Raw genomic sequence first — 132,788 nt, 5'->3', positions numbered from 1 at the left:
AGAATCCTACAGTGTCTTCCTGTTTCATTGCATGCAGAAACTAGAGTCCTTATAGTGACCTCAAAGCCTATGTAATCTATGTCTCTTAACACCACCATTACAGCCCTTCCAATAACCTTTATGCAGGGAGTCTCAGTAAACCAAGAGGGTCTACGCCTGGGCTTTGCCCCTCTTTTGGATATTAGAATTCCAGCCCTCTAGAGAACTGTGCCATCAGCTCATAAGCTTACCAGTCTGGTTTTAAGTTTCCTCTTTATTGTTGACTCCTGGAAACTTCTTTTTCCCTCTTGCTTAACTCTATCATTTTTGTTGTTGCTCTGTTTTATCCAACATTACTAAAAATTTTATTTATATGGGATCCAAATCAGTTTAGTATACCATGTCTCTAGAACTGGAAGAACATTCAAGTCTTCAGTCTCAAATATCTGTCTTGTGTTTCTTTAATATATATTTTAGTGTATTTCACTGATGAAAATATCTTCTCATTTGTTTTGTCTGTCATTTCTTCTGTGTTCTTGAACCTATTAAAATAATTATTTTATAGTATTTAAAAAGATTGTTTTATCTTTAATAACTAGGTCATCAGTGGGTTTTGCATCTATTGTTTGGTATTTCTTATTCATATCAATCTTGACATTGTAATTCTACACATTTTCTATTATTTAGCAGACATAGTATATGTAAAATCTATATGATGTTATCTTCCATGAGAGAAGTTTCCCCATATCCCTGTAGGAAAATAGGGTGGGAAGTTCACCATTTCACTCCAGTTGGGCCTCAAGGTGGACCAGGTCTAAATTCCATTTTTTTTTTAAACAACTTCAAAATATACTTGACAAAATAGTTTTTACATATTTAAAGTGCACAATTTAATACATTTTCTTTCTTCTGTGCTATGTTCACACTTCACAATATTCTTATTGCATCTATTCATTTTTGGCTATAGGTCTGATCTTCCCTAATGTACAGTAAATTTCTTGAGATCAGAATCTTGGCATGTTCCCTATGCCTGCTGAAACAAACAGCTAATTTTTTTCTTTGCTGCAGTAAGTCTTGTATTAAGAGACATGTGGAAGACAACTAGCTCATTTCCTACATATTGTCAAGGAATCTAACAGATTTAGAATTGTTTATTCTGTTGTTTGATATCTCCAAGGTCTTTCAGCCTTTATGATTTCTATTGCACTACTGCACGTTTAAAGAATAATGGGATACTTGTTTTCCAAATATTCAAACATACTCTAATTGATTCATAATGGTGATTATATGCAGCTGTGTTTTAACGATTTCTTGTTAACATCTTCTCTCATCCTTGTACTATTGGGGGAATATCATAGCCTTAAAGATATCAATGATATCTGGCTGCCAGGGAAGCAGTATGTCTACCCAGACTAACTACATTTTCCTGGGTCTTCCAGCCCTATTCTAGCCTTCCTTTTCAGGAAAATGCTGTTGTGCCTTCAACCTCTGAAAGTTTGTTTTTCTCAGGAAGAGTTTTTGTCTGGAGTATAATCATATCCTTCTTAGGGGAGAAAATTCAGCCTAGTGAGATCTGGCAGCATGGGAATGTGTTTAGCCTGTTTTTTGTAGAGCCGTAACTGTTCCATATTTATTAGGAACAATTAAAACAAGGAAAATGTTTTAGTGCCTAACAAATTAGCAGCATAACTATGTTAACCATGAGTAAGAAAATCAACTTCCCATCACCCTTAGGCATTATGCCAATGTGACACTCACCTGACTAGTGAAGGTTTCTTCTATAAGCAATTTAAAGCTAAGGACACTTATGAATTTTTAAAAATTTTCTTCCTTAGTCTTTCCACATTCATGACATCTGATGAGACCACGTGAATCCTATTTATTTATAGCTGGCACTAATCTTCAGTAAAGCATCATGTTTGTTTAAAGGTTAGTAAACAATTTATGAGAAGTGCTCCCAGGTTTTTGTACTAAAGTAGAACCTTGGTTAATGATTAAAGAAAATTTACATTAAAATATTAAACACAGAGATGTAAAATTCAGAAGTAATTCTTTGTTGATTTTACTAAGCACAGTAGCAGTCAATGCCTGTGAGTCCATTTCTATGGTAGCTCTGTAGTGGTTCCCTCTTTCTCAGTAATGAAAGGACTGTGTTGTCACCTTTGCCATCCTGGAACTGATTCCTATGAAAGATCCTAGGGAAATAAAAGAGATGGTCACTGAAGGGATGTGTGATTGTAAACGTTGTGAACAAAAAGACATTGGGTGCCGAATACCTATCTCATTAAGAGAAGGACGTGATCATGAAAACTGGGGTGGCGAGGTAAGAGGGAGATGGTTTCTTGGAAAGGGGAGGACGAAAGCAAAGTTGGAAGTACATGGTTAGATTAATAGATGGCCTGAAGGAAGGGGCATGTAGTAGGTAGAACAATTCCTCTCCCCAAGATTTTCACCTACGAAGATGTTATTGTGCACAGCAAAAGGGTCTTAGCAAACATGATAAAATTAAAATCCTTGGGATATGGGTATAGGTCAGAGATCCTGCATCATCCACATGGGCCCATCACACAGCAGGGTCGTAAAATCAGAGAATCTTTCCCAGCTGAGTTTAGAGTCAGAGGGCAACATGGCTGCAGAAGGAACTCAGAGAGAGATGGGATGAAGATGGAGGAAGGGAGGCACAAGCCAAGGAGTGTAGTGGCCTCTGGAAACAGGGCAAGGCAAGTAGTCAGAGCTTGTCCTGAGCTCCAGAAAAGAACACAGGTCTGCAGAGACTATGATTTTAGTACAAGGAGAACAGCCCTAAACCTCTGACCAACAGAAATGTAAGATGATAAATTTATTTCTTTTTAAACATTAAATTTTATGAGGACAGTGGAATTGGATATAGGAGCTGGCATGCAGGAGAGAGGAAGGGTAGAGAAGTAAATCCAATGTTATCCTGCTGGAGAGTTAGTTGTTCCTGAGAGCAGGTTTGGTCTCTGGGGACTGGAAGGAGGGAGAGTTGTGTTCTTAGGAAGTCAAGGAACAAAGGCATGTGGTTAATTTCCTGTCCCCTACTATCTGTGAGAGGATGGGTTGTGTGAAGATTTGGATCCCAAAGGAGGGGAGTGAGCACCTGTCCTTTTTCCTTAGGGCTCCTTTCACCCATAATGATGTTGTTCTCATGGACAGCCCCAAGATGATGGGATCATTCCACCAGTTATTTTTCCCAATAAGGAAGTTCAAATTTTCCCTTTTAGAAATAACTCAAAATTCTTTTCTCCTTGACTTCACTTTTGTTTACCTCACAAGAAGAAGTTACAAAAAGCATGTGAAGTTGCATTTCTATTATCTGTCCTCTGTAGCTGCATAAGTTTTCTCATTGTGATGAGAGTACCACAGGATGGGATCGTTGGTGGAGTAACCAGGAGGAGTTCAAGTGCAGGGCAGCCTTTACCAAGATGAATTGATTTGGCCAGACTGCCACTGTAGTCTTGATTTTTCACTTTTGGGCTTCAAGCAGGTCCATGATACACAATCACCCTGTTATTTTTGTTTGCTTCTCTATGAAATACTCCATTTCTTTTTTTCCCTAAACTTACTAAGGACTCAATGTATTCTGATAAACCTGATGCTCCTTCTCCTCCTCCTACATAGTAGATTTTCCATCTGATTCATACTTTTCCTCAATAGACTTAATTCTTAGAACAATCTTTAGGTGTTTAAGTGGGAAAGAGAAATGTTTCCTCCTATTTGTACTATTTAGGTGGTTGTGGTTGAAACTTTCAGCAAACCTAGAGAAAGAAAAATGGACCTACTATGGTTTAGACTAGGAGAGGGGAAAATGGGTTAATTAAGGCTAGAACCTAATCTCTGATCAGTCTGGATGGATTCTAAGAAATTCATGTAGTTTTTTCCCCCCCCCTAGTACTGGTGATTGAACCCAGAGTGGATTTCAACACTGAACTCCACCCTGGCCCTTTTTCTTTTTATAGTAAATTATAATAAATTTCCACTTGCAGTAATAAAAACTTTCCTTTTATTTAATTTTAGATATACATGACAGTAGAGTGTATTATGACATATTACACTTGCATGGTGTATAACTTCCCCTTCTTGTGGTTGTACATGATGGTGAGTTAAACTAGTCATGTATTCATATATGAACATAGGAAAGTTCTGTCCAGTCCATTTTACTGTCTTTCCTATTCTCATCACCCTCCCTTCCCTTCATTCCCCTTTGTCTAACCTAGTGAACTTCTATTCTTCCCTCCCCCATCTTGTTGTTTTCACTTAGCATGACAGTCTCCAGTTCCATCCATTTACTGGCAAATGCCATAATTTCATTCTTTATGACTAACATTCCATTGTGTATATATATACACATTCATCTGTTGAAGGGCATCTAGGTTGGTTCCATAGTTTAGCTATTGTGAATTGAGCTGCTATAAACATTGATGTGGGTGCATTACTGTATTATGCTGATTTTAAGTCCTTTGGGTATACACTGAGGAGTGGGATAAGTGGGTCAAATTTTGGTTCCATTCCAAGTTTTCTGAGGAATCTCCATACTGCTTTCGATAGTGGTTGTACCAATTTGCAGTCCCACCAGCAATGTATGAATGAATCTCTTTCACTAAATCCTTGCCAACATCTATTGTTACTTGTATTCTTGTATTCTTGTCAAATGCTTTTTCTACATCCATTGAGATAATCATGTGATTCTTGTCTTTAAGTCTATTGATGTTCTTAATTATGTTTATTGATTTCTGTATGTTGAGCCATCCCTGGGATGAACCCTACTTGATCGTGGTTGTTTTAGTCAGCTTTTTTGCAGCTGTGACTCAAGAACTTGATGAAAAGTACTGTAAAGAAGGAAAGACTTGTTTAGGGACTCATGGTTTCAGAAGTCTCAATCCATAGACAGCAGGCTCCATTCCTCAGGGTTCGAGGTGAGGCTAAACATCATGATGGAAGAGTGTGGCGGAGGGAAACAACTCACATGGTGATGAGGAAACAGAGAGAGAGACCTCGCTCACCAGATACAAAATATATACCCCAAAGTCATACCCCCAATTCCCACCTCCTCTAGCTACATCCTACCAGCCTTCAGTTACCACTCAGTTAATCCCTATCAGGAGATTAATTCACTGATTGGGTTAAGATTTTCAAAACCCAGTCATTTCTTCTCTGAACCTTCTTGCATCATCTCACACATGAGCTTTTGGGGGATGCTGCACATCCAAACCATAACAATGGTGCACTATTTTTTACATGTAATTTGCCAGTATTAAGGATTTTTTTGCGTCTGTGTTCTTGAGGGATATTGGTGAAGTTTTCTTTCCTTCATGTGTCTTTGTCTAGTTTGGGCATCGGGTGATACTTGCTTCATAGAATGAGTTTGGAAGAGTTCCCTCCTTTTCTATTTCGTGGAATAATCTGAAGAGATTGATGCTAGTTATTCTTTGAAGGTTTTGTAGAATTTGGCTAAGAATCCATCTGGTCCTGGGTTTTTCTTTGTTGATAGGCTTTTGATGGCATCTTCAATTTCATTGCTTGAAATTGATATGTTTAAATTTTCTATGTTCTCCTGAATCAATTTAGGTAGATTTTATGTTTCTAGAAATTTGTTTTCAAGGCTTTCTGTTTTATTGAAGTATGGATTTTCAAAATAGTTTCTGATTATCATCTGTATTTCAATAGTGGCCATGGTGATATTTCCTTTTTCTTTGAAAACATTAGTAATTTGAGTTTTTTTCATTTCATCAATTTTTTTTTTTTTTTACTTTTCAAAGAACCAACATTTTGTTTCATTGACTTTTTTTGAAATGTTTTTTATGTTTCAATTTAATTGATTTCTGCTCTGATTTTAATTATTTTCTGGCTTGTGCTTTTGGTGTTGATTTTTTCTTTTTCTAGGGCTTTGAGATGTAATATTAGGTTATTTATTTGGTGACCATATATTCTTTCAATGAATGAACTCAATACAATGAACCTTCCTCTTAGAACTGCCTTCATGATGTCCCAGAGATTTTGATATGTTGTGTTGCTATTCTCATTTACCTCTAAGTATTTTTTTAATTTCATCCCTCATTTCTTCTGCTATCCATTGGTCATTTGATAGTGTATTATTTAGTCCCTGGGTATTAGAGTAGCTTTTATTTTTTATTTTATTGTTGATTTCTCATTTAATTCCTTTATGATCTGATAGAATTCAAGGTATCATCTCTATTTTTTTTTTTTATTTGCTAAGAATTGCTTTGTAGTCTACAACATGGTCTAGTTTAGAAAAGGATCCATGTGCTGCTGAGAAGAAAGTGCATTTAGTCATAGATGGATGAAGTACTCTATATATGTCTGATAAGTCTAAATTATCAATCATATTTTTTAGTTCTATTGCTTCTTTAGTTTTTGTTTGGAATATCTATTCAGTGATAAGAGAGGCATGTTAAAGTCACCCAGTATTATTGGGTTGTGGTCTATTTGATTCTTGAAATTGAAAAGGATTTGTTTGATGTATGTAGATGCTCCATTGTTTGGGGCATAAATACTTACAATTATTATATCTTGTTGATGTATAATTCCATTAAGAAGTATGGAATTACTTTCTTTGTCCCTTCTGATTAACTTTGGCTTGAAATCCACTTTATCTGATATGAGGAACTCCTGCTTTTTTATGAGATAGATCCATTTGAATGATATGCTTTTTCCTATCCTTTACCTACAATCTGTGAATGTCTTTGCTTATGAGGTGAGTCTCTTGGAGGCAGCATATTGTTGTGTCTTGTTTTTTAATCCAATCTGCCAGCCCATGTCTTTTGGTTGATGAGTGTAGGCCATTTACATTCAATATTGTTATTGAGAAATTATTTTTATTCCTTGTCATTTTTATTTATTTCTGATTTTTAACTTGATTTAGGTTCTCCTTTGATTAACTATTCTTCTAATGTAGTACCTCCCTTTTCTAGTTTTCATTTTTAGTTTTTATTTCTTCTTCATGAAATATTTTATTGAGTATGTTTTGTAGTTCAGTCTTTCTAGTTGTGAATTCTTTTAATTCTTTTAACTTTTATTATGGAAAGTTTATATTTCATCATCAAATCTGAAGCTTAGGTTTGCTGGGTAAATTATTCTTGATTGACATCCATTTTTTTTTTCAGAGTTTGGTATATATTATTTCAAGACCTCCTAGCTTTGAGTGTCTAGGTTCAGAAATCAGCTGAGATCTGGATTGATTTCCCTCTAAATATTTTTTCTCTGGCAGCCTTTAATATTTTATCCTTATTCTGTATGTTTGGCATTTTCATAATAATGTGACTGTGTAGGTCTGTTGTCATTTTCTGTATTTGTTTTGCTTCCTGTGTTTGATTATCCATTTTATTCTTAAGGTTTGGGAAATTTTCAGATATTATTTCATTGAAAAGGTTGTACATTCCTTTGGTTTGTATCTCTAAGCCTCCATCTAACCCAATAAATCTTAAATTTGGTCTTTTCAGGTTATCCCACAATTTGTGCAAATTCTATTCATGGTCTCTTAACATCTTTTCTCCATGGTCAACTGCATTTTCAAGATTATATATTTTGTCATCATTGCCTGAAATTGTCTTCCTAGTGATCTAGTCTGCTGGTGAGGCTTTCCAATGAATTTTTAATTTGGTTTATTGATTCTTCATTTCAAGGATTTCTGCTTGATTTTTTTTTTCTTACTCTCTTTATTGAAGTGATCTTTCACTTTCTGTATTTTCTCTCTGGTATCACTCCTTACATCATCCTTTATCTCAAAGATCAGTTTACCTATGAACATTCTAAACTCCTTCTCTGATATTCCTTCCATTGTGGTGTGGGTGGATTCTGTTATTGGAGTATCTTGGTTTGTTTGGGGTGGTTAGTTACCTTGCTTTTTCATCTTGTTTGTGTGTCTATCTAAAGTATGGATTTGAGGAAGTAGAGTTTCTACCCTGTGGACTTACAGTGTTCCTGAAGGTTTCTAGTACCTCACATTTTAGGGGAGACTGATAATAACAACAACCAATGCAAACCATTTACAGCATTACACCAAATAATTATACTGCTATGACATCTACAATGTTGTCACAATAAATAGAAATGATATGATCAGTTACTTCCCATGATAAAAATAAATTATAAACATAGTGTTTATAATTATAAACATAGTGTTTATAATTTCAAGTGGTGAACAGAGATAGAACAGAAGTGATGTAGGATGTGATGATTATGAGGGAAGAGGAGAGAAATTAGAAGTAAAATTTAAAGAGTGAAAGAGAGATCAATAGAGATTCATTTTTAGAAGAGGAAAAGAAGGAAAATCAAGAGAAATAGCTATGTAAAAGAAAAAAATATATAAAATAAAAATCTAAAGACAAAAGAATACAAGAACAAAACAGAAATATACTAATCAAATATCATGGTCCTTAAAATACTGATCCTTGAAAATAACTACCTTTAAAAAATTTTAGAAATGAGAAAAAAGAAATCAATATGAATATGTATAAGTATCCATTCAGGTCACAATTGAACAGAGAAAAGAAAAAAAGATATGAAAAAAAGATCTCAATGAAAAGTTGAAGAATTGTTTCTGTTGGAGTTCAAAAGATTCTCTGCTTCCCTTTTCAGCTGTTAGGTGGGATCTCTGGAGTGTGAGAGGAAATCCCAAAGGCCGAGCTCCTGGAGGCAGGGTTTAGGTTTAGGTAGGCTCCACATTCTTCATTGAATGGCACTTGGTCTGAAGATTTTAAATCACTGCCCCTACCCAGCCCAGCAGTTGTCAGTACACTCTGGGAGACTGCTCCCCAGGAGCTCCCTTGGGTGCCGCTTCTGTGGTGGAAGAGCCAATTCTTATTTCCCACAGTCGCTTGTGGACCCTGTGTTTTCTGGTCTCTCGGGTTTAGTCTCTAAACTCAAACAATCTCACCCCTGCCCTTCCAAATTCCTAGCTGGGCGCATCTCTCACAGCTGGTCTGTTAGGCAGCCAATCTGGAGGGGGATGGGGTATTTCCCATGTATTCCCCCATGTAAACCCCTCTCTGCCTTTTCTTTTCTCCTGGTCACTTATGTACACTCTGTTTTGCAGAGTGGGTTTGCCAGGCCTGTATTTCCAGCCAAGCTCAGTTGTCAGGAAAACTTCCCCACCTACTGGCTCTTGTACTACAGCTGCAAAATTGTTCCTTCCTCTGTTATTCCAGAGAGAATGGGCTGCTTTCCTGCACAAGGATCTTCTGCAGCATACCTTTCAGGTTAGTTAGGCATTGTCTTTCATCTCTGATCTCTCTGTATCCAGACATGCCTCATGCGTCCTAAAAATGCTGATTCCTTTAATTGACTTATTACTCCACTTTTTTGTGTGTGGGGGATTGTTCTGCCAGATGGATTTTCTTTGAATGTCCAGAATTAATTCCCAGTGTCCCCTGCCTTTTTCACCCACCTTGCTGAGAAGCTGATGTCTGTTTTCTTGGTTTCTCATCACAGAGCAACCAGGAAAGTGACCTTCTCTATTCCATCATTTTGATACCCATCCCCAGTCCTTTTTAAACTTTTTTTTTTTTTTTTTTTTTAATTTTAAGGCAGGGTCTCACTAAATTGAGAGGCAGGACTTGAATTTGTGATCCTCTTGCCTCAGCCTCCCAAGTAGCTAGGATTACAGCTGCACTGCCAGGCCTGGCTGAAATACATGTGTTTTTGATTAAAGATGTTTCTATGAAAACTGAAAGAAAAGGATATTAGTGGCTTTGATATGCTGTTTAACGGTGACGAGTTCTGCTCCTTCTAATGTTGAAGATTGAACACTAGAGAAGCACGCCAAGGCAAGCAGATTAAGCAGGTTTTATTTAAAGGTAATAATACAAACTTCTTCTGGCAGGGAGAAGGGGGCCATGGCTGATGTTCTAAAGTCCCAAGAAGTGAGCACACCCTACATCTTTTATAGGTCAAAGTCTCTTTTGTTCTCCAGTTCTCTCCCCCTTATCTCTCCTTCCGGCCTAGGTGACTAGGCCTGGTTTTGCATAAAGTGAAAAGCCATGGGCAGGGGGAGGGCCAAGGTGATTCAGGCAGGCAAGGGCCCAGGGGTCATTAATTAGCAGCTCCTTGCTTGCAGTCCTAGATAAAGGCAGGTAAATTTGGTAATCAATGGGCTCTGGAGATCTTTGACATTCCATTCTTCCAGGGGCAGTTTCCAACTTCCAGAGGCAGATGGCTTAATGGCTTCATTTCCTGGATTTGACCCAATCCCCTATTTCTACACTAACTGCCTCTCCCCAATTCTAGCTTCAGCTTCAGATACTAAAATAGAATTAACAGTAAGTTTCAACTATCACTTTTTCCATCATTCATTGCTAAGAACTTTTTAAAACAAGATGTCTACCAATTAACCAAATAACTACACAATGTTTATCTTTTTCTGAGTAAGAATATTTCTGTTGAACAGTGTGCCTGAAGATCTTAGACCTAATTGGAATCCTTAGTAGGTATGGTGGGAATGAGTAACCTCTATTTGGTATTTAAAAATATTTAGTACTTAAAAGCAAATTTAGTATTTCTATAATGTGGAATAAGGCTCCACAATTAGAGCCTACATTTCTCAGGGTTTATCAGTAGATGCTAATTGAAGAATGCTGTGTGCTCACAAGTAGATTTAATTAGAAGTGTCTCTGCACAAAAGCAGCAAGTTATTTAACTTGATAAGTTTCCTGAAGGGTAAGAACTGTGGATGCAAGTGCTTTGTAGCTTGGTGTGGAAGATGAAGTTGGTGGTGTCTTAGAGCTCTCTAGAGAGGTAGAACCCAGTAGGATATATACAGGAGGTGTTTATTGTAGGAATTGGCTCACATGATTATGAAGACTAAGAAGGTGCATGATGTGCTGGCTGCAAGATGGAAAACCAGTTAGGCCAATGGCAGAACTCAGTTCAAGTCCAAAGGCCTGAAAGCCAGGGGAGCCTGTGGTGAAACTCTCAGTCCAAGACCAAAAGTGTAAGGCAGCTTGGGACTCGTGGTGATTCTAGCCGCCGCTGAGCACTCCCGCCAAACTGCTGCCTGCTCGCTCATCTCAGTTGCCGTTCGCCAATAGCTCCCAGAAAAATGCACCGCAGACAGGAGGTCTCACGCAAGAAACTTTATTATGTGGACGACTAACACGTCCGCTTCAGGGTGAAAAGAAAGGAAAAAAGAGAAGATGGCGTGTGCGCTTCTCCCAGATATTGGAATCTCCCGGACTGGAAGGAACCAGTAGTGGAGGAGAATACTTGCAAGCCCACTGATGAACCAATAGCTATCTAGCATGTTAGGACGTAATGTGGGAAGCAGGAAAATGGCGGCAGCGTAAGCCGGAAATTCCTCTAACGCAAGAGGCGGGCAGAGAGCAGATTGACAGGTGGTCGGGAGGCGGGGTATCGGCTTTATATTACAAAAGGCCTGAAAAATTAGGGGTTTTTTGGTGCCATCCTTGAGTCTGGAGGCCCAAGTGCCTAGGTTTCTGATGTCCAAGAGCAGAAAAACATGGCTGCTCCAGCGTCAGAAGAAGGTGAACTCGCCTTTCCTCTTTCTTTTTTGCTGTTTCCAGGCTCTCCTGAGTCAGTTGGATGGTGTCCTCTCACACTAGATGAGGGTAGATCTACCTTTGTATACTGATTGCATTACCAGATTCTTGTGGAAACAACCTCACACACATACCCAGAAATAATGCTTCTCTAGGTTTCTGTGTATTGCTTAACCCAGAAAGGGTGGTACCCAGAATTAACCGTCATGAGTCTACCTCTTTTCACCTTGGCATCCCCATACATCTCCTTGGAACCCTCAAATAAAAACAAGGTCATAGATATATTAAACACAAAAAATTATTCTGTGTACAACCAAAAATGCACAAATCCACTCCCCAAGTGGACATAAAGTCCTCTTCTCCCAATATATTAGAATTTAAACACTAAGATGTAAAGTTAACAATACTTAAATACTGACATGTAGTCAAGACATCTTAATTTATATGATAAGAAATAAGGAAACAGATGTCTGTTTAATGTATATATCTATACACACAAATATATTTGTGACAAAATAATGAAATACTCATGCAATTATAGTTCTTGTTTCTGTAATTGATCACGAGGTCACAGACGGCATTTATAACTACTTTATTCTACTGCCCCGTTTGTATTTACTTTGCCTTGAGCAAGCACCTTTGGGGGTTGTGGTTCTTTACCTGTCATGGTAACCCAAAATTTCATTCCTGAAGGGTTTGGGCCATGTATACCTCTTCCTGAATTGGATTGGAGTTTTCAGTTGACTTTAACCACAGGGCATGGTCAGACTAAAAGAGCCCCAGATGTAGTCGTCATCACCTCCTTTGTGAAGACGTAGGTCAATGTCCTCTTGGTAGTCAGGATCAATCACCCAGTCAACACCATAACTCTTGTCTTGGCCGATTGACTCAGAGGTATGAATAAACCAGTGTCTGAGTGAACTTTTAACTTCTAGTTTAATGGAATATTTGTTGTTTCCTGGTGGAGGTATTCCTCCCTCTGGGACTAAGAAAGACCTCTAGATGTGAGAGTAGTAAGTTGTAGCAACAAGAAGCAAAAAAAATTGACTAGTGATCCCAAAGGTAGCAGGGATTGGTGCTACTTCCAGTTGTACCCCTTACTTTCTAGTCCCATGAATCCTACCACTGGGAGAGGTAGTACCACATATTGGAAGCTGATTCATTGAACATACTCAAACTCAAGAAAACCTTATCCTCGCCTTGCAAGGTATTATCATCTAGCCAACACTATAGTTACATATTCTATGAGACCAACTGCTTCCCGAAGTTAGGGAACATGGTAGGCCAGTGAATTTCATGAGCGTCTGCCACATACTTTTGCTGTAAAGTGATCTCATTGGTCAGAAGTGTGGAATACCATGATGATGGATGAGTCATTCCGTAAGTTCATGAATGGCAGTTGTGCAGAAGCATCACACACAGGGATGTCAACTCTATATCCAGAGTAATTATCTGTTCTACTAAGAACAAAATACTGCTGCTCCACAATGGAAGTGGTCCAGTGTGATCAACCTGCCATCAGGAAGCTGACTGATCACCCTGAGGAATGGTGCTGCGTTGGGGGCTCAGTGCCAATCTTGGCTACTGGCATATTGGGAACTCAGCAGTGGTCATAGCTAGGTAGACCTTAGTAAGTGGGAGTCCATGTTGCTGACCCAATGTGTAACCTTGCCACCATGATCACTTTGTCCATGAGGCCATTAAGTGATAGGTGTATGTGGGGAAAGAGGCAAACCGGTCTAGATTATTAAACTTCTCCTCTTCTGAGTTCACGCTGTGAGTATTCACATGAGACACAAATGCCTTCATGTACTTTGTGTGTTTAGAGACGTCTATATACATAACTCCTTTCTGTATTTCTGTCACCAACTTTCTAGACCTGTTTCTACTAATTCCCTGACCATCTAGCAACCATTGGTTACAGCCTGTCGAGTGCAGTGATGGAGGATGGGAGAGCAGTTACTGAGATCTGGGATTTCTGATGCCCTCATGACTGTGGCATGCCTGGTTCCTGGATGCTTAGCTACTGTAGCAATGCCCTGCATAAGGAGGCTCTGTGCAAGAGCCCTATCACTTCTAACCTTGATCTCTGGCACACAGCTCCCAGGAAGAAAGGAATTCTTATGGTAGATAACCATAATGTTTCACAAGCTCTGCTACTCCAGTTCCTGCCTGCCTTACAGTAACTTTAAACAATGGACTTTTTAAAAAATTGTAAACAAATGGGGTACAACTTGTTTCTCTGGTTGTACATGAAGTAGAGGCATACCATTTGTATAATCATGCATTTACATAGGGTAATGGTGTTTGATTCATTCTTTTAATTTTCCCTTCCCCCCACCCCTCTCACCCCTCCCACCCCTCTTTTCCCTCTATACAGTCCCTCCTTCCTCCATTCTTGGCTCCCTCCCACCCCCCACTATGTGTCATCATCCGCTTATCAGCGAGATCATTTGTCCTTTGGTTTTTTGAGATTGGCTTATCTCACTTAGCATGATATTCTCTAATTTCATCCATTTGCCTGCAAATGCCATAATTTTATCATTCTTTATGGCTGAGTAATATTCCATTGTGTATATATATATATGTATATATATACCACAGTTTCTTTATCCACTCATCAATTGAAGGGCATCTAGGTTGGTTCCACAATTTGGCTATGGTGAATTGAGCAGCTATGAAATTGATGTGGCTGTATCTCTGTAGTATGCTGATTTTAAGTCCTTTGGGTATAGGCCAAGAAGTGGGATAGCTGATAGACTCTGGGTCATATGGTGGTTCCATTCCAAGTTTTCTAAGGAATCTCCACACCACTTTCCAGAGTGGCTGCACTAATTTGCATCCCCACCAGCAATGTATGAGTGTACCTTTCCCCCCACATCCTCGCCAACACCTGTTGTTGCCTATGTTCTTGATAATCGCATTCTAAAATTGGGGTGCGGTGGAATCTTAGGGTAGTTTTGATTTGCATTTCTCTTATTACTAGAGATGACGAACACATTTTCATATATATGTTGATTGCTTGTATATCTTCTTCTGTGAAGTATCTGTTCATTTCCTTAGCCCATTTGTTGATTGGGTTATCTGTATTCTTGGTATAGAGTTTTTGAGTTCTTTATATATTCTGGAAATTAGTGCTATACCTGAAGTATGAGTGGCAAAGATTTTCTCCCACTCTGTAGGCTCTCTCTTCACATTGCTGATAGTTTCCTTTGCTGAGAGAAAACTTTTTAGTTTGAATCTATCCCAGTTAACAATGGACTTTTTTGAGAGCTACATAAAGCTCCTAACATTGCACTTTGCAACTGTGGATTGGTACTGTGGAAAGCTACATAGATGTCCTAGTTTTTGTAACATTCCTGAATACAAAGAATAATGGTTGCATAGTCTTTAACCTGATAATGAGACATATATGAATAAAGATTGCTGGTGTAATTCTTTAGATCTGCATCTCCGTAAGAGGGCAGGCTCCACCCGATCCCAGTTTAATCTTCAAGATCTGTGTCTGTGAATCTTTATTTTCCAATCCCCCTTTACCACTCTCCAGACCCAAGAGTTTGGTCACGCTGGTCATGACAACAGCCCATGAGCCAGTATATAATCATCTGGTTCTTTCTTCTTCGAAGTATACAACCAGTTGAACTCCTTTGCCAATGTCCTTTAAGTGTGTCCCAGAGAGGGGCTGGAATGCTGTAGCAAATAACTTTTGGGTGGTGCCTACATATTGTAGAACCATCTGTGAACCAAGCCCAAATCTCTCTTCCTCTGTTAACTGATCACAGGGTACCTCCTTGAGGACACATGTGCAGGCTGGGAGAGAGAAGAAATGAAGCAAAAGTAGACTATAGGCATTTGGTCCACTGCTTCACATAACTTACTTGTGCCTTCAGGACTTGCTTGGGTCTGACCACACATGTATTACCACTTCATTTAATAATGGAGTGCTGCTGTGCATACCACTTATTTATTATGTGCACTGTATTTATTAGGACTGGGAAGATTAGATAGCAAGCAGTTCATTATGGGCGCTCAGGTTGCATGATAACTTGTTAGCTCATGCTCAAATGTTTGGCTTCTGCTAAGGTTTAGTAGCAGGTCAAGAGTTATCTTTCAAAAGGATAGGAGTTATCTGTGAATGATAGTGGGACCTTTCTCTAAAATCCTAAAGGATTAAATTATGATTCACCTATTATTTTAATCATAAAATAATGAGTTATAATAATATTAGTTACTGTTACCAAAATATCCTACAAGAACAACTTAGAGGAGGAAAAGTTTATTTTGCAATCACAGATTCAGAGGTCTCAGTCTCAGTGCACAGATGGCTGCCTCTATTGCTCTGGGCCCCAGGTGAGACAGCACATCATGGGGGAAGGACCCAGCAGAGGAAAGATACTCAGCTCAGGGAAGAGGAGGGAGAGAGAGGAGGGAAGATATACCCTTCCAGGACACATCCCCAGTGATCTATCTCCTCCAGGCAAGCCCCAACTGCTTATAGTTACCACCCAGCCAACCCATTCAGACTAGGATATATTTATTAGGTCATAACTGTCAAAATCTAATCATTTTACCTCTGAATGTTCCCTTATTAACAGGAGATTTAGGGGGATATATTGGAGAAGATATATTGGAGATCTATCGAATATATTGGAGAAGAGAAAAGCTCCAAGATCCATGAGAACTAACTTGTGACAAGTGGTTGAAGTGTTGATAACCCTAAGGTAGGATAGTGGAAGTATATCACTGTTATTTTCCAGTTGAAAGCTTCTTCTTGTAGGTCCATTTTATAGACAGTTATAGAGAAAAAGGCATTTTTTAGATTAACAGCTTCATACCAAGTGCCAGAAGATGTGTTAATTTGCTTAAGTAATAAAATCACATCTGGTATAGCAGCTGTAGTTGAATTACCGCTTGGTGAAGCTTGTGATGATCCACTGTCATTCTCCAAGGTCCATCTGTCTTCGGCACAGGCCAATTAGAATTGAATGGGAATCAGTGGGGATCACCACTCCAGTGTATTTGATGGTGGCACTGATCTCTGAAATCCCTCCAGGTACGCAGCATTTCTTTTTGCTTATTATTTTCCTGAAAGAGGAATCTCTAATAGCTTCCTTGTGATCTTTCCTACCACAGTAGCCCCTATTCCTCTGGTTGGGAAACCAATGTGTGAATTCTGACAGCTACTAAGTATGTGCAGTTACGCATTTTGGATCTAAGGGAATGCCCACAGGATGGGTTCATGGACCCACTGGACCTATTGTGAGTTGGCCCCAAACTAAAACTCCACTGATCATCTGACCTGCATAACTCCATAAACTCCTACTCTGATTGATATTTTGAGTTTCTTATAATCAGTGTCAGTTAAGAGCCCATGTCCTATAGTCCCAGAAATGTTTGATTTTTTCCTTTTACCCCACTACAGTTGCTGTTAAAAGGTCATACCTTTGGGGGAAGGATGAAAGAAAGATTAACAATAGGTATTTTCAGGAGTGTATAGGGGTCTTTCTTCAGGTAACCTGTTCCCCTTAATTCAAGGGTTTCTGGGTTTGTGAATTGGCATCAAATCTAGAAATTGACTGAGAGGCCATACTTCTAATTCCATAATTCCAGTTATAGTTTTTATTCACTGGGCCTGGCAGTTTTCTGCTTATACAGATCGAGTAAGAATATGGTAGGTTTCTTATCTATTTCACTTCTGGGAAGACCATGATTAGCTCCATAGGTCTTCATGAATCAGGATATTCTGATTGCTGCTTGGACTCTACTGTTCACTATGGTAATTATGCCCCACCTGCCTTTGGTGGCTGAGTCCTGCCACTTGGTCCTTGTAACCCTGGGATTCATTACATTGTTTTCTACTTGAGTGGCTATGGTTCCCACTTACAAGGTCTGACCTAAAGATCTCTTCCAGAATGGTGGTGCTCCTCTCAGAAATTTGTTTCTCAAAGTATTAGTTAAAGGTACATCTCCTAGACCTTCCCAGTGTGATGAGTTTTAAAGTGACAAATACATTAATACATCAATCTCCCTAAGATTTTGAGTCCCTTCCTGTAGGTAAACTGAGAGAGATTGATCATCTACAATTTGCTCGCAATGGGCCATCTTTTGATTCATGTTTAACTGGCCACACAGGAGTCCTGTATTAACTCCTTAAGAGCTACACGACATGTACGATCTCTACTTAGTGCATATTAAATGTGGCCTGATTCAACGTCTTATGTCATCCCATTTCTTTAGTATCCGTCTTCACACCAGTTCCTTGAATTTCTACTTGCATGAACTTGAAGATTCAAGTAGTTCTTTTGGAGTGCACCACACCTCTTTTTGGGTCACACTTTGTAGCTTACCTTTAGAGGCTTGATGGAATATAAGTCTAGTTATTGGTGGAAGTTGTGTGCTCTGAGGAGAATCATCATAGTAAAGGCCTCAGGAGAGATCATTTGTTCTGGTTTAGAAATAAGTGCCCCCAAAAGCTCATGTACTAAAAATATGATATAAAATGATTAGATTATGAGAGTTGTAACCTACTCAGTGGATTAATTCATTTGATGGGTTAATAATTTGAAATGATTACTCTATGGGTGGTAACTGTAGGTAGGTGGGATTGCTGGCAGAAGTATGTCACGGGGTGAAGGCCCTTGGGGATTATCTCATGTCACCTGGCCCTTCACTTAGTGTTCTGCCTCCCAGCTTCCCTGAGTTTCCTCCGCATGCCCTTTTACCATGATGTTCTACCTCATCAGTAATGGAACCTGCTGAGTATGAACCTCTGAAACTGTGAGGCCCCCCAAAAATTTTCCTCCACTAAATATGCTTTCTAACATACCATTACTGTTTCTTCAGGTACTGGTGGAATAACCCCCTGAGGTGTGAAAAAGTTGCCACCTCTGGGGTTGGGGAGGCCACTTCTGCTGGCAAAAACAAACAAAAGAACTCATCAGAATTTAGGAGCTCAACATTTCCTGCTTCATCAGGTCTTATTTACACTGCCCCATCACAAATTACAGATTTCCGTGGTTTCTCAATCAACACTCTCATTTGTCTATGTATTTTTAATAACAATAACAACAATAGTATATATTTATGGAGTATGTGATGTGATGTTTATACACATACAATGAAATTACTAAGGCTAATTAAAATCACCTCATTTTTTTTGTGGTGAGATATTTGAAATTTATTCTTAGAAATTTTGAAACATACATTATTTGTGATGGTTAATCTGAATTGTCACTTTGATTGGCTTAAGAGATGCCAAAGAAGTAAAGGATGGTATAAAAAATGAAATCAGAGAAAATAAAGGAAATGAATGATCACTTCAATAAAGAGGCAGTGATTCCAAAAAAAAAAACAAACAAACAAACAAACAAAAAAACAAGCAAACAAGCAGAAATCCTTGAAATGAAGGAAACAAAAGTAAAACTTCAATAGAAAGTGTCATCAATAGACTAGACCACTTGGAAGACAGAACCTCAGGCAATATAGGCAAAATGTATAATCTAGAAAATAGAGTTGACCACAGAGAAAAGATGTTAAACCATGAACAGAACTTCCAAGAACTATGGGATAACATGAAAAGACCAAATTTAATATTTATTGGGATTGATGAAGGCTTGGAGATACAAACCAAAGGAATGTATAATCTTTTCAATGAAATAATATTGAAAATTTCTAAAACCTAAAAAATGAAATGGAAAATTAATACAACAGACTTTCAGGATCCCAAATGTACAAAATTACAACAGACCCACACCAAGGCACACTATAATGAAAATGCCTAACATACAGAATAAGAATAAAAATTTAAAGACTGTGAGAGAAAAATACATATAGGGGGAAACCAGTCTGGATCTCAGCTGATTTCTCAACCCAGACTCTCAATACTAGGAGGTCCTGGAATGACATATACCAAGCTCTGAAAGAAAATGGATCCCATGCAAGAATCCTATATCCAGTAAAATTAAGCTTCAGATTTGAAGATGAAATAAAAACCTTCCATGATGAACAAAAATTAAAAGAATTTGCAACTAGAAAGCCTGCACTATAGAACATTCTCAACAGAATATTCCATGAAGATGAAATTTAAAAAAAAGTGAAAACCAGCAAAGGGAGGAACTAATTCAAGTTAAAAACTAGAAATAAACCCAAATGCCTAGGAATACAAATCATATCTCAATAATAACCTTGAACATTAATGGCCTAAATTCATCAGTCAAAAGACACAGACTAGTAGATTGGATTAAAAAACAAGAAGAAACAATATGCTGTCTCCAAGAGATTCACCTCATAGGCAAAGACATCTACAGTCTGAAAATAGTCAAGGGTTTTCAGTCAAGGGTTTTTCCCAGGGATGGGAAAAAACATATCACTCACATGGATCACATAAACAAGCAGGGGTTTTATCCTCTTATCAGATAAAGTGGACTTTGAACCAAAGTTAATCAGAAGGAACAAAGAAGCCATTTCATACTGCTTAAGGGAATTATGAATCAACAAGACCTAACAATTGTAAATATTTGTACCCCGAACAATGGAGCATCTATGTACATCAAACAAACCACTCTGAATTTCAAGAATAAAATATACCACAACACAATAATACTGGGTAACTTTAACATGCCTCTGTTACCACTAGATAGATCCTCCAAACAAAAACTAAATGAAGAAGCTATAGAAGTAAAAAAAATACAATTGGTAATTTAGACTTAATAGACATAGAGAATATTTAATCCATCAATGACTGAGTACACTTTCTTCTCAGCAATGCATGGATCCTTCTCTAATGTAGACCATGCTATATAAGCTATCACATATGTTGGCATACAATTGTAATATTACCGTAAAGTAGCATCTGTAGGGTTATTTAGATATCTCCCTTTCCATTGATATTAATTTTTGTGTTCTTACTTTTTTCTTGATTATAGACTTGTTTATTTTTTATCAAATTTTAGCTGTATTATTTCTTCTGTTATTTCATATATTTTGGCTTTTACTCTTATTTTTTCCTTCCTACTACACAATTTAAAAATAATATGGTTGTTTCTGATATAAGTACTTTTAGTTATAAATGTTCATCTCAGTACTATTTCATCCCAGGGATCCTGATATTTTAAACTTTTATTATTACTTAGTTCAAAGCACTTTTTATTTACTTTTCATGTGCTTTCTTCCTTGACCTCTGAGATATTTATAAGTGTGCCAATTAATTTTGAAATAGTTGACATGAGGGGTTGGGGTTCTATATATCTTAAGGCGATTGATTTCTAATGTAATAAATCATGCAGGAAACATAGTCTGCAAGATTTCGAACTAAAAAAGTAATATAAATGCTTTTTATATTGATTGTATTGGTTACATACATGTCAAAACTGATCAAATTGCATACTTCAAATACGTGCAATAAAACTATGGAAAAAAATAAAAGAGAGATGCCAAAGATTTTAAGAGGCTTCTGGGTGTGTGAGGGTATTTCTAGAAATGATTGACACATGGGACAGCAAACTGAGGAGACCTGCTGTAAATGTGGGTAGCACAGTCCAATGGGGTGGAAGTCTGGATGGAAAAAAAACTATAGAAAAACAAGGAAGCAGAAGCAGATGCAAGCTTGATTCTTCTTGAGTCGATGTTATGATTGGTGCTGTGATTGCCTGAGGACATCATATTCCAGCTCCTTCACTCTTCCAAAGCAGACTCTGACCAGAAACTCTCCAGAGAATTTCCAGGCCTTTGGTTGGTCTCAACTGGGGTTGTATCATTTGGTCTTTCTTGTTCTGAGACTCCAGCTTCTTGAATTGAGCAGCAACTGGTTCTCCTAGCTCTCTGGCCTATAAACAGCCATCATGGGACCGTCCAGTTCCCAGTTATGTAAGCCAATTTGATTAATCCCCATTTTATAATTTGTATCTTTCTCCCCTCTGTTGGTTTTGTTTCTATAGAGAACCCTAATACATTATTAACTGTGAGTCACCATACTCTGCAATAGCATAATGTTCTCCAGGATCATCCTTGTTACAAATGACAGAGTATCCCCAAGGCTCATTAGTACCATTGTATATACCACATTCTCTTTATTCATTTATTTGTTGATGGATACTTAGGTGGATTCTATATCTTGGTTACTGTGACTAATGCTGGAATGAACATAGGAGTGCAAATGTCTCTTCAACACATGATTTTATTTCCTTTGGATATACCTCGTAGTGAGATTGCTGGATCAAATGGTAGTTCTATTTTTGTTTTTTCGAGGAATCATAATAATGTTTTCTATAGTAGTTGCACTAATTTACATTTCCCAAGAGCAAGTGTGGTGAGTGTTCCCTTTTCTCCATAGCCTCCCCAACACTTTCACCTTTTTGATAACAGCCATTCTAAGAAGTGTGTTTTAATTTGCATTTCCTTAGTGATTAGTGATTCTTAGCATTTTCTTATGAACCTTGTGTTAGTTTTTCATTGCAGACAAAATATCTGACAAAAGCAGCTTAAAGGGAAGAAAGATTTATTTTGGCTCAGTGTTTCAGAGGATTCATTCCATGGTCTGCTTGCTGCATTGCTTTGGGCCTGAGGTGAGGCAAAACATCATGAGAGAAGAGCATAATGGAGGAAAGCTGCTCCTGTGGCAGCTGGGAAGCAGAGAGAAAGGAAGGGGTTGGGGATAAGATATTGCTCAAGTCTTCCCACTCCTTTCAAAAAGGTCCCATCTCCAAGAGTTTCCATCACCTCCCAGTTGTGCATCAATCTGAATCCATCAACAGAAAAATCTACAGGGTGGGTCAAAGGGGCATGCTGTTTCCTAGCTCTTATGATCTAATCACTTCTGGAAAGTCATACCGCTGAACATTTGTGCTTTGGAGACCAAGTCTTCAACACATGAGCCTCTGGGGGACATTCCAAATCCAAATCATAACAATCTGTTGATCATTTCTTTCTTGAAAAAAATCTTTATTCATTTACTTTGTTCAGTAAATTGGGTTGTTTCTTTGCTATTGAGTTCCTCATATATTGTGGATTGTCCCTTCCTTCTGTAGTTTCCACTGCTGTGCAGCTTTTTAGTTTGATGCAATCCCATTTATTGATTGATTGATTGATTGATTGATTGCTTCTGTAGCTCATGCTTTTGGTGTCATATCCAAAATGTCATTGCCTTGATCAGTGTTATGGAGTTTTCAGTTTTCTTGATGGTTTTAGTTTCAGTCCTTACATTTACTTTTAATGAGCTGATTTCTGCATATGGTATGTGATAAGGTTTCAATTTCATATTTCTGCATGTGGGTATCTAGTTTTCCAAATACCATTTACTGAAGAGACTGTCATATCTCCTTTGTTCTTGGCAACTTTATTGAAAATCATGTTTGTGAAAGCTAGGTTTACTTCTGAACATTATCCTGTTTCATTGGTCAATGTGCTTGCTTTTATGCCAGTACTATTGTTTTGATTACTATACCTTTTAGTATATTTTCATATCAAGTAGTGTGATTCCTTCAACTTTGCTTTTTTAGCTCAAGAGTCCTTTGGCTACTTGGGGTCTTTTCTTGTTCCATTTGAATTTTAGAATTATTTTTTCCATTTCAGTGAATCTGCTTTGGGTAGTATGTTATTATAACACTATTCTTTCAACTCTTGAACAAAGGATATCATTCTATTGTGTTTTCCTCAATTTCTTTCACCAGTGTTTCACAGTTTTTAGTATATAGACTGTTTACTTCCTTGGTTAGATGTATGCACATCTTATTTAAGTTCCTTTGTGTTATGGTTTGGATAAGAGGTCCCCCCAAAGTTCTTGTGTTAATGGAGGAACATATGGAGGTGAAATGATTGGATTGTGAGAGCTGTAGCTTAATCAGTTCATCCTAGTTTGAATGGGCTAGGTGGTTAACTGTAGGCAGGTGGGTGTGGCTGGAGGAGGTGGGTCATGGGGGTGTGCCCTAAAAGGGCTCATCTTCCCTGTGACCCCTCTTTCTCTCTGCTTCCTAGCCACCATGAAGTGAGTAACATTCCTCCACTGTGCCCTTCCACCATGATGTTCTGTCTCACCTTGGGCCCAGAGAATACAGTCAGTCTACCATGGATGAAACCTTTGAAACATGAGTCAAAATAAACTTTCCCTCCTTGAAGTTGTTCTTGTGAGGTATTTCATCACAGTGACAAAAAGTGACTAACATGCTTGATTAAATTTATGTCTTATGCTATTTTCAATGCTCTCACCCTAACAATAAACACACTTTGAGGCTGAGAATTCTGATTGTTATTGCAATTCAGCCAATTCCATGATGAGGGCTTATGCTTAGTTTTTAATCATAACTTATGGGAATTAAGATTGTCCCTTTGGACATAGATGCTCTTAGCTTATTTATGCAGTGTCTGAGTTTCTATATGAATTCGAATTTCCTGAGTGCATCCTTTTCTTTAATCATTTTGGCAGGAACAATTGTCATTGTATTTCTCATATACTGAGACACTATGTCACTTGCCTCTTTTACATGCACGAATCAGAGAAACCAGAACCAATAAGAAATCAAATAAATTAGATGTAGATGAGCAAATATCAGAATTTATTATAGCAATTGGCTTATAGCTATCATAGAGAACAAGCTCTATGATATGCCATCTGCCAACTAGAAAAGGCCAGTGACAGTTTTGTCTAACTTTAAAGACCTGAGACCCAAGAGGCTGCTGGTGTCAGTCCTGGAATCTGAAGGTCAAAGAAGGATTTCTGATATCCAAGAGCAGGAAAATATGGGTGCCGCAGCTCTCAAGAAATTGAATTTGCCTTTCCTCCGCCTTCTGTTCTATTTGGGCCCTCCTCAACTGTGTGGATGGTGCCTTTCCACACTGGGTGAGGGTGAATCTTCCTCATTCTGTCCACTGATTCAAATACTAACCTTTTCTGGAAATAACCTCACATTCAAGTCTAAAAATAACTTGATTATGGTTTAACCCAATTCAGTCAACACCTAAAATTAACCATCACAGTGGGAGAGGATCAACCATCTCTGGAGCTTTAATCTTCATGAAAGCATTCCGTTTGAAATAGCCTAAATGTGTCCATCTTCTGTGCTGTTATTCATGCACCCTGAGTACAATGACTAAGACATGGGCTAAGGTTCCTGATGTTTTTAGTTGTAATAAATACCTCTGATGATACTTCTGGATCTTTAATCTGTAAATAGATCTGTCTGTGCAAAGCTTATTCCAAAATAGAATGTAGAATCCCCAATAAAATAGAATATACTTTTTTGTAAGAAAATATTTTATTTTCTACACTTCCTTGTGTTTCAGAACCAGCTGTTTGTGCCTAGAATAAATGACCCATGACAGGGTCAGTCATGCCGATAAAAGATACACAAAAGCACACACAAGTAATAATCAAAATAAATTATTTATAACTTAAGATTCTTTCATATAAAAAATAACAAACTATAATGCTTTTACTACCCTCTTAGGAAAGACACATTAAAAATGTTGAAAATCAAGACAATAATTACATCCTTTATATTTAACAACTTTCGTACCTCACATTGGTTGCCCACAATTTCACCAAGATCTAGTTTACCTGTCCTTCATTAAGCATTTTACTTTGTGATTATTACTCGATAATTGCACTTATGACATGTGATCACTGAATACTTGGGATGTGGCCTGTCCAAATTGAAATGTGCTATAAATATATATTTTGAAGACTTACTATGAAAAAAATGCCAAAATTCAATTTTTATTTATCTTTTACTTTTTTTAAATGTTGTGGCTACAAAATTAAAAATTACATGTGTAGTTCACATATTTCTATTAGTGCTGGCCTAGTACATTTTAAAACAAACTGGCTAAAGCTTTGACTTATCACTATCTTTTATATTTCCTATCTGCTTTTAAAATGGGAATTGTAAAATAAAATAACAATCTAGCTACTTTTATGTATATTTGTATTTTCTTCTAATGGACATATATTAATTTTTCAACAGAAAAGGTATAAATTATAGTGTTCATAATTTCAGAATTACACAAATTAGGACTGGCATTTACAAGACACACACTAAAGGAATAAAACAATGGATAAATCCAACTCCCCTACCAGTGAAATGTATTTTCCATCTTATATCAGGTTTAAAAAAAAGCCACCTAGAGGAAGGAGCAGGAAACTGGGAGGACATAAGACATCACCATCTACCTGCAGAGAAGTTAAAGTTCTCATCTCAATTACTAGGGAAACTCTAACTCAACTATGATTGATGAGATTGTCCAAATCACTGAGCTTACAAGTTTTTACCCATTTCCATGGGAAAGAGGAGCTGTTTTCCTGTCACAAAGAAAATTAAGAATACATATTTGGTCAGTAATAATGTGGAAGAGTATGTACAATTTTTTTCTTTCCATTTCTAGAATGTAAGACCTTTTATAATAAATCTTACTAGTTATAATCATCTGACATTAAGGAAACTGTCCATAAATCATTTAAAATGTGATTAATGATTTTTGGTAAAACATACCATGATGCTTTTATTTATTTTTCCCCCTGTTGGTTAAGGGCAGATTATTTTGAAATGTAGCTTTGGTATTGCTTGCTTCTGGCAACAGACTGGTACACTTAATTTTCAAAAGCTGTCCTTCTGACAATGGTACATTTTCATCCATCTTTAGGCCTTTCAATGAGGTCATATAAAATATGAGTTTCTAGAAAAACTCTGGTGCATGTACTTGATCTGCAAAAGAAACTGGCACAACTACCCCCTGCCGATGTAGCTCCCGAAGAACATCCAGTATTGAGTCTAATTCTGTGCGGAATTTGTCCAGTTCATGATTCTTCAACTGTGCAAGTCTTTTCCATTTCTCAATTTCTTTGTTTTGCTCAGTTTCTACAACTTGGTGTGTTTGCTGTATTATCTGCAAATACAAAAATCTCATATTATTGTTGGAGTTTACAGTGGAAGTGAAGAACATTTCGGTCTCAAAGAGCTAAAACTGGACAACGCTGGGGTTTCTCTGGGATACTCAAGCCAACCATAAAATTCTGCTGTACAGTGTTTTCTGTCTCTCAAGGGGTATATAAATTTTCATTGTTTGTTATAGACTGAATGTCTGTGTTCTCTTAAAATTCTTATGTTTTAAAGTCCTAACTCTTGGTGTGGCTATATTTGGAGCAAAGAAAGATTAATGAGGTGAAAAGGATGGGGCCCTGATCTGATAGGATTGGTATCCTCCCAAGAAGAGGCAACAGAGAGCTCTCGCTCACCCATTCTCCCTTTCCTCAGTGTGTACACACCAAGGAAAAAGCAAAAAACATGAGAACACAAAGAAGACTGTGTTCTGCAAGCTGGGAACAAAGAAAGCCCTTACTAGAAACCAAACTGACCAGTATCTTAATTGTGGACTTCTGGCCTCCAGAACTAAGAGAAAATAAGTTTTGGTTGTTTGGACCACCTAGTACATACTATTTTGTTATGGCAGCCTAAACAGATTAACATACTGTTCAAGCAAAGCTAAAATACCAGCACCAAGGCAAGTACCTAAAAATATATCATGTCCTTATATCTGCTATTTTAAATTTCCATCAATTTATCTGTTTGTAATTATATGTAATAAATATATTACTAGTACTAAGTATATTTTAATGATCATAGTTTAATGAAAATTTGTTACACATATTTGTTAAAATCACTTGAATATGGAATAGTTTCCAAAGCCCTGTTCCCAGGGTAAGATGTAAAACTTTTTAGACACTAATCAATAATTACACCAAGTTCTTTCTCCAAATAAAACAAATCAATCTTCAAAGAGATTTAAAGGCTTATTTTCTCTTAAAGAGCTATAATTTACTTTTTAACAAGATCAAAATACAATAGAACACTTTAAGAAGTAACTTTTGGTAAAGGTATCTTAAAACTACAGAAATCAAGACACTTAAAAGAACTATAAAAATATGTAAATGTAATCTACTACTTTACCTGTTGAAGTTCTTGTTCTCTTTGCTTATGTCTCATTTCCATCTGCTTAATTTTCTTTTCCAAACTCATGAAATGTTTCATTTCTGGTGTATGGTTTTCTTTGGCTTCTCTCAATTCTTCTAAGAGTTTTGTAATCTAAAATTAAAGTAGGAAGTAATTGAAAAACTATGATCACAAGAAAATAATTCCTTTTTAATACATAGTCTTGAATATCAAGGACCTTTGTTTAAAATTTATCCAGGTAAGGGGCATCTTGGATTCTTTGAGTAATTAATAACTTCCATTCTTTACGTTCAGGAAGTAAGAGGGTTTGTCCTGTTCTTGATCTCACATTTCTAGATGATTGGAGCACCTTCTCCTTCCCACATACTAATCTGGTTTAGGAGCTCAAAATGAAGGTGGGCATTTTCTTTGGTGCATTCATCTTGGAATAAAGAATTAACAAGGTGATTACTTTTAGGATAAAAGGAAAAATAAAACACATAAAGCACCCAACCCAGTAGTGTCCAGTGCACAGAATTCAACTCCTATAATTTTACTTGTTAATTTTCCTATTGCCTTTTAAAAATTATTTTTTGTGTATTCCACAAGGAAAGATATGTATATAAAGGAAAGATAATGAAAATCTAAGTTGAGCTCTTTCTGTGTTGGTTGTGGTCTTAGAATCTGGGAATGCAGAGATTGATGAAAGGCACAGTCCCTGACCTCCTGGAGTTAAGGTCTAGTGTGGAATCTTGTGTTTTTACACTATAGCCCACAGAGAAAATGGTGATGTTTTATACCACCTAGGAGTAAAATGAAGGTGGGACTTAAGGGGTTTTATAATAGGCTTATATTAAACAATTAACTGCATTTTCTTTATGCTATATAATCATGAAAAGAAATTCCATCAGGAATCAAATTTAGCTAATTGTGAAAAGGCAGTAATAAAAAAATGAAAATGGGTAAAATTAACAAATTCAGTCATGTTATATGGAAACACTATTATCTTATTACAATGATAATCATACTAAAAAATCACAAACCTTACCTGAATTAGTTGAGGGAAGAAAGTGAAAGTAAAAGCAAATTAAGTCAGAGGCAAAATAAATATTTTAAATGTCATCCCTGATGATATCATTAATTACTGAAGAAACATGAAGACTTTGAGATTTATAAAACGTGCTATAGTGATGGGTTCTGGACATAAAATTCTTATGTGTTAGAGTACTACAAATTATTTTGAAAAAAATCATGATTATTAAACTAAGAAAGTTGATGTAGGCATAGTCATACACAGAATGGTCAAATATTATTTTAATGTCTATAAACTTTTTTTTTTTTTTTTGGGTGGGGCTGCTAAGGATTGAATCCAGGGCCTAGGCAAGTGCTCCGTCACTGAACTGTATTTCTAGTATTTCTAGTTCTCTCTAAACATTTTAGTGGCTGGAAAAAGACTTTGAGTTTTTTTGTCATATAACGTTCCCATATATATATATATATATATATCAGTATATATATTTTAACAGCTGTAACCCATTTCTGGCCTTAGCAGTCAAGTGAATGAGAATTCTAATATAATGTGTGTGATGGAGAGATGGCCAAGTGAGATGGCCAGTGAGATGGTGGAGGAGGAATGCTTAAGTCAAAGAAGAAGTGGGCTGGGAGATTCCTAAGGTAGTTGTAACTGGATTGAGTGAATCGGTGCTAGTCACTATGTTAACTTTACAGATGTCTCATTTAATTTTATTTGTTGCCTGATTCCCCAAATAAAATGTAAGGTCCTAAAGAATAGGAATTTTTGTCTACTTTGTTCTCCTCAGCATTTGTAGCACCTCCTCAGCTAACGCTGACAGATTCGAATGCTAATGCTTCCTTCTACATGTTGGTTAGTAACCGTGGGGAAGTTATTTCATTTTCTTAGCACCAATTTCTCTACCTATAAAATGAGAATAATAGTACCTAGCCTTTTGGGTTGTGGTGTGAATCAAAGTAGTGGATATAAAGTATTTAGCACACACTAAGCACTCAATATTTATTACTATTATTATAACTCCTCTATTGTAAACATGTTAAGTGCTAAAGATATATACTGATTGCCATGAAAAGATATTTGGATGTACTATTAGGTTAAAAAAAAAAAAGGCTTTACAGCCTCAGCAATGGTGAGGCACTAAGCAACTCAGTGAGACCCTGTCTCTAGATAAAATAAAAAATAGGGCTGGGGATGTGGCTCAGTGATTGAGTGCTCTTGAGTTTAACCTCAGGTACCACCTCCCGGGGAAAAAAAGGCTTTAAAAATCATATACATCGAGCTGGGAAGATAGCTCAGTCGGTAGAGTGCTTGCCTTGCAAGCACAAGGCCCTGGGTTCGATCCCCAGCACCGCAACAAAAAAAAAAAAAAAAAAAAAAAAAAATCATATACATCCACACATACACAAACGATCATATTTGTAATTACATGTGTGCACATATAAGCATATAACCTTTACACTATTCATACCTCACTGTATGTATGAATAGAAGTGATTTAAAAGTATATAGCTACATATATCTCTGGGTGGTGGGATTATGTGTAACTTAAATCTAATTTATAATACTAATATCTGTCAATATTAGTATAGGAAAGTATACTGAATAATGAATATTCAATAGGAATAGAACATAAGTATGAAAACATGTGTTCCTTTGTTCCTTAATGAACAAGTCTCAGTTACTTTCTTAATAATTTATTATTTTATTAAGGTGAAACAGTGTCAACTAAATGATGTCACTAAAAGTGGGTGAAACAAATGTCACTGACTACTTACAGAAGCTGGCTCAGGTGGGGGAGTTAAATGATCTGAGTGCAGCCCAAAGATGACTCCCACAGAATCCTTTTACTCAATTGTGAGTAAATAATCTTACAAACCATATAACTCAAATTGCATCACAAAATTCTTGCTATTTTTACTACTTTAAAGAAATTGGTTTCCTTATTTCTATATACTTTTCAATCATCATTCAAAAATTTATGGCTTTGCAATCACTGGCATGATGAATTTTCCTGGTTATTTTGCAGGAGTTGCTAGCTACTGTAAGCAATTAGCCCACATGGTCTAGATTCTAATCTCATAGGCAATGAAGGAGATACTAGGCACTGTCTCTTAAACTGCCATTCCCTTTCCTTCCTTTGGTGGCAAGTCCCTGATATTGTTTAGGTGTTCATATGACTCTAGGGTAAATTCTGTTTAATTTAAGCCCATTAAAACTGTCTAGTTTCCCTGGGAAATGATGGGTTTAGAAGTTAGCATGTGACCCAGTTCTAACTCAGAGGAAGTTAGCTGGGAAAACAATGTACTGGATTATTTTTCTGTCTCACTGGCCAGAATGCAAGCTCCTTGAGGAGCATACTGTTTCCTGGACTTTATCCAGTGTACCAGGTGTGTCTACAATTGTGACTAAATATTTATGTGAATGTGCTAGTGCTACAGTCTGGATCTTCAGTGTCCCCCAAAGGCCCACATATATGTTAAAGGCTTGGTACAGAGTTTGTGGTTCTATTGGGAGATGGCAGAAACTTAAAAAAAGTTTAATAATATTTGCACATCTTTATGGGTTACACTATGATAATCTGATAAAGGTACAATGTGTGATAAACAGGTAGTAAGTACTTGTATCTCTTTAAACATGTCTTGGAAATTTTGTACTCTTGCAGTCATTGTGAAATATATTATTTTAGCTAAAAGTTACCTTATTCTTCTATAGAAATCCAGAACACACTTCTCTGTTTTGGTGCCCATTACTGAACTTCATTTTGTCCTCCTTCCCCTTTGCCTGTCCCAGTTTCTACTGACCACTATTCTATTCTGTTCTTCTGTAAGAATGACATTTTAGTTTCCACAAATGAGAACATGAGGTATTAGTTTTCCTTTGTCTGTCTTATTTCACATAAAGTAATGATTCCAGTTCCATCTGTATTCCTGCAAATGACAGGATTTCATTCTTTTTTATGGCTGAGAAACATTCCATTATGTACACATTTTTATCCATTTCATCCACTGATGGACATCTAGGTTATTCATAACTTGAATGGTATGGCAATGAACAGGGGGTACAATTATCTTTTTGGAATAACGATTTCATGTAATTTTGATGATAGTCATTCTAACTGGGGTGAAGTGGTATCTCAGTGGTTTTGGTTTGCATTTCCCAGATGATTAATGAGACTAAACACTTTTTTTTTTTCATACTGTTGGCCATTTGTATGTTTTCTTTTATTGAGGAGTGTCAGATATTTTTATGTATTTATTTATTTAGTAGTACTGGGGATTAAACCAAGACCTTATGTATACTAGGCAAGTGCTCTACCACTGGCTCTATCTCCAGCCCCTGCCCATTTTTAAATTAGATTATTTTTGGTGTTCAGTTTTTTTGAGTTCCTTATATATTCTGGATTTTAATCCTCCTTAAATGAATAATTTTCAAATACTTTTTCCCATTCACAGGTTGTCTTTTAACTCTGTTGATTATTTCCTTTGCAAAAGCTTTCCTGTGTAGAAGCTGCTTAGTTTGATATAATTCCATTTGTATATTTTTACTTTTGGTGCCTGTGCTTTTGGGGTCTTACCGAAAAACTCACTGCCTACACCACCACCTTGAAGTTTCCCCCATGTTTTTTTGTAATAATTTAATAGTTTCATGTTTTACCATTTAGGTTTTTGATCCCACTTAAAGTTGATTTTTGTGTACAATGAGAGGAAGGATCTACTTTCATTCCTTTGCATATAAATATGCAATTTTGCTAACTGAAGACACTGTCCTTTCTCCACTGTATGTTCTTGGTAGCTTTGCCAAATATCAGTTTGTTGTATGAATGTGGTTTATTTCTGAGTTCTCTGTACCTTTCCATTGGTCAATGTATATTTTTATAGCTTTGTAGAACGTTTTGAAGTCAGGTATTATGATACCTCCAGATTCTTCTTTTTTCTTAAGCTCAGGATGACTTTGGTTATTTTGGGTCTTTGGTGATTTCACAAGTTTTAGAATTTTTTTTTTTTTTTTTTTTTGGTTTGTTTGTTTCTGTAAAGAAAATCATTGGTGCTTTGGTAATTGCATTGAATCTATAGACCACTATGAACATTTTAACAATATTAATTCTTCTGATCCAAGAATACAAGATACTTTCCAATTTTTTGTGTTCTCTATAATTTGTTCCATCAGTGTTTTATAATTTTGATTACAGAGATCTTTCACTTCCTTGGTTAAATTTATTCCTAAATTGTCGCTGGCTCTTTGCGGTACCAAATCCGTGGATATTTGTCACCGCCTGCAGCAACAATTTGCACGGGTCTTATGGGTGGTGGACTGGAAACTGAGCTACTTCTATCTTTCTCTTTAGTGCGCTGCTTTCTTACTTGTTTGTTTATAGAGGACAGAGGAAATGAGGCTTAATTGCTTTGAGAGAAGAGAGAGAGAAAGAGACAGAGAGAGAGAGAGACTTTGCTTTCAGAGATATCTATGTCTTCTTAGTTTTCTGCTGCTTCTTACTGGTGCGTCCTGCATCCTGTGAACTAAGGGTGTGTCCACCTAAGGTGCTTTAATGATGCGTCTCAGTTCTCTGCTCTGCGATCTGCCTTCCGCCGCTTTCTACTAGCTGCTGCTTCTGCTGCCTTTTCTTTCTGCTTGCCGCATCTTCCTGCTAGCTGCTGTGTTTTTCCCTCTAGCTGCTGCGCTGCTAGCTGCTGTGCTGCTTCTTTCTACTAGCTGCTGTGTCTCCTGCTAGCTGCTGCTGTGTGTCTCGCTCCGCCTACGCTTATATCACCTCCAGGAGGCAGAGAGTAGGGCCACGCCTTTTATGTAAAGATTAGGCCAGATGCTAGAAGTCCGAGCAGGCACAATTAGGAGTGCTCGAGAACACATGCGCATACATTGTGTGCGTGGACGATAAATCACCTGAGTGTGCTTATGTCAATTAACCTCCTCAGGCGCCGTTCTGGCGGGGTCAACATGGCACAGCCCCTAACACTAAATATTTTTGTATTTATTGTACATGGGACTGTTTTTAAAAATTTTTCAGTAAGTTCACTATTGGTACATAAAATGCTATGTTTTTATATATTGATTTTGTATCCTGCAACTTTACTGAATTTATCAGTTATAAGTTATTTTGATAGTGTTTAGGTTTTTCTACATATAAAATCATGTCATCTAGGAATATGGATAATTTAACCTCTTCCTTCCCAAATTGGATGCCCTTAGTTTTTGTGTTTTCCCTCTTGCCTAATTGCTCTTGCTGTCTTCCAGTACTAACTTAAATAAGAGTGCTGAAAGTAGAGATCCTTTTTCTAGATCTTAGAGGAAAAACTTTTGAGATTTTTTTCCATTCAGGATAATATTGGCTATGGATTTTTCACACACAGACTTTGGTATTTTGAAGTATCTCCCTTCTATACTAAATATGTTGAGTTTTTAATCAAGAATGGATTGTTGGATCTTACTAAATGCCTTTTCTGCCTTTATCAAGATGACTGTTTTTTTCCCTTCAAGCCTGCTCAAGTGTCATGTTGTGTATACTTATCTGCACAAGCTGAACCATTCCATCCCTTGGATGAACCCCCCTTGTTCATGATGTATGATCTTTTTGATTCAACAGCACTTCAGAATTCAGTGTCCTAGCACTTTGTTAAGAACTTTTGCACCTATGTTCATCAGGGATATGTTAGTCTATAGCTTATTTTTTATTGTATTTGTGTCTCGTTTTGGTGTCAGACTGATGCTGGCTCTACTTTCCATTTCTTCTTGATTCAATTTTGGTAGGTTGTATTTGTTCAGCAATTTATCCATGTCTTCTGCATTTTCCAGTTTTTTGGCATATTATTTTCTCATACTGGTTTCTTATTTCTGTGGTATTGGTTATAATATTTACTTTTTCATCTCTGGTTTTATTAATTTGGGTCTTTTTTCCTTGGTGAGTCTAGTTAAAGTCTTCAGTTTTATGTTTTCAAAAAATCAATTGTTACATCAAACTTTGTATTTTTTGTTTTAATATTATTTCTGCTCTGCTCTTTAGTATTTATTTCCTCTTTATGAATGTTGGGGTTGGTTTGTTCTATTTTTTTCTAAGTCCCTGATGTGCAGAGATTTTTTTGATGCATGCATTTGTTGCTATAAACTTCCCTCTTAATATTTCTTTTCTATATTCCACTAACTTTGATATCTATTTGCTATCTAATTATTGTGCTATAATTTTTGTTCAAGAAACTTGGATATTCTTTTTAATTTCTTCAATTACAGATTGGTCATTTAGAAGCATGTTTTTCAATTCCAAATATATAAATATATATATATATAAATATATATATATATATATTTATTTATTTTCCAGTGCTAGGGATCAAATCAGGGCCTTGTGCTTACAAGGCAAGCACTCTACCGACTGAGCTATCTCCCCAGCCCTATATTTTTTTTATTATTCTTGTTTTGTAGTTCTATTTTATTGTGGTCTAAGATTTTTATAAACAATTATTGAAACTTTACTTGCAGCTTAACAAGTGAGCTATCCTGAAGAAAATTCTGTGTACTGATGAGAAAAAATGTATATTCTGCTGTTGCATTAAATATTCTAAACATGTCTGTTGGGTCTATTTGCTCTATAGTATGGTTCAACTCAAGATGTTTCTTTGTTGATTTTTTTTTTGTTTGGATGATCTGCCCATTAAAGAAAGTAGGTTGTTAAAGTCCTACTTGTATTGTATTGACTCTTATTTCTCCCTTTTAGATCTAATAACACTTGCTTTACATACTTGGGTGTCTTAGTATTGGATGTATATCTACCTACAACTGTTAGATTTGCTTGCTGAATCAATACTTTTATCAATATGTAATGGCCTTCTTAATCTCTTAAGAGTCTGATATAAAGTCTGCTTTGTGTGACATAAAAATAATGCTATTCATAATTGCTTTTGGTTTTTATTGTGTGTGGGGAGTGGTATCTTCTTCCAGTCCTTCACTTTCAGTCATTATGTATCTTTACCAGTGAAGCAAGTTTTTTTCTATAGGCAGCATATGGTTGGATCTTGTTTTTATCTATTCAGCATGTCTGATTGGTGAATTTAATCCATTTACACTCAAGATTATTACTAATCGATATGAACTTACTCCTGTCCTTTTGTTAACTGTTTTTGCTTGTTTTGTGTATTCCATATTACTTTTATTCTTTTATTATTTATCTTTGTGATTTGGTAGTTTTCTGTCATAATTTTTGATTCTCTTTCATATATTTGTTTTTCTAGTGAATTTATACATTCACGTGTTTTCATGATAATTGTTATCATCCTTTTGTTTCTAAGGTAGCACTGTTAAACATTTCTTATAGGGTTGAGCTGATGATGAATTCCCTCAGTTTCTGCTTATCTGGGAAAGGCTGTATTTTGATTTCATTCTGAAGGACAGTATTGCTGACAGTTTTTTCCTTTCGGAACTTTCAACAAATCATGCTAGTTTCTTCTGGTCTGTATTTCTGCCAACCGATCTGTTTAATTTATGACTTGATATGTCTGCTTTTAAAATTCTCTGTTTTGTACATGTGACACTTTAAATATAAGGTGCTTTGGTGAAGGACTTTTTCAATTGAATCTGGTTGGGTTACTCTGAGCTTCTTATGATGGGATTTTCATACCTCTTTGAAGATTTGGGAGGCTTTCAGATATTTTGTGAAATAGAATTTTAATGCCTTCCCCCTTGTTATCACATTCTGGAATTCCCAAGTGTGGGTAGTTTCTTGTTTAATGGTGTCCCATATGTTTCACAGACCTTCTTCATTCTCTTTTTATTTATTTATTTGGGGGTAGGTCTGGCTGAGTTAATTCAAAAGATCTGTCCTTAAGTTTAGAAATTCTTTTCTTATTCTAATCTGTCATGGAAGATCTCAGCTATATTTATTTCACTGACAGACATTTTTAGCTCCAAGTTTTTTTTTTTTTTTTTTTTTTAATAATTTTTATCTCTGGTGAATTTTACTCACACCCTGAACTGTTTTTCTCATTTCTTTGTACTATCTATCTGTATTCTCTTGCATCTTACTTGAGTTTCCTTAGGAGCATTATTTTGAATTCTTTTTCAGACCCTTCATAGAGTTCCTTAAAATTGAATTATCTCTGGAAAATTATGACTTTCTTTGGAGTTGACATATTCCCTTTCATGTATTGTATGTGCTTCCTTTGACATCTGAGCATCTGGCATAAGAATTACCTCTCCTAATTTTATGGAACAGTTTTTGTAGGAAGATTTTTTTCCCATATAGATGAGATATAGTGTCAGCTGAGTAGGTGCTTTGCCTTTGATTATAGGTAAGTTCAAAACTGTAGCCTCTGTGATTTATTCACCTGTAATTTATGTCAGCAGTATCTATGTGTGCCTTAATAATCTAGACTCAATAACCATGAAGGCAGTTGTACAACTCTGCAGTGGACTCAGGTTTCCAAAGGTGTGTTCCACAGAGTTGAGGCACTGATGGTACTGGGGACTGTGATGGCAGTTGCCATGGTCTTGGTAATGTGGAGCAGACTGTCCTCAGGTCCCACAAGACAAGCATGGGTGACAAGGGTTGTACCATCAGCAGTCATGATTCTAGAGCCCTACAGAATGTGAAGAAGACCTTCCCCAGGTCCTTCAGGATGAATGGGGGCGATCCCTATGGCCACAGTTTTGGAGTTGCAGGATGTTATGGGACCTGAGAAAGGTCCCCCAGGATGAGCATGGTCTGTGGTCTTTGTAACTGCAGATCTAAGGTTTTAGGACACAAATGCGATCTTCCCTAGGTCTTGTGGAGGTGGTTATGAGTAATTCTGGGACTGGTAACACTAGTAATCATTTTCCTAAAGCTGAAGGACCTGGTTGAGAGCTTCTCCAGAATGCAAGGGGCAAGTGCAGATGATGCATGAACAAAAACCTTTAAAAATGTGAGCCAAAGTAAACCTTTCTATAAATTGATTATCTTAGATAATCATTTAACTAAACCCAGATCTTATAAGCCCCACAATCATTCTACTATTTGTTATTAAAATAACAGCAGCTGACTACAGAATATCTGAGGTAAGTTACAATAAGAATTTTGATGAATGGACCATAATAATCCCTCCCTCAGAACTCATATTAGAGGTCAGTCTTACATGGTTTCTAAAGCTTTTATAAGGTATTTATATAGATTAAAAATAAAATAAAAATCCCACTAATGACAAAGATATATAAAGTAACTGAGAATATGAATATAAGCAATAACAACATCAATCTCCTCAATTGTCTCTAGGGAGTGAAGAGAGACCCAAATCGTATCAACTGAAGATTTTTCCAGTCAACTAGGAGTGGGAAAATAAGATTAGGAATCTTTGATAAATGGTAAAATATGAAGATTAACTCTTTCATTACAACATTAAAAATACCCCCAAAGAACTTGAGGAATCCATGCCTAAGTTTCGTCAATTGATTGAAGATGCTAAAGCCTTACTAAGGTTTTCACCCCACTACAGCAGGTATGATTTTAGAGAGATGTGGTCTGAAAGCATTTTAGTTAATGAAGGTATGGAACAAAACACAGAATATACAAGAACCTTCCAGGTTTTTACAATTAACATGCTAAGCAAACATCACTTCCCAATGATGTTGAGGGATTACTTTAACTATGTTGAAAACTTCTGTGTCACTGCTCAGTTTTTCTGATGGCTCTATAAAATATTTTTAAAAATACAGTAAATTATAAAATGTAACAACTCATCACTGTTTTAAAATTTATAATGTGCTTTTTCACTTGTGGCCATGTGGAATAAAAGGGACAGGGATTTAACCCCCTTTTCTTAAACAGCTAGCAGACAATACAAAATACATAAAACACTTGTTTTCAGACACTAGATAACATGTAGGACTGTGATTCGTGTGAGAAGGGAAAGAAACAGGGTGAGCTCTCCAACTGCTCAGTTTGTTGCTTGGTGGCAGTTCTGAAGCCAATGGAAGTAGCCTGAAAAATTCCTGGAGCTCATACAGGGGAACATTTCATTATTTCTATCAGCCTAAGACAGAATGCCTCATAATACACAGAATATCAGGGAGAGTTCACAGAAGGTTACCAGTAGTAGGAATAAATTATTCTTGTTAGAATAGCTACTATAAATTAACCATATTAAAAGGTAGGAATTTGAATTCAAGAGCATTATTACCTTTGTTCAAGAGACTCAGCACTTTAGTTTTACAGTAACAAGGTTTAAAACCATGCATCATATCCTCTATGATTTGGATGTATTCCCCACAATTCATGAGTTGAAAAGTTAATCCCCAATGCAATAGTACTGAGAAATAGGGCTTAATAAGGGCTCTGTTTTCATGATTGGATTAATGCTGTTATTGCAAAACTGGGATAGTTATCTTGAGAGTGGATTGTTATAAAGGGAAGTTTGGCCCTCTCTTTCGCTGTCTTGCCCTTCCACCTTCTGCCACAGGCTGATGCAGATGAAGGCCCTCCCCAGATACTGGCACCATGCACTTGGACTTCCCAGCCTCCAGAACTGTGAGTCAAATACATTTATTTTCTTTACAAATTATGCAGTTTCAGGTATTCTGTTATAGTAGTAGAAAATGAACTCAAACATCAGCTTTTCTATTTTCAAATATCTTGAACTGTCTTCACTATCACTATATTGATAAATTAACACTAACTTGACTAAAATTAACCTTTTATTTTTTGGTGGTGCTGGGGATTGAACCCAGGGCTTTGTGCATGTGAAGCAAGCACTCTATCGATTGAGCTATATCCCCAGCCCTTAAAATTAACCTTTTAACCTCATAAATATGAACACATAACTCCTTTTATTGCTTGTTCTAAAAATTTCAGGTCTATGAGCTTCTGTAAACTTAATGCTTATGCTAACAAGGTTTTATGTACATCTTAAACACTGAACAAAAAAAGTACAAGGTTGAACTACATAGCCTTTCAACTACTGGAACAAGATTTAAACAATTGATTAGCTGCATAATTAGAGTGTTTTATACTTATCTCACCATAATACAATTAACTGTTTTGATTATGTGGCTTAACAAATCCTTGAATAATAAAAAATGGTACATATGCTTCAATGAATAGGATGCACAGATTTACTAACTTTTCATACTTTCTAGAATAAAAAGGGTCACAGAGTAATAAAATGGTGAGTTTTCCAGAGAGAGTTTTCTTATAATAATATTGTTAGTGGTGATCTGACAAGGTTGCTTTATTTCTAATTAAGCAGTATCAGTACTAAAGGCAACTGGAATATGTAATCTAAAATACATTTAACTGACATAAAATTTTTTGGTTGAAGGCAAGTAAGAGACAGCAAATAGAGGAAAAGCTTTCTTCATCTTTCATCTTTTCCTGCCTGAAGGCAGGGCATGAATTTTTATTGGAGTCTAGAAAAACTCTAGACTAATCAATGCAGAGAAGGCACCAGAGGAATCCTCAGACAAAGCTAATCTTGTTAGTTTTCTCCCATATATTCACCCTCCCACAGTTTATTGCCTTTGGAAACCAGAACTGATTTCCTTTGTCCTATCATTTCTCTACAAGTTTACTGCTCCTTATTGGAGATGCTATGTAAGCTATAGTTTTAAACCACTGCTTTGAGTTACTCTTGATTGAGGTTTCTCTTGTTTGATGTGTATTTCATGTGTTAATCAATTTCTTTGGTAAGTCTGTCATTTGTTGCAAGAGTTTATCTCAATTAGGAACTCATGAGAATTGAGGGAAAAAAGCCTTTTTATTCCCTGACAGTTTGTGGAGACCAGATAAGGTCTTTCTGGAATACCCCACTTGCTCTGGAGCCTATAGATGGGATCATAGGAAAACCAGCAGAAGCTAATAAAAGGTAAGAATTCTCACCAGTTACTTCTCCCAGATCTCTGTCTGTAGTATCTTGTTGAGAGGGAAGTGAACATTTCCCCTTGTCCCTTCCTTTCTAAATTCAGATTGGTAGTGAAAAAAACCAGTTCAATGATGAGCCTTTGCACTGCTTGTCATAAGGAGGAAAATCTTAGGGTAGAACGTAGACATAGATCTTGTAAGTCTGTTGTGCTAGACAGGCTCAGACTAGTGAGTTTGGATAAATAACATTGAAGTTATTCTTAGAGACTCCCTTAGTAAGATTAAAAAATAAAAACAAAAATAAAATGCAAGTCAGACTTGATAAAATTAAAATCTATACCTGCCTTAAATTCTTTATCCACCAATAATTCTCTTTACTCCCCAATTCCTTGACTTTGACCTTCCAAAAGATTTTGGATCTATGGTCCTTCTTCCTCAAATTCTGGTCTCATCCCCTCAACAAACTCTTAACTCCTAAAACTCCAACTTCTAATGCTCCAGAAAATCCTCTAAATGCTCAGCTGTCCATTTTGACTTTCCTTTTTCAGAAAGATTTACAAAAAGCCCTCCAGTCTGATCCTCAGGACCAGGATATACAGACACTTATGTAAATAAATGTGATAAAGGCTCAGGAACTTCCACCCAAATCTATAGGTATTGCAGGCAAATTTGATGATAAACTTTGGCTTGTCCTTCCTAGCCTGGTGAGTTTTTTGAAAGTCCAATCTGAGATTCCTTAGTAAATATTCTAGAAAGCAGAATTAAAAAAGAGCCTGTTCTTGCTGCATTTACATGGATAATCAAGCTAATGAGACGACTTATTTTTGAAAACAAATTGGTCTTACTGTGATTATCTTTGTCAGAAACAGATGTGATGTAGAGTGGATAAAGCTGTGTCTCAGTAGCAAATTATAATGTACTCTATGGTTATCAGATTCATGTCCTCCTCATTTTCTTTGCGATTTTGTTATTTAACTGCCTAGATTTGGCAGTTAGATTCTGCCTAGATTCTAGTTAGATTTGGCCTAGATTCTGAATTCTAGTTTACCCTAATATCAGGCTATATATAATTCACCAAAAAATATTTCATATGCTTGAAATCACTAAAAGTTAAAACTGCCCTTTTTCTGAAGTCTTAACACTCTGAGGCTGAATGACTTCATATAAACTGCAGAGAATCAATACAACTATTATCTGGACAATCTTCATGCCTGTTGCTTCATGGGGCATTCAAATCACTGGAGACATTCAAACTGCCCAAATCTAGAAATCTTGACTGGCTTTCCCTCCTAGACTTAGAAACAGGTTTAAAGATCATTCTAACTGTAATCTTTGTTTTTCTTCTAAATGTTATTTTACAGAGTCCAAACTTTGATGGGAGCACCTCATGGGACAATGTACTTAAAATTTGTTCTTTTTGCTTGTCTTAATTCATGTTTTTCTTTCCCTCTGCTAATCTTTTACTCTGCAATCTCCAACCCAAATCTCTCCAAAGCTACCAATTTGCAGAGTTCTAAGGCACTGCTTTGAGTTACCTGCAATGGGGTTTCTCCTATGTCATGTGTGCACAGATTAATAAACACGTTTTTCCTTTTGTTTATCTCTTGTTATTGGGGGGTGGGGTCCAAACTAAGGACTCATGAGGACTGAAGAACTTTTTTTCCCTGATAGTACTTAAAGCAGAAATGGATGTCCCATTTTACCTCCTAAAAAGTCCCCAAAGAACCAAACATCTCCCATCCCACTGCCCATAAAACTTCAACAACAAATACAAACACATAATTACCATTAATTATTTGAGGTTCAGCTGGGGAAAGTAGACTTTATATAGCAAGTTACTAATATTTTTGGGAGCTGTGATAGATAGTTTCAAGTTATGTCTCTGTGTAAAGTAAGAAAAAAAAAAAAAAAAAAAACGGAAAGGAATGATTGAAATACCTAACGAAAATTTACTTTAGCATACTATTTTGGTTATTTCTTACCTCTTTCTGTAGGATTTCTTCTCGAACTTGAGAAACTGTAAGAGATTCTTGTTTACCCTGAAGCTCATTAATCTGACTTTGGAAATGTTTTATAAGTACCTAGGAAATTGTTAAGAGAACTGAGTTAATGAAGCTCTCCCTTGAGCTTTATTTGAAAAATATAAGAAACCAACTCATGACTGAAAATCTTTAAAAATAAACCTCTATAAAGTCTAAGCTTTTGGAAAGGAGTGGATGTTATTTTGTATTTTGTAATTAAGCTGAATGCTAGATTTTTATTAATTAAAAATAACACATCTTATAGTATTTGTGAAATACATGTTAGTCTCATACCTGAAAAAAAGAAATGGAAATATATGAACAGATATTTCCATCAAGAAACTGAAAACATGAAAAATTCATGACTAATGATATACTTTTACTATTTTAAGGATCAGATTAAACTAACTTCCACTTAACTCATAATTTTACAATACTGCATTTATAACTCTGGGAAAAGACCATATTTATGGCACCATGGTATCATCACACCATATTCTGGCTTATCCCAGAATGCTCCTTACTAAAGAATCACTTGATATAATGCTTACAACTGCTCTCTGACACCTGCTCTTTTGGGGGAAGAAAGCTAGAGAGATTATCTAAGAGTTTGTATGCTTTTGAAAAGCACTTTAAATACTTCTGGAACAGTACTATTTATAAGTCATTTGAAATTAGGTTGCAGATTTCATTATACTTCATCCCCTAAATATTTCAACAATGTCCCTTATGCTAGGGGCATGGTCTCAAGAATCGAAATAACATTTTTATACTTAAGAAAATTCATTTTCTTAATATTTAATAGTCAGTCCATAAACTTCCCTAACTGAAGAATCTGTTTCTTCCTTGAACTTGTTTTCTTTAAATTATAAACAAAGGATGAAGAACAAAATGAACATTCACATATTCTTCACCACTGATTTTCAAACTAACATTTTGCTTTTTTTTCTTTCACTTCTTGAGCACACTATTTATTAGTTGCAGATGAAAGTTCTATTCAATGCTGTTTTTCAACCTAACATCACAGAAGATGGGCCACATGGTAAATATTTTTTAGATATTCTAAGCAGATATACCTATTATCCAAGAAGAAAGTCATTTGTTCAAGAAATTGCTGATGAGTTGTCAGTGTTTCTTATCAGAGTTATTAGAAGACTGTACTCCATAAGGGCCAGAGCTTTATCTGTTCATTATTTTATTTCTAGTACCAGATTGTCTACAGACTTGAATTATTTGCTTAATGAATGAAAGGTAATAGGAAGAATACCTGAACATAATTATTTGTCAGTTGGGACTTAGGAGGAAGGTGGTTCAACTCCAAGCTCAATTACTAAGGTCCCAATCATGTTAGACTCAACCACTTGTTACAACTCTTTTGGAGGAAGAGTTAAGAAATGTAGAGTTTAATTTTTTTTAAAGAGTATATTTTTAAAGGAGAAAAATTAAATATATGGTAATGGCATCCTTCTTTTAAAAAAAAAAATCAAGCCAATACTAATTTCCCATTCCTATTATCAACCTAAAAAAAGTGAAACTATTTACAAATTAAATAATGTTTGCTAACAGTTGTAAAAACATCATATTAAAGTCAAAGACCAACCAAGACAGGTTTGTCATGTACCTCTTGAGTTGCTATTTTACGATTCAGTTCAGCTACTTTGGAAGAAGAATTTTCTACTGCATTTTGACAAAGGAGTTTCTCTACTTCCCTCTGATGAGATGCTTTGAGGGATGCAATATGTGCTGCAGTATCTTCCTTGACCCTATAGCGCAAATGAAAATCACATTTAAAAGTAGCTCCTCAACCTCTAATTCAGAGTTAGCACAAAAAAATAGCATAAGTCTAGAAATTAAAGAAGCAAAGGGGGAGAAGGGATTAATATTATGCACCATGCTACATGCCTACATGCTTTACACATTATCACCTATAAGTTATAATCACTCCATGAACAAACTATTACTTACTGTATTTTATAAGGGCAAACTTGAGTTTAGGAAAAGTGATATATCTAGGACTCTAGATCAATGAACTGTAGAACCAGGGTTCAAGTCCAGCAGAGTTGGACTTCAAAGTCTGGGTCTTCCACTCTATCTCCAACCTGAAGATACATTCTTTGAGGGAATCTAAGGTTCCAAAATATCTTCTTGAATTTAAAGCAAAGTGTTTGGCATTTTATCTTTTAAGGTAAATAGATTTCTTCCTTTTCTTATATGGATAATCACAGCTGCTCCCTTTAGAGTTTTCACTGCTTTGTGTCCTGGTAGCATTGACCAATTTTCGGTCCATGTATATGACTCCTAGGGTTAGTTGTATGTTGTGAGAATAAAATGAACTTTATGATAATTCACAGGACACAAGGCAAAATCTGAACTTAATTTTGACTGCAAATGTGAGACTATTCACTGTCTCTGACAAAATTGATGCATTTAAAGGCAGTTTAAATGGTAAAGTAGGAATCACTGTTGATATATATGGCAATTCAAAAACTACAGAAAAATTTATTGGTTGCTTATTTCACTATATGACTATTTCTCCATGGAAACAGTATGGTTAGGTTCTAGCAAAAGCATAAAACACTAAAACACTCATGGTATAACCAAATTATGGTAAAAAAATCATCCTATGTACTAGGAAAGATTATTTCTTAGGCTCTAAGCTATCTGAGAAACAGACTAACAATACTAGGAAATTTTAAATTATGTACAGAAAAATTTATAAGAAAAACATGAATTTTAAATTATTTCTAGGAAAGAATGTGATTCTTTCCATACAGCTTCATACCACTATCATATTCAGGACTGAAGAAACAAGGTTTCAATTTGGAGCAATAAGGTTGTCATAATGACTCAATCACTCACATGGCTGACAATCAGTTAATAAGTACTCGTTAGGTGCTTCCCATGCTCATTCTGCACCTATACCAGGTTGCTGAGGGGATGCAAAAAAAGCATTTCTTACATCTGTTCTCACAGAGCTACAAGGTGGTGTATGATTAATGCTTCCCTGGTACATATTATAAGTTGTGTAGGAGTTACGGTGGGAGCTGGCAATTTTCAGGAAAGCTCCAAGAAATGTTTGGTAGAAGAATAGGATTTCAAACACAAATGAGCAAAGGCATGAAGAAATGTGGCAGGAAAGGAATATAGAGTAGTATCAGAATGGTGATGGGGCTTGAGATGCAAGGCAGTGATATTTAAGAAAGTGTGGAGTCATTGGAGGGCACAGTGAGTTGGAGTACATATATTAATTTTTTTAAGCAAGATGATTGACTATGGGAGGCAGAAACAAAGAGTGATCAGAATGGGAAGACTATAGTCAGTCATGTAGGCTGCTCTGGTTTACTATAGTAAAGAAGCCAGAATGATAAGTATTTATAGGAAGCATGCTACAGACCATGAACCCAAGGAAAACAGGAGGTGAAAATGGGCCTGAAATTAGAATTAATATGGCTACTAGACAGGGAACTTGTGGGGGGGGACTAGTTTAAGGGTAAAAAAGGGAAAGCTTGAGGTATTGCTGATTCTAAGAGAAGCAATCCAATAAATAGTTCTAAGGCTTAACATCTGAGAACAAGTCTTGAAAAGTAAACCAGGAAGCTGTAAGAATAGGTAAGTTTACCAATGGAGAAAAAAATTAACAGAAGGCCAAGAATTGAACTTTTGGGGAGAAAGCTGGATTTAGGGAGAACAAAAGAAAGTGGAATCTGAAGTCAGAAAAACAAAGTTTTAGTCAGAAAAGTCAAGTCATGAAGGTTAATGTGGGAAACCATTTCAGTAAAGGCTGTGTAGTCAACAGTGTTGATGAAAATGAAGATGGAGAAAAAGACACTGGACTGGGAAAGGTCATACTGGAAACAGGTTGAAAGGAGTGAAGGTGATGAGTCACATTTCAGAGGTGAGGTGAAAATAAAAGTGGCTACTTTTGGAAAACTGGCACTGACAGACAGACAGAGGATCAGAACGTGGTTTGACTAGGGGAAAGTAACATCTGAGGAGGTTGGAATGCTCAGAGGAATGAGACCCTGGATAGTGGCTGGGGATTCTGAAGAGGAAAGGGGTGAATATAAAAGTTCCCCAAAGTATGCATAGATCACAATGACAGTTATTTTTGAAAACAGGACCTTTTCCTTTTAAGACTGTCAATCTGTTGTAATAAGAGCTGTTTTCTGCCAGCAACCTGACTACAGCAATCAAAAAGGATAATAATTCCTTTGTGAGAAGGGCCCAATGGGTCAGCTTATTAAAATCATTTGGGTATATGGAGAAAGACAAGACTGGTCAGACCAAAGAGATAGTTCGGGTGGACATGGAGGTTTTGGTTTGTCAGAATCTGGGCCAGCATCAGGTAGAAGACCCTACCTTGAAAGAAACCTTATCACAATTTCTTAGAATCCAGTTATGAATTCATTTTGGATCCAGAGAAAAATATGTCTTCACCATTTTTAAATTTTTTTTATGTTCCCATATGTTATGGTTTGGATGTGACCATATTTGGGTCCCCCAAAAGCTCACACGTGAGACAATGCAGGAAGGTTCAGAGGAGAAATGATTGGGTTGGAAAAGTCCTAACTCAATCAGTGAATTAATCCCTTATGGGATTAACTGAAGTGGTAGGGTGTGACTGGAGGAGACTGGAATTGGGGCATGGCTATGGCGTATATATTTTGTATCTGGAGAGTGGAGACTCTCTTCCCTTTCTGAAGATGTGAGCTGCCTCCCTCTTCCATATTCTTCCACCATGCTGTTCTGCCTCACCTTGAGTCCCTAGGAATGGAGCCAGCCTTCTATGGACTAAAGACCTCTGAAACTGTGATCCCTCAAATAAACCTTTCCTCCTCTATAATTGTGCTGGTCAGATCATTTAGTCACAGCAGCAAAATAGCTGACTAAAACACCATATATGTATAAACAATTTAACGTTTTACCTCTTCATGGAGTTTTCAAATTGGTTCACTGCGGTTTCAGATTCCATCTTCAGCTTATTTCTCTCCAAAATTAATCCCTCTAGCTCATTTTTCAATCTGTAATTTTCTTGCAAAACCTCTGAAATATGGGAATCAGTGAAAGTTTGTGGCTGGTACAACTTCTTATCCATAGTTCCAGAGGAGTGTGCATTTCGTTTATTTGGATGTAAAATATCTTTCTTCGGCCTTTTGACATTCATTTCTTCCCTGCCCTTTGAGTTCTGATTAGACAGCATCATTCTTCTTTCCTTCTGAAGCCTCTCCACAGTTTTTGAAAGGTCTTGTATTTCCCTTCCTTTTGCAGCCAGTTCTTCATTGAGTCTCACCAGTTTAGCTTTAGCATGAGCCTGTTCCACCTGGAATTCTATAGACTGTAAATCTTTATCATCTTTGCTGTTTTTCTTGAGCTCTAATTCAGCATTCTGGTGTTTGAGAACATTTATTTCTGCTTCAAGGTTCCTCACAGTGACTTGATGGGCTTCCTTCATGTCCTCAAGTTCCGTCTCTAGTGCTTTAAGCCTTGAGGAATTGTCACGATGGTTCTGGGGTGCTTCCTTCAATTTGTAAGCAAGTAACTGTTCCTGCTCCTCTAGTCTTTGTTCATATTGAATCTGAGGAAAAGAATCTGTGTAAAATCAAGCCCTTGCTAAACACTGTAGCTCTGTATTTACCAGGTCCTACCCAGTCCCTAAGACACTCAAACATTCTGATGAATGAGTCTGATGTCTCCAACTCTAAGTCAAATGTATTGAAGTCCTACTCTCCGAAGGATATAACCGTATGTATTCTTATTATATATTCTTGATATATCTTATATAATTTCATAATTGAGAATTTGCTTCATAAATATTAAATCATACACGTAATTTGTATACCCCCAAATTTATCTTAAATCTTAAAAAAATTTAGTTTATTAAAGCAGTGATATTATTAATACTAATTCATAATTAATAAATTATCACCATTACTAATTTGTTATGTTAATATTAACCTATTTGCATCCTTCTTCATGCCAACTGTCAAATACACTCTTTGAAGACAACTGGAGATACTGAAGTCTTAGAATAACAGCACGTTTTTACTGGTCTAACATCAATTTATGAATCTCATAATGAGTATGACAGATTGGAATTTGCATACCAACGTTTTAGTATACAAAATAAATAAAAAAATTCAACAGTTTACTCTATGGAGGGAGAAACCAACAGTGTTTGTTCATTCATTCAATATTTATTGAGCTAACTTCCGTGCCAGGCATTGTGCTAGGTTCTAGAGATAAAAAGAAACTCAGTTCTAGCTTTCAAGTACTCCAAAGCCTACTGAGTAGAGCAACACAGCTACAATGTACTATGTTAACTGCAATAATGGGCCTATGAACATGAAGCAGAGTGGGAGAGGCATCCCAGTTTCTGGAAGTCTGAGGAAGTGGGAAAGAATGCAAAGACAGCATAATTTAAGTTTGACCTTGAAGGATGAGTATAAATTTGGGGATGAGTGGAAGGGATATTTTGGAAGTAGGAAGAAGATATGTGAAAGTGACAGAAAGCTTGGTGTATACTGAGAATCAGAAAGGAAAGGAGGAAGTGAAAGGTAGGGACTGGAGGCAGGAGTGAAATGGTGGGGACTGTAAAAAGGGAAAAGTTGTTGATCGATTCAGACACATAAAAATGAGGGGGTTGGAGTTCATACTTGAAAGCCTCTAGGTGGTTGATAGAATATCAATAATTATAATCATTTGCTAAACTCCAGGCATGGCACTAGGGTGTTATATGATACTTGATCCTCCCAATAGCCATGATTTAGGAACTAATTAAAATATTTATTAGTATCTACTCTGTGCCGAGCACCTTACCAAATAATGGAATACAACAATAAGAGCAGAATGGTCCCAGCCACCATGGAGTTCAGGAACTAGAAGGGGAGAGAAACTGCTACCAGTTTAATCCAAACAGCTACAATTGTGGTAAATGCCATCAGTGCACGGGACTATGAATGCCTACAGTGGTAATTCGTCTACCAGGGAGTCCAGGGAAAGTTTTGCTGGGATTGAAGGACACGAATTCCCTCAATGTGGGAAAGGGAAGGGCAGAGCATACTGGTCATAGGCAACAAGTACACAAGTTTCTGTGGCTGTAGGAAAAGAAGAGAAGCAGGATGGTGTGAATGAATAGAAACATAGTATTAAAACGAAAACAAACCAAAACACTGGAAACCAAGGAAAGGTCTGGTCTTTTGTGGGTAAATGCCATTTATTTATCCTAAGAGTAATAGGAAGTTGTTGAAGGGATATCAAAAAAGGTGTGTGTGTGTGTGTGTGTGTGTGTGTGTGTGTATAGAAGAAAGACACAAAAATATAATTTTAATATTAGTGTCAAGAGTTAGAAGATGGGACAAAGTGACTGAGAGTTACTACAGTAATCCAGGCCACTTTTTACAAAAATTAATGATTGCATAGTGGCATGTTAATAAAGATAAACTGCAGAACTGAAAGACAATTTGGAGTAAAAGTGGATAATCAGCAGTAAGTTTTTCATTTCTTTTCCATATGAGGAAACAGGCTCAGACAGGTTAAGTAACTAGCACAGTGTCATGTTGGAACTGGGCTTCAATTGAAGGCCAGTCTGATACTAACACTTATTTTTTCCTTTGTGTTATACTCTCTCAACACATACAGGACATGGTCTGCAAAAAGTAGGACAGGGGTAGAGATGGGGGCAATAGGAACTTGACAAAAACTTGGAGCAAAGGCTTAAGAACATGGAAGAAGGATGGATCAGCTACATGTAATAGGCTTGTCAAGGAGCACTGCAAGACATCACGAGGCTGGACACCTACATACCTATGGCAGCCCCTCTCTCTCAACTCTGCAGTCTTCAGACACAAAGCAGCATGACTGACTGAAGGAGATGGAATAAATTGGGGCACAAGGTGAGGATGTTAAGGTGGGTGAAATGGGTGATAAAAGGGTATGTATTAGGATGTAAAACAGTGAGAGAACAAAGTGAACCAGGCAGGGGCTGAGAGATTTAAGAGGGTGGAATAGAGGAAACACAACCTGCTTGATATGACCTTAATTTTCAGGTCTTTGTATTTGCAGGCTGTTAACCTTTTATTGTCCCTGGAATCTAATATTCTTTGTTACTTCTCTCAGGATAGAAATCTGTGAGGAACAGGACTGGTTTCCTAAAAGTAGTGTGGCATAAGGGTTGGAGGCCTTGGATGTGAGCCCTTGCTTTGCACCCTCCAGCAGTGGAACTTGGACAAGATGGTGAAATTGTGAACATTTCAATTACCTCATCTGTAAACCAGGGTAATAACTCTGGAAGAATTGTGCAAGATGAATTGGCACATTCTTGAAGCATCTAGCATAAACTCTTGACAAGAACATGTCCTCAACAAATATTTAAAAGTGAATGAAATACCTCATCCTTGGTCTGTTCAGGCACTTATATTTCGATTCATTCCTATTTCACAAAGGAGTGGAAAACTCAGTAAGAAATTTCTGGGAGATACTCCTCTGCATCCCTGGCCTAACCTACATACAAAATGTATACTTTTGTCTCTTTCCCTTAAATTTCAGTGAAAATACTTTTAACTATGGTAATTTCCTTTTTCATTTTATACTGAATATGTATAAGGGGTATTTTTGCTCTGTTTCATCCTTGACTTAATCTCCACTAATCTGAATATTAAGAGCGGCAATGTATCCTGTGCTTATTTTATGTGTGAAACAAAACTGCGTTGCTCAAAGAGAACAAGGTAGGATGGATTTGGGTTTCTTTTGCACCAAGTACCATTTGTGGTAAAGGTTTTTGTGGGTAATGATGCTTAGAGCTACTTGTTAAAAAGCGAATAAGGATGGCTCTATCCCCAAGCTCCCATCTCTGAGCTCCAGCTATGCTGCACTTACCTTCATTTTCTGAAACTGTTGTTCCATGGTACGCAGGCTTTTCTTTGCTTCTTCATCTTTGCCCTCCAGATCAGCTTCTAGTTTTTTTATCCTTTTTTCCATAAATTCCACTGTGTTTCTATCTACTGTATCACCAGCTGCTGATGCAGCCAATATTAAAGCAGGTAAAGAATTGGGATATCTTCTCTTCAGAATTCCTTCCATTTCCTTAACCTATTAAAATATTTTTGAACATATGTGAGGTCACAATTATGTATAAAAATGAAGCAGTTTAATTTATAAACTTAGATTATTCTCTATCAGTCATTTTTAAATCTCAGTGTTTATAGCATGCCCATAGACTGAATCAAAGGCACAGAAGTACAATTAATTTCAAATTTTATATTCCTAGATTATCTGATTAAAAAATACCCCATAATAGTGTCTAACTACTGGTTAATTTACAGAAATCCTCTTACAGTCACTTGAAAATACACCTTCAGCTTTTGTTAGTAAAATTCAGCCTCTGAGCACAAATCTATTGTTCCCCCACCTCTTTCTTCCATAGACCCCCTTATGTGATAGTGTTTCTACTAGTCATTGACTGAAATATTATTTATGTGCACTTGCAAACTTTTTGCAATAAACACAGAGCTTCCTAAGCACTTGCCCCTTTTCAGCAACAATCCTGCCTCTACCCCAACATCCCCACAAAAGTCACCTCCAAAAGAAGTTGAATCTAATTTAAAGTAACTTCTTTTAATTGAGAATCAAGGAGGTTTAGATGATATTTAATGAAGTCTTCCTAAAAGACTAAATACTTTTCATTTCACTGATATATGGTCTTTCTGTAAGATAGAATTATCAGAATCCACAAAAATTACAGCTTGGTATTATATATGACTATGTGTGTGTATACCTGGCATTTTAAAAGGTATTATAGTTAAGATATCCTTAAAAAACATACATTAAAACACTAAATTCTTTGTTAATAGTTTTCTAGCCTATAAGCATGCAACAGAATACACCTGAGAGGCAGTCTAGAGTCAACTCCTCAAACTAAATCTCTTGTTTATGGGTAAAATGAGTATGCTAACAGTACCAAGTCATTAGGTGACAGAATTAAGTAAGGATAGGCTGATTTTTATCTTGGGAACTTGGGAGAGTGCCCAGCATATACCAGGGACTTGATAAATGTTGGCTTTTATTATGAATTTGTCTAAAAACCTATCATAGGCAAGATGAGTTGCTAGTGCTCAAAATCCTGCTTATAGACTAAACATTCTTATTAGCCATTTAAGGGTCACAGCATTTGCAAAGTTAACAGAAAATATTTCCATTCCTGAAAAATGCTTGCACATTCACTGATGCACTATAAACTGGGATATATTCAGGTACAAATATTAGAAACTTATTTCATCTATAAAAATTTAAAAATTTTGTTTCCTCTAGTATTAAAAATCGTTATTTGAGTTGTAGGCATATACAAGTATATGTATAGAATACATACCACAATATTAAAAAGTGAACAACTAGAATTTTAAAAAGAATTTATGTTAAAATATTTATAATTAATGTAGTCATTTAAAATTTTAAAAGAGATAGGGGAGCTGGGAGCTGGTGGTGCACGCCTGTAATCCCAGTGCTGAGACAGGAGGATTTCGAGTTCAATGCTAGCCTCAGCAGGTAAGTGAGATCCTGTCAAAAAAGAAAAAAACTTGGGGATGTGGCTCAGTGGCTAAGCATCCCTGGGTTCAATCCCCGGTTTAATAAAAAAAAAAAGAGGTGGTATGCCTCTACTTCATGTACAAACAGAGAAACAAGATGCATCCCATTTGATTACAATAAAAATGAATTAAAAAAAAAAAAAAAAACCCACAACCCTGTGGTCAGGGCTGTTCTCCCAATAGCCATTTTTTGGGGCATTGTGTGAGACAGTCAGCCAGACGGCTTAATAGACTCAAATTTGGACTTCTCAAAAAAAATGGGGAAGTAGCTCAGTGATAGAGTGCTTGCCTAGCATTAACGAAGCTCTGGAAATGATCACAAAAAAAAAAAAAAAAAAAAAATCAATTTGATTTTGATATCTTAAACTATATTATGTTTTAAGGGAAAATTTAAATTTTATTTGTATCTTTAATTTTGCCTTAAAATATTCTTTGGTCAAGGAGACCAATATGACTGATGTACACAGTACATTTTTTAAAAACTCTTACTGAAAACTAAACTATGAAATATTCCATTAAATAAAAGTGTGAATAAATACACATAATTTGAAATTACAAAATGCATCTAATTAGCCCTGTTTTTACTTATACTCTACTTAGAAAAATAAATATTTGTTTATAATCACTCTATTTCAGAATATGGCTCCAAAATAATTTTGAATGTACTGTGGTGTACCTTAATTATAAAATACATATTCAGGTCTACACTTATTAAAATGCTAAGGAAACAGAATACATATGCAGTATATGCAGTATTCCAGCTACACAAAATACTATTAAATGATGAATATTTTATGTAGATAGAATTTAAGATGATAAATCAATGAATGTTTTATGAAAGTGTTAATAAAAGGTTACTTTTATAAAATAATGTATTTCTGATCAATCTAGATTACTGTTTGAATTCTTAATTTTGATCTTAAGCATTTTTCCATTCTTTACTGACACACATTCAGTTCTACAAGATTTCTCTTTAAAAAGTCATCGAATGGAGGTGATTTCTTTGGTCTTTCTTTTCTCATAATTCTTGATTTTTTCTACATTGGCTAATTTAAATTTTAAGCAATGAAGGAAAATCTTGGACTACACTCACTTTAGAATATTTCTAGCTCTTCAAACCACCTTTGTCCTATTCCTTTCTTGTCCCCTGAATCAAACTACTGTCATACCTTTCAACATAAGCAAGTATCCTGTAAAAGTAACAAAGTTAAGTTTTTGCTTGATTTTCCTCCTGCTCACAAAACTAGGATCATTTTCAGCCCACTGATGACCTCACAGTTTTGGATTTGTGATGGAATAATAGCCATATGTTAATTCTTGACTACAGAATCATGAACCTTCATGAACAAGGCTGAAAATTCTTATTTTAATATTTAGTTATGAATATAAATGCTACGTTAATACATGATTTTAAAATAGATGAAAAAATTAATTATAATTCTGCCTCCACCCAAAATTATATTAACTCCAGGGCTCAAGTGATCCTCTTGCCTAAGCTTTTCCCAAGTAGCTGGGACTATGGGTGTGTACCACCATGCCTGGTGACATACCTAATTAGATTCACTGTATGAGTTTAACAAAGGTCTCCTAGCCACACTAACCATGAAACGAATATTTCTAAATCTAAACAGCAAGAGCTCAAGACGATGGCCAAATCTTTGAGAGGTTGAATGTTCAGCTCACAGAGGGTTTTGTAACATTTCCCAAGCATTATCAACATGTTTCCAACTCAAGGACCTTTCTTCCTGTGCTCCTCTCTCACCTATCTTTCTTTGGTCAGAAGAAGGGCTAATTGTTTTGTTTTTTAAAGTGATGAGGTCTGGCTATGTTGCCCAGGCTGTCCTGAACTCCTGGGCTCAAGCCACCTCCTGTCCCAGTCTCCTGAGTAGCTAGAACTATAGGTGTGCCTGGCTTAGGAGAAGGAATGCCTAACTCTATATCCAGAACTTTAAAATTCTGCTCCTTTCTTCCTAGATCTGGGACCAAAATGAACATTCATCAAAAGGTCTACTGTCTTATAACTGATGTACATTAGTCTAAAAATTCTTTATAAAGCTATAGATTATATAAAGTGATGTTTAAAAATTAATGTTACTTTAAAACAAGATTCTCCAGGTTAACTACATCTAATGCAGACTCCTCAAACAAAAATTCTCTATATACAAAAATGCCTTCATAAAAATTTACCCTTAAAACATACTTGTCGCTCCAGATCCTGAATTTTTTTGGCATCAACTGCTCTATCTTTTGAACGTAACTTATGCTGAGTAGATGAACTCCCAGATTCAGCTTTCAATTTCTCAATCTGTCAATCAAGAAAGAGCATGTTAAGAAACATATATGAAATCTAACAGGAAAGGACTGGAGTAAGCATAATTTTGCTTCATTCATTGACTAATTCCTCAACAAACACTGAATGAGCTCCTCCCAATTCCAGGCACTTCGCAGACACAGCACAGGGCTGCTGAAGATAAAGAGGGCAAAGAAGACAAACTGGGTATCTGCTCTCATAGTCTATTGTTTTGGGAGAGAGACAGTTGATAAACTAATGAATAAAATAAATCAATTAGTAAATAAACTTATTTCAGAGAGTGACAACTGCTATGAAGAAAACAGAGTGGGAAAAAAAAAAAAACAAAAAACAAACAAACAAACCAGAAACAACCAGAAGGGATAGAATTGGCAGCTAAAATAGATAAGGGTGTCATGAAAGGTCTTTTGGGGGATAGAAATTTGAGCTGGGACTTAAAGAGGAAGGAGGAGTAAGCCATGGAAAGAACTAAGGCCAGAATATTCCGGGACAAGGCAATAAGTGGAACAAGTCTGGCACATGCAAGAATCAGAAGACCTCTGGTTGGCTGAAGGAGAGTGACTTGGGGAGTATTGTACTAGCTGAGGCTGAAGCAGAAGGCAGGGTTCACACTACATGGGGATCTGTCAGGTTATAAGGAGCTTGCATTTATTTATTCGTATTCTAATCTAAAATTGACTAAGTATTTAAACCTGAACCTAAACCATCTATTTAAGTTAACAGGCTTTAGATTAATAATGCAATGATGCAAGGTTATGTAGAACTCACAGTGAGGACAACATGGTTCATCTACAGAAGTGCATTCTGAAATGGTCTATTACCTCAAGTTTCAGCTTCTCAATTTCTTCATTTGCTTCCTTAAGACGAACTGCGTCTTTATCCAGAAGTTCCTGATTTTCAGCATACCACTGTAACCTTTTTTGCAGACGACTGATTTCTTGTTTATGTGTTTCTTCTAAAATTTTTATTTCATATAACTTTTCACCTATAGAAAAAATAATTCAATAACCTGATAGCAATTTTTTTAAGTATGGAAAACAGATTTTGAATGAAAACCTTTGCTTACTTAATTAAAACACTATGAAGAAATAAGAGACTTAAAATAACTGATATATACAATGTAGTGTATATATCTACTAGTAATGGAAGACAAGAAACTGTATTTATAATCCAAATCTTCAACCTCAAAGTTGTTGATCTAGAAATTTTTGAAAAATCAGTATTTTTTTCTCCACTGACTTTCATTATAAAAGTGCAGTTGTTTTCATGGAAAAGTAAAGGTTGGATTCAAGAGATAAAAATGAAGAATGCTTATAATTATATTTAAAAAGAACACTGGCAAACATCCATGAGAGCTTAGTATGTATTAAACTTAAAGAAAAAAAGTTTTAAAAAACTCTTTTAAAAATAGTTTTTCTTTAAAAAAGAATCTCATTATCATTATTCTGTTTTACAGATGAGGAAAGCAAATGTCACTTTCTTACAAACAGGTAAGAATGAATTTCTTTGTGCATATCTTACACTGAAGCTGATGACACTGTAGAGGAAAGATCCTTACTTTGGCAAACAAAGAGCTCCTCTGATTTTTCCAGCCATGCATTCTGCCATTGAAAGTTCCAACCCACAGGTGCACTTCACAATGTGCTCGTGGTACACATTAAGCAGCTTCCCTCCAGTCCCTCACTTTCCAATCTTACTATATGTCAAAGCCCAGCTCAAATGCCATTCTTCTCTAAAACTTTTATTTAGCAGCCCATCCCTCCTTGTTTATTTGTAAGTTTTTCTCATATTAAAGTTCTCTGCATTCTTATCTTACTCCCTTTTTGCCAGTCTCCCAGTCTTTATAAAACACAGTGCAGTGTTATGTGTTCATTTGGCAATTACTGAAGAGCATATAATGTTTCAAACCCAGGGATTTAGACAGACCCTGCTCTCAAGAAATTCAGTCCCACTGAAATGACAGACATGTAAACAACTAACTATAAAAAGCCAGGAGTTCAAAATAATCTTTGATTTTCCTTGATTTTGTAACTATTTCTGTTAAAGTTATTTAAAGGTACTTTCTAGAAACTCAACTATTTAAAAATGTTTCTAAAATTACAATACACTTTAAGGAATAGCATTTTTGTGGGGGAGAGGTACTGGGGATTGAATTGAGGGGCCCTCAACGCTGAGTCACATCCCTAGTCTTACTTTGTATTTTATTTAGAGACAGGGTCTCACTGAGTTGCTAGCGCCTCGCCATTGCTGAGGCTGGCTTTGAACTTGAGAGTCTCCTGTCTCAGCCTAGGAATAGCATTTTAATTGTATCATTCTGAGATAAGGTAGACTCTTAGGGAAAGAGAGAAAACCCTTACTAGATGGAGACCCAAATTTATGGGCATGACTGGTCATGCTGTCTCTTAAGTTAGATGAACAAAACCTTCACTGTAGGCTTGTAATGGATCATTCAAAACAAAAACAATCAAAGTGTCATCAGATTCAAAGACCTAGGAATCAATGTGCCCATGGCTGATTTATAGCTAGACTGCTTAACCAAAAAGAAATATTCTGAACTGTAAATATCAAATGATTGACATGGGGTTTGGTTTTCACAAAAGTTCGCCTGAGAACCTGCATATTTCTTCCCAGGAAAATCCTCTATAGACAGAGAGATCAACTCTGGGTGTGTCACTTGTCTTCTGTGAGAGGTGAGGAGTGTCTGCATCTTGCCTTTGGGGTCTGTATACTTTCACTTTGTTGTCCTTTAATAAACTTGTTTTTGATGCATCCTGAAATTCTTTTTAGTTGGCATAAATCAAGAACCCTCCATGGAGCTCCAGTGGCGCAATCGGTTAGTGCACAGTACTTATAAGAACCCTCCTGGCTCAAGTTAAGGTTCCACTGGCCCCCTTAGAGGAACCCTCTCAAATTCATGTCCAGTGATAATTCAATTTCTGCTATTTAAATTTAAAATTAAAACAGTTTTGACTATAAATGTAAACTGTTTCAACTCAATGTTTTACCAGTGGCATAAGCAATCTGATCTTTGGCTTGGTCCCGCTCCTTCTTCATTTTTTCTAAGTCTACTTCAAGACCTTGTTTATCTTGCTTCAACCTTTTGATGTCTTCTAACAAACCATTTTTTTCTTTCTTGATATAAAAGAAATACAAAAGGAAGTTACTTTCAAACACAATAAATTTCAGTATAGTTTCTGCACTCAATCCATCAAAAGTGTGCTGTGAAATATTTTTCTAAATTTTAGCTCTGATTTTATTACTACCACCTGCCCCACCCCTGAATCACGAATAGCTTCCCATAACCCATTAAAGTTAGTTCTAATCTTCTCAGCAAATTCTCAGAAAACTTGGAATGGACCCACCTTTGGACCCAGTTATCCCACTCCTTAGTTTATACCCAAAGGACTTAAAATTAGCATAGTACAGTAACTCAGCCACATCAATGTTTATACCGGCTCAATTCACAATAGCGAGGTTGGGGAGTCAACTCAGATGCCCTTCAACAGATGAATGGATAAAGAAACTGTGGTATATATACACAGTGGAATATTTTCAGCCATAAAGAAGAATAATATTATCCCAAAACACCAAAGGCCGAATGTTTTCCCTGATAAGTGGATGATGATATATAATGTGGGTGGGAGGGGAGGGGAATGAGAGAATAGAGGAACTTTAGATTATGTAGAAGGAAATGAGAGGGAGGGGGTATGAAAAATGGTGGAATGAGACAGACATCATTACCCTATGTACATGTATGATTACATGAATGGTATGAAATCTACATCGTGCACAACTATAGAAACGAAATGATGTACCCCATTTGTGTACAATGAATCAAAATGCAGTCTGTAAAAAATTAAAAAATAATTTAAAAAAAGATCTTCCAATCTACTGTTCTAATTTCTTCTATTTACAAGCCCTCTTGATGCTCACTTGCCTCAATCGATCATCTCTTGCTGTACTGTTCCAATAACTTTCTATCTAGTCTGCTTCTTCCACCCTTAGCCACTATAGTCTATGTTCCTCAAAGCAGTCAGAAGAACTGTTGCAGTCAGTTCATGTTATGGTTTGAATATGAGGTGTCCCCTAAAAACTCCTGCAGGATGTATTGATACTCAGAGGTGAAATGATGAGATTAGGAGAGCTGTAACCTAATCAGTCTGTCCTAGTTTGAATGGAAACTGGGTGGAAACTAGCTGGGTGGAAACTAGGCAGGTGAGGTACAGCTGCAGGAGGCAGATCACTGGTAGCATGCTCTAGAAGGTTCATCTCCCTGTACTTCACCTTTCTCTCTGCTTCCTGGCCAGCATGATCCGAGCAGCTTTCCTCCACCAAGCTTGTCTGCCATGATGTTCTGCCTTACCTCAGGTCCAGAGCAATGGAGCTGGATGATCATGAACTAAACTTCTGAAACCATGAACCAGAAAAAAACTTTTCCTCTTCTATGGTTTTTTTATCAGGTATTTTGGTCACAGTGAGGAAAAGCTGACTAACCACAGTTAATATCATTCCCCTGAAACACTCAGGTGGCTCTTCTTGATCTTAAAGCAAAGTCTTTACCATGACTAGGTCACATGACCCAGTCTTGACCATGACTGACCACAACTACTCTAAATATTCTTTCTTTTCCACTGCAGATACAGAGACCTCCTTGGTGCTCTTTGAACCTCCCCAGAACTATCCTACCTCAAGGGGTTTGTACTTAACTGCCTCTTCTACCTACAGCACTTTCTCCTTGGATAGCCAGCTAGCTTGCTCTTCACTTTCTTGGAATTTCTGCCTCAATGAAGCCCTAGGAAGGCTTTCTCTGACCATCTTCTCTGAAACAGCAAGCCTTATCCTGGTCCCCAGGTACAAAGTTTTATTTTCTTCACATAGAACTCATTACTTTCTGACATTAATTAGCTATTTACCTGAAAGCAGAATTTTATTATGCATTTGTCATAAATGCATTAAAAAATGCCTGAGACATTTAAAAAAAGCCTAATGGATTCTCAATATGCTCTACAGTCTATATTCCTCTCAAAACTCAAAGTGCCATGTCCCATTTCTTTGCTTGACAAAAATCATATTTATGTCCAAAACTTAGCTCAAATTCAACTAAATGATTAGTGACAATCCCCACTTCTGTGCTCCCACAAACTTCTGTACTTTTAATGTGGCATGTATTGCTTTGTTTCATGTAACACTGATTTGTGTACATGCCCCTTCCCTTTTTGGGCTAAAAGCTCAATGGAGATTTATTGCTTCCTGTTTACTTTATGGTACTTAGCACATGGCATGTACTCAATAAACATATAATGAACCAAATTCACAAATGCTAAAACAACAACAACAAACAACTCTTGGGACTCACAGCACTATACTTGGTAGCAAAACAAATTCTGTATCATACCACCTTATAAATTAAAATTAGGCCTTGCAAAGAAAATGCATGTATTCATAAAGCATTGTATAATCTTGTGTGTGTGTGTGTGTGTGTGTGTGTGTGTGTGTTTTAAGGTACTCACAGATTTAACTGCATTATTCTGTTGTTTGATTGTCTACAGATGTCTTTTTTTCAGGAGCACTGATTGTTGAGTTTTTAAATGTTTGGACATCTTTTTGCAAATGCCTTTTGTTTAATTAGTTCAATTTAGAAACTTTCTCTAAGAGTGCCTCCTTGACAGAATTATCTAACTCCAGAATCCAAAAGATCTATAAATGTGAGTTTAGTGAAGCAATCGATGCTTAAATGGGTGTCCACTCTGGGCCTGAATATGTCCAGAGACAGAAACTGCCCACCTTCAAGAAAACCTGTGTGCCCCAAGTCAATCGTGTGGGCCACAGGTAGGTAGCAGTACTTTCTTTCCCCTTTAAATTATTGTGCAGACATTCAGAGAGGTCTCTGTCTGCCTGACTTAATCTTCTACTATTCATTTTCCCACCCACTTCTGCTTCCCAGAAGGTAACACATTCATAACTCAGGACTTTTGCATTTACTCTTATCCCTGGCCAAAGACTCCATCTCAGCATGACTCGCTGCTGCTTCTCTTAAGCGCTCTACTCAAATCTTTTTCAGAGAGCTTTCTTGTCCCCACTATTAAATGCTGCCTTACTTCTAACTTGTCTCTCATTATTTTAATTTTCTTCAAAGCACTTGTTTCTATCTGTAATTGTTTATTTATTGCCTATCTTCCCCATTAGATTATAAGTTCTTCATGAGAAATTGAGACAGAAAAGTTTTCTTGTCATCTCAGTCTCTAAGGAATGTATGTACATATAGAATGATTAGGTACACAGGTATACAGATTGGTGAAATTTTCCCTAACTCCACTATTTTACTGAAAGTTGTGGTCCTTTTAAGGTATCCTGACTATACTGTGAAAGTTGCTGATACCAAGATGAAATTGTTCATGTCAGGCCCAGGCAAAAGTCAAGTCAGGAAATAATGAAGGGGGAGGGCTCATGTCTGAGATAAGTCTTGTTTCATTCTAAAAAACCTATAAGAAATTCCTTTACCTTCTATGTGTAGCCATGCCTGTGCAAGCCTCACATATATCACATAATTCTGTAAAAAAGTTTAACTTCAGTATTCTTTAAGACTGTAGAAGTTCAGATAAGATACCCTCCACAGGATACTTGCCCAGCAACAGCATCTCTACCAATGAGCTCATGCCAACTCCTGTCTCAGGTCTCCAAGACCAATGAACTTTATATCCAAATAAGTTACTTGGATTTCTACCTTTTTGAATTTAGAAACTTCTCCTTCCCTGGATTTAATCTCTAGTACCTAAATCAATCAATAAAACTCCCTCTTACCTCAATCTCTTTAAATATGCCCATAATTTACTATGAATATATTTCCATTGCAGTGCTCTGCACATTCCAAATGAACAATTCATTGTTAAAAAGAATCTATGTCTGTGTTGTTTAACTTGACGATACTTTGCTATTAAAGTTCAGGCCTTGCTGGGCGCCACGGTGCACGCCTGTAATCCAAGAGGTTCGGGAGGCTGAGGCAGGAGGATCATGAGTTCAAAGCCAGTCTCAGTAATTTATCAAGGCTCTAAGCAACTCAGCAAGACACTGTCTCTACATAAAATATAAAAAAAGGGCTCGGCATGTGGTTCAGTGGTTAAGTGCCCCTGGTTTCAACCCCAGACCAAAAAAAAGTTCAGGCCTTGTGGTTATTGAACTGGAGGCCTAAAGAGCAGATGCTTACTGCCAGGTTTTTACTCCTCTTTATTTTTGGCCCCCTAGAGATTTCCCTTTCTTGTTATTTATTATATTTTATCCACTACTTTTTTAGGGTATTTTTAGTGGAAATTTCAATTTTTTAAAGTTGTCATAAAAATATGTTCAAAACAGAACTTATAAAAGGTCCCTAATAACAATTTTTAAATGAAGACTATACTATATTCTTCCAACCCTTCATAAAATGTGGCAAAACTAATTTAACTTGCTAATTTTTGAGGCCCACTGATAAGGGGGAGGTATCCAATCATTTATTCTTTACACTAATATTCCTAATCATTCTACACATACATGCACAAATGCATCTGAAGTTCCCTAATGGATTCATATGCATTTTACCTACTACAAAAATCTGTTAAACATTAACTATTAGATTAAGTTACATTTAGATTTCTATGTGACCTAACTGTACCATAAATTTCTTACTAAAACCTGGTGTATAATTAAAATTTTTCTATGTATTTAGTTATCTGAACAGATTGGAAAGGTTTTTCAGTTTAGTGCTCTGGCTCTTCATGGGAGGGGTGGGGAGAAGAAACTACACAGGATGTCTGGAGATGTGGCAGAGTGGATTTGATTGTTAAAATGACTGGTGGGTGCTATGAGCACATAGTTCCTAGGGATACAAAAATCGTGTAATATATAGAATATTTCTGCTTAAAACAGAACTAAGTTTGATATGGTTTCATGCCATAAACACCTAATGAAAGGTTAGATTATAAAGAGGATCCTATCTAAATATAGTATTACCTTGATTCCTCTAATTAAGGTCACATGTATACTAAATGCTAGTCAGATATTTGCTCTTAATTTTTATTTTACTTTTTTGTGGTTCTGGGGATGGAACCAAGGCCTCATACCTGGTAGGCAAGCCACAACCCTAGTCCCTTAATTTTTAAATGGTATAAATATAAAAACAGTGTTATGGTTTAGATACAAGGTATCCCCCAAAAGTTCCTGAGACAATGCAAGAAAGTCTGCAGGTGAAATGACTGAGTTATGAGAGTTTTAACCTAATAAGTAAATTAATCCCCTAATAGAGATTAAGTGGGCAGGTAGAGTGTAGCAGGAGATGGGTTACTAGGGTCATGACTTTGGGGTATGCATTTTTTCCCTGGTGAGGAACTCTCTGCTTCCTGGCTGTCATGTCCTGAGCTGCTTTCCTCTGCCACACCTTCCACCATGATGTTCTGCCCCACCTTAGACACACAGCTATGGAGTCAGCCATCTATGGACTAGGACCTCTGACACAGTGAGCCCCAAATAAACTTTTCCGCCTCTAAGTTTTCTTGTGAGGTCTTTTGGTTATAGCAGTTAAAAAGCTGACTAAAACAAAAAGATCTTATTCATACACGTATTATAAAAACATTTTTTGACACACATGGGGATTCTTATAATGATCTTTACTATCACTAATAGTTAAAATCCTTATGCAACTTACCTGTGCCACCCGTAGTTCTGCTAACAGATCTGTAAAACTCTGGTTTCTGGTGGGTTCTGAATCTTCAACTGCATGAGACAGGAATCGACTTTTGTGTATCTGTTCTCTGATTTGTTTTAAAAGAGAGATCTCTTTTTTACAAGGTTCTCCTTTCAATACAAAATATTATATTCTAAAAATTAAATACTAACCAATATTGGAACTATACAAATCACTAAAGATAAAATTTTAATTTAAAGATTAAAATACTAACCTGTTAAAAAAGAAGTGTACTTTAAGAGAAATGCTTAGATTTCATCTAAAGTAATTGAAAATCCTAAGATTATTGGTTTATTTGTAATATAAAAATATTTCCTCCAAATTTTCGGAGGAAAAAAAGTCAATGGTGCAAAAAAAATGTGCTGGCTGTTAAATTTCCTGTGGTGTTCAGGTCCTCTTTGTCTCACTGTTCTACACTCCTTCTGAGGAACACAAATTGCAAATTTTATACAGGGAAACTACAAAACCAAACACTACTATTTAGACCTCAGATTCAATTTTTCTGTTATTCCAGAGAAATTATACAAAGAGTTTAGGAATTTATAAGATCACCTAGTCCTAGTATAAAAAAGAAACTATTTCATCATGAAAGTTCATTTAGGGCTTAGGTTTGGGATCTTAGAAGAGTTCTTTTTACGAGCCAGGTAGTGTAAGATGTGATATTTTAAAATGCATATGCAAACATCTAGAAAGAAAGCAGATACAATTGCTTTCATGCATCAGAACTGTGCTGATCATCATACTTGGCTTTGGTTACACTACCCAGAAGAAAAGGGTGATTTTTTTTTTTTTTTTTTAATTTACACAAAGGCATCCTGCTTCCCAACCTGTGTGGCTACTGGTTCTGTCTGCTATGTGGTGTGCCTTTTTCTACTTTGCATGGAGGACCAATAGGGGCTAATGGCAGTCATGCCTTTTATGCCCTAGTCTCCTCTAATCACAATAATGGATGAAGACTATGAATAAACACAGTAAACCTTATGATATTTATGATCAAATAAATTTTTCCTAATAATGGTCCTGTCTGAGTGATTTGGTATTTATATACAATAGTGCACAAATACTAGTCATTTGCAAAAAGAAGAAAGCACCTTAGCTTGTCCATATTTATGGGTTCAGTCTTTTTACTTCATATTTTAAAGCTGAAAGTAGTAACATCCAAAAGGCCTTATGATCTGAAATATGAGTAAGTAGGTGCTGGTACTCCATTGCCTCAAAAAGAAGAAAGCACCTTAGCTTGTCCATATTTATGGGTTCAGTCTTTTTACTTCATATTTTAAAGCTGAAAGTAGTAACATCCAAAAGGCCTGAAATATGAGTAAGTAGGTGCTGGTACTCCATTGCCTTCTGTGGTACATGCCGGCTGATAGTAACTCACAGGTGCTTCCCTCCTCTGGAGAAATGCCCTCAACCAAGTGGTAATCCCTAGCTCCAAGGATATCCCCTACTTCTTCCCAGGGTACACCCAGTATGTGACTGAAGATGTCCTCTGGTACAATCTATTCTCCAGAGCTTCCTGGTAGGAACAGAATGAAGCCAGGCTTCAGTAGAGACCATATTCTTACCCACTTTCTCTTTCCCTCCCTCTCCCAACTTAAATACTATTCCTAAGTAAAAATTAGTATATTATTAACATAATACTTAGAACAGTCTAAACATTTGATTTTAAGAATTTCAAAAGGACTTACTTTAAGGAGGCTAACTCACTGAATAAACTCTGGTTTTCCTTAAACATTCGCTCTTCATTTTTTTTGTTTTGGTCTTGGAGATCTTTCACTTGATTATACAACCGTTCGTTTTCCTTTTTAAAAACAGAAAATTGCATTTTAGCTAAAAGTCAGTAGTACTTAACTTACATAACACGATTGTAACAGACAAATCTTTTAAGTACTTTTAAGATCTTTTAAATTTCTTTTAGTTTTTGAGTATGTAAAATCTTTTTCAAACTTTTTATATTGTCTTAGAAGCAAATCTTGTGTCTAAAAACAATTATTTCCCAAATGTTTAAAATGCTTGGCTGAAAGTTGCAAAATTTCTTAAAGCTTAAGCACTCAGAATCTGTGTAACACACTGAATTTCACAGGGGTGAGTGAGAGAGTCCCTGAGGGAATCATCACATCCCAACTGTGTTGGCCAGGGATGGGAAGGCCCAGTGGGACACTGTGTCCTGTTGTTTCTGGCCTGAAAGAGGGGGGAAAAATCACTCCTAGAAGATGATTCTGGAAGGATGGCTTCTAGCAGTGTGATACTTAGATGTAGCCCTAATAGGTATTCATGCTTATATCTGAAACTAAAGACCTAGTGTTTCTGAAAGTTGTCAGGACAGGGCAGAGCAAAGAATAGACCCATTTAACATTGGTGCTTGAGGAAATATCACAATGGACACTACTGAAGTACAGAAGATAATTAGAAACTACTTTGAAAATTTCTACTCAAATAAAATAGAAACTCTCAAAGACATCAACGAATTTCTAGAGACATATGATCTACCCAAAGTGAAGCAGGAGGGCACATATAATTTAAACAGATCAATTTTAGGCAATGATATAGAAGACGCCATCAAAAGTCTACCAACCAAGAAAAGCCCAGGACTACATGATTCTCAGCTGAGTTCTATAAGACCTTCAAAGAAGAACTAATACTCCTCAAATTATTCCATGAAATAGAAAAGGAGAAACGAAATAGAAATGTTCCAAACTCATTCTATGAAGCTAGTATCACCTAATACCAAAAACAAACAAAGACACATCAAGGAAAGAAAATTTCAGAACAATATCCCTAATGAACACAGATGCAAAAATTCTCGATAAAATTCTGGCAAATTGCAAAAAAAAAAAAAAAAAAAAAAAAAAAACCTTATTAAAGAGATAGTGTACCATGATCAAGTGGGGTTCATCCCAGGGATGCAGGGCTAGTTCAATATAAGGAAATAAATAAACATAATAAATCATAGCAACAGACTTAAAGAATCATATGATTATCTCAACTGATACAGAAAAGCATTGGACAAAATACAGTTCCTCTCCCATGTTCAAAACACTAGAAAAACTAGGGATAGCAGGAATATACCTCAACATTGTAAAAGCTACCTATGCTAAGCACAAGGTCAAAATCATTCTAAATGGAGAAAAATTGAAAGCATTCCCTCTAAAAACTGGAACAAGACAGGAATGCCCTCTTTCACCATAGTCCCTGAAACTCTAGCCAGAGCAATTAGATTAAAAAAAAAAAAAAAAAAAAAAAAAAAAAAAACCTAAAGGGATATGAATAGGAAAAGAAAAACTTGAGGTTTCAAGATGGCGGCCTAGAGGGTGGCTGCATTTCATGTTGCTCCAGGACTCAGGATTCAAAAGAGGAGATATTGAGACGCTTGGGACCAACTCAAAGCAGCCGGGTGACTCTCACCCCCTGGGGAGGCATCCCGGATGGGACGGTGGTCCTGGAACGCAGGAAACTTTGTGAAGTAGAACTGCCGGCGAGACGCCCCTCCCCCCGCTGGAGCAGTGAACTCGGACAACTGGGAGCGCCGTAAAGGAGGCCGCTCGGCACAGCGCTGGGACTCGGAGCAACCACTGGGGCTCCGGCGGCTGCCCAGGGAAAGAGTGGCGAGGAGAGCTGTGTGGACTCAGGACACCGGAGCCTGCCCTGAGGAGGAGGAGGAGGAGCGTGGCCGCTTGGATTTGGAGTGACTGCACCAGAGCTACAGGCGGTTGCCAGAGGAGAAGCCGCGCGGTGAGCTGTTTGGACTCAGAACGACGCTTCTGAACCCCGGGGCCTGCCCTGAGGACGAGGAGGAGGAAGAGGAGCACGGCTGCTTGGATTCGGGGTGACTACACCAGAGCTACAGGCGGTTGCCAGAGAAGGGGCTGTGTGGCGAGCTGTTTGGACTCAGACCACTTCTGAACCCCGGGGCCTGCCCTGAGGACGAGGAGGAAGAAGAGGAGCACGGCTGCTTGGATTCGGGGTGACTACACCAGAGCTACAGGCGGTTGCCAGAGAAGGGGCTGTGTGGCGAGCTGTTTGGACTCAGACCACTTCTGAACCCTGGGGCCTGCCCGGAGGAGTAGGAGAAGGAGGAGGAGGAGCGCGGCGGGTCATTTGGACTCGCAGTGACTGCATTAGCGCTCCAGGCGGCTGCTGAGAGGAGAAGGAGAGTGGTGAGTTGTTTGGACTTAAAGTGACAGCTCCTGAACACAGGGGGGCTGCCTGGAGGAGAAGCGTGGTGGGACGCTTGGTCTTGAGTGGCCGCACCAGAGCTCCGGGCAGTTGCCCAGAGGACCTGTTCTGCGGGTCACGTGGACTCAGAGCCACTCAGAGCAACCGCTCCTGAACACCCCGGGGGTTATCTGGAGAAGGAGGAGGAACGGGGAGGGTCACTTCGACTTGGAGTGATTGATTGCCCAGGGCTACGGGTGGTTGGTGGAGGTGGAGGCAAGCAGTGAGTTTCTTGGACTCCTAGTGACCCCACCGGAATACTGGGCGGCTGTCTGGAGGAAGAGGCGTGTGGCGGGTCTCTGGGATTCAGAGCGATTGTACAGGGACACAGGTGGCTGCTCAGAGGAGGGGCCGCATAGCCAGGCGATTAGGTGCAGAGCAGGGTCCCAGGATCTAGGAGGCTTCTTGGTGGAAGAGCCGCACAGAGACAGGCTTAGGGCAGAGCGAAGGTTCCAGGCCTGCGGGCAGATTCTCTGAGGAAGGGCAGCCTAAGGAGAGTCATCTGCAAAGGGTGAGGCTCCCAGACCCAGGAGGTAGGGCCGGGCCCCTGGGAACTTTGCAGAGGAAGGCAGCCCAGCCCAGGCGGTAGCTGTAAATTGAGGGGAATCTCTAGGAGGGAACTGACCAGCGAGACCTCCCCACCGGGTGAGTCTTCCCTGCTGGGTGAGGTTTCCCCACAAGGACGGTAAAACCAGAGACTCAGGCCCAAACAGGCCTTGCCTCAGCCCACAGCCTAGGTCCCCTTTGGATGACCATTGGTCAACAAGTGGAGGCACCTCTGCCCACTAGCAGGGATTATACCCCACCTGAAGGCCACCACTCCTAGAGAGGCAGCTTCCTTGTGGAGCACCGCATTATCAACTTCCTCCAAGACTTCAGCCTACTGAAGGCTAAAGGGGGATATATATAGAAATCTTCAGGGACATTGTAAGTCAATAGAGGAAATCTGCAATATCTCAGCGGTCCTCTGATACCTGAACAATATGAGAAAACAAAGAAAGAAAATGCTGCAAACAAATCTAGATGTTACATCAATAAAACCCAGTGACAGCATGGCAGAAGAAATGACAGAAAAGGAGTTCAGAATGTACATAATTAAAATGATCAGAGAAGCAAACGATGAGATGAAAGAGCAAATGCTCGCACTGAATGATGAGAGGAAAGAGCAAATGCAAGCATTGATTGACCGCACCAATCGACAGTTAAAAGAGCAAATACAGGAAGCAAAAGATCATTTCAATAAAGAGTTAGAGATATTGAAAAAAAACCAAACAGAAATCCTTGACATGAAGGAAACAATAAACCAAATTAAGAACTCCATAGAAAGCATATCCAATAGGATAGAACACCTGGAAGACAGAACCTCAGACATTGAAGACAAAATATTTAACCTTGAAAACAAAGTTGAACAAACAGAGAAGATGGTAAGAAATCATGAACAGAATCTACAAGAACTATGGGATATCATGAAAAGGCCAAATTTAAGAATTATTGGGATTGAGGAAGATCTAGAGAAACAAGCCAAAGGAATGAACAATTTATTCAATGAAACAATATCAGAAAATTTCCCAAATCTGAAGAATGAAATGGAAAATCAAGTTCAAGAGGCTTATAGGACTCCAAATACACAAAATTACAACAGACCCACACCAAGGCACATTATAATGAAAATACCGAACATACAAAATAAAGACAGAATTTTAAAGGCTGTGAGAGAAAAGAACCAAATTACATTCAGGGGGAAACCAATACGGGTATCAGCAGATTTTTCAATCCAGACCCTAAAAGCTAGAAGGGCCTGGAACAACATTTTTCAAGCCCTGAAAGAAAATGGATGCCAACCAAGAATCTTATACCCAGCAAAACTTACCTTCAAATTTGACGATGAAATAAAATCCTTCCATGATAAATAAAAGCTAAAAGAATTTACAAAAAGAAAGCCAGCATTACAGAACATTCTCAGCAAAATATTCCATGAGGAAGAGATGAAAAACAAAGAAGCAAATCAGCAAAGGGAGGAATTATCCTAAAGGAATTGTCAAATAAAGGAGGAAACAAGTTGTGTCAAACAAATAAATAAACAAAATTTTAAAAATGAACCAAATGACCGGGAAACCAAATCATATTTCTATAATAACCCTGAATGTTAATGGCCTGAATTCATCAATCAAAAGACATAGACTGGCAGATTGGATTAAAAAGAAAGATCCAACAATATGTTGCCTGCAAGAGACTCACCTCATAGAAAAAGATACCCATAGACTAAAGGTGAAAGGATGGGGAAAAACATACCATGCACCTGGACTCAGCAAAAAAGCTGGAGTATCCATCCTCATTTCAGATAATGTGGACTTCAAGCCAAAGTTAGTCAGAAGGGATAAAGAAGGTCATTTCATACTGCTTAAGGGAAGCATAAATCAGCAAGATATAACAATCATAAACATCTATGCCCCAAACAGTGGCTCATCCATGTATGTCAAACAAATCCTTCTCAATTTCAGAAACCAAATAGACCATAACACAAAAATACTAGGTGATTTTAACACGCCTCTCTCACCACTGGACAGATCTTCCAGACAAAAATTGAACAAAGAAACCATAGATCTCAATAACACAATCAATAATTTAGACTTAACGGACATTTATAGAATATACCATCCAACCAAGAGCGAATACACTTTCTTCTCAGCAGCACATGGATCCTTCTCTAAAATAGACCATGTTTTATGCCACAAAGCTAATGTTAGCAAATACAAGAAGATAGAGACACTAGCATGTATTCTATCAGATCATAATGGATTGAAGTTAGAAATAAATGAAAGAGTAAAACACAGAAACTATTCCAACATCTGGAGATTAAACAATATGCTATTATATGATGAATGGATAACAGAAGATATTAGGAAGGAAATTAAAAAATTCTTAGAGGTAAATGAGAACAAAGAAACATCATATCAAAATCTCTGGGACACTATGAAAGCAGTACTTAGAGGGAAATTTATTTCATGGAGCGCATTTAATAAAAGAAGTAAAACTCAACAAATAAACGACCTAACACTACAGCTCAAAGCCCTAGAAAAAGAAGAACAGAACAGCACCAAAAGTAGTAGAAGACAGGAAATAGTTAAACTCAGAGCTGAAATCAATGAAATTGAAACAAAAGAAACAATACAAAAAATTGACAAAATAAATAGTTGGTTCTTCGAAAAAATAAACAAAATTGATAAACCTTTAGCCACACTAACAAAGAGAAATTTGTTAATTTAGTGACAAATCACTAAAATTCAGAATGAACAAGGAAATATCACAACAGACAGGATTGAAATACAAAACATAATTAGAAGCTATTTTGAAAATCTATACTCCAACAAAATAGAAAATTTTGAAGGCATCAACAGGTTTCTAGAGACATATGAATTGCCTAAACTGAACGAGGAGGACATAAACAATTTAAATAGACCAATTTCAAGTACTGAAATAGAAGAAGTCATCAAAAGCCTACCAACAAAGAAAAGTCCAGGACCAGATGGGTTCTCAGCCGAGTTCTACAAAACCTTTAAAGAAGAGCTCATTCCAATACTTCTCAAAGTATTCCATAAAATAGAAGAGGAGGGAACCCTCCCAAACTCATTCTATGAAGCCAATATCACCCTGATACCTAAACAGACAGAGACTCATCAAGGAAAGAAAATTTCAGACCAATATCCTTAATGAACATCGATGCAAAAATTCTCAACAAAATTTTAGCAAATCGCATACAAAAACATATTAAAAAGATAGTGCACCACGATCAAGTGGGTTTCATCCCAGGGATGCAAGGTTGGTTCAACATCAGGAAATCAATAAACGTAATTCACCACATTAATAGACTTAAAGTCAAGAATCACATGATTATTTCAATAGATGCAGAAAAAGCATTTGATAAAATACAGCACCCCTTCATGCTCAAAACACTAGAAAAAATAGGGATAGTGGGAACATTCCTTAACATTGTAAAGGCCATTTATGCTAAGCCCATGGCTAATATCATTCTAAATGGTGAAAAACTGAAAGCATTCCCCCTAAAAACTGGAACAAGGCAGGGATGCCCTCTTTCACCACTTCTATTCAACATCGTTCTTGAGACTCTGGCCAGAGCAATTAGACAAACCAAAGAGATTGAAGGGATACGAATTGGGAAAGAAGAACTCAAACTATCCCTGTTCACTGATGACATGATTACATATTTAGAGGAACCTGGAAATTCCACCAGAAAACTCTTAGAACTCATAAGTGAATTCAGTAAAGTAGCAGGTTACAAGATCAATGCTCATAAATCCAATGCATTCTTATACATAAGTGATGAATCTTCAGAAAGAGAAATTAGGAAAACTACCCCATTCACAATAGCATCGAAAAAAATAAAATACTTGGGAATCAATTTCACAAAAGAGGTGAAAGACCTCTACAATGAGAACTATACAACACTAAAGAAAGAAATTAAAGAACACCTTAGAAGATGGAAAGATCTCCCATGTTCTTGGATAGGAAGAATTAATATTGTCAAAATGGCCATACTACCTAAAGTGCTATACAAATTCAATGCAATTCCAATTAAAATCCCAATGATGTACCTTACAGAAATAGAGCAAGCAATTATGAAATTCATCTGGAAGAATAAGAAACCCAGAATAGCTAAAGCAATCCTTAGCAGGAAGAGTGAAACAGGGGGTATTGCAATACCAGATCTTCAACTCTACTACAAAGCAATAGTAACAAAAACGGCATGGTATTGGTACCAAAATAGAAAGGTAGATCAATGGTATAGAATAGAGGACACGGACACAAACCCAAATAAATACAATTTTCTCATACTAGACAAAGGGGCCAAAAATATGCAATGGAGAAAAGATAGCCTCTTCAACAAATGGTGCTGGGAGAATTGGAAATCCATATGCAACAGAATGAAACTAAACCCATATCTCTCACCATGCACGAAACTAAACTCAAAATGGATTAAGGACCGCGGAATCAGACCAGAAACCCTGCAGATTATAGAAGAAAAAGTAGGTCCAAATCTTCACCTTGTTGGTCTAGGATCAGACTTCCTTAACAGGACTCCCATAGCACAAGAAATAAAAGCTAGAATCAACCACTGGGATAGATTCAAACTAAAAAGCTTTCTCTCAGCAAAGGAAACTATCAGCAATGCGAAGAAAGAGCCTACAGAATGGGAGAATATCTTTGCCAATCATACTTCAGATAGAGCACTAATCTCCAGAATCTATAAAGAACTCAAAAACTTTACTCCAAGAATTCAAATAATCCAGTCGACAAATGGGCTAAGGAAATGAATAGACACTTCACAGAAGAAGATCTACAAGCAATCAACAAACATATGGAAAAATGTTCAACATCTCTAGTAATAAGAGAAATGCAAATCAAAACCACCCTAAGATTCCATCTCACCCCAATTAGAATGGCGATTATCAAGAATACGAGCAACAACAGGTGTTGGCAAGGATGTGGGGAGAAAGGTACACTCATACATTGCTGGTGGGGCTGCAAATTAGTGCAGCCACTCTGGAAAGCAGTGTGGAGATTCCTTAGAAAACTTGGAATGGACCTGCCATTTGACCCAGCTATCCCACTCCTTGGCCTATACCCAAAGGACTTAAAATCAGCATACTACAGAGACACAGCCACATCAATGTTCATAGCTGCTCAATTCACAATAGCCAGACTGTGGAACCAACCTAGATGCCCTTCAATTGATGAGTGGATAAAGAAACTGTGGTATATATATACAATGGAATATTACTCAGCCATAAAGAATGATAAAATTATGGCATTTGCAGGCAAATGGATGAAATTGGAGAATATCATGCTAAGTGAGAGAAGCCAATCTCAAAAAGCCAAAGGACGAATGATATCGGTAATAAGTGGAGGATGACACATAATGGAGGGGAGGGAAGGGTTAGTGTTAGGGTTAGAGTTAGGGTTAGGGAGGGGGGCAAGTATGGGGGAAGGAAGTACTGTATAGAGGGTAAAGAGGGGTGGGAGGGGTGGGGGGAAGGGAAAAAATAACAGAATGAATCAAACAACATTACTCTATGTAAATTTATGATTACACAAATGGTATGCCTTTACGCCATGTACAAACAGAGAAACAACATGTATCCCATTTGTTTACAATAAAAAAAAAATAAAGACAAGGTCTTAAAAAAAAAAAAAAGAAAATAAAAACTTAAAAATATCACTTAAAAAACTTAAAAATATCAGCCGATGACATGATTCTATATTTAGAGGATCCAAAAAACTCCACTAGAAAACTTCTAGTACTAATAAATGAATTCAGCAAAGAAGCAGGATATAAAATCAACACACATAAATCTAATGCATTTTTATTCATAAGTGATGAATGCTCTGAAAGAGAAATTAGGAAAACTCCATTTACAATACCCTCAAAAAAATGAAATACTTGGGAATCAATCTAACAAAAGAGGTGAAAGACCTCTATAATGAGAACTACAGAACACTAAAGAAAGAAATTAAAGAAAACCTTAGAAGATGGAAAGATCTCCCATGTTCTTGGATAGGCAGAACTAATATTGTCAAAATGGCCATAATACCAAAAGCATTATACAAATTTAATGCAATTCCTATCAAAATCCCAATGACAGAAAAGTAGAGAAAGCAATCATGAAATTTATTTGGAAAAATAAGAGACCCAGAATAGCCAAAGCAATCCTTAGCAACAAGAATGATGTATAACAAAAGACATAACAATACCAGACTTTAAACTATACTACAGAGCAATAGAAACAAAAATGGCATGGAATTGGCACCAAAACAGACATGTAGACCAATGGTACAGAATAGAGGACACAGAGATGAACCCACACGAACACAGTTATCTCATACTAGACAAAAGTGCTAAAAACATACATTGGAGAAAAGATAGCCTACTCAACAAATGGTGCTGGGAAAATTGGAAATCCATATGCAGAAAAATGAAATTAAACCTCTATTTCTCACCTGCACAAAAATCAACTCAAAGTGGATCAAAGACTTAGGCACTAGAACAGAGACCCTGCACCTAACAGAAGAAAAAGTAGGCCCAAATCTTCACCATGTTGGCTTAGGACCTGACTTCCTTAACAATTAGACTCCTAAAGCACAAGAAGTAAAATTAAGAATCAATAAATGGGATGCATTCAAACTAAAAAGTTTTTTTTTTCAGCAAAGGAAACAATAATACAAAGAGAGAGCCGACAGAATAGCAGAAAATCTTTACCACACGCACCTCAGGTAGAGCACTCATCTCCAGGATACATAACAACTCAAAAAACTTAACACCAAAAAACCAAATAACCTAGTCAATAAATGGGCTAAGGAACTGAACAGTCACTTCACAAACATGAAAAAATGTACATTATCTCCAGCAATTAGAGAAATGCAAATCAAAACTAAGATTTCATCTCACTCCAGTCAGAATGGCAATTATCAAGAATATAGCAATAATAAGAGTGGGCGAGGATGTGGAGGAAAAGGTTCACTATACATTGCTGGTGGGACTGCAGATTGGTGCAATCACTATGGAAAGCAGTATGGACATTTCTCAGAAAATGTGGAATAGAACCGCCAGTTGACCCAGCTATCTCACTCCTCAGTTTATACACAAAGGACTTACAATGAGCATACTACAGTGACACAGCCATATCAATGTTTCTAGCAGCTCAATTCACAATAGCTAACCTATGGAACCAACCTAGATGCCTTTCAACAGATGAAAGGATAAAGAAAATGTGATATATATACACAATGGAATATTACTCGGCCTTAAAGATGAAAGAAATTATGGCATTTGCAAATAAATGGATGGAACTAGAGAATATCATGCTAAGTGAAATAAGCCAAATCCCAATACCCAAAGGCCAAATGTCTTCTCTGGTAATCAGATGCTGATCCATAGTGGGGGTAAGAATGAAGGAACTTTGGATTGTGCAAAAGGGAGTGAGGGGAGGCGTGGGGGCAATAGGGATGGGAAGAATGACAGAATGAGACAGACATAATTACCATACAAGAATGACTACACTACCCGTGTGACTCAACAACATGTACTGCTAGAGGAATGAGACGTTGTGCTCCATTTGTGTACAATGTGTCAAAATTCATTCTACTGTCATGTATAACCGATTAGAAGAAAACAAGAAAAAAATACTAAAAAAAAAAAAAAAAAAAAAAAATTAGGACCATCAGATTTCCATGAACTAAGCATATAACTTACACTCAAAATAAGAACAGCCAGAAGTTAATTACTTCAAGAGAACAAAGAGGGCTAGAGAGCAATTAAAGGTTCAGTAAATGAAATAGGTATACAGAGACATTTTTAAAATTTAGATAGCCAACAGAAAAGGGGAATAAATGAAAACGCAGTTTTGAATAAATTGAGCATTTGGATTGAGGAAACAGCATCTTTTTATTATTCTTAAATTTTTAGATGACACAGTAATTACCTATTGGGTACAGTGTGATAATTTCATGTATTTATATGATGTATGATGATCATATTGGGAAATTAGCCTTTCTTCAAAAAAAATTTTTTTTGTTCTTTTTAGTTACACATGACAGTAGAATCTATTTTGACATATTTATACAAACATGGAATATATCTTATTCTAATTAGGATCCCAGTCCTGTGGATGTACATGATGTTGAAATTCACTGTGGTGTGTTCATGTATGCACATAGGAAATCATGTCAGATTTGTTCTACTGCCTTTCCTATTCCCATCCTCACTCCCTTCCCCTGCATTCCCCTTGGTCTAATCTACTAAATTTGTATTCTTCCCCTCCTCCACCTCCCGTGTTAGTGTCTACTTATCAGACATAACATTGGACTTTTGGTTTGTTGGGATGGACTTAAGAAATTAGTGTTTCTATCTCCTTAAAACATTTATCCTTTCTTTGTGTTGGGAGCCTTTGAAGTTCTCTTGCTTGCTCTTGATAAAATGCATAGTGAATTGTTGTAACTATAGTCACCTTACTGTTTTGTACACTACTACAACCTATTCCTATCTAACTGTATTTTGGTACTAGTTACCTAACACCCCTTCCCACAACCTCTAGTGGTACTATTCTATTCTTCTGAAATTAACATCTTAATCTCCCACATAGAAAGTATCTCTTAGCTTGTCACTTAAAGGTTTAATATTCTTCAATGGCTTCCTCTGTTTATGGACAAAGTCTAAACTCTTTTGCATGGCAGATGAGATCTTTCAGTTTGATTCCAATCCCCCATTCCAGTGTGATCTGAATTTCTTTCCATGCTTTCATTTACTTCCCTTTCTTCCCACTGACTCAGTTTTAGGCATATTCAAAGTACTTGCTTTTCCATATCTGTTTTTATGTATTCCTCTTTCTTCTGTCAGGGAAAGTTGTTCAATTTGAAAACAGACTGAAGAGATTACTGAGTACTACACAGAGGATCCTGTGGGAATTTTTGATTCCACAGGTATGTGCAGAGTTGACTTTCTATTGATTAGACTGTTTTACAACTTTGTAGTGGTGGAAGGTAAACTGTAGATACCTGATAGCAATACAAACAATTTTTGTCTGTAGCAGTAAAATGAACTTTGTCCGGTAGAGCTTAAAAATCCTCCCAATTAAAAAACTCACATGTTCATTTTATATGTGAATGAGAGTAAATGTTTTTAACTTTCTGAAAATTATATGTTAGCACCCAGCTTTCCCAAATATCACATATAAAACACCTGTTAAAAACACAGTGAAAATACTACCTCAGTGTGAAATTCTCCATTTCCCTAAGTAAAATCAGCTTTTTAAAAATTTCATAATGTTCCTATTGCACTTTTACATATATATATATATATAAATTTTTATTTTTATTTTTAGTTGTAGGTGGACACAAAACCTTTATTTTTATGTGGTGCTGAGGTTTGAAACCAGGGCCTCACTAGGCTCACTAGGCAAGTGCTCTACCACTGAGTCACTACTGCACTTTTAATAAATGCTTTTCTACAAACATAAAAAAAATTGGTGCTTGAGCTAAAGAGGTACTCCAACCAGCTTAGATCAGATAGAGAAGAAAAAAACTGGCATTTAAATGCTGGGACTTATCAATCTCTTTAAAAGTAAGAATCTGATAAAAACTAAGGGATTTTGAAGATGGAGTGAAAATTATGGACTATTTCACTGTGTCATGGAACAGTGCCTGGAAGATAGCACTTAAACACATTAATAATTAATGATCCCCTCCAAATTCCCAGATAATATTGCATTATCTTCATGGGAGAGATGGTCGACACCCTTATGGGTCTGTGAAATCTTAAAAATTCGTGCTCTATATGGCAAAATTAGAGAGCAGGTAAAGAATTTGAAGAGTTTTCACTCACAGATGCAGTGTGTCTGGTAAAATCTGACTACTTAATTTAGAGTGAACGATGTAATCACTGGTATAGCAGTGCTTTGTCTGTCTGAATCTGGGTGACAATACATGGTTCAGTGTTCATATGATAGGTGTCAGAGGAAACAAATGTTAATGAATGATGAGATATGGAGAGGAACAGGGAATAAGGGGATGGGAGAAGGAAAGGAGGATAAAGTTTCAGTTGGAGATTACTTAGCCTTCCTTATCTGTTAGGGCAGTATCACCAAGATTCCATTACACATCACAGACAGGTGCCTCTGTTAACAAATAGGTCTTCTCACAGTAAACCAAAAAACTGTTTACCCTTAGGGTCTTACCAACTGATTTCAGATTCATATTTCTGAATATAAGAGCAAAACTAGCCAATATTATTACTAGAGCATTATTGAAAACTAAAGAAAAATAGGACAGTTTCAAGGAACATGGCTATTAAAACAAGTAACTGGTTACTGTGTGCCAGCCTCAAAGTGTACCTGCTAAGAGGTTGGGTTATACTGTATTATTTGATTTCACCATTACCTTATGAGGGAGGTACTATTAATGCTACCCCTCTTTCACCAATAAAGAAACCAAAAGGGAGGTGAAGTGATTGTCCATGGCTGTACACTAAGTGGCAGAACTAAGACTCAAAATCAGGTATTATGAATCCAGAGCCCATGCACTTAGCCACTTTAATTCTGCCAATGAGAAGGATACTCTAATTATTAAATGGGCACAGAAACACTTTAATATGCCTCATTTTTACAATGTAAGGATTAAAAGAAAATCTGCCATGTGCTACAGAACTGCCATACCTGTTGATATCCTTGAAGAAGTGTCTCTTGTTCTTGTATTTCTTTTTGGATTTGCTTCAGTTTTTCTCCAGTGACAGGATCAGTCGTGTCTCCAAAATGTAACCATCTTTGTTTTCTGTTTGTTTCTTCAAAGCTACTTAACTTTGAGAAAATGCAGAAATTGTTTTATTTGGGAAGGGAAATGATGCAGTGAGAAGTGAGGAAGAATAGAAAACTGGAAGTGCTTAGACCCAGTCTTATAATAACAACCACACTGGAATGTGATGTAACCACAGTTAAACCGGCACAGTGATGTTTTGTGTTGATGTCTCTGTAGTGAAGAACTCAGAAATGTTACAGAGAAATAATGGAGAACTTCCATAGAAGTTCTTCTTGAAACAAGATTTCTCTGAGGGTCACAATGAATTAATGGATTTGTTTTAAAAAGGACTGTTACAGAACAAAGTCAATTAAAATTTAGACCCCTCCCTACTGGGTTCAATTTACACTCCTGAAAGGGAGCACAAGCTGCCACCATTTCCATATCTTATACAGCAAACGCAGCAATTGAACAGCACCAGGACTCAAGGATGACAGTGATTTAGCAAGGAGTTTAGGGTTTTTTTTTTCTCTCTTTAATAAATAAAAAGAAAAATAGGAGTACCTTGGCTTGAAGAATATAATTTTCTTGATTTAATTTGAAGAGCTCTTTTTCTTGCTCTCTCTTTAGTTCTTCCAACTTATTTTCTAGTTCTTTCTCTTTTTCTGAGAATGTGACTTTAATTTGCTCAATTAGGGCTTGTGCGCCCCTCCATTTTTCTTCGGCTTCCTGAACTCTTTTAAGCATGAATAATTCTTTCTCCTTGTTTTCACCACAGTATCCTGAAGAATCCTTTTAAGGAAAAGCATTACTTCATTATAGTGGTTTTACATACAAAATTCAAACACTGGTGGTTAGAAAAACAAGACACAACAAAGAAAAAAAATGACATGGCTAATAATGTTCTATTAGAATATCATCAAGAGGGATTAGAATATCATTCCTGGGGCTGGAGAAATAGCTCAGCTGGGAGAGTGCTTGCTTCACAAGCACAAGGCCCTGAGTTTGATCCCCAGTACCGCAAAAAAAGAAAAAAAAAAATCATTCCTGAAGGAAAAGAAATTTCACATATTTATTAATATTTTGTTAATTTTGTTTTTAATACATTAATTGTATATAATAATGGGATTCACTGGGATATTTCTTACTTTTATACAGCATGCACTGATATGTTTTATTATTTATAATTTAGTTTTGAAACAATTTTAGGACCAAAAAAATCATAAATTCAATGTAAAATTTAATACCTACAGTCTGAAACTGAACATAAGAATCAGCTGCTGTGTGATCTTCAGACTTATTAGGAGTGGTCAGGTGACCTTCACTTTTGGGAGTTGGTTTACTCAAAGTCGCAGGCTTGATGAGTTTTGTTCCAGATAAGATACCTAAATATTGCAAACAATGGATGAAAACACCACAAAATGTAACTCTGATGTGCATTCAGCAATTATGTAACAATAAATATGAAAACAGTGGGAACACTCAGAGGAATGGAGACTCTCCAAACAGGCTGATGAACAACAGGGCAACACAGCTGTTTTCACTGATAATTGTGCTCAGAAGAACTGCCACCCTTAATCAACATTCTACTCAATGTGACACAGATGGTTAATCGACTCAATGCATCACATAGCAAATGGAGCTAAATAAATGTGAGGAGACTGAATTGGGATAACTTCAGGCTTTATTACTTTTAAATATATTATTCTTTGAAATATTCACAATAAGTAATAATTTCTAAATGATGAATTAAGGAGCAAACAAGAGTTGATAACATTATGAAGTATTTTAGTTCAGATTAATCGTGCCTTTTATAAACAACATATAACAAGATATTACATTAGCAATAAAATAACAAACTGCATGGAGGACTTTATAATAGCTAACCCAAATTTGATTTTAAAAGCATAATAATACTGTTTAATATCATAGTAACATATATCAAATCAGAAAAAAGTGATTAGTGTATTTTCTGATCCAACTTTCTGCTTTCAGGTTAACTTTTGAAAGCCCTAAGAGCAGAAATAATTCTAAGGCCAATATATTGTTTAGCTAATAATCAACAACATTCAGGGGCAATATCTAGAAGCTATCTTAAAATCCATATTCAAGTATTACAGTTCCTAAACACCCAATAAACATTATCTGATTGCCTTAGAAGTAAATACAAAACTCAGAATTTACATTTTTATAATAATTTCTTCAAGATGCTAATTTTTCGTCCTTTGGCTTTTTGAGATTGGCAGTGGATGATGACACATAATGGGGGGGAGGGAAGGGTTAGTGTTAGGGTTAAAGTTAGGGTTAGGGAGGGGGCAAGTATGGAGGAAGGAAGTACTGTATAGAGGGAAAAGAGGGGTGGGAGGGGTGGGGGGAAGGGAAAAAAATAACAGAATGAATCAAACATTGCTCTATGTAAATTTATGATTACACAAATGGTATGCCTTTACACCATGTACAAACAGAGAAACAACATGTATCCCATTTGTTTACAATAAAATAAAAAAAAAATTAAAAAAAAGATGCTAATTTTTTAAATGTGCAGCTTACTTTTTCATTAAAATTATTACACGTGATTTGCCTCAGAAGGAGGCAGCTCTGAACAGGTTGTTGTGTTCACAGCTTTAGCCTGCCAGTCTTTTTAAACCAAAGGGACAGTTTGGATGTAATTAATATTGGAGGTTTGAAAATGAATCTGAGAGGGCTTGGAAGTCAAACAGGGATGTTCCCAGTAAGATGTGACTATAGAAATATCTCTTATTTTAGTTCATAAAAAATGTGAGTTTGGAACAGCCAGTGTACTGTAATTTAGACAGATAAGATAGGTAGGTTAACAGGTTAACTACATCAAGATCTATAATATTCAGTGGCTGAGAAGCTCATTGTTGATAGACTGATTTACTAAAGAATGGACCCAGGGGTACCACTAAGCTTTATCCCCAGACCTTCTTAATTATTGTTTTGAGTCAGGGTTTTGCTAAGTTCCTGAGGCTGGCCTCAAACTTTCAATCCTCCTGCCTCAGCCTCCTGAGTTGCTGGGATCAAAGGCATGTGCCACCATGCCTGGTTTCTTATAGATTTGACAACTCAGTCTAATATATTGTTTAAAGAGAATGTGTGAAGTGTGATATCTTTAATTCTTATAAAATGTTTTGTCCATTTATCCATGTCTACCAGTTTCCTTCCTTCCTTCCATTCGTTGATTCATTCGTTCATTCATTCATGCTTCTTCTAAGACATACAGAATGAGAAGCACAGAATCATTTTCACCAAGCATGATACCAGGGGTTTCTCACTAAATTGTTGTGTCCTTCTTTCTACAGTCCTATATTTTTGAATTTTAAATAATGAAAAAGTTTTCCTTTCATGACAAAATTAATCTAAAAATAAAGACAAAGGAGTTAAGAGTCAAGGAAAATATAGAATAAAAAGAGAAACAACCATGTGGCAGTTGCTGCTAGTTGCCAATCCTCTTCTTTCTCCCCATTAATAGAGACCTATTTTAATTCTAGGCAGTAATGTGTTCAGTTAAATGTACATGACCCCTTAAACTATGCAACCGAGGGTGGCCACACCATCAGAGTTCTGGCCAAAAAGATGGAAGCAGAAGTTTCCTACATGGGGCTTTCAGGAAAATGATTACTTTCCTGATTAAGAAGCTGACAATTTGACTGCCATCTACTTTTCACTGTACTTCACGGACAGAACCTGAAGGCTGAATAGCTATTTTGTAAGAATGAAGATAGGTTGCAATACTATGGATTCTGCAGTAGGAAAGAAAGGATCTAGTTTCCTGCACGGCTGTGCCAGCTCTGAACTCACTGTACTCTTTATTACATGAAAATGAGAAGGATTTTATTTGGTTAAGCCCCATTATTTAGGCTTCTTTTTCATCTTAAATGATGCTATTCTAACTGCATTTTCAATACTTCTGTATATTAATCTCTCTCTCAGATTCTGTTTCCTGGAGAACTCAACATGTGACAAATAGCAACTACTTCAAAAGAATAACAGTTCTAAGCAAAGTTAAAAGTGCAGCAGGCAATTCTTCAATAAAATTTAAAAAAAAATCCCAGTAGTTAACGAGAAAAAGTACTTAAGGATAACAACAATCATGGTCCACCATTATACTTTAATATATTTATTTTTATTTTGGTAGTCACTGTAAAACTTTGAAATATGGAAAAATAAGTGTATTACTTTACTTTACTCATAAAAAGTATTGTTGCATTCATCTATCATTCCCCTTCACTCACTGTGACATTACTTCTGTCTTCATTCTTAGGGATGTCAATATACTAATTGGTGAACTTTACAGTGCCTTAGCTTTTTGCTTCTTCAAGTTCAGCTACTTACTCCCATTGGCATAGTCCAAGTCTTTCTATTACCATTAATGAGACCACTTCCTAATCTGTTTTAGGAGTCTCTTGGACAACTACTTTATATCTTTTCTCTCCCATAACCTCCAATTCCTCTTTCCCATCTTCACTTCCATCTAATGATGTTTTCTGTTTCTCAGAGAAAACTGAAGCAATTAGAGGAAAGCATCCATATTCTCTCTCAACCACACAGATCCACTTACCAGCATATACTCTCCCTCCCTGTCTGCTTCCACAGTTCCCAGAAAGTAGGAACTACCCACGTTCCTATCTAATGCCAATCCTTTCACTGTGTACCACTGGAATTCTTCTACTCAAGGATATTGCCCTGGCAATTATTCCCTCTCTCTACTGCCTTGTCAATTCTTTCTACTTAATCTTTCTTCATAGGATACAAACATACTATCATCTCTCCCATTAAGAACAAAGCAAAGCAAAACAAAACAAAAAACTTCTCTTGATCACACCTTCCAAGTCAGCAACTCTCCCACTTTTTTGGCTGCCTTTTATAAAGCAACTTTCCTATAGGGTGCTCTCTTACCTGAAGCACTAATTCCACTCTTGCTAATCCTTCCTACTGCTATTTTGCCTTCCACCACTAGCTCCCCATGGAAACTGCTCTTCTACTATACTGAGGCTCACCTGCTTACTAAAATCAAAGGTCAACTTTGAGTCCTCACTTTTCTTTACCTGTCAGCAGTAAATGACAGAGAAGAGCCTTCTTAATATCCTCACTTGGTTTTCAGGATTTTCCATGTTGTCAGGTCTCCTCTAACCTCACTGTCTCCTTTCCATGTTCCTCCTCTTCTGCCTGCTATGTTAAGTTTAGCATGCCTATGCCTCTGGCCTTGGTTTGCTCTTTTCCCTCTAGTTATCTTTTGGTAGTCTCAGTGAGTTTCTTGACTTATAAAACCATCTCTATTATTTTTTTGACAACTCCTAAATAATACCTACAGCCCACGCTTCCCTCTTAAACTCCAGACTTTTATATCTGTTTCACTGTCTCTGCTTCCATGTCAAATAGATATCTCAAAATTTATCATCTTAAAAACTAAACTGCTAGTCTTTTTTCTGCCCCAAATCTACTCTACTACAGAGTTCCGCATTCCAGAGGATAGAAACTCCATTACATCAGTTGCTTGGGCCCAAAACTTTAGCAACCCAAAAGTAGTCCTTCAGATTACTGGCTCTACCTTCTAAGTATATCCCTAATTCAACTACTTTTCATCACCTTCAGTGCCACTAGCCTGAGTCAAGTCCTGTAGCTTCCTGTATATTTATCTTTCGAAAAAGCAATGTAGATCTTTAAGAATATTTCTCCCCAGGCTGGGGAGATAGCTCAGCTGGTAGAGTGCTTGCCTCACAAGCACAAGGCCCTGAGTTCAATCCCCAGTACCGCAGAATATTTCTCCCCTAAGAAATAAGGAAAGTAAAATAATACAACATAGGTACAGAATTCTATTTTGAAAAGGACATACACTATTATTACCTTTTTTCCTAGCTTGATTTGAGGTAGGAATGGATCTCAAGTTTTTGCCTTTTGCAACATCCTTTGAAGTTTTCTTTTCAAAAGTAGAAAACATCTTGAGTGGTGAACTGGGTTTGCCATAGCCTGAGCTCCTAACTGATGCATATAATCCACTCTGGGTTTTTCTTTTAAGCAAAGGAGGTGCACTTCTGGCCTTCTTATATGGTACCTGTTTACCAGTTATAGCCCCTTCTTCTCCAGAACTGAGCTGAGATCTGAAAGTCTGTATAAAATGAACACAAACTCTTTAGTGTCTAATGAACTTCAACTACTGTTGTTAATGAAGATTTAACAGATGGCAGAACAACAGTAATTATCAAATAATACTGTTTGTAAAAAGGAAACTTAAAGTTCTCTAATTCCTCAGTTTTAGCATTTTAAAGCATATGTTCAAAGTTAGTATTAAAACAAAGTAATGCAAATAAAGTGAAAAGAGCTTGCGTGAAAGCAACACATAGGATCACTAGAACGAACACAGAAGGAAGAACATATTTTGAAATGACATTTGAAAACATTTCTTTTCTCTAGACTCTTTAAGATGCTTTAAAATGTTATTAATATCTTGCCTTATTCCAAAAATAATTAGAGATGATTTATAACAAATACATAATTCAAAATTATAGTACACAAGCAGAATATTTGGACCATGGAAATTATAAAGCAGAAAAGATTAAAAAGAGACAAAAGAACAGTGAGGTTTAACTCCTATAAAATGACAACTTATCTAAGTGCAAACTATGGAAAGACTGAACAATGAGCATTCACTGATGAATAAACTTGATTTTCTTAAACTTCAAATTCTGGACTGTATGTACTAAAAAAAAGATACAAAAGTGTAAAGAATGACTTAGAAAACTAATATTATAATGGAATTTTTGAATTTGGGAAATGGCAGGTGGTGGTAATAAGTATCACCCCCAAGTACTCAGAATCTCTTGTAGAGGTAAGTATGTGATCAATCTCACTAGCTTAAATAGCCCATACTTAATTTTAGTATTTGCATACTTTATACAATTTCATTTTTCAATACAGTAAATCAATTTAGAATATAAACACTTACTTTGTTAGTTTTGTCATCCTGAGGTAATAATGAAGGATCAACAGATATTTTTTTCTTCAAAATATCAAGGTACATTTTGTCAATGTGTTCTTCCATAGTAGTTACCATTGGATAGCTATTTTCCATACTCTCATTTGTTGTCTTTGGTAAAATCACATTCTCATTTTTGTCAAAATATTGGTTCATGTGTCTTGGGTCTTGAGACATAATATTTACATTCATCTTAAGGGGTAAAGAGCCAACATATTCAGCTTCTTTATTATCAGTCACTTTCTTTGAACTATAAGCAAAAACAGGATACAGAGAAAAAACTCCATGTAATACAATTCCTCAAGTATTAGTTATACACACACTATAAGTTGCTAATTATCCAAATTAAGCTACTAATGTTAAATACATTATTTACAATTCTGGTTAACACAGGATACTCACATAGTATCACATAACTGTTTTTAATTTCAGATAATTTTAGTGCAGCAGGATAAAGTACTATGCAGTATAATATATGTGACCCTTAAAGAAAGGCCAAATCAAACAAGACAGATTGCTTTTGCTTAAGAAAAACATAATATAAATTTAAAAATGAACTTTTTGTAACAGATCTTTTGTTTATAACTTTTTATTAAGTCAACATGCATTTGAAGCAGAAAAAATATTTACACATTTCTGGAAGAAACTCAAGAAGTAATTATAATTTATGCCGAGGAGGCAGAGTATAAACACTAAGAATCATAAAATATGATCCTAATATGGGAAAATTTTAAGTAAAACAAAAATCATTAGGATTTTAAAATCACTTCTGTGGTTTAAACTACTTAAATGAAACAATTCGGATAATTAGCTATTAAAAATCTGGAAAACACACCTTAAGGAAATATACTAGATTTGGTTAAATGCTCCAAAAACATGAGAAATGTTATTCTCAAATTATTTAATCATAGTCAGCTAAGTCATTTAATTATATAATTAATGAAGTAAGATTCAAGAAAAGTTTAAGAGGGCTACCATTTTCACTTTACATGGACTGGCTTCCTAGTAACTGCTAAACTTAAATAGTTGAAATAATCAGAATATATAATAGTGCTTTCTTCCTTCACAGCAGCAGAACCTGACTAGATGCTAATCAAGATTATTTTCCATTCTTGCTGGGTATTAACTAAACAATATTTCCTTGCCACTTGTCATCTACAAGGGACCATTCACTTCGTCTTGCTTTTGGAAGTGTGACTCCTAGGATGACAAGAGCTCAACACATTATCTTAGTGGTCAGGTTGTGGGTGATAGGAAACCAATAGCAGAGTATGGAGATCTGTTTACAGTGCAAATTATTTGCTAAATTGTCACCTACAACAGCTTATAAAGAAGACCATATACCTGCTTAACCTGGAGTACTAAGATAAATGGCTGGACAGAACAGTTGCTAAGTCCCGGCTACTACGGGTTCCCTTCAATAAGATATAAAAAACCAGATGAGCTCTGGATAGAATGGTTTGGTCTATAAGGAACAATATAAGGGATCAGACAAGAGTCTAGAAACTCAGGGCCCACTGGATTCACTATTTGCGTCTAGACCCAAAGAATGACTCAGCATGGACAAATGCTATGAGAAACAAGATTTTATGAGACTTCTCAGTTAAAAAGAATGAAATCAGTCCCTTGGCAATGAAGATGTCCACTTCATACTGAAGTTTCTATTTCCCCAAATATCCAAACAGCTGCAAATAACGAGGAAAAAACCAAACAAACAAAAAAGAGAGGGTTAAGGAACCCAAGACATAAAGCAGATTTAAAACCTTTGTCTAGCAAAGAACTTTAAGTTTGATTACAGCACATGGAACCAACTGGAATCAAATAGAACAGAAGGCTACTAAACTTTTTGAAGTCACACAATCCTGTTTGAAACAAAACAAAACAAAAAAGCAAAGCGTCAGCAACTGGGATCACCAAAATCACCTAAAGGCAGGAAGTGGATTGAGAAAGGAGTGTATTCCCCGAGATGGGCCCACGGTCCTCCTGAAAGCTACTTTGGTTGGGGTAAATGGTAATAACATACAAGGTGAATCCTCCAAAGAAGGGAACCAGGGACTATACAAAACAATATATTTGTAAAGTATTTCTTTTGAAGACTAGAACAGCTTAATCAAGGAAAATCCCCATCCCCAAGATGGGGGTCTTTATAAGGTCATTTCAGTGTTTTCAAAATTGCAACACTGGTTGCTATTGCTATACTTTCCCTCTCTGAATGGGAGTATCTGTTGTAGTTTCATCATTATATACTGGATGGGGATAAGGAAGCATATAACTTGCCTTTTTAATTCATCCATTGGTAGGAAAGGTGGAGTGACATCCAAACCTGATGGAGAGGACTGCACTTCACCTGGAAATCCTAGCCCTTCATATGGAGGCAGTCCTGAGTGGTACTTTGGGCTATCTGCTTTGGGGAGGAGATGAGTGTGTCTATGTATGAAGAATAACGAAATGGAAATTTTATTATTAGAAGGGTATATTATGGCAAGATAATTACTACACTAATTTGCTTTCCTCTCTAGGCACATAAGCAAACCACATTTCCTGATTCTCCTGCACTCGTTAGCTAGCTAGATGTGCTCATTTTTCCAAGAGAATGCGAGTTGAAGTACTGAGCCCTTCTGTGTTGAGGCTGTTAGAAGAAAATCATTCTCCTTCCCTATCAATTTGCTGGATGATGCCATGATAACACTAAGATGACAGAAAAAGCCTGCCTCACGAAAAGACTGTGTGGAGCAGAGCCCCACTGCAAGCCCAATGACACTACCTCCAAACAACAATGTTCAGTGAGCATTCTCCCCTTTAAAAATACAAACGAGCACTAAAGATAAGTGAAGAAAACTATACCTAACAATGGATTTTAGTGTAAACTGAATGGATTTTACTGTAAACTTCACTATATCATTTCCTCTCCATTGGCCAAATGTGGGAATAACAACCAGAAATCATTTCAAGTGAATTTATATGATGAGTAGAAGTACAAGAAGGGCTCAAAGTGTCTGTTGAAAACACAATTGAGCAAGTGACTAGATGACAGGCTCCTTCACATAAATATTTCAAAAAGATCAAAGATCTGACAATACAAATGGTTAAATACACAGACTGCCTGTGTTCCCTGGTTACAATCATTTGAGCTTGGGTAATTATTTATTTTAACCTTGAAGTTCAGTTTTCTTGTCTGTGAAACAGGGATAGTAATGGACCATGCACATGGGGCTGCTGAAGGGTTAAATAATGTGTGGAAAGAACCCTGCATTGTACCTGTGCACAGTAAACATGAGAAACATGAGCTGTTGTCACCACCATCTGCTTCTTATGAGAGCTCCATGACTAAGTTTGGCTTAATTCAGATTCATCATTTGAATGATGAGAAAAAAGATGCTTGTCCTATATGTTATGAGGATCATGTGACATGGGATGTGACACTGTGCTTCATAAATGCAAGGTTACTGTAATGTGCTGTGTTGAAGAATGACATTGAGTCACATACTCTTCTATTAAACCGCACTGGCGGCAAAGCATTTTTATGAAGCCGTTTCCTCCTGTGACCAGAGAAACTCACCCTGTAAAATTATGGTTAGTCTGTGACTAAGTCAAAACTTATTTATTGGTTTATAAAGAAGCAAATCTATAAAGAAGCATATTCTATTTAAAGTCGAAGACATTGTATTTTTCAGTGAAAAGTTTTAAGACAAACTAATGGTAGCGACTTTCTTAGCAGCAATTTGTTTTAGCACTAGGAGAATTTTGATAAATAACTGAATGAGAATAAATATAAATAGAGCAGAGACTTACAGGTAGATACATATGAGCTAATATTAGCCATTTAATAATTCACTAGGAAAGAGTAAGTGGAAAAAATGACTGCAAAAGTTTCCAGTGACAAAGCAAAAAAACAAATAACGCAAATAAAAACTCAACTAACCAATTTACCTACACAATACATTCCAAAAACTCATACCTGACAGGTTGTAAATCAAGACCAGTTATCCCAAAGGAATCTATTCTGATAGGTTTCATTAGCTCCTCTACTGTGGGCAGATCTAAGAGGTGAAAAAGTTAAAGGAGAAACCAAAAATTTTATGCCAATTACTGAATTTACATTTTCTATAATGGACACAGTTAACAAAATGCACAATAAACTCAGCTTCTCACCACAAACTTTTTTGTACCAGGAAAGTCTCCTTCGATATTTGTCCAATATCAAAATCAAATATATATTTCTAATGTAAATATCAGATATATATTCATATTCACACATTTGCTAAGTATGTATTTAACTGATACCTATTAAAAATTTTAATATATGTACATTAAAAGAGTAAAAAATGTCAACTGAGTTTTAATTTGGTAAAAGCATATTAGAAGAGGAACTGAAATTTTATTGCTTGATTCTTTTTAGTTAAACCAATGATTATGGATTTCATCTGAACAAAAACCCTTTAAGTTCAGAAACTGAAAAACATTAACTTCAGCAAATTGTTATTTAAATTAATATATACTGGAAAATGTTTAGAGAGGGTCTCAAAGAATTGAAAATTCTATTCCTCCAACCAACCACCCATCAGCTTTTACCAGATTCAGTAGTAGAGATGTTTTTTGAAGACTCTTCATGTTCTTGAGGATGATCTTTCACCGAGCTCTTGATATTTTCCTCTGTGTTACTCTCAATTCTTTGTTCTTCTGCATCTCCCAAAGAATGAGCTATATGACAGTAAGCCTGATGTAAGGCTTCAATGTCACTATTGCTTTGTCCATAAGAAAGACCTACAGATATAAATATAATTCCTAGGTATAATCACATCATAAATACATGGGGAATATAAAACACTACCACCATTTCTTAATCCAGTTAGGAATGTGAACAAGGCTGTAGGACAATGGCAACATTGTAAGAGCACAGCAAAGTAGAAACCTACATAATCATGGCTGTAGTCTACCAATATAAAAATGACAGCAGGCTCAATAACTGTATTTTAGTAACTTGAGACCTGTCCTGCATAGTAACTATAAAGTCTGACCTCACTAGTTATTGCCTTCTCTTTCTATTATCCTTAAGCAACCTATGTGCATTGGATAAAACTGTTATTAAATTTCCCAAATAGGCACATTCTTTTGAAGGATTCTACCTTTGCTTTACTGCTACCATTCTCTCACTCTCTGCTGTCCTGAATCATCTTGTAGTCTGCAGTTTTTTGAATTACAATTTACTCCTCTCACTCTGCAATCCACTATGTGTTCTGATAATTTGCTAAAATTGTTGTAATCCAAAGAAATTTCCTAATGGCCCAAACTATCTACCTTTACTGCTTCTCAACCTGTGAAACACTGGCCATTGTCCTTTTCCTATTGATCATTTCTTCTTCCTTTCTTCGCCTTGGTCTGCCTACCAATCTGAGGGTTGCTTCTCCATTTCTTACATTTGGTGGCTTATCCTGGGGGGTGTTTATCCTTAGCCCTCTTTTTTAACCTTCTACTTTTCTTTAACATGACTAATTCCATCAAGTCCCTTACAATTTTAACTATTACTCATACACTCAATGTCTTTCCAATCTATGTCTTTTGTCCTTTTCTCTTTTCTAAACATCAGATTCTTTACTAGACCCTTAGATTGTCAGATAAGTAAATCACATCTAACATAACATCAAGTAAACTTATTATATCCTTCACCAAAACTTGTTCTATCAGTATTTACTAATTTAGCTAATAAGATTATTATTTACTGTTACCCCAAATAGAAAACTTAATGTCACTGTTCATTCTTCCTTCTCTAATAACCTCCTTCCATCAGCTAACAAAGATTCCATTAAAAACAATTTGAAGAAACTAATGACAACAATGACGTCAGATATTTGAGTGTTTTCTTAATCATTTTTTACTTTCATTCCTAACAGAAATTCCAAAATCAAAGAATAAGTAATACAAGAATGGAAAAAGCAAGAAAAATAGGGTGATTGGTCTTCTCTTCCCTTGCTATCCATGGTTAATTGTTTAAAAATAAAGTAAAATACACATGCACACCCGCCCCGCCCTACCCCACCCCCACATCTATAGCCTCGTTTTCTTTTATATACACTTTAAACTGTATAGTGCACACCTATGAAGGGATATTTTCAACTCTAAACCCAGCAGCTGAGTGACACATACGAGTGTATAAGCATACCTTACAGGAAAGTTCTTTCTAGCTAAATCTTCAAGTTGCCAGGGCTATTTGGAGCAAACACAATAACAAGTATGCTTAAACTCAGAAAAAAGTGAAGAATACAGTTGGAACAGAATTAATAATAGTTAAGGGGCAGAGATTTTCTGAGAGGACATGAGGAAAAAGATCTTGCCTGTTAAGCTGAACTAACTAACTTTCCTTCTAAACCACCAGACTCAGAGTAGCACTACTGAAGGAGAGAATTTTATGAAAAAAAAGAAAGATACAAGGTAAAGTTTTCTGTCCTTCACAGAAATATTAGTTCACTTAAATACCTGCTGAATATTCAAAAAAGAAATGTCTTTGATAGTAAATAGCATAGAAGTACTGAATGTTTGCACCTAATTTAATAGGTGTGAGGAGTCAGCAGAGCTTCTAGGCTTTTAAAGCAACAAAAGATCAAACATGCAGAAAAACCAATGATCTGAAACTAAGGAGAAGGGGGATAAAGACATGAAGGTCTGCTCAAAAACAGTGGGAAAAGGTACTTTTCCCCTAACCTAAGTCGTTAATCAGTCATATCAAAATTTAATTCCATGAACATGCAAATTAACTTTTCTTCAGGCATTTTATGAAAAACAGGGCTTACTTACTACCCCTTAAATTAAAAAAAAGAAAACTCTGTGCAATTATTTTATACATACAAGTCCAAAGTTTCCTATATTTTTCAATTTTAGAAATTCGAGAAGTGTTAAGTTCTCTTTTTCAGAGAAAAGGGCCTAGTCTCACGAGTCATAGTGTCACCCTGTGACACTATACAGTCATGTAGCCACAGAACAAAATGGTACTTGCCTGGGAGACAAATGAAAGTAAGTGAAAGGTAAGATCTGGCTTGATGCTAGGGAAACCTCATTTTTATACTTTTTAACCTCTTAATACAAAAAGCACAAAGGATTTTACAAATGATGTCACTAATAAAAGACGATCTTTAGCAATGTTTTAATCAACAGGTTTAGAGTAATTCATTGTCTACTGTCACACAGCTAGTAAGTGGCAAGGCTAGGACTACGAATCCACGTCTAAATAAGAAATGCATGCTCTACTATCTTCTAGTAATTGAGTAATCAAAATATTTTAGTCAGGAACCCTTAAGAAATGAAATTTTAAAACTACAGCTTTATACACATTGGACCATCTTAGAATTTTTGTTTTTAGCAATATATTTCTGATTTCCAATTTTTTTCTTACAACATGCAATAGCAGTTTTCCTACTGTTAAAAAAAATAATCAGTTTTTCAGGTAAAATCATGGGTTCCTCATGTTTGGTTCACGTCCCACTTTATGTTTCAAAACTTAATCGTAATAACACCTAATCTGCCCACTCACAACACTTCCATAACTGTGATATTTTGAAGATGGTATATAATTATAATATTTTTGAAAACTTTTGCCTTCTCTGGTTTTTAGGTATATCTTAAAATTTCTCTAGCTATTCCACACATATATGAACTTTCTATAATATGCTTCTGATTAGAAAAGTTGTAATTCTGTATTTTTTAAAAAAAAGAATTTCTGTGAGTTTACTGAATACTGTACAAGTAGACTATCATCACATCTACTTGGCATGGCTACTTAAATTAGTAGTAGCAAGGCTGAGGGATATGTGCTCTATACACACTTTCTTTATGACAGAAGAGTCAGCTGGGCAACAGATGAGTAACAGCCGTGAAGGAAAAACTCTATCTCGTAGAACGATGTCATTTTTTGACTTTTATATTTATACTTGAAGATGAAAGTGGATTAAACAAATACAGATAGTGATGACTTTTGGAAGTTCAGTAACTAGAAATAAGATATTTGACAGGACATAGTGGTCTGGATCTTCTTTTGTTTTTTGATCTGGCTGCTGATTACATGGTGTATTTAGTGTTTAAAAAGTCATCAAGTTACACTATTATGATACATGAACTTTTCTACAGGTATTTTGTTCTTCAGTAATAAAATAAAAGTAAAATAAAAATAAAAAGCAAGCTGATATTTAAAGCTGGTTTGTGATTTCTACTGTTCTTTTTAACCAAGTGTCTGAATCAGTTGATAAGTATCCTGAGAGACTGTAAAGCAAGGTGATTAAAAAGTTCCTATTTGCAACTATTTATGTGGTAAACCAAGAATATTTTATACAACAGAAACAACATACACACAGTGGAAGACTGATGGTGCTACGAGAATATAACATTTATCAAAAGATCATTATTGTTTTCATGAATTTTATAGGTAAATGTTACCAATGTGTCCTTATATTCTTATATTGAGTGACAAAATATCATTTTGCTAGCTATAGATAAGAGTTCTGTATGAGACTTTAACTGGAGATAAGAGTTTCACTGCTTGAAAATGTTTGAAAAGGCATTGTCTCAAAGATCTTTCAAGGTCAAAGCTTTAAGAAAGACTAGCTATATCCCAGAATTTTGTGATGTAACCTAGCTTTTTACTAAAGAGAGGAAACTATGGAAAAGCACAATAAGGTGAAGGTTCCATATCTCCAGCATATGGCAAATTAAACCAAATACTCTGGAAGGGCACAGAATATTAGTTAACATTCACCTATATATAGTACTACGCTTTGTTTCAACAGCATCATTCTTATTAAGTATTCATTTAACCATGCTCAACTCGATCCATCAGCATTATGTCACATTAGCAAGTTCTGATTAAATTGTCAAATGATAGAAAACATAAGATTTACAGTTTTTATTGTCAATACGGTTATTTTACATGTTTCCCTAGAAATGAAGCCAGTTAGTCATAAAGTATTCCATATTTAGAGAATAACCAACTTTTTACTTTTACCTGTTCCTGTCATTTCATTTTCAGTCATTTCTGGTAGGGTCTTTGGCTTAGCTGTTGCTTTTTCTTGTTCATCAAGGTTTACTTCTTCAATAGACTCTAATGAATCAAGCAACACAACTAGAATATTAAAAAAAAAAATATATATATATATAAGGAACACAGAAATGTGTGTGGTTCTTTGATCTAATAAAGCTAATCATATGCATGAAACAAAATGCATAAGACAAAATAAAATGCATAAAAACAAATGTTTATACATAAATGGTATATAATTTATACATACGTATGTATAAATATACATGCACAAGAGAGTAGGCTAACATCTGCACACATATTTATGATTATACACAGGTCTGGTGTGCATTTATAAGTGGAAGGCAAAGGACCTAAGGAAAATAACAAAAAGGAAACATTCTCAAATGTAACATTGGATTTAAGATAGGCACATTATTAAGAAAAGTTATAAATTTTAATTTCTTAGAGATATTTAAAAACAAAGAGAAATTTTTCAGAATTATTTAAATGAAATTTTGAAAAGACTAATTTTTGGCCAACTAAAATACCTTAGTACACATCATATTTACCATTAGCCAGCATACCGGTTTTCTCTTCTTCCTAATTTAAAGGATAAAAATGATTATATACTTTATGAAATAAAAAATTAGATAAAACAACTTCAATGCAAACAGTTATGAATGCGAAAACCAGTGCTTTACTCTAGGCAAGCATCAGAAACCACTTTCTAGGTTCCCTTCACCATTCTCATTCACTCATGATTTTCTAAGCCTACAGGAACTGCAGTTCTTTCAGAATTTCTAAAAATCTCTTCTAAATCTTGGCAATTATTAAAACTAATTTAGGCCTTAAAATGCATTACTTAAAATGTCTAGGTGTCCTATGCTCATCTACCTTGCTCAAAAATTTCCATTTTTTGAACATTAATATTACTTCAAAAAGAATCTGCAATGATAACATTACCAATTTTCCCTTATTGCTCAAAATTATAATCAAATATAACATACACACCCTGTTTCATCTGTTTTGAAAGATAGAACCTTTAGAAAGCTAGGCCACCAAATAGCAAGAGAGATGAAGTTCTTCAATATTACAGGTTCCCTTAGAGTATGTTTTTTACTTAGTATCACCTTACTAGCCATCTGGTTAGGCAGTGTGTAGGGTTCTCTCGTAATAGCAGTGCTTTAATTTCTTCCTATTTTGATCCTACTCAGACAGCTCTCTATGAGGTTTCCATACTTAGGTTGACACATTTTTATGCACATTTTCTTGACACACTGTACTATTGTACTTTCTACTGACCTATTTTTTTTTTCCATAAAATACTGGAATGGCCCTATTTCAAAATAGATCTGTTTAATTGGTAAGGGTACTCATCAAGCCATATCAATCTTTGTGTTATTCCTAAGGTTAGTTTGTTTTTCCCCTCAGAGTGAGTGACATAAGTTACTTGAGCTCAAATTTTCAAGTAAACTTAAAAGTAAGAGTATTTATGGATACCAAAAAGTATTTCTCTTTTCTAGAGAGTCTTTGTTTTTGTACATGTTCAAAACATCTAGTCCTAACACACAGTCCCCAAAGAGACTGTATCCAGAACAGGAAGAAATAACTATTAGTAATTATCCTACTAGTTAGCTTACAAGATAAATTCTATTCAGCTGTCAAGAGCCCTAAATAAATCTTGAAGAATTGAGAAATGAGAGAATTAGAGTTTGACACTGCTGAATGTGGATGGAATAATATCATTCCTTAGCCAAGTAAAGTTTCATATACTAATGTTACCACTAACATAAATACTGAGGAAGGGTATTGATTATACTTCACAAGGGCAAGACCTACCAAAGAAAAGTCTAATTTCATATACCAGTTTAAAATACAGTTTTACATTTTAATTGTTCCAATTTCTAAGCTTGATTTAAGGAAATAATCTGGCAAAAAACAAGTTTCATAAATTCACTGATAGTTTGATTTTTTTCTTTAGGTTTACATCAAATTGACATTCTGAGTAAAGAAAATATTTGAGTGTTAAGACCAGTAAGTTTACATCATTGAGCAAGGCTATGAAGAACTCCCTATGTGGAATTCTTCACATGATGATAATCATTCAAGTTGATAAAAGAAGTTGCAATATGGTCAAATATATAATTTATGTATACCTGTTTGGGAACATTTATTTCTCCTGATTTGAGATTATCCTTGGAGTGAGTCTCATCATCTTTAGAAATCAAAGGTGCATCTATATCCTCTGCATCTTCAAAATCATCAGTGTAATTTTCTGAAGGAAATAATTTTAAAAAGTACAAGAATCACACTATCAAAAAAGTCAAATTCCGGGTAAAAATTGTTGATTTCCAAAGGCAAAAGTCTGCATAAGAACAATTTATTGAGATATTAACATAAAGAACCTTTAAAGAATATACATTTTTTGCAAAGATTTAATAGGAGTTCAACTTACAAGACTATCTCAGGTTTATTTCATTTTTTCGTACTTTCAAATAGTTCAAAGCTTAAATTTTTAAATCTTTTATATTATTACCCAATTAAAAATTTCTAGAGTTGTTCAAAGAATTTTATGTTGCATTTTTAACTAGAACTTTCAAGTTTGTTTCTTCAAAAACTTAATTTCCAATTGCTTACTTATAAGGTAGAACTTCTGTGAAATTTTGACACTTTTTAAAAAATTATTTTTTAATTTTTTACAGACTGCATTTTGATTCATTGTACACAAATGGGTACACAATTTTGTTTCTGTGGTTGTACATGATGTAGATTCATACCATTCATGTAATCATACATGTAAATAGGGTAATGATGTCTGTCTTATTCCACCACTTTTCATATTCCCCTCCCTCTCATTTCCCTCTACATAATCTAAAGTTCCTTCATTCTTCTCTCGCCCCCTACCCCACACCCCCATTATATATCATCATCCACTTATTAGGGAAAACATTCACCCTTTGGTTTTTTGGGATTGACTTAGTTCACTTTTGGGATTGGCATGGTATTCTCCAATTCCATCTACTTCTCTGGAAATGCCATATTATTCTTCTTTATGGCTGAATACTATTCCATTGTGTATATATACATTTCTTTATCCATTCATCTGCTGAAGTGCATCAAGGTTGGTTCCACAATCTAGCTATTGTGAATTGAGCTTCTATAAACATTGATGTGGCTGTGTTACTGTAGTATGCTAATTTTAAGTCCTTTGGGTATAAACCGAGGAGTGGGATAACTGGGTCAAATGGTGGGTCCATTTCAAGTTTTTTGAGGATTGTCCACACTGCTTTCCAGAGTGGCTGCACCAATTTGCAACTCCACCAGCAATGTAAAAGTGTGCCTTTTCCCCTACATCCACGCAAACATCTATTATTGTGTTCTTGATAATAGCCATTCTAATTGGAATAAGATAAAATCTTAGAGTTGTTTCAATTTGCATTTCTCTAATTACTAGAGATATTGAACACTTTTTCATATATTTGTTAATCACCTGAATATCTTCTGTACAGTGTCTGTCCAGTTCCTTGGCCCATTTATTGATTGGGTTCTTTGTGCTTTTGGTGTAAAGTTTTTAAGTTCTTTATACATTCTGGAGATAAGTGCTCTATCTGAAGTACATGTGGAAAAGATTTTCTCCCACTCTGTAGGCTCTCTGTTCACATTGTTGATTTTATCCTTTGCTGAGAAAAAGCTTTTTAGTTTTGAGTCCATGCCATTTATTGATTCTTGCTTTGATTTCTTGTGCTTTGGGAGTCTTGTTAAGGAAGTCTGATCCTAAGCCAACATGATGAAGATTCAGGTCTACTTTGTCTTCTATTTGGTGCAGGGTCTCTGGTCTAATTCCTAAGTCCTTGATCCATTTTGAGTTGACTTTTGTGCAGGATGAGAGATAGAGGTTTAATTTCATCTTACTGCATATTGATTTCCGGTTTTGCCAGCACCATTTGTTGAACAGGCTATCTTTTCTCCACTGTATGTTCCTGGCTCCTCTGTCTAGTATGAGATGACTGTATTTATGTGGGTTCGTCTCTATGTCTTCTATTCTGTACTAGGGGTCTGCCTGTCTATTTTGGTGCCAAAACCATGCTCTTTTTGTTACTATTGCTCTGCAGTATTGTTGAAGGTCTGGTATTGTGATACCTCCTGCTTCACTTTTCCTGTTCAGGATTGTTTTGGCTATTTGAGGTCTCTTATTCTTACAGATGAAGTTCATGATTGCTTTCTCTATTTCTATGAGGAATGTCATTGGGATTTTAATTGGAATTGCACTGAATCTGTATAGTACCTTTGGTAGAATGATCATTTTGACAATATTAATCCTGCCTATTCAAGAACATGAGAGATCTTTTCATCTTCTAAGGTTTCCATTAATTTCTTTCTTTAGTGTTCTGTAGTTTTCATTGAAGAGGTCTTTCACCTCTTTTGTTAAACTGATTTGCAAGTTATTTTTTTTTTTTGAGGCTATTATGAATGGAGTGGTTTTCCTAATTTCTCTTTCAGAGAATTCATCACTTATGAATAGAAATGCATTAGATTTATGCATAATGATTTTATATCCTGCTACTTTGCTGAATTCATTTATTAGTTCTAGAAGTTTTCTAGTGGAGTTTTTTGGATCCTCTAAATACAGAATCATGTCAATGGCAAATAGTGACAGCTTGAGTTCTTCTTTTCTTATTTGTATCCCTTTAATTTCTTTGGTCTGTCTAATCACTCTGCCTAGTGTTTCAAGGATGATGTTGAACAGAAGTGGTGAAACAGCGTATCCCTGTCTTGTTCCAGTTTTTAGAGGGAATGCTTTCAGTTTTTCTCCATTAAGAATGATGTTGGTCATGGGTTTAGCACAGATAGCTTTTACCATGTTGAGGTATGTTCCTACTACTCCTATAAAGATTGAATTTTGATTATTTTAATATTTTCTGATCTCTGTAGGTAGCCCTGCTTGTAATCATTTTGTACTTTTGAAAGATCTATTTCTGACCTGTCCCTTAGGTAAATACTGACCCCATATGATCTTTGGTGTTTCCCAATCCCAGGCATTTCTTGGCTAAAGTCTCTAAACTACATCTCAATTGTTTTGCAGCAGAAGCAAATATTAACTAATGTCATCAGTCTACTTATGGAGAAGATGGGGCATACTTGGCCAGGATCTCTTCATTGATTTTCAAGTTGCTTGTAGCTCTTAAATTGAAGGAATAATTAAGACCGTGGGTTGAAGAAGGGGATAGCCTTTTCAGAGGGGCATCATTTTGGAAATGAATGCCATCTTAGTTGTATTTTTAAAAAAGAATATCACAGTGAGGAACAGGATGGCCTGATAACAAAAAGACTGGCTGGGTACTATGGTGTTTCTTCTGGAATAACTTCTACTCTTCTCTTACAAGGAGGGGACAATGCAGATGCAATTAATACTGGAAGAATGAATTTGAGAGTGCTTGGGAGTTAAATAAGGATGCTCCCAGTGAGATCTGGCTATAGAAATATCTCTATTTTACTTCATAAAAAATGAGTTTGGAACAGCATGTGTATAGTAATTGCAATAGGCAAACTAGGTCAGGTTATATCAGTACCTATATTCAGTGACTGAGAAGTTCTTCTTTTTTTCTTTATTTTCTTTCTGGAGCTGGGCATTGAACTCAGGGTACTGTACCACTGAGCTACATCTCCAGCCCTGTGTGTTTTTAATTTGAGACAGGTCTTATTAAGCTGCTGAGGGTCTCACCAAGTTACTGAGGCTAACCTCAAACTTATGATCCTCCTGCCTCAGACTCCTGAATCATTGAGATTATAGGCATGCACCACCACACCTGGCTCACTTTTTCTTTTCTACATGAGAAGAGTGAAGTTTGGGATTTTCTAAGCACCAATGGATATAAGAAAATTCTCAAAGTAGTAATGACAATTACTTTATATTAGACATACTTCTAGGTGATAGGCCTATTAGAATTCTAATACTCTAGATGGGACTCTGAAGTTTTTGGGGGGTGGGTATTGGAGACCGAACCTAGGAGCATCTTGCCAGAGCCATATCCTTTTTTAAAAAATTTTATTTATTTTTTTTTATTTTGAGATAGTGTCTTGCTAAGTTGCTGAGGGTCTCACTCAGCTGCTGAAGTTAACCTCAAATGTGCAATCCTCCTGCCTAAGCCTGGGATTACAGGCATGAACCACCTCACTAGGTAGAATCATCAAATTTTAAGTAACCTCAGAGGTTAAGGTACTTAAGAAAAGATGAACAAGGAGAGAGGAGATAGGGCAGAGTATGATGCTAAAATCAGACAACTGCTTGGATCTGGGACTCAATGGTAGGGCTTATAGTATATAAGCAACTACAGAGAGGCAGTGTAAGAAAGTTCAGACAATACAGCATAGTGCTTAACATCATGACTTGGAAACAGAAGACACAGATTCAATTCCTTGTTTTACTACTTTGAGCAATAGAACTGATGACAAGTCACAAACTCTCTTGGTTTCACTTTTTCCCATTGTAAAGTGGGGGTGATAATAGTATTTATCTCAAAGGATTGCTGAGAAGATTAAGCATTAAAGTGTTTGGAACAGTAGCTGATATATAATATGCCCAAGAGTTAGCTATTATGTTTAATAATAGTAATTATTGTTGCTAGCATTATTTAGCTAGTAGTCTTGTACTTAATCTGAATCAAAAGTTAATAAAGCCAAATCTTACTTGTTTTGTTGCAGCACTGGGGATTGAAAGCAGGCCCTCATACCTACTAGGTAAGTGCTCAACTACTGAGGTCTACCTTGATCCCTCCAAATATTGAGTGGGAAAATTGCTAATGCAATTTGTATTATTCCAAACAATATTTTAATATACTCATTCTGTAACTGAACAGCCTACAGGCAAATACTCCCATACAACTTATGAATAACTAACCTCCTTCCTGGGAGTCTGTCCAAATAAAGTAAGTCAGAAATAAGAAGGAAATGCCATTAATTGACATTTCTCACAGAAATGAGAAAGACAAAAAAAAAAAAAAAAAAAAAAAAAGGAAAGGAAAATATCATGTCAAAGATTTCAGAAACAAACATTAAGGCAAATTAAATTTATATAATAATGAAAGAGCAAAACCAAATTGAGGTGATTTTTATATGAGAAATATCAGTATGCAGGTTCTTACATATTGTTTAGAAAACAGAATATTGACTCACACTGACTTTTCTGGCAGGAAGATGGTACATATTCAAGATATTCTCTACTCTTGTAACTTTGAAAATATTTTCATACACAGAAAATGTTCTTCAAATTTAGAAACAGTAAACCATATTTAATGTACGAGATCTTTTGGAGACATTTTTTATTCTTTTCTGGAAAAATCAGCTGTAAACTTATAATGCAATCTAAAGAACTTTCTCCTCTGTTGTACTGGAATTAAAGAAACTATGTTTAACTTCCTTCGTAAACAATTAGTAAGTTGGACAAAATGTATGCAACAATTGTTTTCAGACACTAAACAAGTGGCAGTGAAAATGTGATTCCTAGGAGAATATAAACAAATGAGATGAGCCTCACAATTACCTGAAGGTGTGGATGTTCTGCTGTGCTAAGCAGGGAGTGAGAAGACAGCGCATGGAGTTGAGGAGACAGGAATTCAGAAAGGCTGAGGCAGTCCAAATTTGTAGGGCAGTAATCAAGAAAGGAGGTAGGAATGTAGAAACAGAGTTCTGGAAAATGTCCCAGTGTTTCCCTTGAGCATTTACTAAACACTAAGCTGCTAAAGTGTAGTTTGAATCAAGAATAACTGCAAAGCTGTAGGCGGGACAATTCCCAGAGTTCATATGGCAAGAAGACTCAAGCTTGAGCCTGCTTGAGTGGAAAGTCTGCACTGATCATATGGGACATTCAGTAGAAACCTCAGAAGGGATATGTCTTAAGAATAGGGTTAAATGATACCTATACTAGCTACACTATATCTCCCCTAAGGAACATGAGAAAAGCCTCAAAAGGATCTAGTGGCAGGATCAACTATCTACCAGATCAAACCTCAAGTTTTAAAAGAAGAAAATAAAGTCCAGACATTCATTTAACAATGTAAACCCCACAATATCCAATAAAAGGAAGCAAGAAAAAGTGTCCCATACCAGGACCAATAATAAAGCAACCAACAGAAAGATATCCAGAACTGAACAAATATTATAATCCACAGAATATGGTTTAATACTCAGGGCTTGAAAAAAATTGAATATAAGACAGAAAAGATATTTAAAAAATCCAAAAGGAATTTTGATAGTAAAAGGGGAAAAACAAAAACAAAAAAATGGATGGATGGAATTAACAGCAGATTAAAGAAAAGATTAATGAACTGGACTATATAGCAATAGAAACTGAAGCACAGAAGGGAAAAAATTTTAAAGACTTTTAAAGATGAAAACATCCTAGTGACCTATAGGGAAAAACTGGTTCTAATACACTCGTATAAATTGGGTTCTAATACACTGTAGGATCTGAAGGCAGGTGGTGGCAAGAAGTAGAAATATTTGAACAAGTTTTTATTTTGATGGAAACTATAATAATGCTCAATCAACTTCAAACTTCAAACAGGACAAATACAAGAAAGGCACACCAAGACACAATATAATCAAACTGCCAGAAAACAAAGAAAAGAGAAAACCTTGATAACAGAAGATACTAGTCATTCAGTCTTCTGTATTCTTGGGTTCTTCATTTGTGAATACAATCATCAGTGAATTGAAAATATTCAGGAAAAAAAAACTGTAACTGGAACTGAACACACACATTTTTGTTGTTGTTGTTAATATAGCACAACAACTACTTATCCAGCCCTTATACTATGTGAAGCATTATAACTAGAGATGCCTGGTACATGAAAGGATGTGTATAGGTATATGCAAATCCTATACCATTATATATAAGAGACCTGAGCACCTGTATGTAGACTGGTATTTGTAGGGGATCCTTAAACCAGTCCCCAACAGATACCAAGGGACAAATGGATATACAAAATAACAATAACAGGAATTTCAGGGACTTCTCATGAGAAATATTGTCAGAAGACAAGAGAATGGAATCAAAATGTTCAAAGAAAAAGAAAATCTAAAAATTCTATATTGACAAAAGTATTCTTCAAAGATGAAAGCAAAATATATTTCCAGATAAATGAAAGCTGAGATAATTTCTTCTGAGCAGTAACCTGAACTACAAGCAATATTAAAGGAGGTCCTTCATGTTGAAGAAAAATAATTTGAGACAGAAATCTATGCAAAGGAATACAAAGTACTGGGAGTGGTAAGCAAGTGGATAACACAAATCTTTATATAAGTAGAGCTTGTCTACATTCTTTCTTATTTTCTTTAAAGTCTTAAAGTAATGTTGTTTTAACAACAATAATAATAATGGAGAAGAAAAATACTGACAAAAATAGCAATATGGGGAGTTTACAATTGTTAGTGTTGATATAAGCAAAATGGCATAATGTTATTTGAAAGTAGATTCTTAAGAAAGTAAAGACAACCCGGTACGGTGGCACATGCCTGTAATCCCAGTGACTTGGGAGGCTGAGGCAGGACGATCATGAGTTCAAAGCCAGCCTCAGCAACTTAGCAAGGCACTTAGCAACTAAGCAAGACCTGGTTTCTAAATAAAATACGAAATAGGGCTGGGGCTGTGGCTAAGTGGTCAAGTGTCCCTGGGTTCAATCCCCACTACCAAAAAAAAAAAAAAAAAAAAAAAGTAAAGGTAGGCATTGTTAATCAGAGAGCAATTAAGAAAAAAAAAAATACAACAAAGAGGCATAATTAAAATGCCAAAAGAAGAAACAAAATGTTACATATAACCCAAAGAACACAGGACAACAATGATGAAAAAGAGAAAATACTGGCAAAGTAGTAACAACTATATCAATAAAAACACTTCTATAAAGGATAGAAACACATTAATTTAAAGTCCAAAATGATCATATTAGTCAAAAGTACAAAACCTGGCTCTACGTCCTCTACAAGAAAACCATCTCAACATTAAAAACACACATAGGTTGAAAGTAGAATGATGAAAAAAGGTGTGTTTCCCACCACAATGCTTTGGAGGTCTTTGTCTTGGCTTCAGAGATCCCCATACCTGACACAGAAACTCCTTTTCCTATCTTTCCAGCTGGTCCTTGGTCCGCTCTAAACAAATGAGGCAGCAATTCACTTTTAATAATTTCTTAGTAGCTCAGATTATAGTCTAGGCAACACCACTCTACCTGTTCAAAGCTCTTTCCAAGACACTACAGTTTACCCTTTCATTATTATTCTCTTGTCAATGTCATTATTAAAAATTATGTTTTCAAATATTATAAAATTTAAAACCAATGGAATTACCTGGTGATTCTTCATGTTTTAATTCAGTCTCATGTTCAACATCAGTTAGTTCTACATTAGCTTGATAACTGGAAAAAATATTACATGTTAACAATATATTTTCCAAACAATCCTGTGCATGTATACATATATATTTTCATTTTTAAAATTACATGTATCTTCTGAAGTACTCTTTTCCTATCAAAAGCTAAACATTTGGGAGCTGTAAGGAAAATGTTTTGAAAAATTGAGGGGCTTCAAATCCTAAGACTAACTGTTGCTGCGTAAGATATCAAAGGAAAAAATTGCCATTTTTTCCCCTAAATTTATATACAAATACACATAATTTTATCCATAAGTGTATCCATTTACACATTACACATTATCTCATGACCTGTACACCCCTTCTTCACTAAAGATTAGGAATTAACAACAAACTATGAGAACCAAGGGGTTCTCAGTGGGGTAGGGTGGGGGACCAAGGTCAGCATTCACATGCTCATTAACCATTTATTCTTGAAGTGGAAGTTGAATAGGAGCCTTAAACCAAGAAAAACCCACCAAAGGGACAAGTTGTTTGAGCATGTTTTAATTGGATATATCAGTAACGCTTTCTTTCAAACCAAGGAATCAGTTTCACCTTTTTCAATCCATGAACCCTATCTTTAGGGTCACTAGCAGATCTGAAAAACCATAAAACTACCATAATGGTAATAGCAACAACACCTAATATTGCCTACTCAATGCTATGCTGCATTCTGATCAGACTGTTGTAGAGCAGAAATACTAATAGTTAAGAATATTGTTGAAAAATGAGAGAAAGTTAAGGAATATTGCAAAGGGGCAAAAAATTGTGGCCAATAAACCAATAAAAATTGTGGCACACTTGATTTGGGAGAGACAACTGCCATGGTCCCTGTGTGTCCCTGCATGTTCTTTCTAGGTATGCCAACAATTCAAGGCACTGACCATTTTTTACCAAGCCATCTCAGGGCTATGTTTGCAGTAAGTTATCTTGAGACATGAGGCAATGTTTTTACCCAAAGAGCTGGCCTGTTTCCACTTAATATAAAAGCAAAGGTCAGTGTTCCTTTCCTGTAAATGCCACCTATTTCATGTGCAGACATCCATCATGGATCCTTGACCATGCCCCAGAACTCCTCACCGGTATAGAGAAGCAATGCAATATTGCTTCTATGGTGAGAAATAAGGCCCTTTGTTTCTGTCTAGGAATCTAGTATTTACAGCCAATATTCACAAAATTGGAAGGCTAACTAGTTAGTTTGCAAGCAGGGTAAAAGTCTCAGGCCCTGAATAGTTCATGCCAGCAAATGTACTGCTTTATACACTGTCTATAAGAAGTGAATCATCCTGAGATGAAGCACTCTAATAACCAGAGGATATGATTTTCTTGACTCTTCCTGTATTCTTGAAAAACAAAATAAAATAATAATCAGATTTCTATTTATAACAAAAGCAATAACATGGATAACTAACCTGAGGAAATTAAAGACCTCAGGTTTCATAAAGGTCTTAAGAATGGTGATGGTCTACTGTACTAAGAAGAGGACCAGCTCAGTCAACTAGTAGGGTTTCTAGGATGAATGAGGTTTCCTAACAATAACAGAGTCAACTACCACGCAGAAAGGTAAGACACAGACCAAAACTTGTCTTTGCTTCCTGGTTTTTACTTCCCTTTCCGTTCTCTCCATCCTGCCCCCAATTTATAATGTAACTCAAACTCTCTTAAAATTACCTAATTTATTTCCTAGTAAGAAGCATACTACTATTGTCTATAGTATCTTAGGTATGCAATTTCATCTGGAGGGAGAGTGGGCTTTCAACTACAAATCAACATATTATGTTCACACATAGAATTATTCTGAATATAATAATGAATAAAGTTAAAAAAAAATCAAGATTTATTTTGTTATAATGTTTAACTATTTGAGTCTTTGTACATATCAGTCTTCTAAAAATTCAGAAAAACACAAATGCAGTAAACAGTTTATATTGTTACTTTACCTATGTAAAGCTTTAAAATGTGTGGAGTCATTAGAATCCAATTCCTTATTCAATCTTGAATAATCAATGGATGAAGTCAAGCCTTTCTCAAGCCTGGCAAAAAACTGTTCTTTCTCCTCTTGTTCTTCTAAAGTGTCCAATCCCAATCCAAGAATACTATGATCCAGCTCAGAAACTACTAGTTCTAAATAGAGAGCATGAACATATTTTATTGATATACAAATTTTGACAAAATGAATTTGAATGATGCATTTACTGACATACATACATATGTATAGTAAGTTTAAAAAATGTTTACAATTTACTGAATCTTTCACCTACCAAATTAATAATCAAAATCAACATGTAAGGTTTAAGGCTTCTGTAGAGTTGCAATTCTAAATCTCTGGAAAAATATTAAATCTGTCTATATACTTCAGTAAAGGAGGATCCAAGATAGTTATGAATTAATTTTTTATAGAAATTCTGAATATAAGTATATGAATTAATAACTTATTAACTGAGATATCTCAAATTTCTTACCATTTGTTTCTAAGCTGTCAACACTTAAGATAGAGGTTCCACTGCTCTTAAGAAATTGAATTTTTTCGGCAGAATCCTCTTCTATTTCTGAAAAAGGTTGAGAAGTCGTCTTTGTTTTCAAATAGCTTACATTTGTTCCAAGCAGTCCTAGGAAGAGAATTGAATATGGTTGGATATTTATGTTCAGAGAACGTTTCTGATCACTATGCCAACACAATAATACTGTTATATTAATTTTGTGCACAGTAGCTACAAAATAAATCTCCTGTTAAATAAAAATCCCATCCTATAATTTTCAGAAAAAAAGTTATTGTTCTATTTGTCTGATGTACATTTAACTAAAGAGAAAATTTCAAAAATTCACACAAGATTTAAAAAATTATTAAAGTACTTGAACTCTCTTAAAATCACCTAATTTTAAGAGATTTTGAGAGTTCAAGGATAAAGTAAGTAATTAATACGGTATGCCATATTACTTTTCTTTTGCCTTATTCCGTTTGTTCTTTTTTTTTTTTTTTTTTGTGGGAAGTGCGGGGGCAGGGGGTACTGGGGATTGAACTCAGGGGTACTTGATCATTGCACCATATCCCCAGCCCTAATTTTGTATTTTATTTTAGAGACAGGGTCTCACTGAGTTGCTTAGGGCCTTGCTATTGCTGAAACTGGCTTGGAACTTGTGATCCTACTGCCTCAGCCTCCAGAGTGGCTAGGATTACAGGTATGTGCCACTGCGCCCCTGGCTTCCCTGTTCTTTCTTTACATATAGAGATTTTGTTGCTTGACTCCTAACACTTCAGGAAAAAGGGTGTGGACAGTATGAACTAGCATAATAAAATACTAGCAGGAAAGTAAGTACAAATAAGGACAATTACGGGGATTAGACAAGATCCTTTGTTAGTATAAATGGCACTTCAGAAAAATAGAGGGAGACATTAAAAGATCTTTCAAAGTCATTATTCCTACAGTGTTGGAAACTGGCTCATTGCAGTAGAGAATCTCACACCAGAATTTGTGGTATCTATTGTTAGGGGAGGGAAAGCTGTTATCATCTCTCACAGCTTTTGGAATGTGAATTTGTCTCTAAAAAAAAATAAAGCGGGGAACGCCGCCTGTGTTGGAGCTGAGTGGGTGCTACGTGCTGGAGTTCACAGCAAATCTTAATGTTTAATTAAATAATGGAATACAGAAAACCACAAAAAGCTTCAACTATTGATTTAATCTCATCTGAAATTCTTCAGGTGTCTTCTACCTCAGCATATCAAGGCAGCAGGCTTCCCTTTCCCTGAGGCTTGAATGCAAGACATTCTTCCATACATCTCACAATTCACCTGAGAGTGGTACTGCTGCAGCCAGCGGGAATTTCAAGGGCAAAATTGGGAAATGGCAATGGACTGAAGGACTCAGGATTTAAGAAGATGAGGTTTTGAGAGACTCGGAACCAACTCAAAGCCGCCACGTCTCTTCCATTGGGGAGGGGCCCGGATTTGGGGGGGGGGTAGTCCCGGAACGTAGGGAACTTGGTGAAACAGAGTTGCCCACAAGACATGCCCCCTCCCCCCTCTTCTCAGAGGAGGAGTCATCCAGAGAGACGCTAGGACTCAGAGCGACTGCCCCGGGACCCCAGGCAGCTGCTTGGAGGAGAGTCCCACAGAGAGATGCTTAGGAGCGGAGTGAAGGTTCCAGGACTACGGGCAACTTCTCTGAGGAGAGGCCACCCAACCAGACACTTCGGCACAGGGTGAGGCTCCCAGACCCAGGAGGTAGGTCTGGGCCCTGGGAAAGTTGCAAAGGAGGGCTGCCCAGCCCAGGTGGTAGTTCTGGATTGAGGGGAACTTAGTCTAGGAGGGGAGCTGACCAGCGAGAAATCCCCACCTGGTGAGTCTTCCGTGCCAGGCCAGGCTTTCCCACAAGGGCAGTAGAACAAGAAACACAGGCCCAAACAAGCCTTGCCTCAGCCCGAGTGTAGTTTCCCGGTGGCTGACCATTGGTCAACAAGTGGAGGCGCCTCTGCCCACTAGCAGGGAATATACCACACCTGAAGGCCACCACCCCCAGAGAGGCAGCTTCCTTGTGGAGCACTGCATTATCAACTTCCGCCAAGACTTGAGGCTACTGAAGGTTAAGAGGTGTTACTGGAAATTTACAGGGACACTATAAGGCAACAGAGGAAATCTGCACTATCTCGGCATTTGACTGATACACAACCAATATGAGAAAACAAGGGAAGAAAATGTCCCAAACAAATCTAGATGTTACATCAATAAAATCCAATGACAGCATGGTGGAAGAAATGTCAGAAAGTGAGTTTAGAACATACACAATTAAAATGACCAGGGAAGCAAATGATGAGATGAAAGAGCAAATGCAGGAATTGAACGATGAAATGCAAGAGCAAATGCAGGCATTGAATGATCATACCAATCGACAGTTAAAAGAGCAAATGCGGGAAGCAAAAGATAATAAAGATATAGAGATATTGAAAAAAAAAAAAACCAAATAGAAATCCATGAAATGAAGGAAACAATAAACCAAATTAAAAACTCAATAGAAAGCACAACCAAGAGGATAGAACATCTGGAAGATGGAACCTCAGATACTGAAGACAAAATATTTAATCTTGAAAACAAAGTTGACCAAACAGAAAAGATGGTAAGAAATCATGAACAGAATCTATAAGAATTATGGGATATCATGAAAAGGCAAAATTTAAGAATTATTGGGATTGAAGAAGTCTTAGAGAAACAAACCAAAGGAATGATAAATCTATTCAATGAAATAATATCAGAAAATTTCTCAAATCTGAAGAATAAAATGGAAAATCAAGTACAAGAGGCTTATAGGACTCCAAATATACAAAATTACAAAAGACCCACAGCAAGGCACATTATAATGAAAATACCTAACATACAAAATAAAGAAAAAATTTTAAAGGCTGTGAGAGAAAAGAATCAAATTACATTCAGGGGGAAACCAATAAGAATATCAGCAGATTTTTCAACCCAGACCCTAAAAGCTAGAAGGGCCTGGAACAACATTTACCAAGCCCTGAAAGAAAACGGATGCCAACCAAGAATCTTATACCCAGCAAAACTTACTTTCACATTTGATGATGAAATAAGATCCTTCCATGATAAACAAAAGCTAAAAGAATTTACAAAAAGAAAGCTGGCAGTATAGAACATTCTCAGCAAAATATTCCATGAGGAAGAGATGAAAAACAATGATGCATATCAGCAAAGGGAGGAACTACCCAAAAGGAATAGCCAAATAAAGGAGAAACCAAGTCGTGTTAAAAAAAAAATGAGCCAAATGACCAGGAATACAAATCATATCTCAATAATAACCCTGAATGTTAATGGCCTGAACTCATCAATCAAAAGACACAGACTGGCAGATTGGATTAAAAAGAAAGATCCAACAATTTGCTGCCTGCAAGAGACTCATCTCATATAAAGAGATACTCACAGTCTAAAGGTGAAAGGATGGGAAAAAACATACCATGCACATGGACTCAGCAAAAAAGCTGGACTGTCCATCCTCATTTCAGATAATGTGGACTTCAAACCAAAGTTAGTCAGAAGGGATAAAGAAGAACATTTCATACTGCTTAAGGGAAACATAAATCAGCAAGACATAACAATCATAAATATCTATGCCCCAAACGGTGGCTCATCCATGTATGTCAAACAAATCCTTCTCAATTTCAGGAACCAAGTAGACCACAACACAACAGTACTAGATGACTTTAACACACCTCTCTCACCACTGGACAGATCTTCGAAACACAAATTAAACAAATAAACCATACATCTCAATAACACAATCAAAAATTCAGACTTAACAGACATTTATAGAATATACCATCCAACAAAGAGCAAACACACTTTCTGCTGAGCAGCACATGGATCCTTCTCTAAAATAGACCATATTTTATGCCACAAAGTTAATGTTAGCAAATACAAAAAGATAGAGATGCTACCTTGTATTCTATTAGATCATAATGGATTGAAATTAGAAATAAATGACAGAATAAAAAACAGAAACTACTTCAACACGTGGATATTAAATAATGTGCTACTGTATGATGAATGGATAACAGAAGACATGGAGGGGGAAATAAAAAAATTCTTAGAGGTAAATGAGAACAAAGATACATAATATCAAAATCTCTGGGACACTATGAAAGCAGTACTCAAAGGAAAATTTATCTCATGGAGCACATTCAATAAAGTAGAAAAAAATCAACAAATAAACCAGCTAACACTACAGCTCAAAGCCCTAGAAACAGAAGAACAGAGAGACACCAAAAGTAGTACAAGATAGGAAGTAGTTAAAATCAGCTGAAATCAACAAAATTGAAATCAACAAAAGAAACAACTGAAAAAATTGACAAAATAAATAGTTGGTTCTTTGAAAAAATAATCATAATCAATAAACCCTTAGCCACACTAACAAAGAGAAGGAGATAGAAAACTCAAATTACTAAAATTCGGAATGAACAAGGAAATATCACGACAGACTCTGGTAAAATACAAAACATAATTAGAAGTTATTTTGAAAATCTATACTCCGACAAAATAGAAAATCTCAAAGACAAAACAGGTTTCTAGAGACATGTGAATTACCTAAACTGAACCATGAGGACATACACAATTTAAACATCAATTTCAAGCAATGAAATAGAAGTCATCAAAAGCCTACCAACAAAGAAAAGTCCAGGGCCAGATGGGTTCTCAGCTGACTTCTACAACACTTTAAAGAAGAGCTCATTCCAATACTTCTCAAAGTATTCCATGAAATAGAAGAGGAGGGAACCCTCCCAAACTCATTCTATGAAGCCAATATCACCCTGACACCTAAACCAGACAGAGACACATCAAGGAAAAAAATTTCAGATCAATATCTTTAATGAACATCAATGCAAAAATTCTCAACAAAATTTTAGCAAATTGCATACAAAAATAAATTAAAAAGATGGTGCACCACGATCAAGTGGGTTTCATCCCAGGGATGCAATGTTGGTTCAACATCCGAAAATCAATAAATGTAATTCACCATATCAACAGACTTGATGTCAAGAATCACATGGTTATTTCGATAGATGCAGAAAAAGCATTTGATAAAACACAGTAACGCTTCATGTTCAGAACACTAGAAAAAATAGGGATAGTGGGAACATTCCTTAACATTGTAATGGCCACCTATGCTAAGCCCATGGTTAATATCATTCTTTTTTTTTTTTTTTTTTTTTTTTTTTGCGGTGCCTGGGATTGAACCAGGGCCTTGTGAGGCAGGCACTCTACCAACTGAGCTATCTCCCCAGCCCTAATATCATTCTAAATGGTGAAAAACTAAAAGCATTCCTCCTAAAAACTGGAACAATGCAGGGATGCTCCCTTTCACCAATTCTGTTCAACATTGTCCTTGAAACTCTAGCCAGAGCAATTAGACCAACGAAATTAAAGGGATACAAATAGGAAAAGAAGAACTCAAACTATCCCTATCTGCTAATGACATGATTATATATTTAGAGGAACCAGGAAATTCCACCAGAAAACTTCTAGAACTCATAAGTGAATTCAGTAAAGTACCAGGATATGAGATCAATGCACATAAATCTAATGCACTTTTATACATAAGTGATGAATCTTCGGAAAGAGAAGTTAGGAAAACTACCCCATTTACAATAGCTTCGAAAAAAATAAAATACTTGGGAATTAATCTAACAAAAGAGGTGAAAGACCTCTACGATGAGAACTATTGAACACTAAAGAAAGAAATTAAAGAACACCTTAGAAGATGGAAAGATCTCCCATGTTCTTGGATAGGCAGAATTAATATTGTCAAAATGGCCATACTACCAAAAGTGCTATACAGATTCAATGCAATTCCAATTAAAATGCCAATGACATACCTCACAGAAATAGAGCAAGCAATCATGAAATTCATCTGGAAGAATAAGAAACCCAGAATAGCTAAAGCAATCCTTAGCAGGAAGAGTGAAGCAGGGGGTATCGCGATACCAGAACTTCAACTATACTACAGAGCAATAGTAACAAAAACAGCATGGTATTGGTATCAACACAGACAGGTAGATCAATGGTACAGAATAGAGGACACGGACACATACCCAAATAAATACAATTTTCTCCTACTAGACAAAGGTGCCAAAAATAGGCAATGGAGAAAAGATAGCCTCTTCAACAAATGGTGCTGGGGAAACTGGAAATCCATATGCAACAGAATGAAACTAAACCCCTCTCACTCACTCTGCACAAAACTCAATTCAAAATGGATCAAGGACCTCAGAATCAGACCAGAGACACTGCACCTTATAAAAGAAAAAGTAGATCCAAATCTCCAACATGTCAGCTTCGGATAGACTTCCTCAAAAGACCCCCATAGCACAAGAAATACAAGCAAGAATCAATAATTGGGATAGATTCAAACTAAAAAGCTTTTTCTCAGCAAAGGAAACTATCAGCAATGTGAAGAGAGCCTATAGAGTGAGAGAAAATCTTTGCCACTTATACTTCAGAGAGAACACTAATTTCCAGAATATATAAGAACTCAAAAAACTCTACACCAAGAATACAAATAACCCAATCAATGAATGGGCTAAGGAAATGAACAGACGCTTCACAGAAGAAGATCTACAAACAATCAACAAACATATGAAAAAATGTTCAACATCTCTAGTAATAAGAGAAATGCAAATCAAAACCACCCTAAGATTCCATCTCACCCCAATTACAAATTAGTGCAGCCACTCTGGAAAGCAGTGTGGAGATTCCTTAGAAAACTCTGAATGGAACCACCATTTGACCCAGCTGTCCCACTCCTCGGCCTATACCCAAAGGACTTAAAATCAGCATACTACAAAGATGCAGCCACATCAATGTTCACAGCTGCTCAATTCACAGCAGCCAGACTCTGGAACCAACCTAGATGCCCTTGAATGGATGAATGGATAAAGAAACTGTGATATATATATATATATATAGACACACACACACGCACACCATGGAATATTACTCAGTCATAAAGAAGAATAAAATATAAAATTATGGCATTTGCAGGTAAATGGATGAAATTGGAGAATATCATGCTAAGTGAGATAAGCAAATCTCAAAAAACCAAAGAATGAATGATCTCAATGATAAGCGGATGATGACACATAGTGCGGGGTGGGAGGGAGGTAAGAATGGAGGAAGGAGGGACTGTATGGAGGAAAAAGAGGGGTGGGAGGTATGGGGGGAAAGCAAAAAACAACAGAATAAATCAAACACTATTATCCTATGCAAATGTATGACTACACAAATGATATGCCTTTACGTCATGTACAGAGAAACAGTATGTATCCCGTTTGTGGACAATAAAAATAAATTTAAAAAAATAAAAAATAAAAGGCTAATATATATTAAATATATTGTGTTTTATGACTGATTAGATATTACATTAAGGAATCATTATTGATTTGTTAATATATATTTTTTAAAAATCTGCTAATTTTAAGAGATACTTTATAAAACCTGTGGATAGTAGTGATACAGTGCCAGAAATTTGTTTAGGGGAGGGTTTTTATGGTTTAGATGTGATGTCTCCCAAAAAGGTCACATGTGAGACAATGCAAGGTTTGGAGGAGAAATGAATGGGTTACAGCATTAACATAATTAGTGAATTAATCCCTGCCAGGATTAACTGAGTGGTAACTGAAGCAAGGTGGGGTGTGGCTGGAGGAAGTAGTTCATTGTGGGCATGTCTATGGGGTATATATTTTGTATCTGGAGAGTGGAGCTCTCTCTCTCTCTCTGCTTTCTGAACATCATGTGAGCTGCTTCCCTTCACCATGATGTTCTGCTTCACCTTGAGCCCAGAGGAATGCAGTTGGCCTTCTATGAACTAAGACCTCTGAAACCGTGAGCCCTTAAATAAACTTTTCTTCCCTAAAATTGTTCTGGTTGAGTCCTTTAGTCACAGCAGCAAAGAGCTGACTAAAACAAGGATAGAAAAAGAGAGGGGACACAGATGAAATATGACTGGTCATGAGTTAATCATTGTTGTACTAAGGCAGTGTGTATACAGGGTATATTATACTTATTTCTAAACATGTCTGAAATTTTTTACATTTAAAAATGTTCCATGAATCTTGAGCAAGAAAGTATAATTTATGTTTATATATAAAGGTTCTGAATATTATCTATTTTTATTCAGATATTTTGACAACCTATGTGTCTAGGACAGAGTTCATTCCTGCCATATAATGAAGGTCTTCATCACCATGAGGGTTAAAGTCTCGTAGGAGGAGCAGACAATCACAATGAATATTAATTAGTTTAGTATGTGCCGGGCATTGTTTTAAATGCTGGGGATTTAGCAATGAAGGACCAAAAAAAAAAAAAAAAAAAAAAACCTGCCTTTTTGAAACTTACATTTATGAAAGTAGAAGACAAGCAATAAGTAAAATAAATAAGTACATTATAATTAAACAGTTTATTAAAAAAAGGGAGAGTTAAATGAAATGCAGAGTAGAGTTGAATGTGAACAACTCTAGAACTCTGAAGGAAATCTACAAGATGTTAATAATGATAGGAAGAGTCGTGTCAAGACTTGAATATTTGAGACTAATTCTGCAAGGAAGTAACACTTCTATCAAGATATGAAGTGGAGATAAGTAGGTGAACTGGAAAAGGAAGACAACTGCAGGCAGTGGGAAGAACAGGTATGAAGGCTTGACAATGAGAAGAACAGGCCTCATTTGAAGATGAAATCAATAAAGTCAGACCCAAAGACTGAGTGTAAGTGTTGAAGGAAATAAGCCTGGAGCAAGAAGTCAATGACTACACCATTAGTTCTTTATTCAATAATATTCTTTTCAAGTACTAACAAGGAAAAAGAGTCTAAAAAATAATTCTTTAGCTAGGTGCAGTGGCCCACACCTGTAATCCCAGTGTCTAACCTATAATCCCAGTGTCTGAGACAGGAGGAGCTCAAGGCCAGCCTCAGCAACTTAATGAGGCTCTAAGCAACTTAGGGAGACCCTATCTGAAAATAAAAAAGGGTTAGAGATGTGGCTCAGTGGTAAACTGCCCCTGAGTTCAATCCCCAATACCACATAAATAAATAAAAAACAATTCTTCATATGTGTGCTTTAGCATTGTTTGCAGGGTTTGGGGATTTATGAAAAAAATGCACCGAACTTTTTAATAAGGCATTTCCTTAATGTACTATAGTATTAAGAACAAAGAAGTGAATCTATTCTAACATTCATTTATTAAACACACTTATTTACTGTTGAAGGTCAGGGGATATAAGGGAAAAGAGGTATTTCTGCCTACATAAAGCTCTCAGGTTCAGAAGCAGCCCTATAGGTTACAATTATCAACACATGTGCAAGTGCTATTATGGTGTTCTCGCTTCAAAACAGGAGAAAACAACTGTGTCACCAAGGGAGCTAGAAGAGGTACTGAAGGACTGCAAAGAGTGGTGAAAGTAAGTTTTACTGGATAAGGATGACAAGACACTGTAATGGCAAGGAAGCATGAGTCAATCAGAGGCAGGGGAGCCAATAGTGTTTCCAGGAGATATAGAATAATTGAGTGCGATTAGGGACCATGAAATAGAAGGGAGAATTCTGGTCAGGTTATGGATAGCCTCAACTGTCATATTAAAAAATTCAGACTCAATTTTATGGGAAATAATAAAAGCCACATGTAAATATTCTAGAGAAGAGATACAGAAATTCTGTCAGTTCACAAAATGGTGCTCAATACTGATCCACAAACATTGAAAACACAGATACTTTAAATAGAGATAGTTTGGATTCTTTATGGACATGGCAGTATCATATAAAGTAAGTGGTGCTATATAGAATATACAATTACTGCAAGTTACAGGAAATATCACGATACATTAGTGCAAGAAAACACTCATGAAAGTACTTTTGCACTTGTAAAGATGTAACTAAGACTATCTGGAAAAGGCATGAACATGTGCCAGAAACAGCCCTTTACCGTTAAGGCAGTAAATTATTATTATTTTTACTACTTATTAACAAACTGTGATACCAAAATCTATGGATTCGTTAAAACCTTTGCCATGTGATCACTGCCAGAATATTTTATTAAATCGCTTTATATCAATTTATTATTAAACACAATGATGATATATAACAATATTCTATTCACCTTGAGTAAATAAATGATCTCAATGTAAAATAGCCTGATAATGCAAAACCACAGATTTTCAATTATAAAATAAAATGTGAAATACCATGAAAATTAATCTAAACCTCAAGAAGCCACACTATTAGTATTATTTTCCTTTTATATTTATAGTGCAGAACAAAATCCGAAATTAAAAGTCTTGACTGACCCCTTGTGGTCAAATAATTTAAAACTAAAAATTAGCAATATTTACCACCATCTTCAAAATCATCTTCAGTTATCCACCAAGGTACTGTATCTTTCTTCATTTCTTTTTCAGGTTGTCTAGATGTTTTGCTTGAACTTTCAAAAGAGTCATCTGAAAGCTGAATCAGATACAAATTATTAAATTTCAAAATACACTAAAATTAGAGAGGCTCACATTTATCTTTCAAATTAGTTCCCACAGTTATCAGATATTATCCTCAACAATAAAGTATAAATTCATATCCATGACCACAGGTGGCCAAATAATTTAAAAATCAAGCATATATCTTTGAACACTGATTTCATATCCAGAGTTAAACAAGTAAACCCGGAGAACAACCAAAAAAGAAAATGATCAATAAATTCACTTATTCAGGAAAGGAAAAAAAAAAAAAAAAAGAACACAATCCTATCTTCTAGACATTCTCTATGGACTGTGGTGGTTGAGAAAAAGTACATGGGGGTCACTCTAAGAATGCAGAATTCAAAATTCCCAATTCCAGAACAAGGGAGAACTGAGTTTCAGTGAGTGGAGAGGATAGTGTTGACCAGAGAAATCAGCATTTTGTCACAGCGATTAATTAACTTGGATAAATTTGTATTTGTCTTTTCCTGATAGAAAATGAGTATTTGATCCAAACATTACTACAATCCTGAATTCCCTACTTAATCCCAATTCCCTCCTCCATCTTATCTAGTAAGGTGAACTCTCCTTTCACTGAAAAAATAAAGACTTCCCTTCTTCCCCTCACTCCGCCATTAAACTCATCGAAGGCACTTCTCTCTCAGAGGAGACAATTCTTTCCTGCACTAGCAGCAGAACCTCAGAGGGATCACTTCTCTTTTCCAGGTTCTTTCTTCCTTGGTTATCCAGTTTCATTTCTGTATCTTCACTCCCTGTCCTGTACTCTCCCCACTTACCTCAGATTATAAACCTGCTCAGCACCGCATCTATAGCACCTTGTGTAACACCTGACACTACTGTGCAGAAAAAGAATAAATACCCAAGTCTTCTCTTTACTTCAGCAGCATTCTTCCCATCAGGATACTCTTCAGTTTGCAGCCACTGCCACCCCTCTATACTGTAATAGCCTTAGGCTCTTTTGCCCATTTCCTCAACACAAGACTTCTCTAGGACTATGTTCTTGATCCTTCTTCATTCTATGTCATTAACTTTTTCTGGAGAAGAAATCAGCATTTATTACATGCTTGTTCTATGTCAGGATCTGCCTTTAGATTCCCTCACTTAGTTTTTAAACTATCCTGCAGAGATTTACTGATGAGAAACCTGAAGCTCAGAGAGATTAAACAACTTGCCCAAGGTGCTACATCAGTAAGTTGAAAAAAAGACTAATTCAAACTAACTCAGGTATCTGACTAAAAGTCTACTTCCCACTACAATACGTAGTCCCCCCCCAAAACCAGGATATTGTTTCCTGGGTGGCCTTTAAAACTTCCAAGATGACAACACACACACACACACACACACACACACACACACACACACACAGATAGACATTTCTACCTGCCAAACAAAAAAATATTCAATGACTTGTAAAGAGTGTCAATTTTAAAATGTTCCAAAGGAACTCGTTGTGTTCCCTGATAACCAGGTAGGAAGGACAGAGAGAAGAAAAAATATTCTTTATCTTATGTGAATTTCTGGTTAATTGCAGCTCTTTCTACTTAGCCTTTAAACATCACTACCACCTTAAAATGTTCTCTTTCTCCCTCCTCCTCACATTTTTTCAGTTTATTTATCTATAAGATAGGAGTAGGATTATGGAAAGATCAGGAAAAAATGAAGAGAACCCACCATTCTTTCTAATGCATCATAGGTGTCTGACTATCAAAAACTTTTATTCTGCTTTCCAGGTTTGTCATTAAAAACAAACAAAAAGCTGGTCCTCAGATAATTAAGTGTTACCAAGGATACAGAGAAATTGGAACCCTATTAAACTAATACATTGCTAGTGAAAATATAAATAGCATAGCCACTCTAGAAAATAGTTTGGCAGTTCTTCCAGGGTTTAACAGAGTTACCATATGACACAGCAATTTTACTCCTACGTATATAGAAAAGAGAAATGAAAACATACATCCACACAAAAACTCATATGTGATTGCTCAACAGTATTCATAACTGCCAAACAGTGGAAAGACCCCAAGTTTCTACTGAGTGAAAAGGGAATAACCAAGATGTGGCATATTCATCCAATAGCATACAATGCAGCTATAAAAACAAATAAGGTGCTAACTTTATGCTAAGAACAAGAAGCTAAACCCAAAAGAACATTGTATGATTCCATTTCTATGAAATGGCTATAATAAGCAAACCTTTAGGGACAGGAACAAGATTAGTGGTTGCCTAAGGCTGGGAAATGGGGGAAGAGGTGGTGGGGGAGACTAACAGCTGTGGGACTTCTTTCTGGGGTAATAAAAATGTCCTGAAACTGATTGTGGCAATGGTTACATACCTCTAAAAACACTGAATTATACATGCTAAGTGGGCGAATTGTATGGCACATGCATTATATCTCAATAAACCTAATTTTAAAAAGCTCGTCAAACCATGCTCCTAAAAACAAAGATACATAAACTATACCTTGGAATAGACTGTCTGAATAATTTATCAAAATGTCCAAGGAAGTTTGTATGACTCTTAAAATCATGGTTTTCATTGTAAAAAAAATGAAATACTGCTTTATCCAAATCTTTAACATGAGACAAGATGTTTTTATAATTTGAGAATGGATGTGAGAGGAAGATAGGCAAGGAGTAAAGGGGACAGCATACTGGAGAGTGTGTTTGGAGGGTCATAAATGGGGGGCAAAAGAAAAATATTTTCCAAGAGGCCTATAGTGTACTGCCATTAATCTTTCAAAATGAAAATGCTTTCTATAAATTTGATTTTCAAAATGTGCCCATATTCAAAATTCAAAAATCAGTTTTTCAAATGGAAAAGTGAGACCTATTCTGTGTGCCTATTATATCCTGGTAATTGACAGATGCTTTTTAAATTCTTAATTCTACAAAATAGGTATTACTGTTCCTATAAGATAGATAATGAAACTTGGGTTCTTCCCACTATACAAAATTTCCTTTATAAATAAGAATGCTGTATAACATTTTAAAATGTGGCTCTCCTGAATGCTTTACAAGGATCCTTCATTTATGTAAATACATAGACTGTGATATAACCCTTTATTCATTCAGTAGATATTTATTAAGCATTTATTAGGTCCTGCATATATAGCAATGAACTTACAGCCATCACGTCACAGAACAAATGTTCTTACAACAAAAAGTAGAAAAAAGAACCATACAGAAAAGTAATGAATGGTGATAAGTTGCCATAAAAAGTAAGTGCATACTAAGAAGTGACTTGGTTATTTTTCATTGGGTTAACAAAAAACAAACAAGAAAACACCTCTCTGAGGTAGTGATATTTAAGACCTTTACAAGCCAGGTGGAAAATAAGGAAATACCACAGCTGTTGGAGGGATACATAGCACAAACCCCTTGAGGAAAATGAGCTCAACAAGTCTGGGGGAGAAAAAGGCCACTGTAGAATAAAGTGGATGAAGGGGAGGAGTGACATAAAGTCAGTGAGAGAGACATGAACAAAATTATGAAGAACTTAATAAATCATCATAAGGAGTTTGGATTTTATTCTACAGGTGATCATGGGAAGACCAATAGCATTTTGAGAGTTGGATTTATGTAACAACTCATCTGGCTGCAGTGTGGTGAAAGGAATTTTGGGAAATTAGTTGTGAATAGCTCCAACAGGCCAGGTGAGAGGATGACATTGAAGGAACAGGTGGCCGGTATAGGAGCCAACTATAGGGATAATAGGTAAATTCTGAAGATGGAAGTGATAGTTTGACTATAAGAGATGAAAGGGAAAATTAAAGAATGCATCTTTGTGGTTTTTTTAAGTTGTATTAACTTTTCTTATTCAATAATTCTCCAGTTTTACCTTTCTTGACCTAGTAAAACTAATCATGGGGCTGGGGATGTGGCAGAGGGCTTGCCTAACATGCATGAGGCCCTGTTTAATCCACAGTATTAAAAAAATATACAAATAAATAGTTATGTTTTGTTTTTGTTCAGTGTGCAGTGCTGGCAATTCAACCCAGGGCCTCATAAGTGCTAGGCAAGCTCTCTGCCACCGAATTACATTCCCAGTCCTGAAAGATGAGTCTGAGAAATTTACCAAACATCTTTTTAAAAATATGAACTTACCTCCTTCATAAACTGTTCAAATTCTTCATCCAGCTCTTCTTTGGAATGGTGAGCCATAATCAGTAATTTTCACTTCCCAAAGCAAACATCCTATTTACAACACTGGAAACACTAAATGATAAAAGAGAGAAACACCTTTTGAGGACATCCTTTACATCAGCTTCAACAACCTACCTTCAGCTTGAGGTCCTAAATTACATTTCCCTCTGTTAATATCTAGTTGTAAAAGGGTGGTCTCCACAATTTTTCTTAAACTGCACATACTGGTGTGTTACTTAATACCTCTCAAACACAAACCAGGCCCTCAAAAATAACCTTAGATATTATAAGAGCACACCAAAAGGGCCACTTTTTCTTACAAAGCACATAACAGTTTGAGTAGTCTGATTCAACTAATTTCTGCGAGTTACTTTACCAATCAACATCAACAGTTTAGCAAAATAGACTTTTCGGAAATGGGGATGTTGCCAGATACAGAATTCATTGCGATTTGGAAAACGTAAAAGTTAATAGAGTATACAAATCAGCACAAATTTTGCTTCTTTTGAAGAAAAGACCACCCCCAAAACGATGCACCGAAATCTTTAAAAGGAATCCAGGGATTTGCAACACGCAGCTCTTATCCTGTAAGGAAATCAACTTCAGATTCGTCCCAGCTTTTGGATTTTAACTTGACGCAGTGCAAACCCCAGCTTTCTTTTGCAGAGGTGAGAGAGGGTAAGTGTTTGGAGGCCCCCAAGTACCTTCCCCAAATACAGAATAACACCTCCTCCCTTTAGGAGCATTTTCGATCAGTTCGGGGTGGGTGCGGTTCAAGTCTTGGCCCGAGGGCTTGGTAAGAGGCTGACCCCACTAAAAGGCCTTCAGCCCGGCGGCGTGCAGGCTCCAGAAAGCGCGCATGCGGTCGTTGGCGGGAAGATAAAGACGCGTTCACAGTGGAGTCGGGCGGAGAAGGGGGACGACCCGAACACGGAAAGCCCCAGGGACCCGGTCGCAGGTACGGTCTCCGCCACCCCAGCGTGGCCGGGGAGCAAGAGCCCAGGCCTCACCTGCCTTGCCTCTGAATCCCGCGCTTCCCCGGAAGGCCCGCACGGGCAGTTGTCAGGGTAACAGACGTCAGCTGCCAGTTCCGGAGTCACATGACCAGGGCTAGTCATGTGCTTGTGGGCCCAGCCGGGCGCCCTTTCGTTTCTTAGTGCTTTTGCGAGGAAAGATCGGCAGCAGCGCCTCAGCTGGCTGCAGTGTCCTGTGAGAGGTCGCCGCGGAACCAGGCCGCAATCCCGGCTGACCCTTGGCGCCTTGGAAAAGTGCCTGGCGGCGCCGGGCGACTAGGTAGCCGGGACAGGGACGGTGCTGTAGCAGCCCGCGCCTCCCAAGAGACGTGAGAGCTCCCCCGCTGCTTGTTCTTCCCTCTCCGCTTCTCGGCCTTCCCCGCCTGTCTCATTTGAGCGCTATTTTCCAAGCTGAAATTTTGAAGAAATATATTGGGGTTATTTCACGTTTAAAGAGCACTGTGGGCGTCGTGAGAAAAATAAAGAACTCTGTACCACCACCTAGTGGACAAAAAGCTGAATGCACGAACACGAAGATTGTTACTGAAACCTCCCGTGTCCCATCCTCCTATATATAGGATACCTACAAAAACTTTAAATTTTTGTTAAATTTTTGCTGGTATCCTATGTATAAGACAATGGCACCTAATGAGTTAAGACAGCCTGTTCATCTCACACCATCTGTGGTTTCCCGCTACCTTACTGTTCTGTTCAAAACCCTATTCTATAATGGCAATTAACAATTACATTTTAGGATTTTTGTTTCCTAGTTCTCCCTTTCATTTCAAAGAACACAACATCATCTGGATTTCAGAGGACAACATTTAGAATGGTGAAAGTAAAATCTATGAACAGTCGAGTTTGCTGGGAGCAGTCATAATTTAGGACCTCAACTCGACTGAACTTTTCATTCAATAAGTGTTTATTGCAATCCAAATGTGTATGAGTCAAGAGCTGTGCTCTATGAAAATATGAATAGAAATAGAGACATTTTAGCCACCAGTTATTGAGCAGTTGATGGGAGCTTCACAAGCATTGTTTAATTCTTACAATTTATGAATTCAATTTCAATTTATATTTTTATTTCTCATATGTGCTGAATGAACAAGGAAGTATTTTCCCTAATACAGTCTTCAGAGTAATAGTCAAGTAGAAAAGACAATTGTTTAGGGGTGCAGTGAAAAAATTACTATGATACTTAAATTACATGAATTGAGAAAGTTTGGGAAACTTCTCAACAGATTCACATTGTGATCTAAAATCAGTATTACTCAATATATGGTTATGCATGGTCATCATTGTTGGCAGGGCATTCAATACTAGTAATTTTACTAATGAGTTCTATTCCTACTCCATATGAAGACTATGGTATACCTCCTCCACCGTGTTCAGATTCCAGAATGAGAGACTTCTGTCATCTTTCAGAGACCTTCCTGGTTTGATTGCTGAAACTCCCGAGTCACAGGAATTTTCTTGTTTTATGCAAACTGAGAGAGTTGGTTCACCCCTGTCCCTTCCTTCATTGATTGCTCCTACCCTTGGCATTACACATCCATCATGAAAAGATGGCTTTGTCTCACATCTCATTAAGAAATACAGATCTCATGAGGCTGGAATTTATTCACACTTTTCCCACTAACTCTATAAACTGTGCCCATATCTGTATTTATTTTAATCTGTCCATGTTTCAGTGGAAGAAGTACTCTGCCTTTTATCAAAGATCTATCTTCCCAGATATGATTTGGAGCCATTATTCATTCTTCTTGTTTTATTAATCATTCCCTCTTCTTCCTATATGTTTAACCTCTGACTGTCTGTGGGATTCTTCCTAATATCATTTAAGTATTCCCTGGGATCCTTCATATAAAATGCAACATCCCAAACCTTCTCCGCTGTCTACATTTCTCTGTGATTGTACTTGTCTCTTCCCTCCTTCCTGCCAGTATTTTCTGGGAAATTATTGCCACTTCTCCTCCCTTTTATCAGACTTTCTAATCCAGTATCCATTGACACCAGGACACTGAATCCATTTTTGGTAGTAACACCAATTTTCTCCACATTGCTAGATTAAAGAAATAAAACACATCTAAGATATCAGTTTTCTTAATATTCTAATACCATTTGATATAGTTATTCACTTTTTCCTTTCCTGGTTTTTCTTGTACTTTAGGGTCTCTCCTCAGAGTCTTTCACTGTTCCTCCATTTATTCTACCTAACCTCTAAATATTAGGATTTCTTAGGGGTAATTTCTGAATTTCTTTTCTTCTTATTTTTTTACATTCTTATCCTAGGCAATCTGGTCCTCCTGGCTTTAAATATCACATATGTACTTATGACTCTTAAATATAGGCCTCCAGTTCTAAAATCGCTTTTTAAACCCTAGTGTCCTGTATCCAAATTATTCAATTCTATTTCTACTTGATTTCTCACAAATATCTTTCACTCAATGGGATTATTGTTTTTTGCCCTCCTGACACACTGATTTCTTTCTCTTCCAGTATTTCCTATCATACGATGTGGCACTCCACTTATTCAGTCACTCAAGAAAAGAAATCTTGGTGCTCTCTCTTCCTGAAGTCCTTCATTAAGACTTGTCAATACCATGTGCAAAATATGTCTCCACTCAGTTCACTTCTTTACATCATATTTGCTAATGTCCTCCTCTAAGGTATTATTTTCTCTTGCCTGAAACACCTCACTAGCCTCCTAGCTTTTGTCTTTCTCTTTCACATTGTCTATTCAATAAAAAAGGTTATAATTTGAAAATACAGATCAGATTACTCCATTGCTTAAAATCCTTCAATGATTTCTTATTGTACTTAGACTAACATCCAAACATTTATAAGGCCTTGTTGATAATGTTCAGCACTACTTACCTCTATAAGGGCTCATCTCATACCCACTCTGCAAGGTTTACAGAATTATTTGCAACTGAGCTGCAGAATTTAGTTCTTTGGTACTATAGGGGTTAATTAGAGCTTTGATAAATAGGAGTGTAGGATGAATGTTAATAAGTTTAAAGAGTGTTTTTCATTTTGTACCAATGTATAAATATATAGAACTTAACATTCAAAGGGCTCAAGAGTTGGCCAGACTGAATTGTAGTACAGGAGTCACTAAATTTTCAATACTCAGATCAAGCACTATACATTTTTAAGAATAATTTTTTTCAAAAGAATAGCTAATGTTTTTTTAAATTTATTTTTATTGTAAACAAATGGGATACATGTTGTTTCTGTTTGTACATGGAGTAACAGCATACCATTTGCATAATCATACGTTTACATAGGGTAATGATGTTTGATACATTCTGTTATTTTTTCCTCCCCCCCCACCCTTCCCACCCCTCTTTACCCTCTATACAGTCCCTCATTCCTCCATTCTTGCCTCCTCCCACCCCCCATTATGTGTCATCATCCACTTATCAGTGAGATCATTCGCCCTTTGGATTTTTGAGATTGGTTTATCTCACGTAGCATGATATTCTCCAATTTCATCCATTTGCCTACAAATGCCATAATTTTATTATTCTTTATAGCTGAGTAATATTCCATTGTGTATATATACCACAGTTTCTTTTTTTTAATTTTAATTGAAAATCATAAATTTACATAGGGCAATATTGTTTGATTCATTCTGTTATTTTTCCCTTTCCCCCACCCCTCCCACCCCTCTTTTCCCTCTATACAGTCCTTCCTTTCTCCATTCTTACCACCCTCCTTATCTCTAACCCTAACCCTAACCCTAAACCTAACCCTAACCCCTCATACCCCCCCTTGTATGTCCTCATCCGCTTATCAGCGAGATCATTTGTCCTTTAGTTTTTTGAGATTGCCTTATCTCACTTAGCATGATATCCTTCAATTTCATCCATTTGCTTGCAAATGCCATGATTTCATCATTCTTCATGGCGGAGTAATATTCCATTGTATATATATGCCACAGTTTCTTTATCCATTCATCAACTGAAGGGCATCTAGGTTGGTTCCACAATCTGGTTATAGTGAATTGAGCAGCTATGAACACTGATGTGGACGTATCTCTGTAGTATGCTGATTTTAAGTCCTTTGGGTATAGGCCAAGGAGTGGGATAGCTGGATCAAATGGGGGTTCCATTCCAAGATTTCTGAGGACTCCATACTGCTTTCCAGAGTGGCTGCACTAATTTGCAACCCCACCAGCAATGTATGAGTGTATCTTTCTCCCACATCCTTGCCAACACCTGTTGTTGCTTGTATTTTTGATAATCGCCATTGTAATTGGGGTGAGATGGAATCTTAGGGTAGTTTTGATTTGCATTTCTCTTATTACTAGAGATGTTGAACATTTTTTTCATATATCTGTTGATTGCTTTTACATCTTCTTCTGTGAAGTGTCTGTTCATTTCCTTAGCCCATTTGTTGATTGGATTGTTTGTATTCTTGGTGTAGAGTTTTTTGAGTTCTTTTTAGATTCTGGAAATTAGCGCTCTATCTGAAGTATGAGTGGCAAAGATATTCTCCCACTCTGTAGGATCTCTCTTCACATTATTGATAGTTTCCTTTGCTGAGAGAAAGCTTTTTAGTTTGAATCTATCCCAGTGGTTGATTCTAGCTTTTATTTCTTTTGCTATGGGAGTCCTGTTAAGGAAGTCTGATCCTAAGCCAACAAGTTGAAGGTTTGGATCTACTTTTTCTTCTATAAGATGCAGGGTCTCTGGTCTGATTCCGAGGTCCTTGATCCATTGTGAGTTGAGTTTTGTGCAGGGTGAGAGATAGGGATTTAGTTTCATTCTGTTGCATTTGGATTTCCAGTTTTCTCAGCACCATTTGTTGAAAAGGCTATCTTTTCTCCATTGCATATTTTTGGCACCTTTGTCTAGTAGGAGAAAATTGTATATATTTGGGTTTGTGTCCATGTCCTCTATTCTGTACCATTAATCTACCTGTCTATTTTGGTACCAATACCATGCTGTTTTTGTTACTATTGCTTTGTAATAGTGTTGAAGATCTGGTATTGTGATACCCCCTGCTTCGCTCTTTCTATTGAGGATTGCTTTAGCTATTCAGGGTTTCTTATTCTTCCAGATGAAGTTCATAATTGCTTGCTCTATTTCTGTAAGGTACATCATTGGGATTTTAAATTGGAATTGCATTGAATCTGTATAGCACTGTTAGTAGTATGGCCATTTTGACAATATTAATTCTTCCTATCCAAGAACATGGGAGATCTTTCCATCTTCTAAGGTTGTCTTTAATTTCATTCTTTAGTGTTCTGTAGTTCTCATTGTAGAGGTCTTTCACCTCTTTTGTGAGATTGATTCCCAAGTATTTTATTTTTTTTCGATGCTATTGTGAATGGGGTAGTTTTTCCTAATTTCTCTTTCTGAAGATTCATCACTATGTATAAGAATGCATTGGATTTATGAGCATTGATCTTGTAACCTGCTACTTTACTGAATTCACTTATGAGTTCTAAGAGTTTTCTGGTGTAATTTCCAGGATCCTCTAAATATATAATCATGTCATCAGCGAACAGGGATAGTTTGAGTTCCTCTTTTCCAATTCATATTCCTTTAATTTCTTTGGTTTGTCTAATTGCTCTGGCTAGAGTCTCAAGAACGATATTGAATAGAAGTGGTGAAAGAGGGCATCCCTGCCTTGTTCCAGTTTTTAGGAACTGCTTTCAGTTTTTCACCATTTAGAATGATATTGGCCATGGGCTTAGCGTAGATGGTCTCTACAATGCTAAGGAATGTTCCCACTACCCCAAATTTCTCTAGAGTTTTGAGCATGAAGGGATGCTATATTTTATCGAATGCTTTTTCTGCATCTATTGAAATAATCATGTGATTCTTAACTTTTAGTCTGTTGATATGGTGAATGACATTTATTGATTTCCGGATTTTGAACCAACCTTGCATCCCTGGGATGAAACCCACTTGATTCATGGTGCACTATCTATTTAATATATTTTGTATGCGATTTGCTAAAATTTTGTTGAGAATTTTTGCATTGATGTTCATGAAGGATATTGGTCTGAAATTTTCTTTCCTTGATATGTCTCTGTCGTCTTTAGGTATCAGGGTGATATTGGCTTCATAGAATGAGTTTGGGAGGGTTCCCTCTTCTTCTATTTTATGGAATACTTTGAGAAGTATTGGAATGAGCTCTTCTTTAAAGGTTTTGTAGAACTCGGCTGAGAACCCATCTGGTCCCATACTTTTCTTTGTTCGTAGGCTTTTGATGACCTCTTCTATTTCAGTGCTTGAAATTGATTTATTTAATTTGTGTATGTCCTCCTGGTTCAGTTTAGGTAACTCATATGTCTCTAGAAACTTGTTGATGTCTTCGAGGTTTTCTGTTTTTATGGAGTATAGATTTTCAAAATAGCTTCTAATTATGTTTTGTATTTCACTCGTGTGTGTTGTGATATTTCCTTGTTCATTCCGAATTTTAGTAATTTGAGTTTTCTCCCTCTTTCTCTTTGTTAGTGTGGCTAAGGGTTTATCAATTTTGTTTATTTTTCAAAGAACCAACTATTTATTTTGTTAATTTTTTCCGATTATTTTCTTTGGTTTCAATTTCGTTGATTTCGGCTCTGATTTTAATTATTTCCTGTCTTCTACTACTTTTGGTTGTTGGTCTGCTCTTCTTTTTCTAGGGCTTTGAGCTGTAGTTTTTAAGTCGTTTATTTGTTGATATCTACTTCTTTTGTTGAATGCGCCCCATGAAATAAATCTTCCTCTAAGTACTGCTTTCAGAGTGTCCCAGAGATTTTGATATGATGTGTCTTTGTTCTCGTTCACTTCTAAGAATTTTTTTTATATCCCTCCTGATGTCTTCTGTTATCTATTCATATAATTGTGTATTATTTAATCTCCAGGTATTGGAGAAGTTTCTGTTTTTTATTCTGTCATTTATTTCTAATTTCAATCCATTATGATCTGATAGAGTACAAGGTAGTATCTCTCTCTTCTTGTATTGCTAATAGTAGCTTTGTGCATAAAACATGGTCTATTTTAGAGAAGGATCCATGTGCTGCTTAGAAGAAAGTGTATTCGTTCTTTGTTGGATGGTATATTCTATATAAGTCGGTTAAGTCCTAAATTGTGATTATGTTATTGAGATCTATGGTTTCTTTATTCAATTTTTGTTAGGAAGATCTATCCAGCAGTGAGAGAGGTGTGTTAAAATCGCCTAGTATTATTGTGTTATGGTCTATTTGATTTCTGGAATTGAGAAGGATTTGTTTGACGTACATGGATAAGCCAATGTTTAGGGCATAGATATTTATGATTGTTATGTCTTGCCGATTTATGCTTCCCTTAAGCAGTATGTAATGTCCTTCTTTATCCCTTCTGACTAGTTTTGGCTTGAAGTCCACATTATCTGAAATGAGGATAGATACTCCAGCTTTTTTGCTGTGTCTGTGGGCATGGTATGTTTTTTCCCATCCTTTCACCTTTAGTCTATGGGTATCTCTTTCTATGAGATGAGTCTCTTGCAGGCAGCATATTGTTGGATTTTTCTTTTTAATCCAATTTGTCAGTCTATGTCTTTTGATTGATGAGTTCAGGCCATTAACATTCAGGGTTATTATTATAATATGATTTGTATTCCCAGTCATTTGACTCATTTTTGTTTTTTGACATGATTTGGTTTCTCCTTTATTTGGCTATTCCTTTAGGCTAGTTCCTCCCGTTGCTGATTTGCATCGTTGTTTTTCATCTCTTCCTCATGGAATATTTTTGCTGAGAATGTTCTGCAATGCTGGCTTTCTTTTTGTCAATTCCTTAACTTTTGTTTATCATGGAAGGATCTTATTTCATCGTCAAATGTGAAAGTAAGTTTTGCTGGGTATAAGATTCTTGGTTGGCATCTGTTTTCTTTCAGGGCTTGGTAAATGTTGTTCCAGGCCCTTCTAGCTTTTAGGGTCTGGATTGAAAAATCTGCTGATATCCATATTGGTTTCCCCCTGAATGTAATTTGATTCTTTTCTCTTGCAGCCTTTAAAATTCTGTCTTTATTTTGTATGTTAGGTATTTTCATAATAATGTGCCTTGGTATGGGTCTGTTGTAATTTTGTATATTTGGAGTCCTATAAGCCTCTTGTACTTGGTTTTCCATTTCATTCTTCAGATTTGGGAAATTATCTGATATTATTTCATTGAAAAGATTTATCATTCCTTTGGTTTGCTTCTCTAAGCCTTCCTCAATCCCAATAATTCTTAAATTTGGCCTTTTCATGATATCCCATAGTTCTTGTAGATTCTGTTCATGATTTCTTACCATCTTCTCTTTTTGTTCAATTTTGTTTTCAAAATTAAATATTTGTCTTCAGTGTCTGAGGTTCTGTCTTCCAGGTGTTCTATCCTATTGGTTATGCTTTCTATAGAGTTTTTAACTTGGTTTATTGTTTCCTTCATTTCAAGGATTTCTGTTTGGTTTTTCTTCAATATCTCTAACTCTTGAAATGATCCTTTGCTTCCCATATTTGCTCCTTTAACTGTTGATTGGTGCAATCATTTAATGTCTGCATTTGCTCTTTCATCTCCTCGTTTGCTTCCCTGATTGTTTTAAATATGTACATTCTGAACTCCCTTTCTGACATTTCTTCTCCTGTGCTGTCATTGGGTTTTATTGATATAGTATCTAGGTTTGTTTGGGACATTTTCTTCCCTTGTTTTTTCATATTGGTCAGATGCCAGTGGGACTTTGTGATATTGCAGAATTCTTCTATTGGCTTTATATGTCCCTGTAGATTTCCAGTGTATCACCTTTCTACC

General features: G+C 36.3%; 1 protein-coding gene across 4 annotated transcripts; it reads right to left on the bottom strand.

The window, feature by feature from the left end:
* Nucleotides 1-24,866: 24,866 nt before the first annotated feature.
* Nucleotides 24,867-124,063, bottom strand: CEP162 (centrosomal protein 162). Of its 4 annotated transcripts, XM_079146940.1 has the most exons (28): nt 123,712-124,061; nt 122,969-123,079; nt 118,728-118,839; nt 108,309-108,455; nt 107,787-107,970; nt 105,783-105,850; nt 97,598-97,716; nt 96,011-96,041; nt 95,427-95,543; nt 91,010-91,201; nt 90,396-90,477; nt 88,715-88,864; nt 86,408-86,687; nt 85,309-85,570; nt 80,692-80,825; nt 80,005-80,232; nt 79,362-79,502; nt 65,610-65,722; nt 63,883-63,988; nt 58,211-58,337; nt 56,027-56,190; nt 55,095-55,199; nt 51,189-51,401; nt 47,240-47,889; nt 43,936-44,077; nt 42,276-42,374; nt 27,446-27,580; nt 24,867-26,384 (listed from the first exon to the last, which is right to left on the bottom strand). In XM_079146940.1, the coding sequence occupies exons 2-28, from the start codon at nt 123,023-123,025 to the stop codon at nt 26,175-26,177; spliced, it is 4,368 nt and encodes a 1,455-aa protein (XP_079003066.1). In that variant the 5' UTR covers nt 123,026-123,079; nt 123,712-124,061; the 3' UTR covers nt 24,867-26,174. The 4 variants fall into 4 exon arrangements, with proteins under 4 accessions (XP_079003066.1, XP_079003067.1, XP_079003065.1 ...); XM_079146941.1 differs by having other exon boundaries at nt 108,309-108,395; nt 122,969-124,063; XM_079146939.1 differs by having other exon boundaries at nt 122,969-124,061.
* Nucleotides 124,064-132,788: the final 8,725 nt, after the last annotated feature.

Source organism: Sciurus vulgaris (genome assembly GCF_902686455.1).
Source record: "Sciurus vulgaris genome assembly, chromosome: 7".
In the NCBI taxonomy this organism is placed as follows: Eukaryota; Metazoa; Chordata; class Mammalia; order Rodentia; family Sciuridae; genus Sciurus; species Sciurus vulgaris.
This window is presented reverse-complemented; position numbering and strand designations above follow the sequence as displayed.

Excerpts from the sequence above, each read along its gene's own strand:
- CEP162 (XM_079146939.1), bottom strand. The coding sequence starts at position 123,025 with ATGGCTCACCATTCCAAAGAAGAGCTGGATGAAGAATTTGAACAGTTT. Across the intron at positions 85,571-86,407 it reads AGGATGACAAAACTAACAAA|ACTTTCAGATCTCAGCTCAG; the intron begins GTAAGTGTTTAT and ends CATTTTATACAG. Across the intron at positions 58,338-63,882 it reads CAGAACTACGGGTGGCACAG|AAAGAAAAAAATGGTTTGTT; the intron begins GTAAGTTGCATA and ends TTTTATATCAAG.